The sequence below is a fragment of the Impatiens glandulifera genome, chromosome 4 (assembly GCF_907164915.1).
Source record: "Impatiens glandulifera chromosome 4, dImpGla2.1, whole genome shotgun sequence".
Classification (NCBI taxonomy): Eukaryota; Viridiplantae; Streptophyta; class Magnoliopsida; order Ericales; family Balsaminaceae; genus Impatiens; species Impatiens glandulifera.
The window spans coordinates 11,371,823-11,516,001 of record NC_061865.1 but is presented as its reverse complement, the minus strand read 5'-3'; the positions used below and the strand labels follow the sequence as shown (position 1 = coordinate 11,516,001).

General features: G+C 33.9%; 10 protein-coding genes across 13 annotated transcripts; 9 read left to right on the top strand and 1 right to left on the bottom strand.

Annotated features, from left to right (window-relative positions):
• Nucleotides 1-341: 341 nt before the first annotated feature.
• Nucleotides 342-1,788, top strand: LOC124934724 (malonyl-CoA:anthocyanidin 5-O-glucoside-6''-O-malonyltransferase-like). Its single transcript, XM_047475235.1, has 2 exons — nt 342-800; nt 877-1,788. The coding sequence occupies exons 1-2, from the start codon at nt 363-365 to the stop codon at nt 1,786-1,788; spliced, it is 1,350 nt and encodes a 449-aa protein (XP_047331191.1). The 5' UTR covers nt 342-362.
• Nucleotides 1,789-68,436: 66,648 nt separating this feature from the next.
• LOC124933935 lies at nt 68,437-72,555 on the top strand. Its single transcript, XM_047474380.1, has 2 exons — nt 68,437-68,845; nt 70,036-72,555. The coding sequence occupies exon 2, from the start codon at nt 70,115-70,117 to the stop codon at nt 72,140-72,142; it is 2,028 nt and encodes a 675-aa protein (XP_047330336.1). The 5' UTR covers nt 68,437-68,845; nt 70,036-70,114; the 3' UTR covers nt 72,143-72,555.
• A 1,014-nt stretch (nt 72,556-73,569) lies between these two features.
• On the top strand, nt 73,570-74,677 carry LOC124936006 (40S ribosomal protein S19-3). Its single transcript, XM_047476457.1, has 4 exons — nt 73,570-73,736; nt 73,885-73,975; nt 74,043-74,226; nt 74,357-74,677. Exons 1-4 carry the CDS (start codon nt 73,653-73,655, stop codon nt 74,433-74,435), a joined length of 438 nt encoding a protein of 145 aa, XP_047332413.1. The 5' UTR covers nt 73,570-73,652; the 3' UTR covers nt 74,436-74,677.
• Nucleotides 74,678-76,278: 1,601 nt separating this feature from the next.
• LOC124935982 (pentatricopeptide repeat-containing protein At3g54980, mitochondrial-like) lies at nt 76,279-79,366 on the top strand. 2 transcript variants are annotated; one of them, XM_047476428.1, is made up of 2 exons: nt 76,279-76,767; nt 76,801-79,366. In XM_047476428.1, the coding sequence occupies exons 1-2, from the start codon at nt 76,602-76,604 to the stop codon at nt 79,149-79,151; spliced, it is 2,517 nt and encodes an 838-aa protein (XP_047332384.1). In that variant the 5' UTR covers nt 76,279-76,601; the 3' UTR covers nt 79,152-79,366. The 2 variants fall into 2 exon arrangements, with proteins under 2 accessions (XP_047332384.1, XP_047332383.1); XM_047476427.1 differs by having other exon boundaries at nt 76,279-79,366.
• Nucleotides 79,367-87,862: 8,496 nt separating this feature from the next.
• Nucleotides 87,863-90,127, top strand: LOC124936533 (AT-rich interactive domain-containing protein 2-like). The gene is made up of 3 exons (XM_047477040.1): nt 87,863-88,091; nt 88,881-89,007; nt 89,118-90,127. The coding sequence occupies exons 2-3, from the start codon at nt 88,893-88,895 to the stop codon at nt 89,930-89,932; spliced, it is 930 nt and encodes a 309-aa protein (XP_047332996.1). The 5' UTR covers nt 87,863-88,091; nt 88,881-88,892; the 3' UTR covers nt 89,933-90,127.
• Nucleotides 90,128-92,088: 1,961 nt separating this feature from the next.
• LOC124936267 (homeobox-leucine zipper protein ATHB-20-like) lies at nt 92,089-94,765 on the top strand. The gene is made up of 2 exons (XM_047476750.1): nt 92,089-92,834; nt 94,276-94,765. Exons 1-2 carry the CDS (start codon nt 92,238-92,240, stop codon nt 94,648-94,650), a joined length of 972 nt encoding a protein of 323 aa, XP_047332706.1. The 5' UTR covers nt 92,089-92,237; the 3' UTR covers nt 94,651-94,765.
• Nucleotides 94,766-99,043: 4,278 nt separating this feature from the next.
• On the top strand, nt 99,044-105,603 carry LOC124933573 (serine/threonine-protein kinase PBL34-like). Of its 2 annotated transcripts, none has more exons than XM_047473993.1 (8): nt 99,044-99,176; nt 99,427-99,532; nt 99,664-99,982; nt 101,550-101,893; nt 101,999-102,134; nt 103,541-103,677; nt 103,768-103,891; nt 104,878-105,603. In XM_047473993.1, exons 3-8 carry the CDS (start codon nt 99,793-99,795, stop codon nt 105,390-105,392), a joined length of 1,446 nt encoding a protein of 481 aa, XP_047329949.1. In that variant the 5' UTR covers nt 99,044-99,176; nt 99,427-99,532; nt 99,664-99,792; the 3' UTR covers nt 105,393-105,603. The 2 variants fall into 2 exon arrangements, with proteins under 2 accessions (XP_047329949.1, XP_047329950.1); XM_047473994.1 differs by having other exon boundaries at nt 99,163-99,180.
• Nucleotides 105,604-107,533: 1,930 nt separating this feature from the next.
• On the top strand, nt 107,534-108,500 carry LOC124934723 (60S ribosomal protein L23-like). The gene is made up of 4 exons (XM_047475234.1): nt 107,534-107,546; nt 107,635-107,919; nt 108,320-108,361; nt 108,454-108,500. Exons 1-4 carry the CDS (start codon nt 107,534-107,536, stop codon nt 108,498-108,500), a joined length of 387 nt encoding a protein of 128 aa, XP_047331190.1.
• Nucleotides 108,501-114,059: 5,559 nt separating this feature from the next.
• LOC124935780 (mitochondrial outer membrane protein porin of 34 kDa-like) lies at nt 114,060-115,571 on the top strand. The gene is made up of 5 exons (XM_047476204.1): nt 114,060-114,164; nt 114,263-114,330; nt 114,431-114,541; nt 114,630-114,716; nt 114,800-115,571. The coding sequence occupies exons 1-5, from the start codon at nt 114,116-114,118 to the stop codon at nt 115,307-115,309; spliced, it is 825 nt and encodes a 274-aa protein (XP_047332160.1). The 5' UTR covers nt 114,060-114,115; the 3' UTR covers nt 115,310-115,571.
• A 679-nt stretch (nt 115,572-116,250) lies between these two features.
• Nucleotides 116,251-129,690, bottom strand: LOC124936768 (inositol hexakisphosphate and diphosphoinositol-pentakisphosphate kinase VIP2-like). Of its 2 annotated transcripts, none has more exons than XM_047477291.1 (30): nt 129,556-129,690; nt 129,338-129,397; nt 129,212-129,258; nt 129,037-129,120; nt 128,878-128,941; nt 128,454-128,607; nt 128,237-128,307; nt 127,809-127,913; nt 126,126-126,218; nt 124,828-124,902; nt 124,151-124,236; nt 123,376-123,579; nt 123,201-123,300; nt 123,017-123,087; nt 122,583-122,664; nt 121,769-121,927; nt 121,650-121,692; nt 120,677-120,759; nt 120,279-120,341; nt 120,124-120,198; nt 119,585-119,707; nt 118,434-118,675; nt 118,244-118,288; nt 117,985-118,051; nt 117,799-117,870; nt 117,400-117,650; nt 117,253-117,310; nt 117,004-117,171; nt 116,815-116,889; nt 116,251-116,728 (listed from the first exon to the last, which is right to left on the bottom strand). In XM_047477291.1, exons 1-30 carry the CDS (start codon nt 129,610-129,612, stop codon nt 116,408-116,410), a joined length of 3,198 nt encoding a protein of 1,065 aa, XP_047333247.1. In that variant the 5' UTR covers nt 129,613-129,690; the 3' UTR covers nt 116,251-116,407. The 2 variants fall into 2 exon arrangements, with proteins under 2 accessions (XP_047333247.1, XP_047333246.1); XM_047477290.1 differs by having other exon boundaries at nt 129,538-129,663.
• Between the last annotated feature and the right edge of the window lie 14,489 nt (nt 129,691-144,179).

Genomic DNA, 144,179 nt, shown 5'->3' with positions numbered 1-144,179 from the left:
ATCTATAGTTTATTGAATCATAAGAAGGGTAAGTATCATAGAGCAAAAATCCTCTACTATCAATATTTGCATGAACATGGGATCTTAAGTGCATGGTGGAACAGCAGATTTGAACCCACAGCATAGGGTTTCTTATGTATAAAATAGGACAAAGAAAGTATATATATATATATATATATATATATATTGATATGTATGAATATTATAATTCATAAAATCAAGTTGTTTTATTGAATTGGGACAGGCTGTGAGATAGTAGATCTATAATATGTTTTTTTATTTCATCCAAATAATAATTAATCATTTTCCCTTCAACTAAGTTAGTTCGAGAAAACGCTCTTTCTCTCTCTCTAGTTCTATCCATGGCCTTGGAAGTGGTGAAAGTGATAGAGGTATTCAAGGTACCTCCGGCACCAAGTACATCGCCGGCGGCGACTATCTCCGGCGATTACCTTCCTCTCACCTTCTTTGATGCAATATGGCTTAGATTCCCACCCACCCAACGCGTATTTTTCTACGAAATCAAGGATTTATCCTTGTCTGTTTTCTCAGACGCCATTCTCCCCAAGCTCAAACATGCTCTGTCTCTCACCCTTCAATACTATCCCCCACTCGCCGGAAATCTTACCTGGCATCCCCTCACCGGTAAGCTGGCTATCCGTTTCGCTACCGACGATGACGGGATATATCTCACTGTAGCAGAGTCCACCGCCGACTTTTATTCTCTAGCCACCGACGATGTTAAGGAAGCAAAAGACTTGCATTCTCTATTGTCGGATTTCGATGTCTCCGAGAATCAGGTAAGTAAATCCTAATTAATATAGTTAAAAATTAAATCTTTCAAATTATTGATTTCCATGTTTAATTAATTATTAGGCAACCGTAGTTTCTCTACAAGTGACTCTCTTCCCTGGTTCTGGATTCTCCATCGGATACACCGCCCACCACGCCGCCCTCGACGGCAAGAGCGCCGCCATGTTTATCAAGTCATGGGCCAAAATTTGCCACGTTGGATCCCTTCCGCCGGAATTGATGCCGGTTCTAGAAAGATCCTTCATCAACGACCCTTTATCTATTTGCACGATTTTCACTGATAAATGGAAGAAAATGCCCCCGGAAGGAACCTTCCGTCTAATGGAAATGAAACCGGAACCAGGATTACTCCGAGGAACATTCAGACTAACTCGACAACAGATAGGTCAAATAAAGAGCAAAATAGGCGGCCATGTTTCAAGTTTCACGGCGGTTTGTTCTTATATATGGACTTGTTTGGTTAAAGCAGAGGGAGGGGATATTACAAACGAGAATGTTCAACTCGGAATCAACATGGATTGTCGAGCACGATTGGAGCCTCCGATTCCGGCCAATTACATTGGAAACTGCGTAGTGCTTCGGGCAGCAAAGACAAAGGTTGTATCTTTGGAAGGCGGAGATGGGTTGGTGACGGCGGCGGCGGCTATTAAAGAGGCGGTTGGAAGTTTGCCTCAAGGAGTTTTGAAGGGGGCAGAGAACTGGTTATCGGAAGCAGCTTCAACCTTTGCCGGTCAGAAAACGTATGGCATTGGTGGGTCGCCTTGGTTTGAGTTGTATGGAGCAGATTTTGGATGGGGCCGACCAGTGAAGGTGGAGATGGTCTCCATTGACAAGGCTGGAGCTTTCTCTCTTTGTGAGGCCAGAGATGACCAAGGTGGGATTGAGATCGGGATAGTTTTTAATAAACATAAGATTGAAGCTTTCAAATCAATCTTCCGTGAAGGCCTTCAAGATATGATAATTAACATAAATTAGCCAATGATTTCTCGTTTACTATATGATATTATATTTTTTATCATCACTAAACAAAAATAGTAACTATAATTGCAATGAGACTACGATTCTTCTCCTACCATTAACAAAAATAGTCCACATTTCATTTTTCTCAATTAAAAGGAAAAATACAAAACCATAAGATCAAGAAAAATCACTCCAAAGGAAATGACAACATTTATTTACTTAATTTGATATAAGTTTAAATTATTTAAATCTAAATTGATTTTTTTAAAACGATGTTGTTTTGGTTGGTACTTCAACTATTAGTATTTTTATATCAAACTATGCTAAAATACAAGATAATTGGTCCAAGTTTCTTCTTTGAAGACAATTTTTTTTTGAAAAGAAAGGTTAATTTATTGAGTGTGGTCCATTTATGCTACTTTAGTATTTACTACTACTTTTTTTCACTAACTTTTAATAAAAGCAAAAAAAATTATTTAAAAAATGTATGAGTGAAAATATGGCCTGTAATACAAAATTTTAGGGAGGTAAGCAGGAGATAATTGAACCGGTATAAACCGAACTAAATGAACTGAATTCAGTTTGTCAATTTAGTGGAGGTGGAACAACTTAAACTACCTATCATAGTTAATTTATTACCACCAATATTTTATACTTAAATTTTCAAAGTATAAAAATATATGTTTATAAACAGTTATAATCTCTTTCAACTCAGTGCAATCTCTTTCAACTCAGTGCTGTCGATTTCACTCGTTTTTCACTTTGTCGGATTGTCGAACGTGAAAAAAAGGGTTGGTTACGAGTGAAAGAGAGGACAAAAAAGAGACCGTTAAGAAGATGAAGAATTACGGGAGAGGAAGAGATAACGAAGCTAATTAGGTACCTTTAACTTAATAAATGAGAATTTTTATCAACATTAAACTTATAAACAAGCAAGAGAGAAAAAAAATATTGAAATCATAAATTTAAATTATTGAATTAAAAAAATGTGTTTTAAACCCAACATATGTTTAGTTATAATTTATTAATTAAAATTATTTTAGAATAATATTAAGTTAAAATATGTTTGATTATAATATTATTTTAGTTGATAAGTTGGGATGGTGTGGAATTTGAATGATGCATTGATATGCTACACTTATATATTTGGGTTACTATTAATTATTTGGGATGGTGTAGTATCTATTATATTATAAAAAGAGAAATGATTAAACTTTTATTCGTTTAATGCGTATCATTTATAATATTATTATAACGTTTTTTGAGATTTGGTCTGAAAATCACTAGATTTTTTTATGAAGTTAATCGTTTTTCTCGAGAATTTACGAGCTTGATAACTATTGAGTAATATTTTTTTATGTCATGTTTTGTCGTTACGTAAACGATTTTTATCATTTTTAATATACATTAATCTTTAAAAAAAATGAATTATTAATTATATTAAATTAAGTTTGGTTATATATTTGTTAAATTAAAAATTAAAATTTAAATATTAAATTTAAATTTAGTATTTAATCTCTTAAATATGTGAAAAAAAAAATGTGAATTTATCAAATAGAAACATTAGAGTTTAAGTAATTAATATTTAAAATTAATATCTTAAAAGAATATTAAGATTATAATATTTTATATTAATTATATTAGTTAATAAATTTAATATATTGAATTATATAATTTGATATATTAAATAAATATTATATTTTTAATTTATATATTAAATTATTAACGTAATATATATATATATATATATATATATATATATATATATATATATATATATATATATATAAAAGTGAGAGTGATATACTCCTCTCTTTTCTATTTTATAGTTTATTTAAATCTTATTTGTATCTTTTAGATGATATTCAAAATTAATTTTACAATATTTAGATGATTTTATTTCTTCATAAAATCAGATTGTGACACTTTATTTTATTTTATTTTTCTCATTTCCTGCTTCAAATTTCTCACCAATTATTTCTCTATTGAAAATTTAATTAATATCAAAGAGAAAAATAAGTAAATTTGGTATACTGGTTAAAACAAAATGAAAATTTTAATATAAATTTATATATAACATTAATTTATTAAATTTAAAATGATAAATGGGTGTTTGGTGATTTTTTTAGAGTAACGTGAATTAATTTTTTTTACCTTTTTTAAATAAATTAGATATTTTAACTTTTTATTTTTAAATATATTAATAAGAGATTATAAAAATGTGTTAACAAAAAAGATTTATATTCAATCAACCCATAATTAATATATTAAATTAATTTATAAATCATCAAACACTTCCTAAATATACATACTTATAAATGTAAATATTCATTGATAGTTATGGTAGACAAGGAAGATTGAGTTGTTAATTACTCACAATTTTTTTAATATTTTTGGTTTAGTGATTCAAAACAGGAAAGAAAAAGTGTAGAAAGAGAAAAGAACCATAACCCTTTAGGTACACTTTTAATAACTACTAATAACATTTTTCACAACTAGATAATTCTATTGATATAATAATCATTTCATTCTAATTGATTATACAATTTTGCCACAATTCTGGTCTTTAACTTAAAAAGTAAGCCATTATTGTTGATTTTGGTTGTAGAAATTCATCCACACCTTATAATGTTTTATCTTTTGAGATATCAGACAATTTCCCATGTTTTATTATATTATATAGTTTTAATTTTATGTTTCATTAATGTATTTTTTTGGGATGAATGTGGTTCATTATAAATTTTAATGATGTTTAGAATCATGTAAGTGATTTTGAAAAGGAAATCTTTTAAGAATATAATATCGACATTTATTACTAGATTGTTGTTGAAATAATATCATACTTCCTCATTTTGATCTAAGTTAAAAATGTGGAAATAATTTTGTATCAATTATCTTTTGAAAAACTTTCTATTAAAACCTTCAATTTTTATCATTACCACATGTGTTTTTCTGTCCAAAAATATTTTATATAAAACTTCACATCTATAAATATAAAAATTATTAATTTTACAGTTTATATTCCTTTCACCAATTTGATATATATACTAATAAAACATTGTAAAAATTAATTAAATAAATTATGAAACATTATACGTTATATTATAATTTAAAAAATATATTTTCGATTTAAAATTAATAATCAAATTCACATGTTTAAAAATATATTTAATAATTATTCAATTAAATTAACAAATATTATATGACAAAAATTAATAATAAAAAAATTGAACATATAATTGAATAATTATAGTATATAAATAAATATTTTATTTTATATTGAATAAATTTATAGTATTTTAATTAACCATTTAAAATTAATATTAATATACTAAATATATAGCTAAATGGATATTAAATTTATATTATTCTTGTGAACAAGTTAAAAATGTAAAAATTTAAAATTGGTAAACATTTATTTTACCTTATTTTAAATGTGTGTATTATTTTTTTCGTTAAATCATTTATTGATCTTTCAAATTATTATACACATTTATCAAATTAAGAGGTAAAATATACCTAAAATGACATATTAAAATATTATAAAATGTAATTTAAATGTAAGAAGACAAATCATTATATAATATCTTATCATATAAAAATTTTCATTATTAACTGCATTCGAACCACCCATCCCTCTAATCGAATTCACACATTTTATCGCATCTTATCTATCCTTCAAGGATTTTTCATTATTAACGGCATTCAAACTACCATTCTTTCATCCTCAAACATGTTTTTGTCTTATTGATAGTTCTTTAGAAATAAACATTTTAAGAAAAAATTCTTAGACTATTTTAAAACAAATGATAGTCGTATGTTTAAGGCGATACATAACACTAGTAGAAAAAAGTATTTTTAACGACCAACATTAACCACGACTATCATTCACCGTGATTAATAATTATTATTAGTGTCGGCGATCTATATGCCGTGGTTAATAATTATTCACTAGTAAAAAAAGGACCTTTACCGACGGTTTTTCCCGAGGGTTTTGTAAACCTCTCCTAAATACTCCCGAGAGGAACAAATCTTTCGCTATTAAAAATAGATTCCGAGAGGAGTGTAAAACCTTCGGGTTTGTTACTTATTACCGAAAGTTCTTTGTAGAACTTTCGGTTTTTAACTTCCCAAAAAACCCAAAAAAATTCTAAGTGTTGGGTGTGGGTTATTTGCGAAGGTTTTAGGAAAAACCTTCGGTTTTGAAATCCCTTGGTTTTTGAATTGCGAAGGTTTTCAAAAAACCTTCGGTTTTGCCTTTTTTTGAATATTTCATTTCCGAAGGTTTTACAAAGAACCTTCGGTTTCAAAAAATCAAATTTTTGAAATTGGTTTTTCCGAAGGTTTTTTAATAAACCCTCGGTTTTGACTAATATCAAAACCGAAAGTTTTATGAAAACCTTCGGCCTCAACCTCTATAAATACAAACCCTAACCCTTCTCTTTTTCATTCGGCTTCTCTCCTTTCTCTCTCTTCCGCCTCCGCCGCCGCCTGCCTCCTCCAAGCCGCGGGTTCTTCTCCTCTCTTCAGGTAATTTGTTTGATTTGTTTTTTTTTTTTGTTTATTGTAAGATTTAGATTTCTTAAGTTTATATATATATATATATATTATATATAGATCTAGATTTATGTTAGTTTATGTTATTTTGTTTGATTAATATATATATATATATATACATATATCTGAAATGCATTTAGGATATGGGTGATTCGACATGGCAGAGACTTCGGCGTACACCGGAGAAACTGCCTCTGTGTTACCAGAATCTGATAGCACAATCAGAAATTGCGGCACGTGAGGAAGAGGTAAGAAAGATGACGCTGGAAATGGAACAAATCCGATTAAGGGATGCGGAAAGAGGTCGTTTGCTTAGTGAAATCAAAGCCGACCGGGCCGAAATGTCTCAGAGATTAGAGAATCTCGAACAGGAACTTGTGGTGTTGAGGAGTCGACTGAATCAACCACCCTGTCCTTCCACCCCATCTAATAATTAATTAAATTTTAGATTGATTATGTTTTTATTAGTTTTTCCGTACGAACGATGACAATATTTGTATGTGTTTTGTTTTAATATTCATGAATTATTAGTATAATGTTTGGTTGGTTTGTTTTGGTTTGGTTTGAATATGTTGTTAATTAATTATATGTTGTATCTGTTTACTTTTAATCTTTTAAAAAAAAAACAGCCTTGCCAAAACCGAAGGTTCGTTTCAAAACCTTCGGTTTTAACCCTATTCTAAAAAAGGGCTAAAACCGAAGGTTTATTTGAAAACCTTCGGTTTTGACCCATGTATAAAAACAGTGAAGTGCTAAAACCGAAGGTTTATTTGAAAACCTTCGGTTTTGACCCATGTATAAAAATATCTGAAAATTTTCTAAGTGTGGGGAAGGGCTAAAACCGAAGGTTTATTTGAAAACCTTCGGTTTTGACCCATGTATAAAAATATCTGAAAATTTTCTAAGTGTGGGGAAGGGCTAAAACCGAAGGTTTATTTGAAAACCTTCGGTTTTGACCCATGTATAAAAATATCTGAAAATTTTCTAAGTGTGGGGAAGGGCTAAAACCGAAGGTTTATTTGAAAACCTTCGGTTTTGACCCATGTATAAAAATATCTGAAAATTTTCTAAGTGTGGGGAAGGGCTAAAACCGAAGGTTTATTTGAAAACCTTCGGTTTTGACCCATGTATAAAAATATCTGAAAATTTTCTAAGTGTGGGGAAGGGCTAAAACCGAAGGTTTATTTGAAAACCTTCGGTTTTGACCCATGTATAAAAATATCTGAAAATTTTCTAAGTGTGGGAAAGGGCTAAAACCGAAGGTTTATTTGAAAACCTTCGGTTTTGACCCATGTATAAAAACATCAGATAATTTTCTAAGTGTGGTGAAGTGCTAAAACCGAAGGTTTATTTGAAAACCTTCGGTTTTGACCCATGTATAAAAACATCAGATAATTTTCTAAGTGTGGTGAAGTGCTAAAACCGAAGGTTTATTTGAAAACCTTCGGTTTTGACCCATGTATAAAAACATCAGATAATTTTCTAAGTGTGGTGAAGTGCTAAAACCGAAGGTTTATTTGAAAACCTTCGGTTTTGACCCATGTATAAAAACATCAGATAATTTTCTAAGTGTGGTGAAGTGCTAAAACCGAAGGTTTATTTGAAAACATTCGGTTTTGCCCTTAGATTAAAAAGTGTGGGAAGGGTAAAATCCGAAGGTTTTCAAATGAACCTTCGGTTTTGCCCATAGATTAAAAAGCCTAAATTATTTTGTTTTTAACCAAATAATATTAACTACTAACTAGTATAATCTATTGTGCGTTCTATTTTAAAAATTAATATTGTGTTTAATGTTAAAGTGTTTATGGTTGTGTTTGATTATTATATATAGATAAGTGTATTTGAATGTTTATGTTTGATTATCTTATGAATGTGTGTAATGTTTGATCATATGGATTATGCAATATTTGAAGGATATCAAATGTGTTAAATGAATGTTGTTGAAGGTTATTAGAAAATTGATAAACAAATGAATTTAACAAGTGGTAAAGTGATAATTCCGAAAGTTATTTAATGAACTTTCGGAAATAACTATCAAAAACCGAAAGTTAATAATATAACTTTCGGTTTTACCATTTCCAGGACCGAGAGTGTTAGCTAAACCTTTCGGTTTTGATGTCTATTTCCGAAAGTAATGATAAAACTTTCGGAAACATCACTTCTCATTTCTTAAATTATAGTGGTTTTTACCTTCACATATAGACTCCTAACAAATATAATCTATTGTGTGTTGTATTTTAAAAATTAATATTGTGTTTAATCTTAAAATGTTCATGAATGTGTTTGATTATATAGAGAAGTGTATTTGAATGTTTGTGTTTGATTATCTTATGTATTTGTGTAATGTTTGATCATATGTATTGGAAAATATTTTAAGGATATGAAATGAGTTAAATTGATGATGTTCAATGCTATTAGAAAGTGATAAACAAATGAATTTTAAATTTTTCCAAATTGTAAAACCGAAAGTTTATTATAGAACTCTCGGAATTAGTTATCAAAAACGAGAGATTATTTGACATCTCTCGGAAATATGTAATTGAAAACCGAAGGTTTTAGTCTAACCTTCGGGTTTTACATTGATAAAACCGAAAGTTTAATTAAAACCTTCGGTTTTTACATTCATAGAAACCGAGAGTTTAAATAAAACCTTCGGTTTTTACATTGATCAAAAACCGAAAGTTTTATTAAAACCTTCGGTTTTGATCAATGTAAAAACCGAAAGTTTTATTTAAACTTTCGGTAATAATGAAAATAAAAACCCCAGCCGCGCCTTTTCTTCTTCCCTTTTCTTCTTTCCCTTTTCCCTTTTCCCTTTTCGCTCCCGCTTCTCTCTTCCGCCCCCTTAGCCGAAATCGACGCCGCCACCCACAATCGACGCCGCTTGATTGAAGACGACGCCGACCAAGGACGCCGCCGACCCAAGACGACGAGCGACAGACGACGACGCCGCCGCCAACGACCGACGCCCTTCCCCTCCTTCAGCCGTTGGTCTTCTCCTCCTTCAGCCGCTCTTCTCCTCCGACCAAAGGTAATCTGTAATATATATATATTTGAATTGAAATGCTGGTTTATTAGAATTAGGATTGTAGTTCAGGTTAGATTTTTAGGTTTGAATTTGTATGAACTTTAGGTATGAATTTTAGGTTAGAATTTGGATTTTTGTTTGATTGAAGACTGATTTTGGTTTGATTGCATTTTGATTTAGATTAGATCTTGTTTAAATTAAGGTTTTGGTTTGATTTTTATTTGTTTTTGGTTTGATTTTGGTTAACTTTAGGTTACATTCATGTATTGAATAATGAATTGATTATTATTGTTTGTTTAGGTTAGATTTGAGTTTGTGAATGCATTGATTATTGTTCATTTAGGTTAGATTGGTTTGATGTTTGTTAGATTTAGGTTGGATTGGTTTCACGTTGGTTTGATTTTGGTTGAATTGAAATTTGATTTTGGTTTGATTTAGGTTAGATTGGTTTGATGTTTGTTAGATTTAGGTTGGATTGGTTTCACGTTGGTTTGATTTTGGTTGAATTGAAATTTGATTTTGGTTTGATTTAGGTTAGATTGGTTTGATGTTGGTTTGCTTTTGGTTGGATTGAAGTTTGATTTAGTTTAGATTGGTTTCATTTTTTTTTTGATTTTTGGTTTGAGTTAATTTTGTATGAATTGTTGGATTTGGTTTTTGATTCATACTTTATTGTTTGATTAATAGGGTTTATTATTGTTCGATCTACGTACACCGCCCGCTCTTCTTCTTCGTTGCTCTTTTTGTGCAAGGTTAGTTATTGTTGTTTTATTATATGGTTAGGTTAGTAATTTAATGTTTGATTTATGTTAGTTTTAATGTTAGATTTATGTTAGATTTAATGTTAGAATTATGTTAGATTTTAATGTTAGATTTAAGTTTGATTTATGTTTAGGGTTGATTTATGATAGATTTTAATGTGACACTTAAGTTTGATTTATGTTTGGGTTGATTAATTATGTTAGATTATGTTTGAAATGTTGAATTAGATTGAGTTTCAATTAGATTTCATTTTAGGTTGGAATTGATATATGGAATGAATTGTGTATGAATAAAGTTATGTTGGATTATAATTGATTGGTTTGAAATGTGTAAGATTGAAATAATGTTATATTATATGTATGCTAGATTTACGGTGGATTTTTGGTTGGATATGTAGAGATTATGTTAGAAATATGTAATCCTAATTAATTTAGACAAAGTTAAGTAAATAATAATGTGGGTTGTTTTCCATTTTATTAGAAAGATGGAAGTACCCGATAAAAGCTGGATGACCTTACGTCGAGATCATCCAGATTACGAGGAAGGTGTTGACAAATTCCCCGAGTTTGCTGTTAGGAGTACATCCCGACAAAAAGTGAAATGTCCTTGCGAGAAATGTTTGAACACGCCATTTATGGAAATAGACGAAGTGAAGACTCACCTCATCATTTATGGAATAAATGTGCATTACGAGTACTGGTATTGTCATGGAGAAAAAAGACGTACTACTCAAGTGGTTAATGAAGATGTCGATGAAGATGGCGATGACTACGATGATGATGATGATGATCAGTCAGAGGATGCCGTACCAGAATTCAACGATCCGAGAACGGAGACAAATAATACAGTTAACGAAGAGGTCAATGAAGAACGTTATATGCACAATTTCATAAACGATATGTTCTCTAACGTTAATGATGTCCCGAACAACCATGAACCAGTCGAAGATGCGCAGAGATTTTATAAATTGCTTGATGATTCCAAACGACCATTGTATGAAGGTGCTCGAATAACGAAATCATCGGCACTATTGAAACTACTTCACATAAAGAATGTGTGTCAATGGACAAATTCTTCGTTCGATATGTTGTTGCGTCTACTTAAAGACTACATATTACCGATTGACGCTCAATTGCCAAACTCCTACTACGAAAGTAAAAAATTCATTACTGATATCGGGCTTAAGTATGACAAGATAGACGCATGTAGGAACAACTGTATGCTATTTTGGAAAGACGACATAAATGAAGATTCTTGTAGAGTTTGTGGTCTTTCAAGATGGAAAGTCGACCAAACAAGTGGGACAGTTCGAGAGAAGCAAAATGGGAAATTCATTCCAAAGAAGGTGTTGAGATATTTCCCTCTAATACCAAGACTGCAAAGACTATACATGTCCTCAAAAACGGCTCCAATGATGAGATGGCATAAAGAAGGAAGAGTTGATAGTGATACGTTGAGACATCCCGCTGATTCCTTAACCTGGAAAACGTTCGATGAAAATTATAAAGATTTTGCGTCTGATTCTCGAAACGTAAGACTAGGTTTATCAAGCGATGAGTTTCAACCATTTGCAAATGGAAAAAAGTCATATAGTGTTTGGCCGGTTATTCTGGTTCCTTATAATGTGTCACCCTCTACTTGCATGGATTCTAGCAATTTTATTTTATCTATGTTAATTCCGGGTCCAAAGAGTCCGGGAGATGCGATTGACATATTTCTCCAGCCATTGATCGACGAGTTGACTAAACTGTGGCAAACTGGTGTGAGAACGTTTGATGCACACACCTCGCAATACTTTAACATGCGAGCGGCATTGTTGTGGACCATTAACGACTTTCCCGCATACGCGAATTTATCGGGCTGGAGTACGAAAGGTAAATTTGCTTGTCCTTGTTGTAACAACGACACAGTATCTCTTCGATTGGTTCATGGTTCCAAACAATGTTACATGGGTCATAGACGCTTCCTTCCACCGAAGCACAAATACAGAAGGGATAAAGAGTCGTTTGATGGTCGAACAGATTATGGAGAGCCCCCTAGATTGTTAACGGGTCAAGAAAGTTACGAGCAAGCACGAGACCTAGAAGACATAATTCTTAGTACGGATCTAAGCAAGAAAACCAAGATATATCATGAAACGCGGGGAGACAATTGGAACAAATTGAGCATTTTCTTCCGCTTGCCTTATTGGAAATCATTATTATTGAGACATAATTTGGATGTGATGCATATTGAGAAAAATATTTGTGATAGCGTGTTGGGAACAATAATGAATGTGAAAGAGAAGACGAAGGATGGTCCTAAAGCGCGTAAAGACTTACAACTATTAGGCATAAAGTCATGGTTACATCCTATAAATGATGAAGGAGTGGTTCATTATCCAGAAGCGCCTTTCACTTTGACATCCGATAATAAAAAACGTTTTTGGAAATTCTTGAAAGATCTCAAGTTGCCTGATGGTTTTTGCTCAAATATCAGTAGTTGTGTAAATTTGGAAGAGAAAAAGATTTCGGGATTAAAGAGTCATGATTGTCACATTTTGTTGGAATATCTTATTCCTTTAGCAACCCGTGGATTACTTCCAGATAATGTGTATGATGCGTTAGTAAATTTGTCTCGGTTCTTTCGGTTGTTGTGTTTCAAAGAGTTGATTCAAGCGGACCTCGAACAATTGTACATGGATATTACATTGACACTCTGCAAATTTGAAATGATTTTTCCGCCGTCAATTTTCGACATCATGATGCATCTCCCGGTTCACTTATCATTTGAGGCTTTGCTTGGGGGACCTGTTCAGTATCGATGGATGTATCCATTTGAACATTACATGGGTACAATGAAAAGATATTTGCGGAATAATAACCACCCAGAAGCCTCTATAAGCGAGAGCTATCTTGTAAATGAGAGTATTAGTTTATGTGCAAGGTATATGGAGGAAGAAGAGCAAGAAAATGCACAAACTGAAATCTCGGGCATTTCTATATTTTCATCGTTGGAAGACCTTTCTAACGGAAAAATATACAACTTGGATTATATCGATCGAGTGACAGCTCATTCATACATTTTGAAAAATTGCCCCGAAGCTGAACCTTTTTACATGTAAGATTCTATGTTGCTGTTATTAATTAGCATTAAAAAGTATGCTTTTTAATATTCGATCTATTTGCAGAGATTACATGCAGTATTGCAATAACAACGAGTCTCGTGGAGAAACGTTTGCCGCATATTTCAAACATAGAGTGAGTTCATCATAAACCATATATTCTAACTCTTTATATTTATTTTAACAACTACATGTCGGGTAAATGTATGTATAGGTTGCTCAATTAACCGAATTTAACGACATATCAAGAGACCTCAAGATCTTAGGAGAAGGTCCAAGTATGTACTCGTCTATGTATGTTTGGTGTAAAGTAAACGGATACAAATTCTGTACAGAAAAACACGACGAAGGTTTGACAACTCAAAATAGTGGGGTGGTTGTCGAAGGGTTCAATGGTTCTGAAACAATGTCATACTACGGAGTTTTAACAGATATAATCGAAGTGCAATACTTTTCTCACAAACGAGTTGTTTTATTCAAGTGTAAGTGGTTTGATACACACTCGGGGGAACTAGGAGTGAAAGTGGATAAATATGACTTCGTAAGTATAAATGTAAACCGATTTTTAAAAACCCAAAGTCAAGACCCGTATATATTGGCGAGTCAAGCAAAACAAGTCTTCTACGCCCTTGATATGTCAGCCCGACCCGGTTGGAAGATTGTGACAAAAATAAAACCGCGGTTTACAAATATATAGATCAGATTAATTAGGTAGATTATCTGTTTTTTACTATATATTATTTCTTATTACTACTTTATTTCAATTAGTCGCTCATTTATTAATGGTGTATGCATTAAGAATGTCTAAAGGTAGTAAAGAACCTTGGTGGAGTATGAGGAAAACACCCAGCAAACTCTTAAAGCCGTACCAGAACCTCATTGCACAATCAGAAAACTTGAGGCTCCGAGAATCGTCTACTAGAGATGCACCACCTATTGCTGTAGTCCCGATAGCTACTGCTCCCCCAGCAGACGAGGATGTTGAGGCTGCTGAGGCAGAAGAGTTTGTAGAGAGTACGTTTGCTAATGTGGGGGATGAGGACGATGAGGCTGATGACGAGGGTCACGAGGACCCTCAGGACGTGGATGAAGAGGAGGAGCATGGATCGACTCCCGACCCATCATCGACAGGTAACTTGTTTACTATTAGTTATAGTTTGAATTGATTCACATATCTGATTATGAATTTAATCTATTTTGAAGAATCTTGTGCCCGCAAGAGACGAGGGAAAAACAAGAATATTGCGTTATCTAAGAGACCAGCGGGGACAAGGATTCCTCTCACTTTTAGAGAGGTAGATGGGAGGCCGGGAGGTGTTGACGTTGGAAGAACAAGGTGGTCTAGACATGTGGGGTCGGTTGTGCGGGATCCCTCAGCCGTCTCGCACCGTCTTTTGAAGTGGAAGGCATTAAGTGCTGACCAATTGGATTACATTTGGAATGCTGCGAAGGTAAAGATTAATTAATTCTACATTGATCATTCAATAATTATTTTAAAACATTTGAATGTTTTTATTTTCAGGATCCGTTCGAGGCTACTAATGGTCCTATTGATTCTTTTCGAAAGACCGCAATGGGACACGTCAGACAAATATGGGATAGATGGCGCTCGGATTTGCACACGGAATATATCCGCATCCATAAAGGAGACGAGGCCGCGGTACTTGACAATCCTCCACCAGACTACGATCGAGATGATTGGGAGTTTGTGTGTCGCAACCATTTCTTTACGGAGAAATTTAAGGTACGGTTTCATAATTCAAATAAAATATGATATTAGTTATTCTAACTTCAATTTTTTTTATTTGAATTTCAGAAAAATAGTAGCACAAATATGGATAACAGACAGCAGCTGAAATTCCCGCATCATACGGGAAGTAGACCGTTTGCTCAAATTGAAGAAGAGTTGGTAAGATTGTTATGAGTTATATAATAACTTAATATAAACATTGTTACGAGTTATATAATTTTTTTTTCAACAGGCGATTGAAATGGGACGGGCTCCATCGGTCGTTGAAGTGTTCAAGAGGACCCGTACCCCAAAACCGACAAAAGAAAACCCAACTCCCGTCCCGGACGACCGCGTTCAAGAGAAAATTGTAAGTGAATTGAATTTAATTAAATTACTTATAACTAGTTTATAAATTATTATATAATTGACAAATTATTTCAAATTTGCAGGTTGAGATGGAGGAAGTTCTAAGTAACGAACCGGAAATATCAGACTTTGAGTTGACGGAGAGAGTATTCGGACCACAAAAACATGGGGGAGTATTCGGTATGGGATCAGGCGTCCGACCCACACACTTTCGTCAGGATCTACGGAGTTCTAACAATTCTCAACGAGCCACTGATCGATTGTTTGAGGAGAATCAAAGAATGTCGATGGAACTTGAGGAATTGAAGAAAAAGGATGAAGAAAACACACAAAAGATTAATCAAATCCAAGCGGAAAAGGTAGAATTGATTTCAAGAATGGATAGGGAAAGTGCAAAACAGGAGAAGGAAAGGTTAGAATTGAATGCAAGATTAGAGAGTTGTGAAATGTTTATGCGGCAATATCAACCACCCCCTCCCCCCACCAGCTAGTTCTAAGACGTTCCGACTATATGAATTGATTGAATATGTTTAATGGTTTAATGTAAAACTTGTTGTTGGGATGATTGATTGGAGAATTTTGAAATGATGATTTTGTTTTATGAATTGATTGGTTTGGCTGGCTGAACAGGTTTAGGTTTCGGTATGCGGTTTCGGTTGAGCACAAATCAGTACGGCTATTTTGTAAATTTTTAAGAGAAACCCCGAAAGTTAAATGGAAGCTTTCGGTTTTTCTTTAAAGGGAAAAACCGAAGGTTAAGCTAATAACTCTCGGTTTTTCTTTAAAGGGAAAAACCGAAGGTTATGCTAATAACTCTCGGTTTTTCTTTAAAGGGAAAAACCGAAGGTTATGCTAATAACTCTCGGTTTTTCTTTAAAGGGAAAAACCGAAGGTTATGTTAATAACTATCGGTTTTTCTTCAAAGGAAAAACCGAAGGTTAAGCTAATAACTCTCGGTTTTTCTTCAAAGGAAAAACCGAAGGTTATGCTAATATCTCTCGGTTTTCCTTCAAAGGAAAAACCGAAGGATATGCTAATAACTCTCGGTTTTCTCTTCAAAGGAAAAAACCGAAGGTTAAGCTAATAACTCTCGGTTTTTCTTTAAAGGGAAAAACCGAAGGTTATGCTAATAACTCTCGGTTTTTCTTTAAAGGGAAAAACCGAAGGTTATGTTAATAACTATCGGTTTTTCTTCAAAGGAAAAACCGAAGGTTAAGCTAATAACTCTCGGTTTTTCTTCAAAGGAAAAACCGAAGGTTATGCTAATATCTCTCGGTTTTCCTTCAAAGGAAAAACCGAAGGATATGCTAATAACTCTCGGTTTTCTCTTCAAAGGAAAAACCGAAGGTTATGCTAATAACTCTCGGTTTTCCTTCAAAGGAAAAACCGAAGGTTCATTCAATAACTCTCGGTTTTTCTTTCGAGGGATAAACCGAAGGTTAAGCTAATAACTCTCGGTTTTTCTCATTGAAGAAAACCCGAGAACTAGAGGACATCTTTCGGTAAATACACAATTATTTTTAACGACGGAGTCAATACCGAGGGATGGCGACAGTAACCTTAACTCTCGGTTTTTGGTCTATACCGAAAGTTATGGGCTCAAAACCGAGAGTTTTAACTCTCGGTTTTGACCATTTTTTTACCAGTGATTATTTGTGTCGGGTTCTACACTCCAGATATATTTAGATTGGTTTAATAAGAAGTTAGAGGGTTGATGTCGTGCGACATCTCAGTCATTGAAGAGGAAGGGACAACTTGTATATTTAGAGTTGAGGAAATCATTTTGGGGGTTAATGGAGAACATCTAAGAGATGTTTCTTTCAAAGTGCATTATACCGAAATGGATTGCAATGTGAAATGTTAATGTTGATTGTTTGAGTTCAGAGGTATTTTGTGTAGAAATATCATGGCTGTATTGAAAAAAATGAGGGTGAATGAAGTACCAATGTATTATATAATGGACCGGTGTAGAAAGATGATGAGAGTGGGAGAAATTTCTTAGTCTATTAAAGAAACTCTCTCCCCTTTGGTTTATTGCACCCCAATACTTATATATTTCTTCTTTATTAATTGATAGTCTTAGTGCTCGGAGACGTAGACAACATTTTGGCCAAATTCTGTTTTCAAATTCTTAGTGTGTTCTTTCTTACGTTTCTTCTTTTATTTTGTCAGTTTTCCCCAAAGACTCCTACAAGACACAAGATTGATTTTCTTCGATCTGTATAACTAAACCAAGTTGAAAAATTTTATAATTCTTTGCAAACTAAATTTAAATTACATCATATTAAAACTGAATTTTTAGGGTTCATTATTTGGTACTAAAAGATATTATCTTACGAAAATTAAGTTCTTCACAATTTGATTTCCATCCTCTCACAACATTTTCTATTTTCTAGGACACTGAAGTCAAGCATGCTGAAAGGAGGAACAAGACACTGAAGGAAGCATCGAGATCTATGCTAGCTGACTCAGGTGTCTCTCAAAAACTATGGGTAGAAGCCATAAACACAATATGTTATACTCAAAACAGATAAATGATTAATAAACGTTTTAATAAAACACCTTACGAAATCTATTATAGAAAAGTTCCTAAAGTTTCATATTTTAGGATATTTGGATGTAAGTGTTTTATTCATAACAATGGGAAAGATCATTTGACTGCTTTTGATGCTAAAGCAGATGCTAGAATTATGTTAGGCTATTCTTCAGTTAGTAAAGCTTATATAGTGTTTAATAAACAAACTCTAACCGTTGAAGAATCTCTCCATATCGTCTTTGATGAATCAATTGAAAGTAAGTCTAACGAGATCATTAAAGTTGCTAATAGGTTGGAAGTTGCTACTCTTCAATCTGATAATGATGATGAAGTTCTAGTAAACAAAAATAACACGCCTTATCAGATGGCTGATCTGGTTGTTTTTTAACCAGACGATCAAACTATAAGTCAACAGACGATTGACAATCCAGACGTTGCGGAGCCATCTGACCAGACGTTTGACCCTCTAGGATCGAGCTTCAAATAGAACAGAAATCATCCACTCGAAATAATTATTGGTAATCCTAATGCTCCTCTTAAGACCATACACCAATTAATGATGAATTTGCAAACTCTGCCTTTATTTCCCAAATTAATCCTAAGAAAATCGATGAAGCATTGCTTGATCCATATTGGATCAATGCTATGCAAGAGGAGCTCAATCAATTTGAAAGAAATAAAGTGTGACATCTAATTTCATGACCGACTAATCAATCGGTTATTGAAACCAAATGGGTTTTTCAAAACAAGCTAAGTGAAGATGACTTAGTTGTGAGAAACAAAGCCCGATTGGTAGCTCAAGGTATCGACATGAAGAAAGAATTGACTTTGAGGAGTCATTCGCCCCTGTTGCTAAAATTGAAGCTATTCGAATCTTCCTATCTTATGCAGTTTTTAAAAGGTTTAAAGTTTATCAAATGGATGTTAAAAGTTCATTTTTGAATGATTTATTAAATGAAAATGTGTATGTCCAATAACCGCCTGGATTTCGAAATCACTTTCTACCTAATCATGCTATCAAACTTGATAAAACTTTATATGGTTTGAAACAAGATCCTAGAGCTTAGTATGACACTTTGTCTATGTTCTTGTTTGATCATGATTTTATCATTGACACAGTAGATAAAATATTATTTAGATTTGTTAAAGACTCTCATATATTGTTTGTTCAAATCTATGTTGATGATTTCATATTTGGGTCAACTAACCCCAAATTATGTGAGAAATTTTCTAAATTGATGCATGACAAGTTTGAAATGAGCATGATTGGGGAACTGACGTTCTTCTTAGGTCTTCAAGTTCGTCAAATTGAAGATGGCATCTTCATCTACCAAGCAAAGTATACTAGGGAGTTGCTGAAGAGGTTCGACATGGAGAGCTGCTCAGCTGCTTCAACGCCCATGAGCTCATCCAGCAAGCTAGACAAGGATGAAGATGGTCAGTCTGTCGACATCACTACTTATCGAGGAATCATAATATCTATGCTCTCTTTAATAGCTAGTCGACCAGACATCCTATTTGATGTCAGCGTTTGTGGAAGATTCCAGACTAACCTTACACAATCTCACTATATTTCTGATAAGTGTATTTTGAAGTATTTAAAGGAAAATTAAAATATGGGACTGTGGTATCCGAAGGATTCCAGTTTCAATTTAATTAGCCATTCTGATGCAGATTATGTAGCTTGCAAGATCGATCGAAAGAGCACCAGTTGGACTTGTTAGTTCCTTGGTGATCGTTTGATCTCTTGGTTCAGCAAGAAGAAGACGTCGATTGTCACATCAACAGAAGAAGCATAATATCTTGCCGCGAGCAGCTGCTGTGCTTAGTTGTTATGGGTCCAACAGCAACTAAGAGACTTTGGCATCGAAGCAGACGAGTCTCCGATCTCTTGCGACAACACCAGTGCTATATTGATCACATACAACCCAGTGTTGCACTTTCGGACGAAGCATATTGATATCAGACACCAACTCATCCGGGATCATGTTGCTTAGAAGCATATTTGACTAAAATATGTCCCCACTGATCAACAAGTGACTGATATCTTCACGAAGTCACTCTTCGAGACTAAGTTTTCTTACTTTATAAATATTTTGGGTCTTTTAGATCTAAATTAATTTAAAAAGTATGCACAAATTGAGGGGGAAATTTTTTGATAAGTTGATTGGACATACGTGTTAAGAAGGATGCCTCAAATCGGGCTGAATAGATCAGTCGTCTAAAAACTCTATATATCAGACGGGCTGTGCTTAAACAGCTTACAATTTAAGCATGGTCAAACGTGTAAATGTAAGGAAGACGTTTGCTGACACGACTGTTGCCAAGAAGCAGACGCCTTCCGAATAGACGTCTTACCACACTTAAATTCAAGGTATGCGAACAATATAGACAGACGTCTGTTTACGAGTGCCCTTTAGACGCCTCATCTAAAGATGATTGGGACAGCTGTCTTATTTTTTAATGCACTGCCATTTCACTCTCCCTCTCAGATAGTAAGCGGTCACATTTCAAATATTGAAGGGAAAATATTTAATTGATCTTATCTTATAAATACCTTCAATAATGAATAACATGAAGACACGTGTCTATCTTTGTTAAAAATGAGACCAACGCGCCTGATGGTTTAGTACCACACGTTTTATATTTAATGATGACTTTTAAAAACGTTTTTTACTTTAAATAATGACGGTTTATTTAATTACATCTCTTGATGCGTGCTAGTTAAAATCTATTTAAGGGTCCCTAGCACGCCTAAAATATTTTGCATTCGATTTGAGATTTTTAGAAACCCTAAACCCTAAATCGCTTATTTTGCTCTACCTTCTTTCTAGAAAAGTCTTCTTCTTCTTCGTTCATTCTTTAAACCCCAAGATGACTAAGAAAATTGTTTCCTTCGCTCAAAACACCATGCAGGTGGATTTTGACTCTATTTACCCATCAGGGTTGTCGGTGATGATGGATATGTTCAGATCTCTAAAGGCTTTCGGCCTTAGGAAATTTCTCGGTGGCCTGTATATCCTTCACGATGCGGAGGTTCGTGCGTTTTTCGATTCGATGAAGCTTGCTGGATACTCTATCTCAGCAACGATAAAGGGTGCTGAAATCCTTTAATCCGAAGATCTTTTTGCCCAAATTCTTGGGCTTCCGACGGAAGGCCACACCTTCTCCGAAGAGAATCCAGCTAAGGTTATCTCAGAGATGCGTGTTTTTTCAGACGTCGATGGTCCAGTCGCGATCAAAGGGAAGAAGTACCTCAAATATGAGTATTGTCTTCTCAACAATATTTGTGTCAAATCTATTCAAGGGAAAGTAGGGTTGTTCGACGCCTACACCCAAAATAGATTCGAGATGATAGTGGTCATAACAAAGGGGATGGTTATCAACTGGTTGTACGTTCTTTTCTCCATCCTTTGTCTGATGGTCTCTGCGCATAACAAGTAGTGTGTGGGCTTTTCAATCCAACTCAGCTGGATTCTGGAATATTTGAAGGTGCCCGTGGGCAAATGTGCACCTATAAATATTAGCAGAATCAGGACAACCAACACTATTGGAAACTATATTATGCGGATGAAGATAGTCAAGGAATCCAAGTCTACGTCTTCCACCCAACAGACGAGTGGTCAATCTACCACTTTGTCTAAGCGAAGTCGTAAGGCCCCTGTAAAGAAAAGAAAGCAGTCAGCGATGGAATCTGCCACAAGTTCCACTAGACAGAAGCGAGCATCTATTGGATAAATTACTAAGGTTGACTCCATTCCAAAAAGGGTTAGAACGGAGGAAACCCCTATTGCTGGTGTTCCTCGGTTCTCAGCCTATTTTTCTCCTTCAGCCGAAGTGCTGGTTGAGGCGTCTACCCCTATCCAATCTAAACTAGCGTCTGCAGAAGCTACTGGTCAGATAGAGGCTTCTCCTGTTGGTCAGACAAATGTTATTCCTGCTGGTCAGACGACCTCCGAGGTAAATCCCATTCTTTCCTTGGCCATAGAGTCCATTGTTGTTCCCGTGGTGGAACCCATTGTTGAGCCAACTACTAAGTTTTTTTGCATTCATGTTGAGAAGAGATAGGGGGAAGACACTGATGGCTCCCATGTCGCACTAGTGGCGTCTGAAGTTACTGGTCAAGATGGTGTTCCAGTATCTGTTCAGACGACCTCATCTCCGATCAAGGAGTCGTTTGCCACTCATGCAAAAGAGCAAGTGGTTGTGCCTGCGTCTGAAGCTGCTATAATTGAAGGAATTGTTGTTCAGACAACTGTTGGCCCTACTGCAGCTATTCAGAAAGATGCTTTCCCTAAGAATATCTCTCCATTCTCTATTCTAAGAGCAGTCTGAGCGGCTCAGGACATTGCTTTCAGAGAGCCTATTTCTAACCCCAAACCTGCCGAAGTTGTGGGGAAGGGAAATGACAAAGCTGACTACATTTCTGAACTTTTGTCTGAAGTAATCAGATGATCAACATTATTCTTAGGGAGGTGGAGCTTGCTGTCTCAGAACGAATTGAATTGTTCGATAAATGGTTATGCACAAGGCTCCACACAAAGTTCGGTGATGTTATAAGAGGTGCGAATGTGACCAAAAATTGAAAGGAGCTGCTTAAGATTGAAAATATATTTTACAAATATATGTTAGTCCTCAAACTAATAACATAGGTTAATTTTATATATTTAACCTTTTATATAATTTATTTATATGTTTAACTTTTGTTTTTATTCTGTATTTTCTTATTAATATTTTTTTTTATCTATTATGAATTTATAATAATGAAATTTTTTTAATAAAAAGTTAAAAACATAATTAGAAGTTCAATTTGTAAGGTTAATAAATATAAATATAAATATAAATATAAATATATATATATATATATTATTGAAAAAAATTAAAAAAATTAAAATAAAAGAAGAGTATTAATTAGAAAAAAAATTGACTTTGAAATACGATTTTGGGTTAGAGATAAATTACAGTTTGATGTAATTTGATGTGACTGTTAGTTCATTTTGAGTTTAAGAACGATTTTTTTGGTTTTTTTGGTTTGAAATGTTCCATTTCGAGACGTGGATCGAAAAAAAATGTTCTTACTCTATAAAATAATATTTTTAATAAAATTAATAATTTTATTTTTTATATATAATTATAAATAAATGTGTATATATAATTAATTATAGAGAAATGATTAGGGGAGGGAATGACTGACATAATCTTATTCGCTGAAAAAATCAAATAATTTCTCTATTTTCTCTCTTTCCTCCCACTTTTACACATTTTTCAACGGTGATGCCAAGTCATTCCCTAACCAAATTTCCTCACCAAATTCTCTTTTTCTATCCCTCCTATTACAATTATAAATTTTAAAATAAAATCATGATTTTAAAATATTTTATTATTTATTATTTTTAGATAAAAATATTTAGTTGACATATGTAATATGTAGTTTAAAGAATTATATACACTTGTGCTGCGGTTCTTTAGGTTAAGTGTTTTGTTACATGTTTTTAGAATTTCATTTATTTCCAGTACATATTCTTACCTTTTATTTATATTGATCAGATCTCTGTTGTATCCATGGCCTTGGACATGGTGAAAGTGATAGAGGTATTCAAGGTAGCTCCGGCACCCAGTACATGGCCGGCGGCTGTTTCCGGCGATTACCTTCCTCTCACCTTCTTTGATGCAATATGGCTTAGATTCCCACCTACCCAACGTGTTTTCTTCTACGAAATAAAGGATTTATCCTTGTCTGTTTTCTCAGACGATATTCTCCCCAAGCTCAAACATGCTCTGTCTCTCACCCTTCAATACTATCCCCCACTCGCCGGAAATCTCACCTGGCATCCCGTCACCGGTAAGCCGGCTATCCGTTTCGCTACCGACGATGACGGGATATATCTCACTGTAGCAGAGACCACCGTCGACTTTTATTCACTCTCCACCGACGATGTTAAGGAAGCCAAAGACATGCATTCTCTATTGTCGTCGGATTTCCATGTTTCCGAGAATCAGGTAAGTAAATCCTAATTTAATTCATTAGTTAAAAATTAAATCTTTCAAATAATAATTATTGAGTTTCATTATTAGGCAACCGTAATTTCACTACAAGTGACTCTCTTCCCTGGTTCTGGGTTCTCCATCGGATACACCGCCCACCACGCCGCCCTCGACGGCAAGAGCGCCGCCATGTTTATCAAGTCATGGGCCACAATTTGCCACGTTGGATTCCTTCCGCCGGAATTGATGCCGGTTCTAGAAAGATCCTTGATCAACGACCCTTTAGATATTTGCACGATTTTCACTGATAAATGGAAGAAAATGCCCCCGGAAGGAACCTTTCGTCTAATGGAAATGAAACCGGATCCAGGATTACTCCGAGGAACATTCCGACTAAGTCGACAACAGATAGGTCAAATAAAGAGCAAAATAAGCGGCCATGTTTCAAGTTTCACGGCGGTTTGTTCGTATATATGGACTTGTCTGGTTAAAGCAGAGGAGGGGGATATTACAAATGAGAATGTTTTTCTCATAATAAACATGGATTGTCGAGCACGATTGGAGCCTCCGATTCCGAGCAATTACATTGGAAACTGCGTAGCGCTTCGGGCAGCAAAGACAAAGGTTGTATCTTTGGAAGGGGGAGATGGGTTGGTGACTGCGGCGGCGGCTATTAAAGAGGCAGTTGGAAGCTTGACTCAAGGAGTTGTGAAGGGGGCAGAGAACTGGTTATCGGAAGCAGCTTCAACCTTTGCCGGTCAGAAAACGTATGGCATTGGTGGGTCGCCGTGGTTTGAGTTGTATGGGGCAGATTTTGGATGGGGCCGGCCGGCGAAGGTGGAGATGGTCTCCATTGACAAGGCTGGAGCTTTCTCTCTTTGTGATGCTAGAGACGAAGAAGGTGGGATTGAGATCGGGATAGTTTTTAATAAACATAAGATTGAAGCTTTCAAATCAATCTTCCATGAAGGGCTTCAATATATTTGAGATTTTGAATTTTTTGTTAGCCTGAATAAATGTTCATGAATTCTTCTCAATAATAAGATATGTTTAATTAATTAATATTTAAATTTATTTATAATATCTAAAATTAATATCTTAAAAATAATATTAAGATTATAACATTTTATATTATATATATTACTTAATAAATTTAATATATTGAATTATATAAATTGATATATTAAATAAAAATAAATATTTTTTTAATTAATTATATCTCAAGCTTCGGCAAAACAATGGCATGGCGTGCTGGAAGGACAGGGCCTGGAAAATGCTATCTTCTTTAACATGAAAGCAATGGGAATTAACGATCTCATATTTTTTTATCAAGAGTATTCCATTGATTTTTTTCAATAGCTACATTTGAGTTTTCTTCTTCTAGCTATTTTAGAATAATCTGTTTGGCCATTACATCAATGAAGAAACTTCCATCGTTCCATATGGATCAAAAACAAATTGAAGTTCTTACAAAAAAACAAAAACAAAAAAAAAAAAAAAAAAAAAAAAAAAAAAAACCTAACATGCTTAGAATCTAGTTATAAAATATTGTTTGGAAAACTAGCTACAAAAACTTGTTTAGACATTAGATCAATCAAGAGTTTTCCATTGTTTTATTTTTCAATAGTTGGATTTGTAGTTATTCATCAACATGTTTATGTTTTTTGAAAATTGTTATTTATAGTCAATTAAATTTGTTTGTCATTTTTATATGTATACTAACTTTTCTCTTATTTTTCTTTTTCAGTTCGCAAAAATATATATTATCTATAAATCACGGAGAAACATTTTACATGTGTCCTAATGAAGCGACACAATATGTCAATGGATCGGAACAGTCAATGATTATAGGTGATTTGGACATATTTTCATACTGGAATATTCTTGAAATGATTAGGAATTTGGAGTATACAAATGCCGATAATAATAAATTATATTATTGTATACCTGGTTTTGGATAAACTGTTGAGTTATGGAGCCTACACTTATAATAAACTCTACATTGTTAATTAGAGTTTGTTGGGTTTATTTTTTTTGGTTTTAGGCTTGGGCCTGACCAAAGTTATTTAGGTTTATTACCTGAATGTTTACCCTATAAATATGTGATTATTAAGGGTTTACATGAAAAGACAGAATTCTAGAGAGATAAAGTGTGAGCAAAAACTCTGTATTCCTTCTTCTTCTTCATAGTAAATCTGGTGGTGGCTGAAATGGATGTAGCTCAATTTGAGTGAACCACTATAAATCTGTGTGTTCTTGTGTTCTTCTTTCTTGTGTTTTTACAGATTGTTTTCAAACAGGTCGGATTTGGGAGATACAAATCCTAACAACTGGTATCAGAGCAGCTGGGCTAGATCTGAGCATTGGAAACAATGCCAAGTGAGAACAGTATAGGACATGGGATTGGAAGATTTGATGAGACAGATTATGTCTTCTGGAGAATGCAGATTGAAGATTATCTCTATGGAAAGAAGCTTCATGTTCCTTTGAGTGAGAAACCAGAGAAGATGGATGAAGCTGAATGGAAACTCCTTGATAGACAGGTTTTGGGAGTTGTCCGATTGACGCTAGCCACGACAGTTGCTCACAATGTAGCAAAGGAGAAGACCACCATGGGTCTGATGAAAGCTCTTTCTGATATGTATGAGAAACCATCTGCTAACAACAAGGTACACTTAATGAAAAGACTCTTTTACTTAAGAATGGTTGATGGTACTTCTGTCACTACTCATTTGAATGAATTCAATACAATTATGAATCAATTGCTATCTGTTGAGATTGATTTTGGGGATGAAGTTAGTGCCCTGATTTTGTTAGCATCTCTACCAAATAGCTGGGAACCTATGAGGGCAGCAATTAGTAATTCAGTTGGAAATGCTAAACTGAAATTTGTTGAAGTTAGAGATCGTATTCTTGCTGAAGAGGTTCGTAAAATTGATTCTGGTGAAACATTCAAAGGTTCTGCTCTGAATGTGGAAAACAGGGGAAGAGGTAATGATAGAGATTTTAACCGAGGTAAGAGCAGATCTATGTCAAGGAGCAGGAGGAGTCAGTCCAAGTCTGGGAGGACATTTGAGTGCTGGAATTGTGGTAAACAGGGTCATCTGAAGAGGAACTGCAAAGCACCGAAGAAAAAAGGTGATGATAAAAATGATACAGCCAACGTTGTTACAGAATCTGTCACTGATGCGTTACTTCTGTCTGTTGATAGCCCGATAGATTCATGGGTTTTGGACTTAGGAGCGTCTTTCCACACCACTGCTCACAAAGAATTAATGGAGAATTATGTGGCTAGAAACTGTGGGAAAGTTTATCTCGCAGATGGTGAGCCATTGGATATTGTTGGCATTGGTGACATCAAATTGAAGATGGCAAATGGTTCTGTTTGGAAGATTAATAAGGTGAGACACATTCCAAGTTTAATGCACAATTTGATCTCTGTTACACAACTTGATGAAGAAGGTCACAATTTCAGTTGTGGAAATGGTGCATGGAAGGTGACTAAAGGAGCAATTGTTGTTGCTCGAGGTCACAAAACTGGAACGTTATACACGACTTCAACTTGCAGAGAAACAGTTGCTGCTGTAATTGATGACTCGAAGAACAGTGAGCTATGGCATTGCAGGTTGGGCCATATGAGCGAAAAAGGGATGAAAATTCTTTTGAAGAATGGACAGATTCCAGAACTGAAGTCTGTTGAACATCAGTTATGTGAAAACTGCATTCTTGGAAAACAAAAATGGGTGAGTTTCTTAAAAACTGGGAAGGAGCTCAAGAAAGAAAGACTAGAGTTGGTACACACTGATGTGTGTGGACCTGCACCTGTTTCTTCTATTGGCGGATCATACTATTATGTGACTTTTATAGATGATTCAACAAGAAAAGTATGGGTTTACTTTATGAAGCACAAGTCTGAAGTATTTGCTATTTTCAAGAAGTGGAAGGCTTTGGTTGAAAATGAAACAAATCAGAAAGTTAAGTGCTTGAGATCCGACAACGGAGGTGAATATATCAATTCAGATTTCAAAGAGTATTGTGCTGAGAATGGGATCATTATGGTGAAGATTGTTCCCCGAACGCCTCAAGAGAATGGAGTAGCTGAAAGAATGAATCGAACATTGAACGAGCGTGCTAGAAGCATGAGATTGCATGCAGGGCTGCCTAAAACCTTCTGGGCAGAAGCTATTAATACTGCTGCCTATTTGATAAACAGGGGACCCTCTGTTCCTCTTGAATTCAGAATTCCTGAAGAAGCTTGGAGCAATAAAAAGGTAAATCTTTCTTATTTGAAAGTGTTTGGTTGTTTATCATATGTTCATATTAATGAATGTGATAGGAGCAAGCTTGATCCAAAATCTAATAAATGTTTTTTTATTGGTTATGGTGATATCGAGTTTGGTTATTGTTTCTGGGATAATCAAAATCGAAAGATCATTCGTAGCATAAATGTTATCTTCAATGAACAGGTTCTCTACAAAGATTGTGTTGGGAAGACATCATATGGTGATTCCAAGTTGGAAGAGACTGGTACAGTCGATTTGAGACAATTTTCAGCTGAATATATACCGGTTGTCGAAGAAGAACAATGTGTTGTTCAAGATGAAATCGTTGAGAACGTGGCTCCAGAGGTAAATCAGCAAACACTAGTTATACAGTTGAGAAGATCGTTAAGAAATCGAAAACCAGTTGAGAGGTGGTCTCCATCTCTGAACTATATCTTGTTGACAGATAGAGGTGAACCTGAATGCTATGAGGAAGCAAAACAGTGTGATGAATTAGTTAAGTGGGAGTCTATAATGAAGGATTTGGGTGCTGCAAAACAAATCCTTGGGATGAGAATTTTCAGGGATGAAGAAGTTCTCAAGCTTTCACAAGAAGAATATGTGAAGAAAGTTCTTAGCAGGTTCAACTTGTATGATGCAAAACCAGTTACTACCCCCTTAGCTAGTCACTTCAGACTATCTAAAGATCAGTCGCCTTCAACAGAGGAGGAGAAAAATTACATGGCAACTGTTCCGTATGCCTCTGCCATTGGTTGTATTATGTATGCGATGGTTTGCACAAGACCAGACATAGCACATGCAGTGGGAGTTGTTAGCAGATTAATGAGCAATCCGGGTAGACAACATTGGGAAGCAGTAAAGTGGATACTACGATACTTAAGAGGAAGTACGGGTCTCGCTTTGTGTTTTTGAAAGTCTAATATGGGTTTAGAAGGATATGTTGATGCTGACAATGGTGGTGATGTTGATAGTAGGAAGAGCACAACAGGGTATATTTATACTCTGGGAGGTACTGCAATCAGTTAGGTATCAAAATTGCAGAAGATTGTTGCTCTTTCTAGTTGTGAAGCAGAGTATGTTGCTGTGACAGAAGCTGCTAAGGAGATGATGTGGTTACAACCCTTTTTGCGAGAATTGGGTCAAGACTACGAGGAAAGTGTGTTGCGATGCGACAGTCAGAGTGCCATTCATTTGGCAAAGAATCCTGTTTATCATGGCAGGACGAAGCATATACAGGTTCGTTATCATTTCATCCGGTCAGCTTTAGAAGATGGAGTATTAGCTCTTGAGAAGATTACCGGGAGTGAGAATCCAGCTGATATGTTGACGAAAGCTGTGACAAATGAGAAACTGAAGTTGTGTGCAACTTCAGTTGGTCTTCTTCGTTAAGAAACCGAATGGAAAGCCACTACCGATCGAGAGATGATGAAGTTAGTCTCCAAGTGGGAGATTGTTGAGTTATGGAGCCTACACTTATAATAAACTCTACATTATTAATTAGAGTTTGTTGGGTTTATCTTTTTTGGTTTTGGGCTTGGGCCTGACCAAAGTTATTTAGGTTTATTACCTGAATGTTTACCCTATAAATATGTGATTATTAAGGGTTTACATGAAAAGACAGAATTCTAGAGAGATAAAGTGTGAGCAAAAACTCTGTATTCCTTCTTCTTCTTCATAGTAAATCTGGTGGTGGCTGAAGTGGATGTAGCTCAATTTGAGTGAACCACTATAAATCTGTGTGTTCTTGTGTTCTTCTTTCTTGTGTTTTTACAGATTGTTTTCAAACAGGTCGGATTTGGGAGATACAAATCCTAACATAAACTATTGGTCTTATCTCAATCAGTGGAGACAAAGAAATCTTGGAAATATCTTCCTATCTAATCAAGCATAAACATGTTTATGTTTACCTGGAAATTAACTCAAGCAACCATTTTCTATTGAGAAGGATCTGATCTTATATTTAGAAGGAGAACAAGTTGAAGCTGAAGAAGAAGAACCGATTGAAGTTGAAGTTGAAGAAAAGAAACGAGTTGAAACTGAAGAGGAAAAAGAACGAGTTGAAGAAGAAGAAGAAGAACCGATTGAAGTTGAAGAAGAAAAAAGTGATAGTGAAGCAGATTCGACATATGTTTAACCTGTTAATAAAGAAGAAAGTGTTGATTTTAGCAAAAAAAACATATGATGATTCGGATGTGAGGAGCTTCACTAATGTGATGGGATAGATGTGAACCTCGATGATTTTAATATAGAGAAATTGGAGAATTAACCGGTGAGAAAACCAAGTAAAAGTTATGCATTTAATCCAAATGGTCATGGTACTACAAAGTTTGTAACATGTATGACATTCAATACAAAGAAGACGTTAAATTAACCATAACTAAATATAGTTGTGCAAATAAGTTTTCTTTGAGGTTAAGTGTTGCTAATAAAACGAACATCAAAGCAATATGCAATAATGGAAAGTGTACTTGGATAATGTTCATTAGCAAAGATAACACAACAAATACTTGGATGATCAAAAGAATTCAATTTGAGCATACTTGTTATACGGTTAACAAGGTTGGTTTAGTAATAGCCAAATTCATAGCCTCCAAATTCGAGAAACAATATAAGGATAGATCATTTAGTTACACTATCCGTTTTTGGTGAATTATGTAAGACAAAGTTAAATGTTGAAGTGACAAAGTCAATGCTTGCAAGAGCTAAACAAATAGTTATTGAAGATTTAAAAGGCAATGTTTTGATAGAGTACCGAAAAATATTTTGATATGTTGCTGAAATAAAACACACAAATCCTGGATCAACAACTGAGTTGACACTTACGCATGATGAAGAAACAAATGAACTACATTTTCAACGAATTTATGTATGATTTGATGCAGTGAAGAAGGGTTGGTTATAGGGTGTAGACCAATACTCAAAGTAGATGGATTTTCTTAAAAACTATTTACAAATGTCAACTTTTATCTGCAGTTGGCCGAGATAGAAATGATTGATTATACCCTCTTGCATGGGTTGTTGTAGAATCCTAAAACACAGACTCATGGCATTGGTTTTTTGAACTACTAACAAAACATATCAGGTCAAACTTCTTTGAGGGTGTTGGTTTGACCCTAATATCAGATATGCAAAAGGGAATAATAAGAGCTGTGAAAAATGTATAAAACAATGGAAAACTCTTGATTGATGTAATGAATGCCCAAACAGGTTTCTGTAACTAGTTTTCCAAACATGTTTTTGTAACTAGTTTCTAAGCATGGTAGGTTTATGTAACTACTTCAATCTATTCAATCTATATTTGCATCAATATGGAGCGATAGAAGTTTCCTGATTGATTATATGTCCAAATAGGTTATTCTAAAATAGAAGAAGAAAACTCAAATGCATCTATTGGAAAATAAAACAATGGAAAACTCTTGATTGATGTAATGCCCAAACAGGTTTTTATAACCAGTTTTCCAAACAAGTTTCTATAATATTAAATTTATCGCATTAAATTTCAGACCACGATAATACATTTAAACGCAAATATTAATATTCAAAAAGAGTTTATACATTCATAAAGGCAAACTATGTATGATAAAACTAACATTTCTTCATGTCCGTCCATATTAGGGTTGCGGCGAAAGACACAATCAGGGCCGGCCCTGGGGTAAGGCAACCAATGAAGTTGCATAGGCCCCCACTTTTATAGGCCTCATTTTTTTATATTTAATAATATTATATTATTAATATTATTTTTTCTTCTTTTTTCTCTTTTAATATTAAATATATATCATAAAAATAATTTTTTTATCTCCTTTTTAGTCTTGTATTATAATATATTAATCATTTATATTTTATTTTATTAATTAAAATTAAAAAAATTACTATTTTAAGGCCCCAAAATTTAAATTTGTATAGGTCCCCAAATTATGGGGGTTCTCAGGGCCGGCCCTGGTCACAATGAACCAACTACTACCGCGGTTAAGAGAATGGTTATGACGACGACTTCTAGTGAAGAGGGCGGCGACGACGGTTGCTGGTGAAGAGATCGGCGATGGCAGTTGTTGGTGAAGTGAGGAATGGAGAGGAATGAAGGTAAGTTAGGTCTATAAAAAAATGACAAGGATTTTATTATTTTCTGAGTCTAGGTTTGTTTGAAATGAAAAAAAAATAACTTTAAAAAATATAAAATAAACACGTGAATGCTATATGGATACAAATCTAACCCCATTAGAAAACTTCCGTTATCTTATTTATTTTTTACACTTTTTGACAACTTTATATACAAAAATAAAATTTTGCGACTTTATAAATAAATTTGACAACTCGCTCCAATTTTATAAATAAAATTAACATTTTTCTCGTTTTAAAAATTGTTTTTAATTCATAATAGCATTTAGAGGTCATAATCTATACTCTAAGGCAAAAACAGTAAATAATTATTTTATGATCTCAAAGGATTTTCATTCTCTTCTCTCTACAACTTTTTTATTTTATTTATGTTTTATTGTTATTTTTTAACAGCTTTGCCCATTTCTCTCCCTCTCTGTATGGAGATGATTTAACCAGTATCATTTAACACATTTGTCAATTTCTCTTCCTCTTCTCTTTCTCTATGGGGATGTTATCATTTAACAATAAACTTTGACAATTTTACCGAGTTAGCGTAGCAGCTAGATATAATGGTGTTGGTGACCGTGGTGTTGATGACAATATAGGTGGTGCCCCGCAAACGATAGAACCATCATTAAAGGTAGGTGTGTTCAATCCGATGCCCGAATATCTTCTTCTCGTTAGAAAACATGGTGGCAGGGCGGGAAATAGTCGTATAGGTGATGCCCTTATAAGAGGCAAAACCATCATTAATGGTAGTGGCATTCCATTTGCTGTCCAACTATCCTCTATTCTCGCTGAAAAAAGTGGTGACGGAGCGAGAAACAGTAGTATATGTGATGCCCCTACAGGCAATAGAACAATCATTGATGGTAGTGACGTTCAATCTGCTCCTCGACTATCCTTTATTTCTACCGGAAAACTTGTTGGCGAAGCGGAAAATAGTAGTACAGGTGATGCCCCTACAAGCGATAGAATCATTATTGATGGTAGTGGCGTTCCATCCGTTGTCTGACTATCCTCTCTTCTCGCCGGAAAACGTGGTGACGGAGCGGGAAATAGTATTACAACATATACTCTAAGAAAACAATAAATCATTATTTTATGATCTTAAAGAATTTTCGTTCCTCACTCTCTATAACTGTAAAAAAATCGTTCATCTCTCTCGTAAAACTTTTTTGTTCTATCTATGTGTCATTTTTATTATTTAACAGCTTTGCCAATTTCTCTCCCTCTTTATATGTCAATAATTTTAACTAGAGTGTCATACAGTGTCAAACACCTTTGTTGATTTCTCTCCCTCTTCACTTTCTCTATGGGGATGTAATCATTTAACAGACAACTTTTTCGATTATAACGAGTTGGCATAGTAGCTAGATATGGTGGTGATGGTGACCATGAAGCTAGTAACAATGTAGGTGATGCCCCTACAAATGACATAACCATCATTAAAAGTAGTGGTGTTCCATCCGCTACCCGACTATTCTCTTTTCTCACCGAAAAAATATGGTGGCGGAGCGAGAAACAATAGTATAGGTGATGCCTCTACAGGCGACAGAAGCATCATTGACGGTAATGGTGTTCCATTTGCTACCCGACTATCCTTTATTCTCGCCAAAAAATGTGGTGGCGGAGCGGGAAACAGTAGTACAGGTGATGCCCTTATAGGTGACAAAACCATCATTGACGATAGTGGCGTTCTATCTGTTACCAAACTATCGTCTCTTCTCACCGGATAACGTGGTGGTGGAGCGGGAAACTGTAGTACAAGTGATGTCACTACAGGCGATAGAACCATCATTGACGTTAGTCGCGTTCCATCCGTTGCCTAAGTATCCTCTCTTTTCGTAGGAAAACGTGGTGTCGGAGCGGGAAATAGTAGTACAGGTGATGCCCCTATAGTCGAAAGAACCATCATTGACGGAAGTGGCGTTCCATCCGCTTCCCGACTATCCTATCTTCTCGCCGGAAAACGTGGTTGCGGAGCAAGAAACAATAATACAAGTAATGTCTTTTATAAGTGATAGGACCATCATTAACGGTAGTGGCGTTCTATCCGTTGCTAGAGTATCATATCTTCTCGCCGGAAAATGTGGTAACATAGCGGAAAATAGTAGTACAAGTGATGCTCGTGTATGCGACAAAATCATCATTGAAAGTTGTGGTGTTCCATCCGCTGCCTGACTATCCTCTCTTCTTGCCGAAAAAGTGGTGCTGGAGCGGGAAACATTAATATAGGTGATGCCTATACAGGCGACGGGACCATCATTGACGGTAGTGGCGTTTTATATGTTGTCAGAGTATCCTCTCTTCTCACTGGAAAACGTGGTGGCAGAGTGGGAAACAATAATACAGGTGATGCCTGTGTGACGAAAAAACCATCATTTACTGTAGTGGTGTTTCATCTGTTGCTCGACTATTCTCTCTTTTTGATGGAAACGTAGTGGTGGAGCGGAAATAGTAGTATAGGTGATGTCATACCGGTGATAGAGCCACCGCCACAGATAATGTAGGTGGTAGCATATTATATACATATATATACATATATATATTGATTCTGAAAACTTATGTTTGATCATTTTGATTGCAGATACTGAGGATGAATATAATCCAATTTTATTGGAGGCCAAAAAAACTTAAAGTACTCATTGGTGGTTTTGATAAATATTGTACTTGGGCTATATTTCGTCTACGTAATAAGTTTAATAATTTAGAATTAGATATGTTTGATCTTGTTTTTTGCTGCAGTAATCTATATTTTCTGATTTTTAGTTTATTTTTTAATGCCATATATTAAAAAAATCAAGAAACTCTTGTTGATGTTGGGATAACAGTTTTTTTTGTTTATTACCGATGATATTTTACTGGTCTATGATTTTGAATATAAGACGGAAGAAGGATTTGTTGAAAAAGGTCTAGAAGCCGATGTTAAAATTTTAAGGCCAATAAAATAACTCTTCCTGAGCATTCCTTATGAAAATTTCTATGATGTATGTTTTCCTTTTTTTTATAATTTTGTAAGTATTTAATTAAAACGTATAAAAATTATTAAGTTTTTAGTTAATTTTATGCGGATGCTGGTATTATTGCTGGTGAGATTATTTGTGAGACATAAGTTGTTTTTTATGTTAATTTGATTATAATTAAGTATGACATGTATACTTGACTTTTTTATTTATTAAAATGATTAAAATGTTATTATTATTTATATCTTAAATTTTTAAGAAAATATAAAAATATCTTATTAATCCTTTAAAATGATATAATTTGAATGTTCGTGTTTACAAATTTTAAAATTTATATGATAATGTAATTTTTATTTCTTTATTTAATATTTTAAAATATAACTTTTAATAATATTAATTTTCCAGGGATTGTGTCACAATTGACCAAATTCTCTTTGATGATCCATTTTTTATTGAAGATGAAGATCAAGTGTCTTTTGACCATTTAGATGTAGAAAGTAGTAGTAAAGATGTTTCTTGGGTATATGTATAAATATGAAGGTTTTATACAAACAATTCCACAGCCGCTGCTTTAGGTCTTTGTTTTTTATTTGAATATTTTGTTAATATTTGTAGCCTTGTAGGTGGGTGTTTCTGGAGTTTGAATATTTTGTTAGTTTTTGTAGATGGATTGGTTTATGTTGCTACTATTCCAACTGGAATCTTTTATAACTTTCAATTTCTAGTTTCACTTCAAAACATATAATATATATTTAAGAGTCTTTTTACCCCGTTTCTAGACAAATGAGTTTTTAATATGGTTTTGTAAAATATAATTTTGAAGCCTCCAAACAAAATATCTTGAAATATGTTGCTAGATATCCTCTCTTCTTGTTAAAAACGTAGTGGCGGAGCGGAAAACAGTAGTACAGATGAGGCCCCTAGAGATGACGGAACAATCATTGACAGTAGTGGCGTTCGATCCGTTGACCCTCTCCCTGCATCATTCCCAAGTAAGGGTAACTCTGACTATACTCTATTCTCGCCGGAAAATGTGGTGGTAGAGCAGGAAGTAGTAGAACAAGTGATGCATCTACACGCAATAAAAGCATCATTGACGGTAGTGGCGTTCCATCTACTGCCCGAATATCTTTTATTCTTGCCGAAAAATGTGGTAGCGGAGTAGAAAACAGTAGAATATATGATGCGCTTATTGGTGACAGAACTATCATTAACGACAATAGCATTCCATCCACTGCATGTGCCTAACTATCGTCTCTTCTCACCGGATAACGTGGTAGAGGAACGGGAAACTATAGTACAAGTGATATCATTATAGGCGACAGAACCATCATTGAAGTTAGTGGCATCTTTCTTCTCGCTAGAAAATGTGGTGGCGATGCGGGAAATAGTAGTACAAGTGATACCCTTGTAGGCGACAGAATCATAATTGACGTTAGTGGTATTCCATCCATTCCGACCATCATTGAAGGTAGTGGCGTTTCATCCGCTGCCAAATTATCCTCCATTCTAATAGGAAAATATGGTGGTGGAGTGGGAAATAATAGTACAGGTGATGCCCTTTCAGGCGACAGAACATCATTAAAGTTAGTGGTGTTCTATCCGCTAATAGAGTATCCTCTCTTCTCGCCAGAAAATGTGGTGGTAGAGCGGGAAACAGTTGTAAAGGTAATGCCCGTGCAGAATACAAAACCATCATTGACGGTTGTGGCGTTCCATCCGATGCCCGAGTATCCACTCTTTTTACCGGAAAACAAGGTGCGAAGCGGGAAATAGTAGTACAAATAATATCCCTACATGTGACAGAGTCATCATTGACAGTAGTGACTTTCCATATGTTTTCCGTCTATCCTCTCTTTTTGATGAAAAATGTGGTGTCGAAGTGGGAAATAGTAGTACAGTTGATGCCCTACAGGCGGCACAACCACCACCACGGATAGTGCAGGTGGTAGCATATTATATTATATATATATATATATAGATTTAAAAAACTTATGTTGGATTATTTTGATTACAGATATTGAGGATTAATATAATCCAATTTTATTGGAGGCCAAAAAAAAGCTTAAAGAACTCATCGGTGGTTCTAATAAATATTGTACTCGGGTTATATTTCGTCTAGCGTAATAAGTTTAATAATTCCGAATTAGATATGTTTGATCTAGATTTTGGCTAATTTATATTTTCTGATGTTTAGTTTATTTTTTAATGGCATATATTAAAAAAAATAAGGAACTATGTTTGATGTTGGGCAAACAGTTTTTTTTGTTTGTTCATTACATATGGTATTTTACTATTGTCTATGATTTTGAATATAAGACGGAAGAAAGCTTTGCTAAAAAACGGTTTAGAAGTCGATGCTAAAATTTTAAAGCTAATAAAAAACTATTCCTGAGCATTTCTTATGGAGACTTCTATCAGGTATGTTTTTCTGTTTTCTAATTTGTAAGTATATAATTAACACGTATAAAAATTAATTGTTTATTGGTTAATTTTATGCAGATGCCTGAAATTGTTGTTGTTGAGATTATTTGTGAACAGAGGCTAGTGTCTTTTATGATTATAATTAATTATGGTACATATGTATACTAGAATTTTTTTTAATTAAAATAATTAAAATGTCATTATTATTTATATTTTAAAATATTAAGAAAATATAAAAATATCTTATTAATCCATTAAAATGATATAATTTGAAGTTTCATTTTACAAATTTTATAATTTATATTATAATGTAAATTTTCTTTCTTTATTTAATATTTTAAAATATAACTAATAAACTTGATTAATAATGTTAAATTTTCAGGATTGTATCACAATTGACCAAATTCTTTTTAATAGTCCATTTTTCATGGAAGGTGAAGATCAAGTGAATTTTGACTATTTAGATATAGAAAGTGGTGGCGAAGATGTTTCTTGGGTATATGTAAAAATATGAAGGTTTTATAACAATTTCACGGTTGCTGCTTTACGTCTGTGTTTTTTTATTTGAATATTTTATTAGTATTTATGGGTTGGTGTTTCTGGAGTTTAAATATTTTGTTAGTTTTTGTGGATGGATTAGTTTATGTTGCTACTATTCCAACTGGAATCTTTTGTAATTTTTAAGTTTCAGATTCCCTTGAAAACTTAAAATATATATTTAAGACTCTTTTTTACCCCGTATATAGACAAATGAGTTTTGAATGTGGTTTTGTAAAATATGATTTTGATGCGTCCAAACAAAATATCTTCAAATATGTTGTCTTACTATCCTCTATTCTCATCAGAAAATGTGGTGGCGGAGTGGGAAATAATATTACAGGTGATGCCCTACAGATTACAAAATAATTATTGACGGTAGTGGCGTTCCATCCATTACTCAATTATCATATCTTCTAACTGGAAAATGTGGTGGTGGAATGGGAAATATTAGTATAGGTGATGTCCCTACATACAACTGAATAATTATTGACGGTAGTTACATTCCATCCGTTACCCCTAACTATCCTCTCTTCTGTCGGAAAATGTGTTGGTAGAGCGAGAAACAGTAGTACAGATGATGCCCCTACAGACAATAGAGTCATCATTGACGGTAGTGACGTTCCATCCGTTTCCCGAGTATCCTCTCTTTTCACCAAAAAGTGTGGCAGCGGGGCGGAAAATAGTAGTACATGTAATGCCCCTACAAGCGAAAAAACCATCATTCACGGTAGTGGTGTTCCATCCAATGCCCGACTAACATCTCTTCTCGCCGAAAAATGTGGTGACGGAATGGGGAATAATAGTGCAGTTAATGCCACTACAGGCGATGGGACCATCATTGACGGTAGTGGCGTTCCATTCGCTTCCCTACTATCCTCTTTTCTCGCCGAAAAACGTGGTGGCGGAACGGGAATAGTAATACAACATTTACTCTAAGGCAAAAACAGTAAAGCATTATTTTTTGATCTCAAAGAATTTTTGTTCCTCACTCTCTATAACTCTACAAAAATTCGTTTCTCTCTCTATCATAAAACTTTTTAGTTTTATCTATGTGTCATTGTTATCATTTAACAACTTTGTCCATTTATCACCCTCTCTTTATGGTAATGATTTAACTAGAGTGTCATATAGTATCATTTAACACCTTTGCCGATTTCTCTCCCCTTTCTCTTTCTCTATGAGGATGTTATCATTTAATAGGAAACTTTGTCGATTTTACCGAGTTGGTGTAGTACCTAGATATGGTGGTGCTGGAGACCGTAGAGTTGGTGATAATGCAGGTGGTGCCCTCACAAGCGACAAAACCATCATTAAAGGTAGTGGCGTTTCATCTAATGGCTAATCATTTCTTTTTTCACTAGAAAACGTGGTGGCAGAGCGGGAAATAGTAGTACAGGTGATGCCCTTATAGGCGATAGAACCATCATTGACGATAGTGGTGTTACATCCGCTGCCCGATTATCCTCTCTTCTCACTGGAAAACGTGGGGGCGGAGCGAGAAATAGTAGTACAGGTGATGCTCATACAAGCGATAAAAGAATCATTAATAGTAGTGGCGTTCCATCTGATGTCCGACTATCCTCTATTATTGTTGGAAATGTGGAGGCGGAGCATGAAATAGTAGTATAGGTGATGCCTCTACAAGCGACAGAACCATCATTGACAGTAATGGCGCTCCATCCGCTGCCCAACTATCGTCTCTTTTCACCGGATAACGTGGTGGCGGAGCGGGATACAGTAGTACATATGATGTCACTACAGACGACAGAATCATCATTGACGGTAGTTGAGTTCCATTCGCTGCCTAACTATCCTCTCTTCTCGTCGAAAAACGTGGTGCGATGCGGAAAATAGTTGTACATCCCATACTCTAAGGCAAAAACAATAAATCATAATTTTATGATCTCAAATAATTTTCATTCCTCTCTCTCGTAAGATATTTTTGTTTAATCTTTGTGTCATTGTTATCATTTAACATCTTTGCCCATTTCTCTATCTCTATATATGGCAATTATTTAACTAGAGTGTCATATAGTATCATTTAACACATTTGTCGATTTCTCTCCTTCTTTTATTTTTGTATTGGGATGTTATCATTTAACAGGAAACTTTGCCAATTTTACCGAGTTGGAGTAATAGCAAGATATGGTGGTGTTGGTGGCAGTGGTGCTTATGACAATGTAGGTGGTGCCCCCATAAATGACATAACCATCATTAAAGTTAGTGGTGTTCCATCCGCTGCTCGACGATCCTCTCTTCTCGCCAAAAAACGTGGGGGAGGAGCAGGAAACAGTAGTACAAATAATTCCCTTACATGCAACAGAACCATCATTGACGGTAGTGGCATTCAATCTGTTGCCCGAGTATCATCTATTCTCGCCGGAAAATGTGGTGGTAAAGTAGGAAATAGTAGTATAGGTGATGCCCCAATAGGCGACAAAATCATTATTGACGGTAAAGGTGTTCCATCTGCTCCCCGACTATATTCTCTCTTTTCGTCGGAAAACGTGGTGGCGGAGTGGGAAATAGTTGTATAGGTGATGCCCCTACAAGCGACAAAACCATCATTGACTGTAGTGGTCATCCATTCGCTGCCCAACTTTCCTCTTTTTTTGTTAGAAAACGTGGTGGCGAAGCGGGAAATAGTATTGCAGGTGATGGCCCGATGGAGCCACCATCACGGTTAGTGCAGGTGGTAGCATTATATATATATATATATTATTCTGAAAAACTTATGTTGGATCATTTTGGTTGCAGATACTGAGGATGAATATAATCCAATTTTATTGGAGGCTAAAAAAAGCTTAAAGTACTCATGGGTGGTTCTTATAAATATTGTGTTCGGGCTATATTTCGTCTAACGTAATAAGTTTAATAATTTTGAATTACATATGTTTGATATTGTTTTTGGTTGCACTAAATTATATTTTCTAATGTTTAGTTTATTTTTTAAAGGTATATATTAAAAAAATTAGGGAACTCTATTTGATGTTGGGCTAACATCTTTTTTTCCATTAAAGATGGTATTTTACTAGTGTCTAAGATTTTGAATATAAGACGGAAGAAAATTTTGCTGAAAAATGTCTAGAAGCCGAGATTAAAATTTTAAAGTGAATAAAAGAATCTTCACGAGCATTCATTATGGAGACTTCTATCAGGTATGTTTTCCTCTTTTGTAATTTTGTAAGTATATAATTAAAACGTATAAAAATTATTTGTTTATTGGTTAATATTATATAGATGCCTGGAATTGTTGCTGGTGAGATTGTTTATGAGACAATGGTTAGTTCCATTTATGTTAATTTGATTATAATTAATTATGGCATGTATATTAGATTTTTTATTAAAATGATTAAAATTTCATTATTATTTATATTTTAAAATGCTAAGAAAATATAAATATATCTTATTAATCCATTAAAATTATATAATTTGAAGGTTCATGTTTACAAATTTTATAATTTATATTATAATGTAATTTTCCTTTCTTTATTTAATATTTTAAAATATAACTAATAAACTTGATTAATAATGTTAAATTTTCATGGTTGTGTCACAATTGACCCAATTTTCTTTGATGATCCATTTTTCGTAGAAGGTGAAGATCAAGTGTTTTTGACCATTTAGATGTAGAAAGTGGTGGCGAAGATATTTCTTGGTGTGCGGAAAACTAATCATACAGAAAGAAAGAACACGGGGATTTTATACTAGGTTCGGCTTTAGATTATGCATACGTCCTAGTTTGAGAGAATGACTCTCGAGTTTGAATACACTATAATGAGATAAATCAGATTACAGACTTCTTCAGTTTCAAAGATCTATTCAAGAAACCTTTTAACTCTCTCACTTTTTACCACACTTTATTACAAACTGTTAGATAAAATAAGACTGGTTCAAATAAACCTAATTTAAATAAACTCTCCATGCAGGAACAAGGAACCGGACCGGATGAACAAGAGAACCGACTAAGGAAACCTAACCGGTCAAGCTACCAAACCGATCAAGAGTATTCGGAACGTGACCGCACAAAGAAAGGATCGGCCAAAGCTCAAAACCGGAATCATCAAACAGCCGATCATCCACAAGACAAGAATAACCGGAAGAAGTCCGGTTACATCACTACCAAAAGACATTCGGCCAAAGTCAAATGACCGACCAGTACAAGAAGACAATTTGGGTATCTGTTGAGAATGATACCAAAGGAACAGACTGAATACTTCCATATCCATGCAAGTCTGAGGAAAGACTGTAGGCTGCAGAAAACAGTACTACCGGATCCTTCTACTTCGGGATAAGCCAGAAAGGAAATCTTCCAAGTACAGACAACTGTCCAAACTGACAGTGCCTATATCAAGTAAAAGACAAACCCGGCAGGCTTGTCCTACACACCGGAAGAACAAACCGCCAGGTCTGAGACATAATACCAGGTCTGAGATTGACCATCAGGTCTGAGGAGACGACCGTAGGTCTGAACCTCTGAAACACTGAATCACTGCACTTCTGATCAGCCAATCAGATTCAAGGCAGTGAAATATGACCGTTGGCATATTTCACCTATAAAAGGGGTAGCTGAAGAAGAGTAAATGCGGGGACTTAAGCGAGACATTAAGAGACAACTGTGATATTGAGAGCATTTACTACAAGTGATAAAGTGTGCTGTTCTAGAAAGCCTAAGTGTTGAAAGTTAAAGTGTGTTTTACAATTTCGGTGTAAATTGTAAGAGTGTTATCGAGCAGGAAATAAGTCTCGATCGGCTTGTACTTGTATTCCTTAGTGAATATCCTTCTCGCGGTTTCGAGAGGAATGGGTGACGTAGGAGTTTTATCTCCGAACATCCATAAAATCTGTTGTGTTATTTACTTTCTGTCGGCTTCATTATATAACCGACTAACCTAACCATACCGAATATCCAGATTACCGAAACCGACCCACCATTCCCAAATCTCCATCATCCGAAACCGATCGTGCCTATCATACAAGCGTGCCGCTTCAACCTGAAAGCAAATCTCTTCCGCGCTTGAACCTAGTTCAAGGATTTGTGACAGGTTGTGTAGTATTGAAACCCCGGTGTTAATCTCTTACCGGATTAACCACCACCCTACGAGTGTGAACCGCTAACCGGTCCAACCCCCGGTCCACCAGCGGTGACCTAGATCCTAACAATTGGTATCAGAGCAGTTAGTTTCAATACTCAAGCAAACATGTATCAGGATAGGCCTCCAATGCTAGAAGGTGATGACTTTGCCAACTGGAAGGCACGCATGCACCTGCACCTAGTCACCTTGGATGATGAAATGGAATTCATTCTAACCGAAGGACCGATATTCATTGATAAAGATAGAAAAGAATGGACGGCTGAAGATAGGAGAAGGAACAATCTGGACAACCATGCTAGAAACCGGATCTCCAACAGGGTGGACAGAAACACATACTGCAAGATCAGAGATTGCAAAACCGCGAAGGAGACATGGAACACGGTTATCCAGATCTTTGAAGAAAATGAAAGAACAAGGGAGAACAAAATAATGATGGCCACACAGAAGTTTGAAAGCATCAAAATGAAACCAGGAGAAACTATGAAGGAATACAGTGACCGGTTCACTGGTGTGTTAGATGAACTAGCAACTATGGGCAAGAAGTATGAGAACAAAGAGGTAGTTATGAAGGCTTTGAGATCTCTTCCAAGTGCCTGGGATATAAAGACAATGGTGATGAGGGAATCAAAGAGCCTACGTAAGATGAAACTATACGACGTATTCGAAGATCTAAAGGCATACGAATTCGAGATGAGATCTAGGACCGAAGAGGAAGTCTCGGCCTCAACATCAACCAGAGAACTAATCACATCTACAGAACCGGCTGCACCTGCTCCTACACCTGCACCGATACCTGTTCCTGCACCCGCACCGATTAGAACCGCCGAACAGTTCACTGAGGATGCCATGGCAATGCTTGCACAGAAGTTTGGGAGGTTCATGAAAAGAAGCCAACCTACGAACAACTACTATGGTGACAAATCCAATATAAGATGCTATAACTGTAACTATTTAGGACACTTTAAGTGGGAATGCAGGAAACCGAGGAGGGATACCCAGAAACCGGAATATCAAAATGACAGAAACAATTATCAACAAGCCGGTGAAGGAAGTGAGGTACCGAAAGCACTGATAGCCGACGATGGAGGAAGTCTATGGGCTCGCAGTGACAGCGACGATGAACTCACGTGCCTCATGGCCAATGAGGAACAGGTATTTGACTCTCCTTGTGAGGAATTTACTAAAGATGAGTTATACAATGCATTGAATGACATGGTAGAAGAATATAAGAACCTATTGACCATGCTACCTAAGCATCTCAACATCAAGCCCGACTCCATAACACCTATTCAAATAGAACCAAAGATACTCATCATAACTGAACCGGAAGTCATACAACCTGATGATACCCACACCCTAGAAAGTGAGTTAGATCTTAAGACCGAACAACCTAGTGAACCGACTAGAGAACTAACCGAGGAAGAGAATGCCCGACTTCAATATAAGATGGCCGCCTATAAGAGATCTAGCGATATAGTAAAGAATATGAATAAACACTACAGGCATCCTCGTTGTAAGCGTGGCCTTGGATACACAAGAAATAGCTCTAAAGACCGAAAACCCATAGAGAAAGAACGGCTCACAAAAGGAAACCTTCCCTTTATAAAATTTCTTAAGAGCACCTGTACAGCTGAAGAAGAGGAAACCGCACACTATAGGGAAGAGAAGCTAAAATACGATTATGTTGGCCCAACCGATTCATGGCTTGACCCTGAGAAAAGAAAAGCCGAAATCTTCAGATATAAGAAAAACTTTCCTGAACCGCGTAGGTCAAACCATAGATCACCGAACCAAAGACCATCACCATTTAGGACATTTGAAGGAAAATCGAAATACACCAGACCAAGTGTCAAAAGGACAGTTAAAACCCTAGCAAAGAAGACCGTCCGGTTTATCAAAGTTTGGGTACCCAAGGGACTAATCGCATGTGGACCCAAGTAAATGTGGGTACCAAACAGTTGTAAATATGTACATTTTGCAGGACCCAAAGAAACGGCTAAGAAACTCCGAATGGTTCTTGGACAGCGGTTGCTCCAGGCACATGACCGGAAATAGCAATTTGCTAACCGACATCAGATCAGTAACCGGTGCTCTAATTACCTTCGGTGACAACTCAAAAGGTAAAACTGTGGGCAAGGGTAAGATTGTCCATGGTAATCTAACTATTGATAATGTACTTTTAGTTGAAAACATACGTTTTAATCTACTTAGCATTAGTCAGATGTGTGATGCCGGATACACGGTAGAATTCCTTAAACATGCATGCTTAGTTAAGAACTATCAAGGTATTGTACTACTAACCGGAAATAGGATAGGTAACATCTATAAGGTAGACTGGAAAACCAGAATAGAATATTCTATATGCATGATAGCTAAGACTGATCAAACCTGGCTATGGCACAAGAGACTAAACCATCTAAACATGAAAACCTTAAACTACATTCGTGGTAAAAAGCTAGTTGAAGGTATTCCTGATATAGTATTTAACCAGGATAAGGTCTGTTCAGCATTCCAAATGGGTAAACAAACTAGGTCATCTTTTAAGAGTAAAGGAAATATTCAATCTAGCCGATGCTTAGACCTTCTTCATATGGATTTATTTGGACCGATTCAGGTCATTAGCCTAGGAGGTATGCTTTACACCATGGTAGTTATTGATGATTATTCTAGATATACATGGGTAATATTTCTACCATCTAAACGTGAAACTGTATCAAACCTGATCACACTTCTTAAGCGGTTGCAAAATGGAAAATCAACTCGTATTAATAGCATTCGAAGTGATCGAGGTACCGAATTTACCAATAGTACATTAACTGCATATCTTGATGAATCCGGCATTAGACACGAGTTGTCTAGTGCTAGGACTCCTCAACAAAATGGCCTGGCCGAGAGAAGAAACCGGACTCTCAAGGAAGCCGCACGGTCTATGATAGCCGATTCCGGCATTGCTCAGAAATTCTGGGTTGAGGCTATCAACACAGCATGCTATACACAAAACCGGTCTTTGATAAACAGATTTCACAACAAAACACCATATGAGGTTTATTTTAACAGAGTTCCTAAACTTAAATATCTCAGGATTTTCGGTTGTAAATGTTATATTCATATAAATGGTAAAACCCAACTCACCGCTTTTGATGCAAAAACCGATACCGGCATCATGCTAGGGTACTCGGCAGTAAGTAAAGCATATAGAGTATATAATAATAGAACTGCAACCATGGAGGAAACAATTCACGTTGTTTTCGATGAATCGGTTGAAAGCAATACTGCTTCATGCTTTGATCTACACAACAGATTGGAAAATAATGATATTCATTCTGATAGTGAAGATGAGACTCCGGTCTTCAGGCGGTTTGTCCATGACCAAATGGGTAATATTGATACCCAGCCGGATCAAGCTGTTCCACAACAGGAAGCTGACACTTCGGTCCAATCCGAGGGAGTCGGTCGGTTTGACAATCTCGTTCAGCCTATCGACATGTCTAGCCTTGGTCAAATAAACGGTAATTTGGTAGACATCCCTGAACTGAATCTCAGAAGAAACAGTAAACATCCTCCTGAGCAAATTATAGGTGACCCTTCAGAACCTGTTCGAACTAGGAGTCAACTTCTGGAAGGATATTTTAACTCAGCTTTCATATCCTAGATTGAACCGAAAAGAATAGATGAAGCATTGTCAGATCCGGATTGGATCTTGGGAATGCAAGAAGAGCTAAACCAGTTCGAGAGTAGTAAAGTCTGGTACCTAGTCCCCAGACCGAAAGATCAATCGGTCATAGGAACAAGATGGGTATTCCGAAACAAACTCAATGAGGACGGTTTGGTCACGAGGAACAAAGCCAGATTAGTGGCTCAAGGTTACAAATAGGAAGAAGGCATTGATTTTGAAGAGTCATTTGCTCCTGTAGCCAGAATTGAAGCCATTAGGATTTTTCTTGCATTTGCTGCTTTCAAAAACTTTAAAGTTTTTCAAATGGATGTTAAAAGTGCATTTCTGAACGGTGACCTACGTGAAGAAGTGTACGTTGAACAGCCACCCGGTTTCAAAAATGCTGCATTTCCAAACCATGTATACCGGCTGAACAAAGCTTTATACGGTCTAAAGCAAGCACCTAGAGCCTGGTATGATACACTAACCGCATTTCTATTAGAACATGATTTCACCATTGGTTCGGTGGATAAGACATTGTTCAAATTTGAAAAGAATGAACATATCCTACTTGTTCAAATCTATGTAGATGATATCATTTTTGGCTCAACCGATCCTAAATTATGTGATAAGTTCTCAAAAATGATGACTGACAAGTTTGAAATGAGTATGATGGGAGAATTAAGTTTCTTCCTAGGTCTTCAGGTTAAACAACTCAAGGAAGGAACATTCATAAGTCAACCTAAATATACCAAGGAGCTGCTAAAGAAATTCGGTATGGACACCTGCTCCTCGGCGGCTACTCCAATGAGCTCATCCATTAAACTGGACAGAGATGATGAGGGCCAATCGGTAGACCAGATTGCATACCGGGGCATGATCGGTTCCCTACTGTACCTGACAGCAAGTAGACCGGACATCCTGTTTGCAGTTGGTGTGTGTGGGAGATTCCAAGCAAATCCAAAGCAATCCCACTACACAGTCGCAAAGAGGATACTGAAGTATCTAAAGGGCACACCTGATGTCGGTCTGTGGTATCCAAAGGACTCGTCCTTCAATCTAACAAGTTACTCAGATGCAGATTATGCAGGGTGTAAGATTGACAGAAAAAGCACCAGCGGAACATGTCAGTTCCTTGGTGACCGGCTCGTTTCATGGCACAGCAAAAAGCAAACATCTGTGGCCACATCCACTGCAGAAGCTGAATACCTGGCGGCCGGAAGTTGCTGTTCTCAACTCCTCTGGATCCAACAGCAGCTGAAGGACTTCGGTGTCATAGCCGAAGAATCTCCGATCTTCTGCGACAACACGAGTGCCATAGCGATCACCTACAATCCGGTTCTCCACTTCAGAACCAAGCACATCGACATAAGGCATCACTTCATTCGGGAGCATGTCACGCTGAAGCATATCCGGCTGGAATACGTATCGACCGATCAACAAGTAGCCGATATCTTCACAAAGCCGCTACAGGAAGCTAAGTTTTCTCAATTCAGGCTTACTCTCGGCCTAACCGATATTAGCCAAATCCTTCCAAAGGATGCTTAAAGGGAAACAGGTTCGGACAGACAAAACTGGTAATTCTTCCTACACTGTTGAACTTCGAATCTTCAGGGTGTTTGTGGAAGAACTGCACAGTCTATCAGATAGAGTAAACCGACCGGCTACTTGGTGGAAACACCAAATAACCGCATCGGGATGAACAACTGATACCTGACCGGTTTGGAAGCAGGTCATTCTAGATTATTTGAATTTCACACAGATGTGGAATAACTATCAATGCTTGTAGATATCTGTTCTGAAACATTGCCCTTTCAAAATAATATGGTCGCGCCTAAAAAGACGTGAAGATCTTTTGATATCTTTCACAGTCCAGGCCTATGACCGACACCTAGACTGCAAACATGCCTATTTTATGCAATATCTTTTATCCTGCAGTTAATACATGTCATCCCATTTAATGCCTGGACAATAGGATAGCCCCTAAACTAGTATTTAAGTGAAGCAAACGTTCACCACAACACTCACAAGTCACAAGAACATCCTCTCACTAAGGCACAAAATGTCTCAGTTTCCCAACATCCTTCAGGTTGATTTTCAATCCTGTTCTTCAACAGACCAGTATGAAATATACAAGATGATAAAATCTTTGGAGGAAACCGGCCTCCAAAGTTTCCTATGTGATAAGCACTCCATCTATCCGGACTCCGTTCTGGAGTTCTTCCACAATGCAAGGGTGTTTTGGGGCACCCCCCACTTTGACACCCACATCCAATCCAAGGTGGGAGGCATTGTCTTCGATTTCACTGAACGGGACTTTGCAAGGTGTCATAGCCTGCCAAGGCACGGGATCACAGATCTGGACATCCCTGGGGATGTAAAAGCCGAAGTCTGCGTTGCCCTCTCTCGGTCTAACGACCCGATTGAGGACCATGGAGCAAAATCATGTCTGAGAGCTGAATATCAGATTCTCAACGATGTGATCGGCAAGAGCATTTTTGGTAGGGACGTCACAAACACCTACAGTGTCTCGAACTTCAACATGATGGCGGCCATAATCACCGGCACACCAGTAAATTGGTCTAGGGTGCTCTTCGACACCCTTATCTGGATGATCGGCATCCGATCAGTTGGTTTCATTCCTCAAATAAGCAGCCTCCTTGTGGAGCTTGGAGTCCCAACCTGTCCCGGCGAAGGTTTAAACCAAGCTCAGGTGCTCACCAAAGAAGTAACCGACCCATTTTATAGGCGGTTCGAGAGGGCCTGGAGGAGAAGAAACCGCAACGGTGATGTCAACCCCTTTGCACCCTGAGTCACTCCTTCCTGCACCCGGTCGTTTTGCTTAATGCACCGGGTGTATTCTTGTCCAACTCAAGTTTGATCATATCGGCTTCATCCATGTCTCTTTCGGCTTTATTTGTGTCTTTCTTTGATTTCATGTTTCCTTCATCGTTCCTGAAAGCCATTTTCGGCATTGTATCTGTTATTTTCGGCATTTATCAAATTAATCTAGGTTATATTCAAGTGCATTTAATGAGATAATTCCAATCAATGAAATAACCCCCAACCACCCGCACATTTAATTTCCAACCAAACTGGTTACTTCCCAACCAACACTTACCTAGGGCTTTGCAAATTTGCCACTTCCCCATGCGCCTTGAAAAGGTAAAGATTCCTTTCCTTAATAAAACAAAACTGACCATCAATGCTCATATTTTCCCTCCAAAACCGATCCTATATAAGGAGCCATCCTCTACTCATTTCATCACATCCGAAAGCACAAGATCACATCTGATATCCTTGAATCCCCTCTCTCTCTCAAATACCGAAATCATGCCGAGCAGAACTCTGGGAAACTTTCTATGCATCGATTTCAACTCTTGCACGGACATAAGGGATTGCACTACTAAGCAGAAATTCATGTATGACTCTCTTGCTGAAACCGGTCTTCAACCGTTTCTTGAAGAGGTCGGTCCTATTCTTCTAGACGATGTCAAGGCCTTCTTTCGAAGCGCCTGCATCAGGGGGAAGTACATCGTCTCGACTGTCAGAAACCATACGTTCTGGATCGACGAGGATGAATTTGCCTCACTCTTCGGTCTACCCGCTGAAGGTTTCTCTGACTTTCCGACTATTCAGGACCGTGCGGGATTTGAAACCGCGCAATACCTGTCGGCCACCCCCTCTCCGGTGGAACACTTTGGGCCAAAAACCCAACTTGCTAGTCACGGTCAGCTACTGCTCGAAATCGTGACCCGGTCAATTCTGTGTCAATCACCTAATCAACGGTATTCCAGGAATACCTACAACATCATGACCCACATTCTCTGCAAATCGGCCATCAACTGGTCATCGGTCATATGGGAAAATTTAAAGAATATGGTGCTGACCAAGAAAGGTCTCGGGTATGCACCGCATATCAGCAAGCTGATTCTTGGGTACCGACCAGAGTTCGGACCGGGCACACCGGCTTCCTCTTCAAACATCCTAGACAGTGATTCGGCAAGAGAACGAATCTGGAGAATGTCTTTTGAATAGGCTATACTTTACATTGTTTCTGTATGCCTATCTCTGTATCGAATCTTATAATCGGTTTCCTTTATCTGCTATCTTTTGACCTTTAATATCATTTCAGTTTAAATGATCGTGTCTTCTCAATTCTTTGAATATTTATCTAAGTAACCGGTTCACATCTTCAACCTATAACCGCGTTCTTTTCCGGTCACATGAAATCTGACTAATTTGTTAAACACTCTAAATAATCAATTGAACTTGGAAACCGCTCAATCAATCGGTTTCTAGAGGAAGAGTGCGTCATCAATGACATAAGCAAAGGATTTTGGAGGGAAATCTCCCGCTCAAATTTGCCGCCCACCTCTTCTTGTTTTACCGCCCATAGTTTGGCGTCTTTTCATTTTGGAGGGAAAATTCCCGCCCACTATTGATGGGACGGTTGGGCTTCCAAACCGCATCTATAAAAGGGACCTTCGATCATTTTATTTCATTCTCACGCGAATCTACTTTCTCTCTCTAAGCTTTCCAACTCTTTTGAAGCGGCTCTCTCTCTCACATTCTCAAACTCTATAACATGGGGCGTGATTCGGCTTTGTTCAAACTCTACTCTTAGGTGGATTTCGAGGAAATCCGGCTGAATGGTACGACCGAGGCGAAAGCAGTTATTGACCGGCTGATTAAAACCGGTCTGGGATATTTCCTAGGCGGTCCTCACGTCATTTACAAAGATGCGGTCGAAGAGTTCTTCAAAACCGCAACTATCGCCTACGACAAGATCACCGCGACTGTATGCGGTTCCCGAATAGAGCTCACAGAAGAATTGGTGGCCGAAAGCCTGCGTCTTCCAACTTCCGGCCAGGATGCAACGGCAGAAATAGACCAGAACACCTTTGACTCGACCTGCTACATTCTATCGGCATCTCATGAGCCGATCAAAACATCTGGGAGCAAGCAAATACTAAGGCCGGAGTATATCCCGATATGTGACATTTTCACAAGGGCGATCCTGGCAAGGGGAGGAAACCTCAACAACCTCACAAGGGACAAAATCAAGATGCTAATCGGTCTGTTGGAGGGTAAAGAGGTCAACTGGGCAAGATCGGTGTTCAGCAACCTCATGGATATGGTGAAACCGGACTCAAGCCGGTCGTGGGGATACGCCGTGCCCCTCGGTAAGATCTTCCTCCACTTGAATCTCAACATCGGTCCCGGTGTTGCGGTAGCAAAACGGTGTCTCATCAGATCAAGGCAATTCCTTAAAAGGACACAGACGGCCCCCAGCTCCACAGGTGGCCGAAAGAAGAAAGCCGCAAAGAAAGATGCCCCGGCCGAAGCAAAGACCGGAGGAAAAGGCAAAGAAAAGATAATCTCCTCCGACCCACCTCAGCACACGGAAGATGAGGAGTGGGCCTCTGCGGAAACCGACACGGAGAGGACCGATGATAGAACGGTCAATGACGACGATCATTCGGCTCGGAGTCCAAATGATGCCGAACCAAACACCAATCTTGAGACCACCGAGGGTGAAGAAGGGGTTGATAAAGAAGCCAATGATGAAGGCTACAACACGGAGAGGGAGGAGGCCGAAGAAGCAGAGGCCGATAGATTAGCCCAGAAAATCCTTCAGGGCGTCAACAAGCGAGCCGAAGACGTTGAAGAGCTATACTTGGAGTGGCATGAGCACCGGTTTAGTACAACATATAAAGAAATCTTACCGGGCTACACGGAAAAGCAATGCATCGACAGATTGGAGGAAGTAGAGGACCTGATGATGAGCCTCACAAAATCCAACACAATTCAAGAGGTACAAAGCCGAACCTGTCTCCTGATACCGAGGATCCAACTTCGGAATCTAAGAAAGCGCATCCGGAGAATTAAGGAAGAGCACAACGAGACGGGATCGGTGGACACCGTAGCGCCGCGGGTGTTAACAAGGCTTGAAAAAGGGAAAAGGGAAATACTTCAAGAAATCGAGCAGCTGGAAGCGATATGCAGCCGAATGCAAGTACCGGTCTATACTGCTCCCGTAATCGACAAGTTTCCAGTTAACTGTCCAACACCCCAATGGAGGATGCGGTACCGATCTTGAAGAATGCGGTACCGATCTTGGAGAATGCGGCACCATTAGAACTTCCAAGGGAGGATGCGGCACCGTTAGAATCCAATGACAGAGCCGATCCAGATCCCACCGAGCAATCACCTCCCCCACCACCGGAAGTCACCGCTTCAGACCCTCCTAAAGAATGGGCGGCTAAAGAATGGGTTGAGGACCGTCTTCAAAAGCTTGAAGCATCCATATCGGAGCGGATCGATGACCGCATACAAGAACACGACGTGTCCAAGCTTCAATCATTCAAGGATAGATCCAACAGCATTGTTGATTCGGCCCTGAAGTTCACCGACGTGACAAAGCTGCTTCTGGAAAAACATCAAGAACGACTCTCAGAACTCGGCACCGGACTGTGGGAAGAGGCCGGTGAGCGCGACAAATGGGCTCAGCGAACCGCAACTCTGGAGGATGTGACCTCCGATTTAAAGAAAGACCTCGAACGGGTCGACACAACACTTAACCGGGTCTCCGAACTCGAGAAGACAAACGAGAGTCTCATGGCCGAAGTGAAGGCTTTCTCCGAACAAATGGCCGAAATTCTAAGGGCTAAGGTGGACGCGGAGGCCGCGGCTATAGCGGCTGATGCTCAAGTAGCTAAGAGGGTCCAGGATGCGCTGGACGCCGAAGTTAGCAAAGATAAAGAGGCACCGCGCCCAACTCAACTGACCGAAGCGGAAGTGGAAGCCGCTCGACTTAAAAATGCTGAGGCCATATTCCCAGGGTTTGCTGAGAAAGTGGCCAACCGAGCTGCAGAGGATGCCGCACGGTTGGAAAGGCAAAAACGGAAGCTGGACGAATTCTCCGAAGTAAACAAGAAGAAGAAGGCGGCCGCCTCCGTTTCAGCAACGAAAAAGAGACAAAGGGAGGCCCCTAAGAAAGTTCAGATAGCCGAGATGCTCAAAGAAGTCTCTGAACCGGTCATTCCGAGTACATCGCAGCAAGCCGACCAAGTCGAGGATGAAGTCGAAGAACAACTGCGGTCCCGATCTAAAAGGCGACGATCTTCCGAACAGACCGGGCAACAGCAACCGAAGAAAAAGAAGAGCGTCTATGATTTCACGGACTCTGAATAGGGACTATCCTTCTTTTCTTATTGGCCTTAGTATTTATATATATATTTTTTGTCTTTTCCGCTCATCTACATATAAATATATAAAGTTATTTTTGAATCCGGCCTTATTTTGCACTTCTACTTAGTTTTGATAATTTTAAATAAAATAATCAAAAAGGGAGAAATTGATAAAATAAAAGATAGAGACTCTTATAAAGACTTTTCCAAAATTTTTCTCAAACACTTTTCGAAAAATTCTCCCAAGTCAAAATCCGGCCAAACAAAACAACCGGCCTACGGTTGCAAACTTACATGATTTTGATAATTTTAAATAAAATAATCAAAAAGGGAGAAATTGTTAGATAAAATAAGACCGGTTCAAATAAACCTAACTTAAATAAACTCTCCATGCAGGAACAAGGAACCGGACCGGATGAACAAGAGAACCGACTAAGGAAACCTAACCGGTCAAGCTACCAAACCGATCAAGAGTATTCGGAACGTGACCGCACAAAGAAAGGATCGGCCAAAGCTCAAAACCGGAATCATCAAACAGCCGATCATCCACAAGACAAGAATAACCGGAAGAAGTCCGGTTACATCACTACCAAAAGACATTCGGCCAAAGTCAAATGACCGACCAGTACAAGAAGACAATTTGGGTATCTGTTGAGAATGATACCAAATGAACAGACTAAATACTTCCATATCCATGCAAGTCTGAGGAAAGACTGTAGGCTGCAGAAAAAAGTACTACCGGATCCTTCTACTTCGGAATAAGCCAGAAAGGAAATCTTCCAAGTACAGACAACTGTCCAAACTGACAGTGCCTATATCAAGTAAAAGACAAACCTGGCAGGCTTGTCCTACACACCGGAAGAACAGACCGCCAGGTCTGAGACATAATACCAGGTCTGAGATTGACCATCAGGTCTGAGGAGACGACCGCAGGTCTGAACCTCTGAAACACTGAATCACTGCACTTCTGATCAGCCAATCAGATTCAAGGCAGTGAAATATGACCGTTGGCATATTTCACCTATAAAAGGGGTAGCTGAAGAAGAGTAAATGCGGGGACTTAAGCGAGACATTAAGAGACAACTGTGATATTGAGAGCATTTACTACAAGTGATAAAGTGTGTTGTTCTAGAAAGCCTAAGTGTTGAAAGTTAAAGTGTGTTTTACAATTTCGGTGTAAATTGTAAGAGTGTTATCGAGCAGGAAATAAGTCTCGATCGGCTTGTACTTGTATTCCTTAGTGAATATCCTTCTCGCGGTTTCGAGAGGAAGGGGTGACGTAGGAGTTTTATCTCCGAACATCCATAAAATCTGTTGTGTTATTTACTTTCTACCGGCTTCATTATATAACCGACTAACCTAACCATACCGAATATCCAGATTACCGAAACCGACCCACCATTCCCAAATCTCCATCATCCGAAACCGATCGTGCCTATCATACAAGCGTGCCGCTTCAACCTGAAAGCAAATCTCTTCCGCGCTTGAACCTAGTTCAAGGATTTGTGACAGGTTGTGTAGTATTGAAACCCCGGTGTTAATCTCTTACCGGATTAACCACCACCCTACGAGTGTGAACCGCTAACCGGTCCAACCCCCGGTCCACCAGCGGCGACCTAGATCCTAACACAAACACTCTCAAGTTATTTATACAACTTGATTAACAAAAGTAATGGCATATCTGTAATAATACTAACCATTATAGAACCTAACAAAAAACAAAAAACAGATTCAAGACACTTCATTACAATTCTCCACCTTGTCTTTAATATGCAACTTGTATTAAGAAACAAACTCGAGCTCTCGAGTATTAGTGCTTTATTCTTCTCCAAGTCTGAGCAAGCTCAGGCCCTTTCGAAATTTCTCCACAAGAATAGTCTTGGTCAACATATCAGTCGGGTTGACAAGAGTAGAGATCTTCTTCACTTGTACATGCTTGCTAACAATGACTTCCCGTATGAAATGCATCTTCACATTTATGTGATTGGTCCTTTCATGAAACACATTGTTCTTGGACAAGTGAATTGCACTTTGTGAATCACAAAAAACAGTAGCTTGAAATTCTCCTAGACCCAATTCTGCAATAAAACATTTTATCCACATACTTTCCTTAACAACTTCTGTTAGAGCAATATACTCAGATTTAGTACTTGACAAAGCCACAACATGCTGCAGACTTGATTTCTAACTCATTGTGTTTCCTCCAACAGTAAACACATATTTGGATAATGATCTTCGTTTATCTAAATCTTCTGCAAAATCCGAATCACAATACCCAATAATCTAAAAGTCTCTTGTATCAAAAACTTTATATATCAGCTTCAAATCAAAAGAACCCTTCAAATATCTAAGAATTCACTTAACGGCTTGCCAATGATCTTTTCCAGGTCGACCCATAAATCTACTTACCAAACTAACAGAATACGCCAAATCTGGTCTCGTACATATCATTGCTTATATCAAGCTTCCTACACAATTTGAGTAAGGGACTTGTTTCATGTACTCATACTCAGTCATTGCTTGATCTTCTTTCACTGAAGACAGACTGAACTGAGCTCCAATCGGTGTAGAAATTGACTTAGCTGACTCCATTTCGAACAACTTCACTACCCTTTTACTGTAGTCTTGCTGAGACAACATCAATTTTCCATTAACTCTGTCTCTAGTCATGTTGATCCCTAAAATTTTCTTAATAGCACCCAAATCCTTCATATTAAAAACAGAATTTAATTGTTTTTTCATTTCAACAATCTCAATCACATTACTTAAAATTATGAGCATATTGTCTACATAGATTAACAAGTACATGAAAGACTTATCTTGGAGTTGAGTGAAATAGACCCAACTGTCAAATCTGCTCCGAGTAAAGCCTTGCTTCAGCATGAACTCGTCAAACCTTTTGTACCACTGACGAAGAGATTGCTTCAGTCCATAGAGGGACTTTTTGAGCTAGCAAACTTGATGCTTGGTTCCTTGTTTTATGAAACCTTCAGGCTAATTCATGTACAGAACCTCTTCAAGGTTTCCATGAAGAAAAGTTGTTTTTACGTCAAACTGCTCAATTTCCAAGTTCTTCATTGCAGCTATGGCCAACATCAACCTAATTGAGGAATGTTTGACTATGAGAGAAAAAATCTCGTGATAGTCAGTCCCTTCAATCTGAGAGTAACCCTTGGCGACCAGCCTTGATTTGAATCTTGGTTTCTAACACCTAGAATCCATGGCTTCCTCTTGAATACCCATTTACAGTCTATCACCCTACACCCTTGGGGTTTATCAACCAAATCCCAGGTCTGATTTTGATGCAGAGATTTCATCTCTTCTATCATCGAATCGTACCACTATTTAGATGCCTGACTTTAACATAGCTTCTTTATAACTCAAAGGTTCTTCAACTTCTGTAACTTCACTAACTTCACTTGCATTAAGTGCAAAAGCCACCAAATCAGATTGACTAAACTTCGTTGGACGTTGCACTTCTCTTCGAACTTTATCACGTGCCAAATGATAATCAGACAAATCATCTTCTTCAAATGCTTGTTCAAAGTCATATTCCGAGTTTACAACATCAGGATTAGATTCTTGTTGATCAGACCGGATACCAAAAAATTCTTTAAGTTGATTCCCATTAGTAGCTCTACATTGATCATAAGACGATGAGTCCAAAACTCCACCTTTAAATTGAACCCTTGTGTGACTATTTTGATCATATTGAACAGTTGATTGTTTGTCTTGTGCATTATTATGATAAAACTTATCTCCGTCGAAGACAACATCACGAGATATGACTGCCTTTTTTTCATCACTAAGCCAAACCTTGTAACCATTTATACCTTGAGGATAACCAAGAAAATATCCCTTCTTGGCTCTCGGAGTAAGCTTCCCCTAGTTCACATGTACATAGGACAAACATTCAAATGGTTTTAAGTGATTATAACTCGGAGAATGTCCAGACCAAACTTCTTCAGACACTTTAAAACTTAAAACGGATGAAGATGATCTATTGATAACATAGTTTGAGGTAAATGTGGCTTCAGCCCAGAAACTCTCAGGCATACTAGATTGATTCAGCGTGCATCTTACTTTGTTCATAAGAGTTATATTAAACCTCTCGGCCACTCCATTTTGTTGTGGAGTACAAACACAAGTACGTTGTCAAACAATACCTTCTCTAGCACAGTATGAATCGACCTGATCATTACAATATTTCAGACCATTATCTGTTCTTAATCCCTTAATCTTTCTTCCCCTTTGCTTCTCAATCATAGTTTTTCATTCTATAAATTTATCAAATGTCTCATCTTTCGTTTTCAAGAAATAAAGCCATTTTTTTCTAGAGAAATTATCTATAAACGATATAAAATATTGGCATCGAGAAAGAGATAATGGAACTTGAGGTGATCCCCAAAGATCTGAATGTATGCAGTCAAGAGTTCCTTTTGTTGTGTGAATCGCTGTAGGAAAACTTAAAACGATGTGATTTACCCATCACACAATGCTCACATAATTCCATATATTTGATCTTGGCATCCTTCGGAAAACCTTGTTTCTTTAGTTCCAACAAACCATTCAGGCTCATGTGTCACAATCGATTGTGCCATTGTATCGTTTTATCTAGGCTTGAGTTGTCACGTCGGCTTCTCCGCTGATAACCTCCCTATTAAGAACATACAGTCCATTTTGAAGACTCCCTTGAATGACAGTACGAACTGCTTTCTGAACACTCAGAATCCCCTCCTTCAATTTTATTTCATTACCTGTCGAATCAAGCACACCAAGAGATATTAAATTTCTCTTGAGCTCAGGAATAAGTCTCACATCTTTCAGCACCTTAAACTTCTCATCATACATCTTGAATTTTATTGAACCAATGTAAATGATATCACAAGACTCATTGTTTCCCATCAAGACCTTATTACCCTTGGACTCCTTAAAATCAAACTACCAATCTCGCCTTGGTGTCATGTGAAAAGTGCACCCTGAATCAAGAATCCATTGAGATTTAGTGTCGCTGTTGGACATAATGAGAACTTCAGCACTATCATAAGCATGACATGCATTTGTTGTGTTGGCGTAGTTCTGACCATGAGACTTTCCTAAATTGTAATTCTTCATTTCATTCATACGCTTGAGACAATCCTTCTGCGAGTGTCCTTTCTTCTTGCAATACCAGTAATCCATTTCTTGAACGTTGTAAGACTTCGCTGAAGAGTTTTAGGTTGATGAACTATTTGTTGAATGATGATTCTTGGGTTTATTGTTCATTGAATGATGTTTTAAGTCGGATTTACCTCGAACATTCAATCCCTCACCGAAGTTACTTGCGCTCTTGGATTTCAAGTCTAACTCTTTCGAAAACACAGCTGAGACAATTTCTTCCAGACACAAAGTTTCTTTGCCATACTTTAATGTGTCTTTTAGATTATCATATACTTTGGCAGTGAGTTTAAGAAGAATATAGCTTGATCTTCATCACATACAGACACTTCAAGAATCTCAAGATCTGAGACAAGCTTGGTAAACTCATCAAGATTCTCCTCGATCGATTTGATCTCTTCCATTTTAAAACTATAGAATCGTTGCTTGAGATGGATCCTATTTAGAAGTGACTTAGTAAGGAACAGTTGTTCGAGCTTGAGCCACATCGACATTGTTGTCTCCTTTTTAATCACCTTCCTCAGAATTTGGTCACCAAGACTCAAAATAATAGTATTGTGCCCTATCTTCTGCCTTTCCTTTCGCCCTAGATCTTCTTTTTCACGTCTCGCTTTCTCGATGTCGTTCTTCATAACCTATGTCTCCACTGAGACCATATCTTTCTTTAAACCTTGAGTGAGAGCATCGTCCAATCCAAGATTACCCAAATGGGTCAGCATCTTGATTCTCCATAGGTGGAAATCATTCTTTCCATCGAACTAATCTAAGTCCAGTTTGTAACTCGCCATGTTCTTTGACTTTCTTGATCACAACGCTTCAATGTGTTCAAACCAACTCTTTGAAATCTTGATTCTTCAATGATTGTACAATCACAAAACCAGACACGAAAAAAATGGCTCTGATACCAATTTATGCGGAAAATTAATCATACAGAAAGAAAGAACACAGGGATTTTATACTAGGTTCAGCTTCAGATTGATGCCTACTTCCTAGTCCAAGAGAATGACTCTCGAGTTTGAATATACTATAATAAGATAAATCAGATTACAGACTTCTTCAGTTTCAAAGATCTCTTTAAGAAACCTTTTAACTCTCTCACTTTTTACCACACTTTATTACAAACACTCTCAAGATATTTATACAACTTGATTAACAAAAGTAATGGCATATCTGTAATAATACTAATTCAAGATATTTATACAACTTGATTAACAAAAGTAATGGCATATCTGTAATAATACTAACCATTATAGAACTTAACAAAAAATAGATTCAAGACACTTAATTACTCTTGGGTGTGTGTATAAATAGGAAGGTTTTATACAAATAATTTCATGGTCGCTTCTTTAGGTCCGTGTTTTAGAATTTTAATATTTTGTTAGTATTTGTGGGTTGGTATTTCTGGAGTTTGAATATTTTGTTAGTTTTTGTGGATTGATTGATTTAAGTTGCTACTATTCCAATTAGAATCTTTTGTAATTTTCAATTTCCAGTTTCACTAGAAATCTTAGAATATATATTTAAGATTTTTTTATCTCGTTTCTAGACAACTGAGTTTTGAATATGGTTTTGTAAAATATGATTTTAATGCGTCCAAATAAAATATCTTGAAATTTAGTGTCACTAATTTTAAAAAATACTATGATTTTTGAGCTATTTAAATAACAATTGAAGTATTGTGATTAAAAAAATTTACAATATATAATGATAAAATAAATTATAATATATAATAGATATTATAAGTTTATTTTATTATTTAAATTTAATTATAAATTATAATATATTAAATAGTAATTATTATTAAAATTAGTCAGAAAATAGGTAAGAATATAAACATAATATTATCTATCTATAAATATTTTAAATAAAATTAATATTATTCAAATTTAATTAGTTTAAAATTAATTTTGTTGGTAAAAGTTAAGTTTAATTTAATATTAACATATATTTTAAAATTCATTAAATATCTATAATAAAAAAAATTATGAATTTGAATAACACTTAAAAGAAATGTAATTTCTTCCTATAGTAAGAATTAAGTCAACTAGCATAGATTTCGTGCATGGATAAAAATATAAAAAAAATATATTATTTATATATAAATATTTTAAATAATAATAATATTATTCAAATCTTTGAATTATTTTAATTTGTAAAATTCAAATTCAATCCAAATTTAATATTTATTTATATTTTTAAATTCATGGATTATATAAAATTTTAAAATAATTTAAAATAAAAATATAATACATTCCAACCAATCATATAAATTAACAACCTTTAGAAGAAATAAGTTTAGAAAAGAAATTTTATCAAACGTTTTATTTTGAATTAAATTACCAATCAAATTAAAGTTTTACTTATGTTTAATCTTCTTTATTATTATATACATATTTGAAAAATTAAAAATTAAAAAATCATCAAATTAATTCATTTAAATTTTTTATATTTTATATTTATAATAATTTTAATTATTTAATAACCTAAGTAAAAATTGATAAATATCAAAAATAGAAAAATAAATAAATTGAATGTAATAAATTCTTTAAAAATAAATAAATTATTATAATAGATAATTGGTAATATACAAATATTTAAAATTAATTTATATACATATATAAATAATTTTTAAAAATATGTGATAATAAAATGGTTGTATTTAGTGTCTTAATTTTATTTTTATAATAATAAATTATTATAATAGATAATTGGACAAATACTAAAAAATAATTAAATTAATATAATAATTAAATAAAAAATATGTGCTAATAAAAAAAGTGATAATAGTCCTAATTTTTTTTTATAATAATAAATTATTAAAAACTATTTAAAATTAATATATATATATATATAAATAATTAAATAAATAAATGATTTTTCAAATTTTTTTAAAATAATAAATAAGTCTCAAATATATTTCTTAATAAATTTAGAACTTAACAAATTTAGTTAAATATATTTTAATTTTTATTTTAATTATTTTATTAATTTGTTACAATTTTTTTAACAAATATATTTTTATTTCAGTCTTTTTAATTAATAAAATATTAAATATATATATATTATTTTTTATTTTTATATTTTTCCTCAATTATAAAATATTATTTCAAGTATATAATATTTTATTTTATTTTTTATAATAATAAAAAAAATTAATTACTTTACAAACTTAACATACTTAGTTAAATTTCTTTTTTAATTTATATATTTTTAAAATATATATATAGGAATATTATAAATTAAAATTTCAAATATTTACTATATTTTATGGGTTTTATATATATATATATATATATATATATATATATATAAATAAATTTAATACTAAGAATATGCATTATTAAAATATATTGCACCATATATATGATCTAAATTATCTTTAAATGATGCATTATTAACCTTAATCATTCTCAATTTTCGCTATACTTAAACATTCGATTATGTATTTTAACTTTTTCGTGTGCATCCCAACATTCGATACATATAGCATTTTTAATTTTATTTGTAACCATTTCACGTTTATGGATGGGTCAACCCACGATCCGACCCAAGTATCCATTACTCTCACATATATATTCAAATTAACCATAACTCTCGACCCGGCAAATTCAAATTAAGCATTATTATATATATTACACCATTTATTTTGTTAGTTATTATAGATCGATCCATAAATTTTATTTAAAGTTGTGTCATACATTTTGCTCTTATCTATAATAATGTTAGATGTGCTTTACACTATTACCGATCTCTTATCAAACTAATCACCCATCTCAATCGACCTCTAATATCGTGAGCTCACACATTTTCACATTCGTCAATCAAAATTAGGGGTGTTCATCGGTTCGGTTTTCGGGTTATTCAAGTTTCTTGGTTCGGTTTATTCGAATTTTTATTTTTTTTAGTCAATTCGAAAACCGAACCAAATTCGAATAAATTTTAATTAAACCGAACCGAATTCGAATTTGATATTCGGTTTGAATTTCGAATAATTCGAATTCAAACCGAATTCATTTTTATGTTTTTAAACTAGCATAACTCAAAATAAATTGCACCAGCCAGGTATTGAACTCGGGTCTGTACCGTGGAAAAGTACTATTCTACCACTAGACCATTGGTGCTTTTGTTACCTTTTTTTATTATTAAATCTTTAGTTCAAAATATTCTAATTTAATTATTTTAAACTTTTTTTAAGCTAAGTTTGGAAAAATAAATATAAAAAATTGAATTCGGTTTTCGGTTTGGTTTTCGAGTTGAAACCCAAACTCGAAACCAATTCGAAAACCGTATTTGAATTCGAATTGGTTTGAAATTCGATTCGAAAACCGAAAATGGAATTCGAATTCGGTTTATTCGAATTCGGTGAATTCGAATTCGGTCGGATATTCGATTCAGACCAAATATTGAACACCCTTAATCAAAATTTCACTAATATTAGTTTTAACCATCGATATCTCCTTTATTATCGGTCTCTTGTCCCCATAAATCTCACCTCTCATCTCATGATTTTTACCCTTATCGTAACCTCTTTTACCACCAATCGACTTCTTATCTTGTAACTCACACTTTTACATATTCCTCTTTATCCACTCAAAATCATGCACAAATCTCTATCAACCTTTAATCTCATGACCTCGCACACTTTTACAATTCATTAATTAACATCTCATTCACATATATTTTAACCACTAATATCTCATTTATTATCATCCTCTTTTATATTACCGCGACCTTTTTTATTACCCCACTTTGGTAAACCAACTACCAAATTCCAATCGACATATCATCTCGTGACCTCACACACTTTCACACGTCTTTTATCATCAACAAACCAACATTAATCTCTTAAATTATCTCTCATCTTGTGACTCACACTTTTTCATATGTCTCTTTATTCCCTCGACAAATAACTCACCGATCACAATCGACCTCTAATTTTGTGACCTCACATATTTTTACATTTCAACTAATCAACATCTCATTCACATATATTTTAACCACTAATATCTCATTTGTTACCAACCTCTCAAATTATTCCTCACTTCCCCACTAAATTATCTTTCAATGATGCATTATTAACCCTAATCATTCTCAATTCTCTCCATACTTAAACATCCGACTATGCCTTTTGACTTTTGCTCACCCTCCATGGAAGAATTTTGCGGTCTCTGAAGGTGCATTCTTAAGCAATTTTTTTGGAAAACGGTTAAAATCATTTCATTAAAATCTCAAAAGTGGTAAGGTCAGAAATCAAAGCTAAACAAACCATAGCTATGATTAAAGATGACAATTAAAAGACCCTAAAAAAAACTGATTAGTAACATTCATACATTCTAAAAAAATAGAGATTAAAAATAGAAAATACTATATTCAAACATAACATCCTAGCCTGGCATTTTTGCATGCCATCCGTTTTCTTTGAGAGGCTTTCTACCTTTACCTCTAACGATAAAAAAAGATTGTATTGAAGAGAATGATGAGTATTGTTGTTTCTCATTTTGAATTCTCTCTTCGTACGAGCCCTTTATGATTTGATAGAAAGAATTGTTTCTAAGAATTTTAGGGCTTTTACCTTTGTTATTTTCAACTTGAATTTATGTGTTCTTGTCTTCCTTATCTTCGGCTTCAACTTCAGACTCCACATCGGTTTTGAAATCTTCTTTATCGGCTTAGAATTCTCTATTTCAGCTTTGAAATTTTAAGTGTCTTCCTCTTGAGTTTCTTCAACAACAACTTGAGGTTCATCTTCCATTTTTATCATAATCCTTTGCATTATAGCGAATTTTCTTTTCCTTTTCACCTTGATTCTCTTACTTTATTTTCTTCAGTGCTTTCCTTTTCCCATAATCCTTCTTATTTTCTTTTACAACTGTTTGAACTTTGAGTTTAGCCTCTTATGTTTCCTTATTTTTCTTTTCCTAGCTTTTCTAGTTTTTCTTCTCTTCTTCTTTAGCTTTATCACATTTATTGTGCAGAAAAGTATTACAGAAAGAACACATCTTTGGTTTCCATCGAGATCTCCATGACATTGTGCTTTCCTTTCCTGTCAATAACTGTCATTTTCATTGGCAGAACACTCCTAGGATGCACTTCAATGCTAATTCTAGCAAAGGATAAGTGCTCTCTTCCTTCAGTTATTGGGTCCATATATAATGGTTTCCTAATTGTACTTGTAAAATGACTAATTGCTTCAGCATTGTACATGTGGGATGGAATGTTCCAGTGCTTGAACTAAATCTGGGTCGTTTTCTTTGGTTTGCTCTGTAGATTCAGCTTTTCTAACCATTTTTCTAGCTTCATACAATTTGATCTTATGTAAATATGCCCTTTCTCCAGGATTTCTTTCAAATTTGAGCTATTTTTAAACTACAAGAAGTAGAGGTCATGTATGTTTGTAGAAACTTTTTTAAACCCCTTTCCTCTCACTATTTAATTAGAGCATCTTTGGTAGTTGAGAATGATATTTTGTTTTTTTCAATGAAGTTTCCAACCACTACAAACTCCTAGTCTTCAATACATTTCTCATTTACTTTAGAAGGCGGTTTGAATTTAAAAGGAGAGTTGAGTACTTCTACCTTTGTTTGGATATCCCCCAAGTAGACTTTTCCTTTGTAGGCATGGTCTTCATATTTTTTCTGCTTTATTCTTCCATACCTCTTTGACTTTCCATAATTACTCCTTATAGTATAGGTCTTAGATTTGGGAGTCTTTATCGGCTTCTTCATTGCATCAACTGACCATTTAATTATCTCCTCATATTCTGCTTTCTTTAGCAAATTCTAGTCTTGTAGATAATGAATATTGACTTGGACTGTTATTTGTTGAGATTTCTCTTTACTGATTGTGATTTTTCTCTTCTTAGCATGCATCAAGAATTTAGTAACCTAGTTTTTAAGACTAAACAGGTTGGCTCTTTCATTATAACCAACCTTACATACTTTCTCTTACCGACCACTTATCCATTACCGCAACCTTTTTTACCACCACTTCGACAAACCAACCACCAATCACACAATTCACATCTCATATCGTGACCTCACACACATATTATCTTTCGTCAAATCAACCAATAATCTCAATCAACCTCTCATATCAAGACATCACATTTTTCCTATGTATTTTATCACACTCGACAAACCAACCACCAATCTTAATTGACCTCTAATATCGTGAGTTCACACATTTTCACATTGGTCAATCAAAATTTCACTAATATTATTTTTAACCATCGATATCTCATTTATTATCTGTCTCTTGTTCCCACAAATTCCACCTCTCATATCATAATTTTTTACCCTTATCGCGACCTCTTTTACCACCAATCGATTTTTTATCTTGTGACTCACACTTTTTCATATTCCTTTTTATCCACTCACACAAATCTTTATCAAACTTTAATCTCGTGACCTCACACACTTTTACAATTCATTAATTAACATCTCATTCATATATATTTTAACCACTAATATCTCATTTATTACCATCCTCTTTTATATTACCGCGACCTCTTTTTTTACCCACACTTTGGTAAACCAACTACCAAATCTCAATCGATATCTCATCTCGTAACCTCACACACTTTCACACATCTCTTATCCTCAATAAACCAACACCAATCCCTTAATTGACCTTTCATCTTATGACTCACACTTTTTCATGTCTCTTTTATTCCCTCGACAAATAACTCACCGATCACAATCAACCTCTAATCTCGTGACTTCACATACTCTTACATTTCGACCAATCAACATCTCATTCACATGTATTTTAACCATTAATATCTCATTTGTTACCAACTTCGTAAATTATTCCTCATTTCCGACAAAACAACCACTAAATCTCAATTGACATCTCATCTCATCTGTAAATATAAAGTCTTACTAACTTAGTTGGTTAAAAGATTGTACTTATTTTGTTAGGTTGCAAGTTCAAAACATACATATAGCATTTTAATTTTACTTTTAACCGTTTCAAGTTTATGGACGGGTCGGCCCACGATCCAACCCAAATATCAATTTACTCTCACATTTATATCCAAATTAACCACAACTCTCGACTCTACAAACCAAGTAAATTTAAATTAAACAAAGTCTTATTAGATTAGTTGGTTAAAAGGTTGTACTTGTTTTGTTATGTTGTAAGTTCGAAACATACATATAACATTTTTAATTTTATTTTTAACCGTTTCAAGTTTATGGGTGCATCAACCCACGATCTGATTCAAGTATTCATTTACTCTCACATATATCTAAATTAACCACATCTCTCTAACCGACAAATCAAACAAATTCAAATTAAGCATTATTATATATTAATTGGGGTTCATTATTAGGAAGCAATTAAGATTACATACGTCTTTTTCAAACTTCACAATTTGGGGTTCTTTATTGTTAAAATTATACCAAACGAGGTTTTATCTCAAAAGTTGTAAACTTCATTAACTTATTATCTACATTACATTTATAAATAAATAAATAAAATATGCATATCACTAATTTAACTATCGAATTTCAGCCGAATAAGATATTGACTGTGGAATTTCTAATTTTTTATTTTTTTATTTATAAATGACACGTTTATAATAAATTAATGTTATTTAAAATTGTTAAAACAAAACTTCATTTTATTTTATTTTATTTATTTTATATTTTAGTAATAAAGAATCCCAAATGATAAGGTTTGAAGAAAATGTTCAAAATTCTAATTGGCTCTATAATGAATCTCAATTATATAATTTTGCCCTTTTTTTTAAATAAAACGGATTTATTTAATCCAACAAGCTCTAAGCTTAGTTAGGTAAAGGATATTTAAATAATTCATAGCTTCTATCACATATCCCTTGATCAATTAAATCAATCAATTACAAATTTAAAATACCTTTTATATTTTTTTTATTAATTAGTAATATCTTTTTACCAATAATATGACTTTTTATAATATATATATATATATAAATATATAAGATTATGTAAATTATCATAAATAAATGATGTAGATAATGACCAACACAAGTTGACTACATTGGAGGTGTAATTGACTAACTAATTATACATATTTTATACAAATAAAAAAAATTAAAATTGGTTTATTATTTATTTTCAGTCAAAATTATTTTGACAAATATTGAATGATGATGTCTTCTTCTTCTTCATTTCTTCATCTTCTTCCTTTTTGATAGTTCAGAAGTAGAGTAATCCTAGCACAGGAGCCGGCCATGGAGTAATCTTATTATTATATATATTTCCAATCGAAATGGACGGCAGAGATCTAACCGTGTGTTAACGTGGCGTCATCTTATTCACTTACAGTGAGAAAGTGAGATATAGGAATGGTGGAGACGATTCCACCCTCATCCCACCCCGTGCAGACTCTGAGTCGCAGCAGCAGCAGCGCCTGTACCTCCACAGAGAGACCTATACAGCTTTAACCTTCTTTCGTCTTCGAGAATCCAACAATTCAACCATCTGCTGTAAGTAGAATCATCAATCAGAACTGTGAACACGATTCATCTTCTTCGCCGTTCCTATTTCCTACCGACACCACCGGACTTTCCTTTCTCAGTCGTCGTTCTCGTCTTTGTCGGCGGTTAAGGTATCACCGCGGTCTTAAACTTCGCAATTGTCTGAAAACAATTTGAGATCTTAGGTTTTCTTTACTTGTTCAAATACATATCTGGCTGTTACCCACTTTACTTAGTATGAACTGCATTGATAAGAGTGTTTGAACACTTTCATAAGATGTAGTCTGCTTAGATGTGACTGTCTCTTGGATCTCTTCACTCAGTCTGGAGCTTGATGTGAGGAAAGGAAAGAATGTTGAGGATCACAAATACAAATGAAGATTTTCTTCAAATCTGACATTAAACAAGAATTCATTAGCTACTGCTACTTTAGATGTGGAATAGAAAGAGGGTAAGTCTTAGGCATTATACTTTACTGGATTATATGACATTTCTATCAGTATCATCCATTTTTAATTGTCCAGGCTTGATGATCTTCTTTGTGATTGGCAGTTAGAAGATGGTCTTTTTCGATTCAATAGAAGTCCAGAGAGGTGAATAGGGTCCCAAATAAGGAGAGATAGATAAAAAGCAAGTCTGAATTGATTCCATCTATTCCTAATCCTAAATGGAATGTAGGGATCCATATGTAAACATAGTATCTATTTAGATACTAGATACGCTCAAATGACCCCTTCTCATTCATTAGTAGGAACTAGGAGAGGAACCTTTTGCTACAAAACAGAAATCCATGCTATAAGTCAGCATATATCTATGTCTGCTGATAAAACGCGAAGAGTAATTGATCAAATTTGTGGGTGGTTCCTATGAGGAAACACTGATTAGTAATTATATTAGAACTTATGCCTTATGGAGCATGTTATCCCATTTTAAAATTGGTCTCATAGAAGCTCAAGGCTAACATTTGATAGGCTTTTGATTTATTAGATCAACCTGGAAGCCTTTATTTTGTGTGTTTAGTGTACATGTGTATCGTTTTTGCATGGTTTCCATGGTTTATAGCAATTTATTCCACATTTAGGAAATCAGGTAGGTATCTATCTCTTCATGCATAGTCGATGATTACCATCCTTTGTACTTCAGCAATAGTAGAAGCCTTATTTTGGCTGATGTTTACTATGTGCTTGTTTGCTTTCTTTTGCTTAAAGTAAGAAGATGTTTATGTTTGAAATATACTAACATTGATGATTGCATTTGTCACAAACATCTTAGTCATATTCCAAATTGTAGAAAATTTTGAAAATCATGTCTATTTTGGCAGGAGAATCCCCAGATCAGGAGTGAGTAGAGTCTGGTGACAAAAAAAATTATAGACTTTAACCGCTCTTTCATCTGCCGGTATGACTCATACTGGCAAGGAATTCTTCCGGAGATTTATTGACAGTGAAATGCTTATAAAGAACCTTGGGGATTGGTTTGAGGAAATAGAAGAGCGAACAGGGTATGGAACACCCACTTTTGATGCCCCTTTTGAGTTGATAGACCTTCAGAAGTTTGATTATGCATTAGAAGGAATTTTGTTTCAGCAACTTATTAGAATGCCAAGTGCAGTTTATGCTTCAACATCAGGTGCTGTAGAAGCGGCAGCTTTTCTCGCAGTTGAAGACTTTTTACATGCTAGTGTAAAGGGTTTGTGGGAGTCATTTTGGAATCAAGATGAACCCATGCCATTTTATGTTACGTGTCTATACAACCCTAACCTGAGATTTTACCAAGCTGAAAAAGCAATTGCTAATGGAAAGCTTGGAGGTCTTTCTGCAACGGCTATAATGCAAAATAATTCAAGGCATCGACGTGGAAAATGGGACGATATCGTTGAAATAGCACTGCTGAGACCTGATTCTGGTACTATTGCTGTTAAGGATGATACCAAACCTTCTTTATCCTTAATCGGTGAAGCCCTATTCTTTGCTTTTCGAATTTTATTAGCGAGAAGCCTCAGCCAATCAAATAGTCACAATTCAAATTCCGTTTTTGTTCTTCTCATTGATTCTCAATATGTCTCTGTTGTAAAAATCGAAGGAGACATGAGCAAATTGGACTGCGATTTGAATAATGTCTATGAAAGTGCTTCCGAGTGGATTAAAAACTACGCGAAAATTGCAATCTCACCTTTCGATAAAATTTGGAACAAGCTTGGGAATGCTAATTGGGGCGATATAGGCGCTCTGCAAGTCCTTTTCGCAACTTTTCATTGCATAACGCAATATGTTGGATCATCTAAACACTCTATCGATGACTTAGCTGCAGAACATGGTTCTCGAATCCAAGAAAGAAGATTGGAAAAACAGTTGGTGGATAATACCCCGGAGAATGGAACTGGTTTATTCCAATTTCAGCATAATGCCATTTCTACTGAAATTGTTGAAGTACAGGAAGATTCGATTCAATTAGTGGAGCCTGAGAGTCTAAAAAGACTAGAAGTTGGGTCGGTTGTATGGCTGGAGGATTCAAATTGGCAAAAAGGGTATCAGATTGAGGAAGTTTTGAGCGATGGCGAAATTCCATATTACGTTGCATCCCCAATGGAAGATCTTGGGAACTCTATATTCCTTTATGTTGCTTCTCATCCTTCTCAACTTGAACACGCATGGGAAGATATGAAATTATGGTATCAAGTTCAAAGACAGACAAAAATGTTGACAATTATGAGACAAAAAGGTTTATCGAGCAAGAATTTACCTCAATTAAGTGCGTCTGGAAAGATAGTCCACCCAGGTCAATGCCAAAAAACAAGCTCGGGTGGACATTGTAATTACCCTTGGTGCGGTACCCCAGTTCTGGCGATTACTCCAGTTGGAAGAACAGTTTCCGATATGTTAAGATCGAATGAATTCGGTCCAAACGAAGCCTTAAGATGTTTCCACGACTGCTTATCTGCTCTTTCTGTCGCCGCCACTGCTGGAATTCGGCATGGCGATATTCGACCGGAGAATATCATCTGCATTCAATCTGGTTCGAGACTTCCTTATTTCGTTCTTATTGGTTGGGGCCATGCTGTTTTAGAAGAGAGGGATCGTCCTGCAATGAATCTTCATTTTTCTTCCACCTACGCCCTTCAAGAAGGGAAGTTATGTTCAGCTTCTGATGCTGAAAGCTTGGTTTATTTGCTGTTCTTCGCCTGCGATGGGGATTTGCCAGATTTGGATTCAGTTGAGGGAGCACTTCAATGGAGGGAAAATTCTTGGTCTAAACGGTTGATTCAACAGAGACTTGGGGATATATCTGCTGTTTTGAAAGCTTTTGCCGATTATGTAGATAGTCTTTGTGGGACACCTTATCCTATAGACTATGATATCTGGTTGAGGAGATTGAGGCGTCATATAAATGATGATGACCATGGGAAAGAAATCGTGGTTTCAAGCTAAGGTTTAACTTATACCGAATGGGACAAGTAATATTTTTTCTATAATAAAAATAGAAACAATACCCAATGGCTCTTACTCGTTGTTTAGTTTCTCATTTGTTTTAGGCACCGGATGAGAATCGAATTGTGGCAAGTGAGGAAGGAAGGTTCTATGGAAGTTTGTCTTCTTTATTTTTCTTTATTGATATGTATTTAAAATGGGGTTTGATTGTGTAAACTCATGTGAAGATGATAGAGGAGGCTTTGTCCATATTGTCTTAGTGTATGTTTTTTTTTTAAGATTGGTTTAAGGTTAATTGAGTGTGCTAGTATTGATTGAGTCTCATTATTTTTGTGTAAATTGGAGTATTTTGGTGTCAAACTCTCTATATTGCATTGTTTATGATGATCAAAAGTGTGCTTAATTTTGTCATCCATCTTACTCTCACACTTTTATGTCTATCTTAATCTTATGCAAACCACTATTCCTCGGATTTATTTTCAAGTGGTTAGCATTATTTCTTACAATTATTATTTCCTTTTAATTTCGACGTTCTTAGTGAAAATTGAATCTTGAACATTTTTTTAGCTATGATTGTGAATTAAGTCTCGTGTCGTGGTTTGTTGTCAAATGTATAGTATAATGTTAGATTGTCGGGTTTTTTTATTTAAAGCAAAATGTGATTTTTTTTCGTTTTAAAAAATAAACTTACCAAAAGGTTAAATGCAAAATCAAACTTCTAGCAAAATAACCATAACATTGAAACACAATCAATCATAAGAGTTTGTTTGATTTTTTTTATTTTTATAGATTTTATGAGTTCTTAAAAAAAATACTTATTCGATAAATAAAATGGTGAATTCCTTAAGATTTTTTTTAATTAATTATTAAAATATTTTGTCTATTTACAATTTAAATTTAATAAAAAAAAATTAGGATATTTAGTTATTAAACTAATGACGAAGAGTTTGAAAAAAAAATAGAATAAACTTAAGTAAATAACAAAAAATTTATGAACAAAAATGAGTAAATAAACGAAGATTTTGTTCAATTTTATATAAATTAGAGAAGCAAATCGAACCCTACCCTAAATCGACAATTAAAGTAAGGGAATTGTTCAAAATATAATAAGCAAAACGTGTAAAATTTTGACTAAATTAATTTCTAAGTCTTAAATTGAAACTATGATAATAGTAGTAAATCTCTGATTTTTTCAATATATTAATAAGAATTTAACAAAATTTGAAACTCAAGCTAAATTTTTCTTTTAAATAATCTCATAAATTATTTTCCAAAGAGGAAATTTAACATAAAAATAAAATAAAATTGATTAATATAAACAATGGGCCTCTAAACCTTTACAAGTAAGCCCAATCCAAACTATTTGTTTCAATTTACATCAAAATAACAAAATCACGCCCCACTTATAAATAACCTCCAATGAGGAACCCTAGCAAAATTCTAATCGGCAGCCGCATTGAAGACAATAATAATAATAATAAGCGTCTCATCTCTGATCCCGATTTCAGCTATGGCGACAGCGAAAACCGTCAAGGACGTCTCTCCACACGAGTTCGTCAAGGCTTACTCCGCCCATCTCAAACGATCCGGCAAGGTATTGTTAGTTTTTTGTTTTTTTCTTTACTGGGTTTTGATCTCCATCGTTAGATAAATCTGGGTTTGATTTCCTTAGTATGATAAGATCGATCTTATGATTTGGTTGATTCTTAAGCTAATTACAATTGAAATTTCACACACAACAGTTGGAGTTGCCTCATTGGGTTGATATTGTCAAGACTGGTACATTCAAGGAACTTGCTCCTTATGATCCTGATTGGTATTATATTAGAGCAGGTAATCAATCTTATTATCCTTTACTGTTTAAAGATTCCATTTTTTTTAATAATTTTCATTGCAACAGCTTCAATGGCAAGGAAGGTTTATCTGAGACAGGGTCTTGGAGTTGGTGCATTCAGGAGGATTTATGGAGGAAGCAAAAGAAATGGAAGTCGTCCACCTCATTTTTGTAAGAGCAGTGGATCTGTTGCTCGTCATATTCTTCAACAGTTGCAAAAAATTAACATCATTGATGTTGATCAAAAGGGGTGAGTTGGGTTTATCTTAGTTTTCTGCAAATTGTTGTGTTCATTTAGAACCAGTTTTGGGTTTTTTGGATTTCAAATGTAATGTAGTTTGTTCATATGATGATTGATGATGATGGGTTTTGGTTAACAGGGGGAGGAAAATTACATCTAGTGGACAGAGAGATCTTGATCAGGTTGCTGGAAGGATTGTTGTTGCCCTTGATGCTTGATCATCATTATCATCAATGTGTTGAGGATCTTATTATTAATCAGATTTTGGCTCCACTTTTTTCTTCTCTTTTAGTTCTACTTTTACTTGCTTCTTCTTCTATAGACTCTTTCTTTTTGTTGAATTGTGATTTTGAATTTCATGTTGTTGGGTTGAGGCAATTGGGAACATTAAGCTAGTGAGAATCAGACTTTGTTCTCATTAGAATTGAAACTTGATTTATAAATTATTCTTATTTCTCATGAGTTTTTTCTTTTTTTTTGTTAAATTGGTCTCTCAAGTTTATTAAACCCTTTTTTAGTTGGAATAAGAAACTCTTATAATCTTTATCATATAATACTAAAGAATTATTATATACCTTCACTTGAAATTAAATTAAATTGTGTTCAAAGAAATTTTTGAACAAAATTATGCAAACCCTAAAATTTTTTCAACTATCTTCTCACATTATCATGTCACTTTTTATTGGTGTCAATTTTGATTATAAGCAAACCTTATATTATATTTTTTGATCCAATTGTAAAACTAATTTAGTTTCTAATTGATAATTCTATTATAATAACTATCCTCTAATTGTCAAATTATGGTTAATAAATTTTAAATTTTTATATTTTTTTATAAATTGAATAATATATATATATATATATATATATTTCCAAACATTAAAAATTAAATTTTGTTTTTAATAAAGATGTATTTGTGTATGATAACTTTCAATTTTAATTTTTAAGTATGATAAATCTTTTATTGTAAGTTAATAGTTATCGATTTTGCTTTTTTTAAAAAATATATTTATATTTTTTCAAATAAATAACTTATTATTTTATTATTTAAAACACGATTAAATTGATAAAAAAAATTAATGGATAATTTTTTTTTTAATTTTGAATGTTAAAATATCTAATCCCATATTTTTTTTTTTAATTTAGTGGGTAAATATTTTGAGCTAATATATATATAAGAGTAAAATGTCTGTCAAAATTGATATTTGTAATAAAAACTGAAACTGAAGAGAATATATTTACACTTACTACAAAATGGTTTATCAAACTAATAATTTAATAAAATAAATATTATATATTAAAATTATTTATATTATAATTTTTTTTACAAACATATGAATTGAGATTGAATTAAAATTTTATAATTTTTTAATCTTAAAAATTTAATGATAATTAATGTCATTATAATAAAAATGGAATTTCAATGCCAATTCTAATAAAATTAGAATTTTAATGCAAATTCTAAAAAAATTAAAATTTTAATGGCAATTCTAATAAAATTAAAATTTAATTGAATTTAATTCTAATTTCAATTATAATTCCAATCATTCAAACCTAACTATGTAAATATATTTCCAACCTTTAAACTCAAATTTACTGGAATTTGTATTTATAAACTTATAATGCTCCTCGATTCAGATTTAAATACACTTACATATTAAACTTTTATAATCACATGTATGTCAAAATAATCTAAACCATAATATATATATATATATTATGTTCTTTTTGCTAAATTATATAAATTTCCTTGTTCGACGGTTTTTTATATTAATTTTTTTTTACGGTGATTTTTTTCGGTTTAATCGGTAGTTGATCGGGAATGTAACAATAAATATGATAATGTATTTGTGTATAGCGTCCCGATTTCACTATAATTATGCTGTCATTAGTAAACAATTAAATATATAACATCACTAGTATATTTTTTTATTTTATTTTAGAAGAGTTTTAAGTTTATTTATTTTAATAATATAATTTTATAATATATTATAAAAAAAATTATTAAAAAAATTAATAAAATTAACATCAGTTAGGTTTTCTCCGCAGCTCTCACTATCTTCTTCTCCTTTCTCTCTCTTCCTACTCTCCTTCCCCTCCCGCCGGCCGATGACGTCGCCGGCAATGATGCCGCGAAGACCCAGTAAAGACTCTAAAGAGAATGGAAAAAACCCAGCAAAAGGTTAAAAGCAAAAAATAATTGGCTCTTATATCAGTATAAACCTCTATGATCCTTCGTTGATTCATCAAAACTGATTCTGTTCGATTATAAGATTAGGGTTTTGAAGATTATACATTTCTTCATTCGTCAATTCTAGGGTTTTTCTCAAGAGGGTAAGAAAAGCAGGATCCTATTGTTATTTCGATCTACCCAATACCAAAAGATGAGTGCTTGTTTCACTTCCCCTTCACGGTTCATCTCTTCACAATCCCGTCAATTTCGCTCCTCAATCACCACTTCATGGAGATCATTCTCTATAGACTCCTCAATTTCTCAACTTCCTGAACAACCCATTACCTGTGATTCGTCTTCATCTTCCTCAAAAGATGATTTCTACAGACCCTTTTCAGATAACAAAGCTGCTACAACTGTGGAAGTGATAATGAATCTGTTGAGCCATCGAGAAAACCCCAATTCTGCATTAGATTACTTCAACTTGGCTGAGAAACAACGTTATTCTGTAAGTTCTACCATTGAACCTTTTTGTGTTTTGCTCCATATTCTAGTAAGCTCCTTGAATCATCATACCATATGTAAGGAATTACTGAACCGATTAGTTTCAGGAGATTCTTCCAATACCTCTGCTTATGTTTTTCTTGATAATTTGCTCGAGTGTTCTAGAAAGTATGGATTTGATTTCAACACACCAATTTTTACATACATGTTGAATAGTTACATCCGGGCTGCTCGATTAAGTGAATGTGTAGATTGTGTTTATAGAATGATCGAACAGGGAATAAGCTTGTCCACAAGATGTATGAACATTCTATTTACTGCATTGATTAGAAAGAAGAAGATGAACCGAGAAGCATTGTCTTTGTTTGATGATTTGGTTTCTAGAAACGTGTTTCACTACGATACAGCTACAGTCCATCTGATCATGCGGGCATGTTTAAAAGAGAAAGATTTCGAATTAGCAAATCGATATTTTCAAGATGCCAAGTCTCGTGGAATTGAGCTACATGCTGTTGTTTATAGTACAGCTATTCAATTCGCCATTGGAAAACCTGATCTTGATCTCGCTTGTTTGTTAGTAAAGGAGATGAAGAAACTCGGCTGGTCTCCATCGGAGGGGATATACACATGCCTTATTTCATCTCTTGTGAAACATGGGAACATGACGGTTGCTTTAAGGATGAACGATGAAATGGTCGAAAGTGGAAAGCCAATGAATCTAGTTGTCGCAACGAGTTTGATTAAAGGGTATTCCTCGCAGGGGAAGTTGAGTGAATGTTTGGATTTGTTTGATGCGATTGTGAAAGGTGGACTTAATCCAAACAAGATAACTTATTCCGTCATCATCGAGGGTTGTTGTAATAACGGAGAAATGGAAAAGGGTTGCGAGTTTTTTAAACGAATGGAAGCCTCGGGCATTCAACCGAGCGTTTTCAATTTGAATTCGCTCATACGAGGCTTCTTGAGATCAAGTTGTCCGGTTGAAGCATTCAAATGGTTTAATGAGGCGGTTGATCGCGGGATCGCTAATGTGTTAACGTATAACCATATGTTATTGTGGCTTTGTAGAGAAGGGAAGATGAACGAAGCCTCCGGTATATGGGATAAAATGGTTGGAAATGGATTTGAACCGACGGTTGTTTCGTATAATAACTTGATACTCGGGCATTGTAGGAAAGGTGAAATGGAACTAGCATCGTCTTTATTGTCACGAATGAGCGAAAAAGGTTTGAAAGCAAACGTGGTCACTTATAGTATCTTGATTGACGGTTACTTTCGTAAAGGCGGTAGGGTTGAAGAGGAAGAAGCCCTCGGTGTTTATAACCAAATGGTCAGTTTGGGAATCGCTCCGACTGAGTACACGTTTAATACTCTAGTCAACGGTCTATGCAGAGTCGGCCGCTCATCGGAAGCAAGAACGAAGCTAAAAGAACTCGAGAAAAACGGGTTTGTTCCCGATTGCCTATCTTACAATAGCCTCATCCACGGATTCATCAAAGAAGGCGAGATGAATTTGGCATTATCGGTCTACAATGAGATGCGCGAAACTGGAGTTTCTCCAAATGTTGTAACCTACACAACTCTTATCGACGGTTTTTGCAAAGGCAATAATGTCGATCTCGCTTTAAAGATTCGATCGGAGATGAAAATCAATGGTGTCAAATTAGATGTCACGGCTTACAGCGCTCTAATAGACGGGTTCTGTAAAAAAAGAGAAATGGGGCGCGCGTGTGAACTTTTAAACGAGCTTATCGAATTCGGGTTGTGTCCGAATACAATTGTTTACAATAGTTTGATTAGCGGGTTCAAGAACGTAGGCAACATGAAAGAAGCGGTTGCGTTTCATCAGAGAATGAAACTCGAGGGGGTTCCTTTTGATTTGGAAACTTATACAACGTTAATCGATGGGTATCTTAAAGAAGGGGAGATAGTTTTGGCTTCTGAACTTTACAGTGAAATGCTTGGGAAGGGGATTGTACCCGACATTGTAACGAACACGGTTCTTGTGAACGGGTTGTGTAATAAACGACAAGTGGAAAATGCGAGGAATGTTTTGGAAGATATGAAGAGGAATGGAATGGTTCCTGATGTTTTAATCTATAATACTTTGATTGCTGGTTATTTCAAAGAAGGGAAATTGCAGGAAGCTTTTAAATTGCATGATGAGATGCTTGATAATGGCTTAGAACCTGATGATACTACTTATGACCTTCTTGTAAGTGGCAAGTTCAAAGGAGATAAACCTTTGTTCTTCTAAATTTTAGATGGTTAGATGTAACCTGGTTGGCGCGTTTCAAAAATGAATTCACATATGTTACCACATCAACGCCTAAGTAGATTAGATGACAAAAGGTTTCGAATAAGATGTTAGGTTCGATTCTCATTTCTTGATATAAGCATTTGTATTGAAGTTGGTGAGTTTATATCTTTATGTTGTAGGTTTAGATATGAATGATAAGATCTTCTTCTGGCCTTGGTTTGGGTTCACATATGGTTGCCATTGGTATGCCATTTTTGCAGATTTTTGGAGTTGTGTGGAATTAATTTATGATATACTGAACTAATTTTTTATTTTTTTGCATATTGTCATCACAAATTTAAGTAATTTTGTATTTTAAGAGTTATTTTCCTTTGTTTTTGTGCATGCACTGATGCAAGGCTAGATGATCATCTTATTTATGAAATATTTAAGTAAAATGAAAAATTTATCTTTAGTATTTTAAAATGTTATAAATAATCCATAATGAATTTTGATAATGACATGTTCAACTTGCTCTTTATGCGAAAATTAAGATTGAATTTATCGACGAATCGTTCCTTGTTTCGAGCTTGAATCATTAATACAGTTGATCCGAGAAGATTCAAGTATACTAGTAACAACTTATGACTCGATAAACCATATGAATATAAGAAATACCAATAAGTCATTTCAGATGCTACATATTGAGAAGAAGGATTACTTGAAGCATATTAATCCAGACTTTGTGATGTATGATCAGGGTCTTAGTTGTAGGGTTCAAGTTTATGATTTTAGGGTTTAGGAAAGAGTCGACCTAAGAGAACAACAAGTCAAGGGTTTGATTTACACCGGAAGCACTTTAAATAGAAGCGAGTCATGATTGTAGAGTGTCAATTCTAGTTCTCTTTATTTTAAAAAAGAATTTTAGAGTTTAAAATTTTAAATTTTTTTAAAAAAAATAATGTGAAGTGTTAAGATTAGAAGTTAAAAAAATTGTGGAACAATACTAAATTACTTTAAGAGAGTGTTTGGTGAGAGTAGAATTGAAATTGAAATTGAAATTGAAATTGAAATTGAAATTGAAATTGAAATTGAAATTAAAATTAAAATTAAAATTGAAGGAATCAATTTCAATTCAATGTTTGATTAAAGACTTAAATAAAGGAATTGGATTTAAAATTTAAATTCGGATGAAATTATAAACAATGTATTTATTATCTTCTGAATTATGGTAAAATTAAGTAAGAATTCAAATTCCGATGAAACAGACCATACCCCATTTTCCACATAGCTCATTTTCCCTTCCGACCTCCTTCCTTCCCATTTTTCAGCCTAAATATTTTCATTTTTTCCTTCCTATTGAATCACAAAGACACATGATCAAATAATCGAAAGATGATATACATTTTAATTGATGTGAGCCTTAACCGTTAGACGATTTGAAGGAGTATGGTTGCTTTGTGATTTATGTAAGAATCTCTCACTGGCGGCGGCGAGCTCAGATGGAGCTGAAGTATAAAATCTCCTCCTCTTTTCAACATCATGTACCTTCCATATATATCTTTTTAACGCTCATTGGAAACACTTTCTATTTTTTTTTGGATCTGGATGCGTTTAGAAATTAAACTTACTAATTTATAAATTCAAATATTTATTTATGTCTTATATCTAGATAAATTTCTGAATCTGGATGCGTTTAGAAACTGAACTGTACGGATTCAAATATTTATTTATATTCTGTATCTAGATAGATTTCTTATCTGGACTCAGAATCTGAAACATAATTATTAGACAAGCATTGACTATCTAATAATTACAAAAGCAATAAGATATATCAACCACACCTTAGACAAGTATTTTATACTCTACCCACATTTAAATTTAATTATATATGATACTGAAACACCACACAAAGGGTTCCAACAAGAAATAACTGGATTATGAAACCTAACCCTTTAGTAAAATGCACAAAGGGTTCCAACAAGAAATAACTGGATTATGAAACCTAACCCTTTAGTAAAATGTTCTTATGGAAACTCCAGGGTAAATACAACACCCTAAAATTATTGTGTTGTGAACTAAAAGTATAATATACCAAAATAATATCACTATAAACATGTCTATTTATTTCAGTGGGCTTATTTTTGATCTTAATTCCTTTATTTATGATGCATTAGTATGACGTGTCTAGAAAAAAAAAGAAATACCATAGTGTTTATTCTTATGTGGATGTAGTTTTACTAAATATTTGTTGATATTAATAAGACTTATTTTGATCTCTATTAGAACAAATAGTTTGTTTAGGACAAATAATTATTAACCCAATTGAATGTCAATCTAGTGCATATAAACCTTATTTAATTTTATTTATTTTACAGAACATAGTATCTTATTATTAATTAACAGTTTAGTACAAGTAAAAAAAGAAAATTACTTCTTGATGTGATAACTCATACCATTATTGTAATTGCGGATTGGTTACAAGAACAACTTATACCAAGAGTTTCACAATATGTCACTGAGGAAAATAATGCATTAAGAAAAATATTGTTAAAAAGATTATATGGAGAAAAAGACAAGACTTGTTTTGACTTATTACGATTCACAAAACACAGTTTCACTATTATTTTTGTGAATTTTGCGTGAAAAGGGTTTACACGATAGTAGCAATGTGATTGTTGAAGAAATTGTAGCCATGTTCTTACTTGTACTGGGACATGGAGTAAAACTTCGGGTACTTGAAGGTATCTATATTCGTTTATTAGAGACAATTAGTATGCGCTTTCATTAAATACTACGCTTGGTTCTCAGTTTAAGTAAAAATTATAAGATTACCTAATCAAGTTGAGAATGTTGATGAGAATGATCATAAATGGAGGTGGTTCAAGGTTAATACCAAAATAAAGTTTGACATATATTTGTAGATTATTTTAGAAATTATATAGTTTGATTTTAATTTTTTTAGGATTGCCTTGGAGCTTTGGATGGAACAAATATTGAGATGACTTATTCCACTTAAGGATCAGGGTAGATATCGAAATAGGAAACAACAGATAACAATTAATGTTTTGGGAGTATGTGATAAAAAGAATTTGAAATTTCTTTATGCTCTTCCTGGATGGGAAGGTTCATCATCAGATTCAAAAGTTTTACGAATTGCATTAATGAGAGAAAGGAATTTATTTCTTATGCCGACTGGTATTATTTTTTAAATTTTATTTATATTCGTAACATTAAGAACATACTAATAAATTTGAATTTTATTTAGGAAGTTATTATCTAGTTGATGCTCGATATGCAAATACTCTAGGATTTTTAGCTCCTTATCGTTCTACTCGTTATCACCTAAATGAATGGTCGAGTCATGGCAATCATCCTTATAACTATAAGGAATTATTTAACCTATGACACTCTTTAACAAAAATTCAGTAGAGAGAACATTTGTTGCATAAGGGATTGCTAAAAAACGATGGATAGTACTTCGTCAATCATCATTTTTTTGTACTAATACACATGTGAATTTTTATAACATAATTATAAGAATTTGTCATATTATTTTCTTGACATAGATACACAAATATTTGTCTCAATAATTAATTTACTTGAATGACGGGTTTGTATTATTAATGTTTATTGTGTTATTCATAACTACATACGTGAAATTGAAAGAAAATTGGATTATCACTTGTTGCATGAGGTTGATTGTGATTTGGCACAACAATCAAATAAAGTATTTGATGTGGACTATGAAGATGTCATAATAAATGTACAAGGTGGTAGTCAATGGACAAAATTTAGGGATGATATGGCAAGGGAGATGTATAGCCAGTATCAAGTTAGGAGTGGTAGAACTTAGTTACGGGTTGTTAGTGATTTTATATCTACTTGAACATTTTTAGTTTATGTTAAGCTAGTATAATTGTGGTGATGTGTATCTTCTTTTATCGATATAAAATCTTTGTTGGTGTCTTTTCTAATCAATCTTATACTTTCACTATCTATTTTAAAAAGATAAAGAGAATGAAGACTAAATCGTATCTCAAGTGGATATCAATGATGGATAATGTGCTAACAAATGTATTGCTTTAGCAACATAATTTGGGAAATCATCCTCCTAACGGATGGAAATTTGTTAATGTTAATGTTAGTAGGGAAAATATTCAATCACGACTTAAGACATGGGATAAACATTATGTTGTTATAAGTGCTATGATTGGTACTAGTGCATTTGGATGGGATTGGGATAGAAAAGTGGTAAAAGTGGATAGTGAAGAAGTTTGGACAAGTTATGTCAAAGTATATTAGTTTATGTTGCTTGAATTCTTATTTTAAGATAACATTTTTATATTTTTTTTTTTGTAACTTGTTTATAGGCACACCCAGATGCGAGTCATTATAGAAGTAAAATTGTTGAGAATTGAGAAGATTTGTCAATTATTTTTGGACAAGTTAAAGCTAATGAAAGTGGAGCTGAAACGGATGATGAAGACGCAAGAGCTATGTTTGAAAATATAGAGAGTTGTTCAAAATTAAATAAAAAATCAACTAACGTAGAACGACCTTCTAAGAATACTCGTCATAATGATATGATCACTGTAATATCCGAGAGACGTGGTTGATAATAATGACAAAACTACGTAGTGGATAGTGGTGAGCTCTGGCCTAGGATAAACTTTTTAAAATATTATAATATATATATATATGATTAACCAGTATATCTTTGTTCGGTTGACTTGAAGTTAAGCTTTTGTGAAACTAATTCATAATTATACTATTATAATTTTATTAAAATATTTATTATTAATATTTTATTTTATAATAATAGTATTTTTTAATATACAAATATTTATAATAAAATTTATTTATATAAATTAAAGTATAAAGAATTATAAATAAAATAATGTAAATTATATAATAGTATTATTTATTGTAAAACTATATTTATATGATAATTATATATTATTTTTTATTAATTTCAATATAATTAATAATACAAATATAAAGATTAAAATAATAATTTATATAAATATAAATGTAAAATAGTTTTTTATATTTTTTTAATTTTAAATTATTTTAAAATTTTATAAAAAAAATATAAATTAATATTAAAAAAACAAGTTAAAACAATTATATTAATTTGGTTCGGTATTTAATTAAATAAATTGATATATTATTTATTCTTCCAAATTTATAGAAGTTAATACAATTTTTATTTTTTTTATTATATTTTAAAATATAATATAATTTATATCTATATAATTTATTTGTGAAACTAATTCATAATTATATTATTCTAATTTATTTAAATAATTATTAATAATATTCTATTTTATACGAATAATATTTTTTAATATATAAATATTTATAAAAATACATCTTGTAATTAATTTATAAATACAATTTATTTATATAAATTAAAGTATAAAGAATTATATATAAAATAATGTAAATTATATAATAGTATTATTTATTTTAAAACTATATTTATACGATAATTATATATTATTTTTATTAATTTTAATATAATTAATAATACAAATTACTTATAAGATAAAGATTAAAATAATAATTTATATAAATATAAAGGTAAAATAGTCTTTTATATTTTTTAATTTTAAATTAATTTAAATTATTTTAAAATTTTATAAAAAAAGTATATAAATTAATATTAAAAAATAAGTTAAAACAGTTATATTAATTTGATTCGGTATTTAATTAAATAAATTAATTATTCTTCCAAATTTATAAAAGTTAATATAATTTATATCTATATAATTTATTTGTAAAACTAATTCATAATTAAAACTATTCTAATTTTATTAAAATAATTATTATTAATATTTTATTTTATACAAATAATATTTTTTAATATACAAATATTTATAATAATACATCAATTTTAATTAATATATAAATAAAATTTATTTATATAAGTTAAAGTATAAGGAATTATATATAAAATAATGTAAATTATATAATAATATTATTTATTTTAAAACTACTACGATAATTATATATTATTTTTTTATTAATTTCAATATAATTAATAATATAAATTAATTCTAAGATAAAGATTAAAATAATAATTTATATTAATATTAAAGTAATATAGTCTTTTATATTTTTAATTTTAAATTAATTTTAAACTAGTTTAAAATTTTATAAAAAATATAAATTAATATTAAAAAAAAACAAGTTAAAATAATTATATTAATTTGGTTCTTTATTTATTTAAATAAATTGATATACTATTTATTCTTCCAAAACGATTTATAAGCATTAATATTTTATAATTATATTCTCGAGTGTTTATTCACTTGATAATATGTTTTTGTCATGATTTTGTTAATATTTTTCTGTTTGTTTTTTTTCTATATTCTTACTAAATTAGGCTCCACTAATTAGATTTTTATATTTTTTTTATTTATATATATATATATATATATATATATTCTTATTTAAAACCTAATCAATTTAACTTTTTACATTTTTTTACCTAATTTTTCTTCAACTATATAGTTTTAAATTTTAAATTTATTTTTTTTAAATAGGGTATTCTTATATTTTATTAAATTTCATATATTTATTTTATTTTAGTAAGGGTATTTGTGGAACATTTTGATTAATTTAACTTATTACCCGTATTAGTCGTATTAGTGTAATACTTATAATCTTTTCAGCGCAAGGAAAAAAATTATGGATTCACCCTTGGTTGGTAAGGCATACAATGTTGATAAGACAAGTGCTCAACAAGTTTTTGATGAATTATTAAAAATTTCAGACTTAAAGGAGACACAATTATTACAAGTTGTTGATGTACTCACAACAAACAAGAGGAAGTACGAAATGTTTCTAACAATCCCTGAGCGTATGAGACGTGCATGGATTTTGTTACAAATAAAGAAGTGAACATCAAGATATGAGATTTCCAATTTCTTATTTTGTGAGCTTTTAACGTGTTTTCTTTATTATTAAGACTGTTTTTATCTCATATATGAGTAGGGAGATACTTGAAACTTATTACACACAAAATTATAAATTTTTCTACGTTACTTTCATTTTTTTAAATATTATTATAACTTGTTTTATGTTATCCTATTTTTTAGTAAAAAAAATTATCTGACTGAAAATTTGTTTGAATAAGTTGTTTGCTGGTTAGAATTTTTGTTTTAAAGTATTGATAAAAAGTTACTTTTAATTATTTGCGAAAATTATGTTTATAAAATAATTTCTTCTAAACAAGAGAATTGGAATTGAATTACAATTCTATAATTTTCCAAGCATAAGAATTGAATTATAATTCAATGTCAATTCTCATCTAATTGGAATTAGAATTTCAATGTCAATTCCAATTTCACTTATCCAAACATACTCTAAAAGAAATTGATAGTATACGTTAACTAAATTTTAAAAATGTGTAATCCATAAAACATAAATTGTATAGTCGGTCAAGTTAAATTGAAAGAATGGAAGGAAATAGATATGAAATAATTAAGGCTAATTACTAAATGGGTTGGAAACATTGACAAGTGGCTCTAACATTTTTGGCTTTACTTAGATAAATATAAAATTTAGTTTTATTTCACTTATATATTTCTCTATCGTAAACAAATTGCATATATTATTATTAAAATATTCAAATCAAATTATATTTTGACTTAAATAAAAAATTCAAAATTTTCATATTAAAATGAGAGAGTAAGGGATCATAAGATTAAATTGAGTATTTCAAAAATATGGTTGAAGTATCAAATTAAATGTAATAACCCAATTTGGGTTAATTTGTTAGTATTGTAAAGTTTAGGGTACATATTATTACTTAAAATAGTTCAATAAAAATCGAGAGAATTATTAAATTAAGTAGTAGTTGTTATTACTTGAATTTTATGATATTATAACTATAAGAACATTACAGAATTCCTACATGCTCTCATCTCATTTTTTTTATATTTTTATTATAATAAATATAAACTTTTTTATGAGGTAAAATTAATAAATTATAGATAAGTATAAATTTTATAGTTTGAACTGTCCTCACCTAGTGATTTGTTTGAGAATATTTATAGTGCGTTTTTTCACTGGTAACGATATCTGAGTTTGAAGCGTTACATATGATATTTAAGTTGATTCAATGGTAGAAACAAAGTGTCACGGGAAACACCTCTTAAATCCCGCGGAAATAAAGTGTCACGTAAGTCACTTTTAAAGTCCTAGCACGGAGACCGTGACTACAAATGAGATCACGACGACAAATGAGATCACGACGATATGCCACGGAAAACACTCATTGCGCGGAAACAAAATGTCACATGAGAGTCACTTCTAAAGTCCTAATCGGGGAGACTATACTGCGAATGAGATCACGACAAATACGTCGCGTGACTAGTTTGAGAGATAGTGATATTCCATATTAAGAAATCATAATAAATATGAACTCTTAAAAAGAGTAACACTAATATACTATAAATATTTTCATGTGTACCTTTAATTTGTTCGGAGTTACTTATAGTATATTTTTTTAGAGGTAACGGTGCACGAGTTCGGGCGTTACAATATATTTCTCGCAAAACATCGACCAATAAACAAAATATATAAAAAGAAACAAAATTGTTCATTGCCATTGAAATGCTTAAAAGACTAGTTATGAAATGTAAAAAAAATTAACAAAAGGGTTTTTCTGTTATTACAGTGAAAATACGACACTCTTTCTGTAATTACAGTTTTCGGACATCAATCCTGGGATCGGCTATGAGTATAAACCTCGATAATCCTTTGAAAATTTTCCCCAAATTCAAACCCTACCTTCTGACCATGGCCGTATCGATTCATCAAACTCATTTATCCTTCTAATTCTTCACCTCCTCTCTCGATCGATACAAAACTTTATACTCCTCTGCCTATTCTCGTCGATTTAGGGTTTGGGTTTCCATTTCTTCATTCGTCAATCGTCAATTCTAGGTTTGCCCTCGTTTCCTAATTCTGTATTCAATTGTAATTTTGCGATGTATTCCTTGAATTTCGAAAGAAGGTTACTTATCCTTTAGTTAAGATCTAGCTTTCTGATATATATATATATATGCTATTTGATTGATATGGTGTTTTCTGCATACTTGCTGAAAAAGGAACTGAAACATTGAAGATTTCTGACTATTCTGTGCAAATTTGAAGCATTTTCAGTGACTTCTCTGACTGTTAGAATAATCATTTACTTGTATAAACTAATAGGATATTCTGATTGTTTGATTGCCCTGGAGATATTCAAACTATATTAGTTTAATACTATTAACCTTTTGTTTGGTGGACCAAAAACAATTAATCAAAGTTCAGATCATTTGGTTTGAACTTTGAACTAAGAACTATAGTACTATGTATGTGTGTTCTATTGGGCATGGTATGAATGAGTATTAAGTTCTTAGAATGGAATTGCTGCTGATAGAACATGGCAACTGCGCGTTTGTTCTCAGCTCGTTCAATTAGAATTGTATTAGGTTTTCTATTTATAGGTTAATAGGTATAGTTGGAATGTAAGTAACTCGCGCAATTATCGCTGAAAAGAGATTCTAATGTATAATTGGAATGTAAGTAATACAAGATTCTTTGACTCGACATAAATGTGTTTACTTTGCAGTGACGTGGCAGCAACCGCGTTGTTCTTTAACGCAATTTTGAACATTTTGTCGTTATATAGGTTTATTTTATTTCTATTGCGAGCATGTCAACTTATATGATTTTTTCCATGATCTGTAGCTGCTCTTTGAAATGGTGTCTAAACGCCTCATTCATGATGAGGAACCCAATGGAGTTGCTTGTAAGCCGCAAAACCATGATGAGAATGGAGCTGAGGAATCAACTGTTAAGAGAATTGTTGAATCAGGTAATGTATTCGAGTTTCCATCTTTGATGGTGATGATGATCTAGAATAAGTAGTTTCTTGTATGTAAATGAAAAGTTTTATTGACTCAAGTTTAAATAATTCAATAAAAGGTGGTGTAGTAGATGGGAAGGATCTTGTTTCTCAAGCTGAAAACTGGCCTGCCAATCTGAACGAGATGGATTATTTCTGGGCCAATGGAAACACAGTCCATGATTGTTCTGAGTTTTCTTTCGTCCCTAATTTTGTGGAATTTGATCGCCAAGTAACAACATTGGTTAGACCTAGTGACCTTTATTCAACGCTCATGGAATGTCCTCCTAGAAAGCAAGTTCCAGTTGGTCCTGACCATCAAGCCTGTATTCCTGATTGGCAGCCTAATTCGATCGAAAAGTTTGATGCCCATTCTCAAGACAAGCTTATGGGTACTTGTGTTATTCCCATTCCTAACTTAGATATCGCGAAAAATGATCTCGACTGCGTTGGTTTGGGGAGAACTGATTGTCATTGCGTCGAAATAGGTTCGGTTGAATGTGTGAGGAAACATATTGGTGAAGCAAGAGATAAGCTGAAAACAAACGTGGGCTCGGTTGTTTTTTCTGAGATGGGTTTTCCCGAGATGGGAGAGTTTGTGGCTAATAAGTGGAGGGAAGATGAAGAGCTGGCGTTTCATGAGATTGTAATTTCTAATCGAATGTCTATGGGTAAGAATTTCTGGCACCATTTGCCTACATTCTTCCCATCCAAAAAGACAGAGGAGCTAGTAAGTTATTATTTCAACGCGTTCATGCTGCGTAAACGCGCTGATCAGAACAGGCATGACCCGATTAACATCGATAGCGACAATGACGAATGGGAAAAACCAGTCGAAGCAGAGGATGATGATGAAGATGAAGATTCGCATGTTATGTTTCGAGATATAGTGTGAAAGTTATAGCACTAAACATGAAACCAAAGACCTCAAGGGAAAAAAAATACTCATTTCATTTATGTTTTGCTGCTGGGAATTCTTGTCTTGTGTATATGTTCTGGATTTTTGGGATGTTTTAAGGATGTTTATCAACAGTTTTTATTTTTATTTTTTAGGTTTTCAGAAATTTTGATAAACGAGGATTTTTGTTTGTTTTGGAAAACGATAAAGATTTATCGTAGTTTCATGAGTTTTGTTTGTATGCAGCTAGACAAACTTTAACTTGATCTAAAAGAAAAAACATTCAAACTACAATTTTATGACATTATTACAAAACCACATCATCATACAACTTTTATCGACTTCTTCGTACGAGGATTTTATTGTCGAAACTTACTTCGATTCCCACCATTATAACTTACCCACTTCAACTTTAAGCGTTATTGACTTATATTATTTATTTTTATTTGAAAAATGTGTTTTTTTTAGAAATATGAATAATGTTAAAAGTAAATAGTAATAAATTAGGTTAGAAAATGGAATATAAGTCAATTTGAGACCATTGTCAACGCATTGATAGCTTCTGTAAATGACAGAAGAGAGAGAGAGCACATGGGAACATGAAGAAGACATGTGGAAGAAGGTAGTAGAGTGGAATATGTAAACATGTCTTTATATTATTTTATTTTATTTTATTTATTAAAATATTCAATCCCTTTATTTTCCAGCTAACAAACCCATGTGATGATCATCATATATAATATATATTTATAAATATATGTTTATACGACTTTTTTTTCTTTATCTTGTCACCACATTACTGCTCAAATTCAAGTTCTTGTTTGATTTTGGGTTATTTGAAAATTTTAATTGGATTTTTTAAGTAAAAAATATAAATTATAATAGTTTTCATGTGATGAGCTTGTTTGATGATTATTTTGGTTTTTTTTATGTCATTATTGTTATTCTAACTGTAAATTATTTAATTTATTATTCAAATATTAAAATACTTTTATTTTAATTTATTAAATTTAAATTTTAAATATAAAATATATTATAATAATTTATCTTTAGAAAAAGTTAAATAACTTTTTTTTTTATTTAAGACGAACCTATCTGGAAATTCTTAAAAATTTATTTGAATTTGAATTTGAATAAATATTATTAAATTTTTTAATATATAAATAATTAAAAATATTATTTCATCTAGATATCAAGTAAGATATAAAAATAATGTTTCTAAACAAATTTTACATTTATATTTTTGCACAAACTCAACTTTAAATTTGGATCTAAGCTTTTTCAAATTGAGCCATATTTTTTAAACCCTAAAAATACATCAAACTAACTCCTTTGGAGCTTTAAGTTAAAAATACAATATTTACTGATTAATCCTATTAATTTTCTAATATTCTGCACATGAAATCTCATAATGATTGGACAAACCTTGAAAATGACAAATGTAATGATTCAAAGGGCTCATTTGATATTTGGTTTTGTAGGGCTTGTTTCATATTATTTTTTTTGAGAATTTTTTAAAATTTTGTAAAAAAAATTAAATTCTTTAGATGAAAAATATGTTATTTGAATTTTTAATTTATCAAATTATTATAATATAATAATGTCTTTTTGTATTTTTTTAATTTTTAAATATTAGTAATTTAGTGACTTAAAATACCAAAAAAATTACCGATTTCATTTGGATCGAAACACTTTAAAGCAGAAATATTATAAAGTGTTCGTTTTAGTTCTTTTATAAAATACAACATAAAATCCCAAAATAATCTAAAACCATACATCAAACTTGATTATGAATTAAAACTCTTTATGTTTCCTAAACAAAATAAAAAAAAATATCATATTTTATTTTATTTTAACAATCAATCTATGACAATTTAAATATATTTTATTTTTTATATAAAAATAATGTATTAACACTCTTTAAGTTTTCATATTCCAAAAAAAATTAATTTTTTAAAAATTAATAAAATATATATTCTTCATTAAATATACCCTTTAAGTTATTTCACTCAATAACCCAAATATTTAATAACTCCAAACCAAACAAGTCCAAATTTTTATTTTCCTTTCATAATAGTGGGTTAATTAATTAATAAAGTAGTAATAAAATTACACCGCCATTTGAATTTATAAAATAATATTCTTCTCTCTCTCTTTCTTCTCTGTCTTTCCCATCTTATTCGCTGTCGTCCCTTCCAAGAGTCCAGTCTTGAAAGCTACTATCTTTCTTTCCTTCTATCAATAGTTATGGAAACCCAATTGAAGAAGATGATGAAGAAGATCATATGAAAGGAATTCAACCATGGCGTTTCTCTCCACCACCGATTTCCTTCTCCAATCCCAACAATTAGAACCCACAGATCTCCAATACTCCACCGCCGCCGCCACCCTTCCTCCCCTGTTTCCCCATCATCATCATCATCATAATCAAGATCATCATCATCATCATGATTTCTACTCTCTTTCCCTTCCACCTCCCTTGAAATCGTACGATCATGATTTTAACACCGGCGGCGGCGGCGGTGGCGGCGGGGGGATGACAACGAAGGAGGGTGAATTAGATGATGATGAGGATCAAGAGTTATGGGATGAAGAAGGATCGAGTGGAGGAGGAGGTGGGCAGAAGAAGAATATGATAAGAAGGTTGAAGGTGGAACAGGTGAAGGCTTTGGAGAAGAGTTTTGAAGTGGGTAATAAGTTGGAACCGGAGAGGAAAATGCAATTGGCTAGGGCTTTGGGTTTGCAACCTAGACAGATTGCTATTTGGTTTCAGAATAGGAGAGCTAGATGGAAGACTAAGAAGTTGGAAAGGGATTATGATGTTTTGAAGAGGAAATTGGAGACTTTGAAAGCGGATAATGATAACTTTCTTGCTCAAAACAACAAACTTAAGGCTCAGGTACACCGAAATTTTAATTACTCTTTCTTAATCCAATTCAATCTAATCCGATCTTAATTCAACTCGAAAAACTTTGAACACAGATTCCTTATAATAGATTAGTTTAAATTGTAAGAATATTAAGTAGGTCAAACTCTTTTTTTTTCGTGAAGAATGCAATATAATCATGAAAGTTTAAGTAACTAAAGTAGCATAAAGTTATTGAGTTTAAATAACCAAAGTGATTGAGAATAAACAAGTTTAATTCTTACTTACAACAAAACTTGTTCGAATGAGTTTATTATAATAAATTCAAATAATTGAAATAATGTTGATGTTAATTTTGAATATATATATATATATATATATATATATATATTAATTTTTTGGTTAAAGGATATTAACGAGTATATATAATAATAAAATAATTTTTATTTTTTAAAATTAAAGATATTTTTAGTATTTTGTTAATGAATGAAGTGATATAATTGATGAAATAAAAAATTAAATAATGTTAAATTATTGTTGAATTTTTATAAAGAAAACGCATCGGCACATACTATATTTATGATTTTGAGGTGACAAGTTCAATTTTCACTTAGAACCAGACAAAACTAAACTATTGAGATTTGAGTTATTCTAATTGGTTACGTTAAACAAATATCTTATTAATATAGATAATATATATTAAAAAAAATATTATAATTTTCAATTCCAATTCTACTTATCTTATTCAAATGAATCGTTTATCTGATAGTGTTATTTTTATTTTATCTGAATATTGGGTAAATCTTTGTTTGACTTAATTTAAAAAAAAATAGTTTTTTTAATTAGTATTTTATCTCTAAATAGATAGATGAGAGAAAATATATTAAATAAAGATATTTTGATAGATGAATAAGTAATGTAATTGATGAAGTTAAAGGACAACAAATATTAGGGTTTTGGTAAAATTAAAAAAAAAACAAAATCCAATATAAAAAACTCTTAGAGCTTGTTTGATGTGAGTTTTTAAGATTTTTTTTTATATTAATTTTACTCTGTTTTTTTAGAAACTCTCCTACTATTTAACTATTAAATCACTCGTTTTTATTAATTAAAATATTTTTATTTTTATTAAATTAAAATTTAAATACCAAAAGGACATTTTAATAATAAAAAAATTAATTAAAAACTAAAATAACCTAATTTTTTTAACCAACTAAGTTTCTATAAACATAATCCTAAAACTCAAAAAAAAAAAAAATCCAAGATGAAACCAAGGTCTTAGTTATCAAAATAATCCAGTTTGAATATTTTTGTAATGATGGTAACACTAATGACAATCACCCCTTCAACTTAAGACAGTCATTTTTTAGGGTTAATCAAAACTTAAGAAAGAAAAATAGTACAAAAAGGCCTAATTAATTAAGTTTTGATTGATTATAATTATCAAATAAATTAAGCTAATTTTGATGTGCAGCTATTGGCTATAAAGGGTAGAGAATCACCAAGGATAATGGAAATGGGACCCAATATCAACCTCAATATAGAAACAACTCAAGAAGGATCATATTCATGCAGCTTATCTAGCAATAATAATAATATTGCCGGCGGTGGTACAACAACAACTGAGGACATGATCAATATATTTCACAATTCATCATCAGTTTCCGGCGCCGGCGCCGGACACATCCAACGGCAGAGATTTCTTCATAATAATATGGTTCTTAATCATGATCAAGAGGAATTAGGCCTCTGCAACATGTTGGCGGTTGGTGGATCGGACGATGACGCCGGTGATCAGACCGGTGGCTTTTGGTCATGGTCCGATCAACACCAACAACCTTACCAATAATCGAATATTTTCTTTTCGTAAAAAAAAATGCTAGTTTGCTTTTGTTTTGTATTTGTGGGTTTAATTCACTCTAGAATTAAATTATATGGAAATTTAAGGAATTGATTTATGTGCATGTATGTATGAGCAAAAAGATAGAAATTAAGATTTTATCATTTTTAATTTTATTATTTGTCAATTTTCTATGTATTTGTTTAAAAAATGGTGTATAATTTGGTATAGACAATGCATTCAATGAAGTTGGAATATTCTATTAGCTAAGGTCATATGTATCTCGTTAATTAAAGTTAAGTGTGGCATTTTAGGTCGAGTTTTGGTTGGTGGATTCGGGTTTGCAGATTAACGCATTTGCAGTCCTAAGGCCAGCCATTGATCCAGTAGTTGATCGATACTAACTCGAAACTGAACTTGACCTGTTTATTTGTAATTGACCTGAACCTGACTCATTTCGATTTAAAATGATATAAATAATATCACATCTCAATTTTAGATTAAAATAACATCAATATAAATACAAAAGAATAATGAATTTAATCATAAATATATTTTTAAAAAACATACCAAAAAATGAGTCAATGAATAGGAAATGACATACAAAAGTCTAACAAAAAAAACAAATATCTATATTAACGGGTTGACGGGTCTACTTTGGGTCATTTAAAGTCGACTTAATTTTGACATGTTTATTAATCGGTTAAACAGGTCGATCTGATTTCGACCCGAACTTAGCTATACGTGATCCTAATCTGTTTTTTTTCGTGTTCAGCTCGGGTCATATTTTTGTGTTCGGTTCAGATCGTATTTTCGTGTCGAGTCATAAATTGTCGAACCTAATTAGAATATGGATAACTAAAAACATAATAGGAAATAGTGTCATAATAATATTTTTGTCAATAAAATATTTAAGGTGAAGGTTTGAATCGTTCAAACTAACAAAATTGTGAATTGACCGTTTAATTTTTGAAAGATCTACACACAACTGTTACGGTGAATAATTAAGTAAAAATCGATTCGATTGAACATTTTATGCTTATAATTATGCATATTCACTGTATTTATTGGTTTGATTGATTTGACTTGTGAACATAATAGATTAAATTAATTTTAATAAAAAAAAATAAATTGAGAAAATGTTGTTCATTAATGATTGAAGATGGAAACAATTAGTTCACTTATGCTATATCATTATTTTATACTTATTAATAATTACTTTATTTTAGATTTGTATCTTAAATATGGCTTTTGTGTTAGGAAATAATCACAATTTTATATTCATTCATGGCGTACCCTAGGTTAAGCGCATGTAAGGACAGATGGAATCCCTGTGACGGATTGCCCTCTCAACCCCCTCACAAAAATATATATGATTGATAGAGTTCGCGAGATTCTGTTATCTCGTCAAATTGATTCAAATCATGTGAATCTGAAATCCAATATATGTATCATTCTTTGGCTGAATTATTATTTGTGTCGAAATCGGTCAAATTTTGGCCTTTCATTACTAACCAGGAACCGGGGGAAAGAGCGAATTCTCGAGCTTCACACTTAATCGAGCAGCGAAAGGACCAACACACAATAAAAAGAAATACAAGTAGAAAATAGTAAGGATAACAAAATAATATTTGTATTCAACTCATGAGATATTTACTTTTAAGCACTTGAAACAAGGTGAAATAGTTAATAAATTCGTTTTTGCGGAGGACTTGTTCTATTAAGAAGTATAACGAATTGAAACTCTAAATTAGGTCCATTCCAATAAAATGGTCGTTCACGGCCCCAATTGAGTAGGGTCATAAGGGTCCGAAGGGATAGCGAAATGTGTATTAGTACAATTAGAGGATTGGTTGCAAGTCTTTATTGTTCCTATAGTTATGACCAAATTTTCACATGTTCGTTTCGTTAAAATTTATAAAAATAATGAACTATCTAAGAGTATCTAAGGGTTGGCGCGTTGTTCTCACCCTCAGTTCACTCTTTCTGGTGAGTAAGCGACGTCTACTCGTACACTTTCTTTTGGCCCTTATATATATTTTTTAATCGTTACTCCCTCCTTGTAAGGGACACATAGAGCCATCCATCATATGGGATCTCATCTGGTGTACGACGAGTTAGATGATCGCCTAGCCCCTCTAACACGGACACCCAAAATATAAAAATAATAATAATAATACCAAAAAGTTTGATCCCTATATATAATAACCAAACAATCAACCAATTAAATTGTGTTAGTTTTATTAAAAAAAACTCAAACTTATTATATTTATTTATTTATTTAATAAAACATAAAATATAACTATTAATTAAAAAATAAAAATAAATTTATTTTGCCAATTAATCATCCATAGTACTTTTCTTCGTTCATGGATTAGTAATTTTCATTTATTTCATTTCCACCATTTTAGTTTGAGATACTCCTTTTATTAATCTATTAATTAATATATTTATTTTTAGTTTTGAACCGATGGAGATATATATATATATTTTTTTTATATCTAATCAAATCACAATTGATTTTTTTTCCTTAACATTTGTTTTGTATATCTAATCAAATCACAATTGAATTTTTTTTCCTTAACATTTCAGCACCTTATTTTTTTTCTTGTCATCTTGTTCCAATCCTAATATGAATTATTATCCTAGTTTTGATAAGAAAATATGGGTTAGAGATTATACTTGTGAGTGTCATGCTTTTATAAAATTATAAATATTGATTGTAAAAAATATATATTTGAATTATTTTGGTGTCTATAGAAACTATTTGAATTTTATCACTTTTCATATTTCTATTATAATAAATTAATTTATCATTCTTATTATTTGAGATGTTATGTTGAAGAGTTTTCCTTTAAAGTTTATGTAATCTAAGTGAGAATCGAACCCGATATTTTGCTCTTTTAAAAAATATTATTGTCATTTAGTTGATTTTTTTTCTTAATCAAACATCATTTCATTTATTTTTACATTAATCAATTTAATTAATTAATTAAAATACTAAACTAAAATATATTTACAAAAAAAAATATTATTTTATTCTTATATTAATAATCTTTTTTATTAATAAAAAAATATCATCCTCTTGCAAAACAACACCACTCCACACTATTTTAATAATCTTGTCTACTTTAATAATATGAGTTTATTATAATAAATTAATACATAAATAATTACTCACATGAATGAATTCTAGATAACTTAAGATAATTATAAAGTGAATAAAGTAAAAGTTTAAAAATATTTTTGTAATCACAATTAAAAAATATAAATATTATTAATGAAGGGGATAAAATACTTTATAATTTTAAAGCCACATATATATGATAAATCATATATATATTTTTTTACTTTAACTCCCTTTTAAATTTTAGAAATCTATAAATTTAATAGCTTGTTTTGATGTAGTTTTATATATATATATTTAAAATAACTTAACTTTAAAAAAGAAGTTATTTGATTAAAAATATAAATTACTTAATATTCTTTGACTAAATTAGGAGAATATAATATTTTAAAATATTTTAATTAATAATTTAAATGTTTAATTGATGATAAAAAGATATATATTTTATTTTCATTCATATAAACTTTTTTCATTAATACAAAGATGAAATATTTAATTAATCTTCCACACAAAATAAATCATAGTATAAAAAATAAAATAGTCATTGGTTGTTTTTTTTATAAAGATGTGCAATTATATTATTAACAATATCTATGTCATACTTTTGTAATTTTTTTCACAATTTTAAAATCATCTCAAAACATGTTAATTTTTTTTTTCACCTTTTCAAAAATAGACTCCTAACCATTTTCTTCAATTTTTGTTAGTCTCTATTTTTTTTTAAAAAGTATTTATTATTATTATATATTAATATCTTTTAAATTTATTTATCAAATAACTTAACTTTAATTCCAACTAAATTATTTAAATAACTTAATATTTTTCTTTTTGTAATAAAGTAATCAAAATGCTTTTTAATAAATATTTAATTACTAATTTAAATAAAGAAATAAGAAAAATAATCCACATCAAACCAACAAACAAAAAAAAGTAGACTTTAAGTCAAATATATAGTTTATAAGGCCTAGTTTGGAACCCAATTCTTGTGATAGTAATTTTATTTGTGATAAATTTAAATTTTACTAAAGAGACAGATAATATTTGAACTAAAAATGGAAAAAATAATAATATAATTGAAAAAATGTGAAAAATTAAACTAAATTATAATGAGAAAAACCTTTTAATCCAAACAAGCCCTAAGTAGACCGTCACGGGCAGTGGATATCACTGACGTCGAATTCCACGTCAGTAGATAAAGAGAAATGATAGCCAATCAGATTTGAGAAGGGGATATAGTTGAGTCACAGTACTGTCGTTATTACATTTCTCTCTTTGTCGATTATCTCATTTTCGATTCCTTCTTCTTCTCTCACTACTTTTCACGCAAAAACGCACGTTTCTCTCTCTAGATTTTCTCTGTCTTCTGTGAAGAAAAGAAAGAAAGAAGGGGAAGGAAGAAGAAACAGTAGTAAGTAAGATTTTGTATTGAAAAACCAAACCAAAGTTCAAAAAGCTCAGTTATTGTTCTTAGATTTCATTATTTCTTTCATTCAAAGATTGTTTTTTTAATGAATCCATTCATAATCACTTTCATTACTTGCATTCTCACTTTTTCACCTGTAAAAAACTATGATTTCTGTATTCTAAACTGAACCTTTTTCACACCCAGCTCTTATAATTTTAGGGTTTTAAGGATTTCAATTGTTTATTCGACGCAGGGTTTGTCATTTGCATGGATTCTCACCGTTTTTATATGATATCATTTGTAAACAATCAAGCATTTCGTGAATTCTTCGGACCTGCTTCTCGTGTTTATATGTGATGGTAAAATTCTCTTTTTTTTTTTACTCGTTTGAATTTAATTTGATGTTTATTTGATCTTGTTGCTGGGAAACTGCAGGACTGTTGTGGGTTCTGAATTCTGATTGATTTCATCTTCTGTTTTCACTTTTCAGGTAGTTGATGAGTGATAATTCCCCCCAACATTTGGGTTTTTTTTTTTAAATTTGTTTTCTCTGCGTGCTATGCTATGGTAGGTTAGGTTAGGTTAGGAATTAGGAGGATTGAGTCATCTGTTGTTGAAAATGGTGCTGGGTCCTGATGCTGTTAAGGATGATCTTTGGGAAGTTCAGAAATCGAAGAATAACGAAAAGAAGAAGAATGAAAACAAGGGATCAGTGTTGGGTTGTTGGATTAAAGTCAGACTATTTGAGCGATGTCTGCCATCGAAGGGGAAAGTTGATGGCTCCAACAGCAGTAGCATTGTCCAATCTGGTATTTTCTTATAGAATGTTTGAGGAATTGCAATTGATTTCTCCCACTGTGATCATTTCCTGAAACAGTTATTTATTATTAACATTTTGCATATTTGTTACTCTCATAGGAAGGAAAATTGTTTCAATCTGTTTCTATTTTTTCATGTCTATGATTGTGAAGTTCTGAATTTTGTTGAAGATCCTTATGCAACCAGTCTTTGTTCATAAGATCAGTTCATTTTTCAAACAAGTCTCTCTTTAGTTAGATTAGGTCATAATTGTTACTGAGATTTTAGGTTAGCGTGTACTTTCAAAGGTTCCTTAACACCGTTATGTCCTTTTCTTGACTTAGCCCTTATGTTTTGTGGGAATTATAGCTGGTGCAGGGATCCATTTCAAACAAAACATATCTGTAAATTGTTGCCGAAAACATAATAATAATAATAATAATAGTCATTGAGATATGCATTTAAAAGCAATGTTATTGTTTCCATTCATGCAAAATTGGTGGATATGCTTGATACAGCTATTTATCAATAAGGTATAGCAAGTGTTGCGATTACTAGAAGAATTTTTATAGCATGAAGCTTTACATGTCAGAAATAGGAAACACTTTCATGAATACGACAAGAGAATTTTGAAGTTTTCCATTCATGCAAAATTGGTGGATACTCTTGATACAGCTAATTATCAATAAGGTATATCAAGTGTTGCGATTACTAGAAGAATTTTTATAGCATGAAGCTTTACATGTCAGAAATAGGAAATACTTTCATGAATACGACAAGAGAATTTTGAAGTTTTCCATTCATGCAAAATTGTTGGATACTCTTGATACAGCTAATTATCAATAAGGTATATCAAGTGTTGCGATTACTAGAAGAATTTTTATAGCATGAAGGTTTACATGTCAGAAATAGGAAACACTTTCATGAATACGACAAGAGAATTTTGAAGTTTACTTTTTGTGATATTTCATATTGTCAGAAGGAGGTTTTCTTAACTGTCGAGAAAAGGATATGATTACTTAAGGGACTCATAAGCACAATGATATTAACAATAAATGCAAGAGGATAGTTACTGAATATCATTGAGATTTGCCTCCTAGCAAGAAGATAAATATTCCTTCTGTTGAATGATATTCATGTTGTCTGCTTGTCTGCCTGATAGAGTTGAAGAATTGATTAATTTAGAAGAAATTGATCAGTTTAGGATCTTACTATAATTTCTCGTTGAAATGTTATGTTTTATTTAGATTTTTATCGTGCTTTCATTTATCTGCTTCATTTGTATTTGCTAACAAGATATTACGATCTTTATAATATATTGTTTATTATTACACGTTGAATCAAAAACAATAAGACATATATCTCCTGAACTTTTTGTGATTTCCTCCTGTCATTTAATCAATTCATTTATAGTTGTAACATGGAGATGCATCATTAAGGGAAAATAAATCTATTTTTGATAATTCTGAAATGATGGCACTTCTTTACCTTAGAAAATGAATTTAAACAGTTGAAACTATATTTTGATTTCAGGTTATCTAGCATATGATTTTTTATTATTTATTTATTTTTGTCTAGTCGGAGAGAGTAAATCTACAAACGATACAAGTATTGACCAACAACCGGTAGCTCCAGTTGTATCCTCTTCCACCTCAAGCAATGCAGAAAGTATCCCATCAACGTCTAATGTTCACGATGGATTGAACATCTCCTCCCACCTTAGGAGATTCTGTTTCAACGAGCTTAAGTCAGCAACAAGGAATTTCAGACCTGAGAGTCTTCTTGGCGAGGGTGGATTTGGCTGTGTTTTCAAGGGTTGGATTAATGAGACTGGAACAACTCCTGTGAGACCAGGAGCTGGGATCACTGTTGCTGTTAAAACCCTGAATCATGACGGGCTTCAGGGTCATAAGGAGTGGCTTGTATGAGCACAACCCTCTAAAACTTTTCCTACATTTTTATTTTTTATTTCTTAATATGGACTTGATAATGATTGGAAGAGCTTACATTTTACTTTAATTTTGCAGGCTGAAGTGAATTATCTGGGTGACCTTCTCCATCCTAACTTGGTTAAGTTAATTGGGTATTGTATAGAGGATGATCAACGGATGCTTGTCTATGAATTTATGCCTCGAGGAAGCTTGGAGAACCACCTCTTCAGAAGTATGCAACTTATAATATTAATGATTTGTTTCTATATCAAAACATGTTTCTATTTCTGTCTAGTATCGCTATTTAAAAGAAAATTGGATGCTAATGATTAATCTTTCCTTAATGCCATTATAATTGAGGAAACCACTTAAACCTTATTGTGGTTGAGTATTCCAGTATGTTTCTTATCCAGCCAATTAAATATATTAGTGGCATGTAGGTTGAACTATGATAGGAGGAGAGGATGACTAGAACTATAGCAGGAGATCCAAGGTGGTTCTAAAAATAAATGAAGTGAATTTATTAAATGTTTTTTTTACGTGTAACTGGAAAATTAGGGTTAAAATGTATGTGCTTGTGAACTTACAAATTATCATAACATCTTACTTCTGTTTAAACAAGTTTCCATTGATGTTATCTTAAGGATGGCAATTTCAATTTTCCTCGAAACCACACCATTTGGGTTCCTCTCCTTGGTTTTACCGGTATGGAGGTGGTTTCAGAAAATTTGAAAGGAGTTAACCGCGGATGGTATTTACCCCGCCTTTGATTACTACTGAACACATGGAATTAAGACATGTCATTATAACCTACGTATTTGCAACATTACCACTATATTTATATATATCTACTATTAATCATCCTGAATTTATTTAGGTCATGATTAATATGAAAATATTAGATGTGTTTAATTGAAATACTTTTATGAATAGAGTTGTAAAGATTTGTTTACAATTGTGATACAAGATATATATTAGGGTTTGGAATGGCCAAAGACACGTGGCGTAATATTAGCTTCATTAGAATAGAATAATTCTTTGTGGATAAATATGTTTATTAGATAATTATTGTTATTTATAGTAGGATTAAGATGATCCTGTTATAAATAGGGGACTTACTTTGTCGTATTTAACTAGGCAATGAATAATGTTCTCTAATGAGGCTTCTCGCCTCCTTCTTGGATTGTTTAGACCCCGAAGTTTGAACTCTATCAAATTGTTATAGATTGGAACATTGTCTGTTTCATAAATTGGTTGTGGTATGGTATGTGTTTTATTAAATCCCTCACGGGAATGAGGTGGGGATGATATGATTTTTTTGGCTATTTGACACGTAAGCAGAGACAATATTCACCAACTCCGCTCCACTTTATGCTCATCTCATTGTATCGTTTTTTAAATGTGCAATGAATGATAAAGATGATATATTTTATCTTTAGGGACGGACTTTTGTGTCCAAAATTTTGAAATAAATAAATGAAATTAATATTGTTTTCATGACATGGTCCATTTTTACGGACGTTTTTATGACCTAAAGTGCATGCTCGAACTGCTTAATCGATTATCCTGATAGTGGCAGTAAAATGTAAATAGAGATCTATTTCTGCTCTGAAAACTGTTTATTTTTTCTCGTGGCAGGATCTCTTCCTCTTCCTTGGTCAATCAGAATGAAAATTGCTCTGGGAGCTGCACAAGGTCTTTCCTTTCTTCATGAAGAAGCTGAAAAACCAGTTATATATCGGGATTTTAAGACCTCCAACATTCTTCTAGATGCAGTAAGTGGGCTGGAATTCATAAGAATCTGGATGAAACCAGTTGTATCTCGTTCTTTCTGCTCATTTTTTATGGTTAACCTTTATTTTCAGGACTACAATTCAAAGCTTTCTGATTTCGGACTCGCCAAAGATGGCCCAGAAGGTGATAAAACACATGTCTCTACTCGAGTAATGGGAACCTATGGTTATGCAGCTCCAGAATATGTTATGACAGGTAAACATTACGACTTAGCAATTACGTTCCAAGCTTCTCATGATAGCTATTGTTTTTGTTCAATTCTTGATTCATTATCATCATGGTCTATTTTTGTTTTGGCACCTGAAAATGGTATTATCTGAGTTCATTGAAGATTCCAAATTTCAATTATTGTACAGCTATTTCCATTGGGTAATTAAAAAAAATGCACTCTTGGTTTCCTTATGCTGTTTCTTTTCTGGAAAAAGAATAAAACTATGGGAATTCCATAATGATTATTCAGGTCATAAACTCTAATTTGTATCCTGATACAGAAACAAAAGGTTTTCCAGATAGGGATTGTTTCTGTTTATGGATTTGGATCTGTTTTCAAAGACAGGAATGTTTGGAAACTAAACTTAGTCTCAGATAGACTTATAAATTTTGTTTTGTTTGGTTTTTGTATCTAGAAACGAATCCTAACGAACGCTGTCTAAAGGTTGAACTTGGTTTCCAAATGAGAAGCCAAGATTCAATCCTTATCTATAAATTAGTCCTTGGGTGGGGCTGCAGATAGCAATCGCGCTATTGTTCGCTTTCTATTGCCGCCAATTGCTATCTCATAAAAGAACCATATGAAGTACTCTTATCTTAGTTTTCTTATTTCACGTGCTACCAAAATTTATATCAAAGGCTTCCTGCTTCTTTTTAAGTTTAGGTTCAATATTTATGCCAGTCTATCAGGTCTAGGATACACATGGGTCTAACCTGCAGGTCTTGGGTCTCGTCTGGTCTTGATCTATTTCTGCCCCGAACCCAAAAATTGCAGGAATTACTCTGTTGGGCTATCGGGTACCCGCCTGATTGGGGCCATCTTTGTCTTTTCTAATGAAAAGTTCACCGTTTTGTTAACTTTTAATAATTGGTGTCGTCTGTGTATAATATCTTTGTCGATCTTTTTGGCTAAGATCAAGTGTAGAGTCATGGGTGTATAATAACTAATACCACATGCCCTAATTTTGCAGGACATTTGACATCAAAGAGTGATGTCTACAGCTTCGGAGTGGTTCTTCTAGAAATGTTGACTGGACGAAGATCCATGGATAAATCCCGTCCAAATGGAGAACACAATCTGGTAGAATGGGCAAGGCCCTATCTCGGAGAACGGCGAAGATTCTACAGGCTAATAGATCCACGACTGGAAGGTCGTTTCTCGATCAAAGGAGCCCAAAAAGCAGCTCAACTAGCTTCCCAATGCCTTAACCGCGATTCAAAAGCTAGACCATTGATGAGCGAAGTAGTTGAGGCCCTTAAGCCATTACCAAACATGAGGGACATGGCTTCATCTTCGTCATCCTTTCAGTCAATGCAGATGGATCGAACCAAATCGAGAAATGGAAGCAACAAAATGACGCCAACGAGGAATGGGCAGCCAAACAGGAGCCCGTCGTTGGCAAATGGCTTACAGGCATCACCATTTCATAATAATAATCAGTCACCGATGGCGACTACTCCGAACACCAGACGTGGTAAAAATTGATCTCGATAGGTTTGGTCAGTAATCTGGAGATGTTTTTTAATGTGAAGTTTGGATATTGTTGTCATTTTTAAGTTAAAAATTGTTACCCTCTTATAAATAGGACTCTTTTGTGGTACATAGACTTTCCAAAGTTGAAATAGAGAAGAAACTAAGCTGTGCAAATGCTGCAGCCACATATTTAAACTCATTATAAACTCTCTCTTTTTTAGAAAGGATTAGTATTTTCAGATATTAACTCACTAGGGCACTTTTTTTTCACTTTTTTCAAATAGTGTTTACTTGGATAATATTTCTTTTTTATTCTTTGGATTAGAATTTGAAAAAATAGAGTATAAGATATGTTCTATAGATTTCTTTCAGGAAATATGTTTTTAAATCAATGATTTATAGTCTAATTTGAAAATATTTTCTAGATTTGAATTGGATTCATGTGTGAATCTTTCTTTCAAATTTTCAGTAGATTGGACATATTGGTCCTTTTTTTATTAATTGGAGAATTGATTTAGATAAAATAACATAATTAATAATTTATCTTTTTTGGTTTGGAAACACATGTAGTTGACCTCACTTATATGTCTTAATTAATTAACGCATTCAATAAAAAAAATTGATTTTTATTATTAAAAAATATTTAATAATTAATCTTTTTAATTTTTATTATTATAAATATATTTTTTTTAAATTCAATTAATTAATTATATCATCTATTAATTTAATAATATATATTAATAATAATAATAAATTATTAATCATTTTACTCAACTGAATTAATTCTCTTTTTTAAACTCTTAATTGTTGAAAAGTTTAAAGGAGTGACAATATCTAGTGTAAAAACAATACACTCTCCAATAAAACTACGAGGTCACGTCGTCCACCCACAAAAAGAAAACAATATGTTATTGAGCAAATTATGAAGAAATCAATTACAAAGGTTAGAAAAAAGGTTTGATTTATTATATTTTAGACAATTATTTTTAGTATTAAATTATATTATTTTTATTCTAAATTATATTTTGTTTCTAATTTGTCTTGTAAATTTAAAATTTTTGATGTTAATATGTTGACGATATAGAAGACTAGTGAAAACTACTATTGCGATGAAATGATTAAAGACAATTTTATATTATGTTGTTTGATTTTGTAAAAGTAGATGTTATAAGGGAAATTTGATGAAATGGCCCTCATAAGAGGTCTAATTCTAAAAAAGGCCCACGTTTGATAAAGTTGGCAAAAAGGGCCTTTTTGCCATGTAAAAAGTCTGTAATACCCCCGCGCGCCTGTTTTACCGCTCAATTACGAGAAATGTATTTCTCGCATTTGGTATTTCTCGCATTTGGCTCAATTACGAGAAATGTATTTCTCGCATTTGGCTCAATTACGAGAAATGTATTTCTCGCATTTGGTATTTCTCCTATTTGGTATTTCTCGCATTTGATATTTCTCGCATTTTCTATTTCTCGCATTTGATATATCTGAGTATATATTGAGATTCGGACATTTGTAAAATATATGAAAATGGCTAGGGTTTCGAATCGATCTACAATAAACTACGAAAGAACAATCTCCAATGGAGGACGTTATCACGATGCATTCATCTCTATATATCAGATTAACACACATACATGACGACGACTCAAGACAAGAACGCCTTATCATCGGAGGCTCCACTTGCCCCGTCACCGTCGAACGCAATGTTCGCTCCGACCTCGACACCACACTTCCAAAGTCTTGTATGTATTCTCTAGCTAGATCTTGTTCTTCAAATTATTAGATCTTTGAGATTGGGTTTTTTTTCATCAAATATGAAGATTTGGCTAGAGGGTCGACTGCTCCTGATATGGACCATCCACAAGAAACAATAGGGCACCCTCAATATGGCATGAGTGTCCTCTAACAACATTCTTCCTTCTTTGATCAAGATGACAATGGAATAGTCATCTTTCGGTGTCAGGGCTTGCGTTTCTAACAATGATAGTAGACTCAATTACGAGAAATGTATTTCTCGCATTTGGTATTTCTCGCATTTAGTATTTTTCTCATTTGGTAAATATTATCCGGCCACGAACCCTAAATTTAGGGTTCTCATATAAATACTCTAAAACCCTAATTTCACACTGTCCTTGTATTCTAAAGCTGCCAAAATGTCGAAGCGAGGTTAGTGTTTCATCTTCTATACAATTCTCTGTTAACTACATGCTTGATACTTGATAGTAATTCAATGTTGAAAAACAAAGCGTTTTAGGTCGCGGAGGATTGGCGGGAAACAAGTTCTGCATGTCACTGGGTCTTCCTGTGGCGGCTATGATCAATTGTGACGACAATATCGGCGCGAAGAATCTCTACATCATATCAGTGAAGGGGATCAAGGGTCGTTTGAATCGATTGTCGTATACTTGTGTGGGAGATATGGTTATTGCGACGGTGAAGAAAGAGAAACCTGATTTGAGAAAGAAGTTCATGCTTGCTGTCATTGTTAGACAACGCAAGCCCTGGCGCCGAAAGGATGGAGTGTTCATGTATTTTGAAGGTGATTTAGTATATTTTGATTTTGTTTTGTGTTATAACTTGTTACTTGTTTAACCATTTTTTTTGTTATTCTTTACTAGAACAGTTAGACAAGAACTCACTCTTTTCACGATCTGATTGATACAATCCCTTATTTGTTATGCTGAGGATTTAGAAATAGTTTTTCTTTAGTATTGGTTTTCAAGGGTATTTAGGTATTGTATATACCCACTAAGATATTAAAGAAAGAGTATTAGGAATAATGAATAGAGTTTATGGTATGATGAATGATGTATTTAGAAACACTATACTCACTTATTTGCGTTATAAGTCTTACCTACTTCTCGATCTTTTTTATATATGAAATTTTTTGATTGTAATATGTAAATATATTGGTTGATAAATATGTTGTTACTATGCAGATAATGTTGGTGTGATAGTGAATCCTAAGAGAGAAATGAAAGGTAAAAAAAGGCTCAAAATGTGTTAAATTACTATATCATCTTTAGGCCTCATTCATTCACTCACAATTATTTGTTTAATGGTAAAAAACCAGGTTCTACCATTACTGGTCCAATTGGGAAGGAATGTGTTGATTTATGACCCAGAATTGCAAGTGCTGCCAATGCTATTGTCTGATAAAGTCGGGGGACTCTTTTGTTTGTAAAAACTTGTCAATTTTGTTTTTTGATTCACAACTGAGATTAGAATCATATACCCTTTCAATTCTTGTGATACGCATAACATATTTATGAATGTTGATGTATGTGAGTGTTTTCAATTTTGGGTCATACCAAACATGCTATTCAAATATGTAAAATATCTAATCAAGAAAATGGGGAATAAATAAAGTAGATGGTTAAAGGGTTTATATCTAATACCAACATATATAATGTCAACAATTCTTACAGGACAAAGCAAAAGCCGCAAGGAGTTTTTGTGTTCTTATCAAGGCCCATAGTTAGCTTCTTAATTTCTCCATAGTTAGCCTCTTATTGACATGATTCCAGTTGTTGAAGCATGAGTCTGTCGGATTGACATGAAATAAAGAAAAATCTGTATCTTTTATAGAGGATATTTTAGCTATCACTTTAAGAGATTGTGCATGTTTTATGATGAAAAATGCTTATAAATTTGTACTCGTAAAATGAAACCAGACAACGATTTGTCAATTATAATCTGTTTTTGGTTTTCATATTCATAAAATTATTTCAAAACAGATATTTTTCAGCCTGCGGTCTTAATAACATAATGGGTTTAGCAAAAAAAATAATAAATATTTGGATAGAAACTAACTGTAAAACTCCACAAATAAACTGTAATTTTCACTTAATAATCTGACTGTAAAAACTCCATAAATAAACTGTAACTGGCATAGTGTTTGCTTAAAGATGATGCAAAAGAGAGACATAAAGACATTAATAGTTTACAAACTTAAACAGATTCAGGTTCAACCCAACAAACATTTTTCACTGTTCTTCGTCACTATCATTCCCGAAAACTGAAGCTATTGAAATCTTTGCCTTCTTCTTTGTCGAGCTACTGTTTAAAATCTAGCCAACATAAAAAACTTCCTAATTAGGAAACAACAATGACAAGAGTCCCAACAGAAGTAACAATGAAAAACAATTGCCTCCCTTTTTGGCTTAGCCTGTTTTGTAGAATCTTGGACCTTGGCAGTAGAAGCAAGCAACCTGGTAATAAAAACTGCACGAAATTCTCAAGACCTTCCAAACTTGATGATACCAATTCCCCTCAAAAGACACACATATAAAAGAAATATGTGCTGCCTTCTGCTAATAAATGTTGGTTTTGTAAAAAAAAAAAGCATCAATCTCCAATTATCCGGGTATGCACACATACAAACTGCAAAAAGCATACCTCTCGTTTCTTAGCAATCTCCTCTGTCTCCTCTAACTCCACGTCAAGTTTCTTCATTTGGATATTTTCTTCAGCAGTATAAAAATCATCCTCTTCCTGTTTTCCAACTCCCAATTTTGCATCCCGCATACCAGACCTTATTGGCTCAATTATTCCTTAATATAAACCGAAAAAATAATTTACTACCCAATTATTTGATAGAGAAAACATAACAGATGCACAAACAATGAAGTTCCTGAAGAAATGTTCAATTCTAGTGTCTATGTTGAGAGCCAGTTCACCCATAAAACCTTGCTATAACATATTATAATCAATCTACTTCAATAGGAGAACTGATGTTTATTTACCTTGTTCATCCTTCCCAAGACCTTTTCCTTTCCAACCCATCTTTTGGAGAAGCCTAAATCCAATATTAGAAGATGACAATTGTGTATTCAATGAAGTTTGTTCTACATTATCAAGATCAACATTTTCAGTAGGCCTGTGATTAATTGGCAAATAAAACACAACAGTATGAATATCTGAAGTATATGTAAGACAATCAAATTTATTTTTGTAGAAATCCAACAACCAGTAACCTAAGAAACATCTCGATACTTACATCCACCTTTTTCGGCAGTGTATCTCCCGGATTCGTTCCTTGTCTGTTGTTATAACATCTTTGGTGATTCATTTTATCCTGTATACATAAGATGAAAACCCTTAGAACTAAAGAAGAAACGAAAAAAACCCAATTAATCATAGAGAGAAAAGATCCAACTTTAGGGATTCGAATTTCTAATCTCATATAATACCAACCATTTCCTTCAAACCCAGTTGACCTATCTAGCCAAGTCTGCATATTTGATGAAAGACCCAATCTCAAAGATTTAATAATTTGAAAGAACAAGATCTAGCTAGAGAATACATACAAGCCTTTGGAAGTGTGGTGTCGAGGTCGGAGCGAACATTGCGTTCGACGGTGACGGGGGCAAGTGGAGCCTCCGATGATAAGGCGTTTTGTCTTGAGTCGTCGTTATGTATGTGTGTTAATCTGATATCCAGAGATGAATGCATCGCGATCGCGTCTTCTATTGGATATTGTTCTTTCGTAGTTTATTGTAGATCAATTCGAAACCCTAGCGAGAAATGTCCGAATCTCAATATATATACTCAGATATACCAAATGCGAGAAATACCAAAGACGAGAAATACCAAAGGCGAGAAATACCAAATGCGAGAAATACCAAATGCGAGAAATACATTTCTCGTGATTGAGCACCAAATGCGAGAAATACCAAATGCGAGAAATACATTTCTCGTAATTGAGCACCAAATGCGAGAAATACCAAATGCGAGAAATACATTTCTCGTAATTGAGCGATAAAACAGGCGCAAGGGGTATTACAGACTTTTCACATGGCAAAAAGGCCATTTTTGCCAACTTTATTAACCGTGGGCCTTTTTTGGAATTAGACCTCTTATGAGGGCCATTTCATCAAATTTCCCATGTTATAATACATTTTGTACCATGTTTTTTTTAAAGTTTATTTTATATTTTGGATCATGTTTTTTTTGTTACTTTAATTAGATTGTGTAATTTATTAATATAAAATAGTAAATTAATCCAATTAAATATTTTTAATTAAATATAACACAATTAATTATTATTTATTTTAATTTGAGTAATTTTTATTATTGAAAATAAATTTTATTTTTTTCAATAAAAAGAAAATAAATTTTATTTTTTTCAATAAAAAAAAATAAATTATTGAGAGAGAAATAATTATGTACAAGCTGACTCAATATATATTTATTTTTCTCTTTATTTTTATTAATAATTTTCTCTATCTTCTCACTATGTTTCGTTCCCCTATCATTACTCATATATATATATATATATATATATATATATATATATTTTTTTTTTTTTTTTCAAATTCATATTCAATGATTTATTTGAATATATATATATATATGGGGAGGTGTTTTTAGGTTTTTCCCACTCTTCTAACATCCCACCTTCAAATCCCACTCATTCCTTCCCTCAAAATTACTTATTTATTCCTATACAATTATATATTTATTTTTCTTATTTTATTTATTTTATTTTATTATTAAGTTTTTTTATCATTAAATATAATTAATTATTTTTTAATATATTTTTTCTATTTTATTTATTTAATACAAAATACCAAATATTATTTTTTTTATATTATAATTATTTAAAATATTAAAGTGTGTTAATTTAATAAAATGTAAATATTTAATATTTTATTATATTAATTATATATATATTTAAAATACTTATAAAAAAATAATTAAATGATTCAATTTTTTTTTATTTATAAATAAAATTATCTATATAAAGTCTTTAAAATATTATATATTAATAATTAATCAAATTAAATATAATATTTTACTTAATAATATATACGGTAACATTGCATAATAAGATTTAACGTAAAACACAAATGAATTTATATTTTTTTAAATAAAAAATAAATTTTAACCGAAATAAGAAAATAAAAATAAATATTCGAAAAACCGATATAAAGAATATTAAATAAAAAAAGATATTATAAAATAATTAATTAAATTTAATGAATAAGAAAAATATAATAATTAAATTAAATAAGTAAAGTAATAAAATAAGAAATGTAAATATATAAAAGTGGTAGGAAAAATATGTAATTTTGGAAAGTGAGTGAGGAGTGGGGCAGAAGGATGAGGATGGGAATGTCAGAGGGGAGAGAAACAATTTGCTATATATATATAGGGATAAGAAAAATTACCAATATCGAAAATATCGAATTTTAAGGTATACCAAAAAAAATGTAAGGTATAATACCGATACCGAAAATATTAGTACGGTAAATGTATGAAATTTTTAAAATTTTGGTATATCGAGATATATCAAAATATCGAAATAGTATTTATAATTTAAAATAATATATATATATATATATATATATATATATAATACTTATAAGAAAATAATTAAATAAATTTAATATTAATATAATTATAGAAATATAATTTTTGAATAATATCAAAATAGAATTATACAATCTTACCAAAAAGATTGATTTTTTTTTTAAGTTAATATGTTTTTAGGTATAAAGGTATAATACCGATACCGTACCAAAATTAAGGTATACCGAAATAAAGGTAGGATAAATGTATGAATTTTTTTATACCAAAATTAAGGTATATCAAAATCAATGTAAAGTAAATGTATGTATTTTTTGTATATTGAAATTAAGGTATATTGAAATCAAGGTATACCGAAATCAATGTAAAGTAAATATATGTATTTTTTGCCTACCGAAATTTTCGGTAAGATATAATGTATAGATAAAACCCATATATAATCAACTCAGATCTTCTGCTACCGATTGCTGTGTTCCCCTGTGGCGGACCAATCAGATTGCAGCATTATTATTTTAATAATAAATCAATCTGGGGAGGAGACGGAGGGAGGGAGAATCCGGAATCCAGGTTTCGGCCCGGGTTCACACCAGACGCCGTTAACGACAGCGCCTGTTAACGCCAGGAAATTATATAATATTCATATGATGACAAAAATATTTGATTTTCAACTTGTACATGCTCTTGGGCTCCTTTTGATACTCTCGAGGGCTCGTTTTGATGTTTTTTTTTTCCAGAATTTTATTCTATAACTCAATTATCATTTCAATTATCATGATGAAAATATTTGATTTTCAATTTGTATATACTCTTTAGGCTCGTTTTGATGTGTTTTTTTATAAAGTTTTTATCCCAAAACTCCATAATCATTTAATTCCTCATTTTATATATTTAAATACTAAAATTATTCTTTATTAACTATAAAAATATAATTAAAATATAAAAATATTTAAATAATTTAATTCAAAAACTAATTTTTAAAAATATTTATCAAACAAGATTTAAATAAAAAAACTCATTTCCTCATACAAGCTCCTCTCTTTAGTGAATGCCTTTACATCAAAAATTGAAATTTAAAATATTTTTATATTTAATAAAATAAATTTTGTTTTTAATATAATATATATTTTCTTAAATAGTCATAAAAGTTTCAATCATTGTTAATATTGTAATTTATAATTTGATTAAAAAAAAAAAATTGACATTATATTTAATTTTATAAAATGATGCTTTATTTGTTAAAGAAAGTTAACCCATATTTCTAATTTACTTCTTATAATATTTATATAAATATATTTTTTGAAATTAATGTAAAAATAAACCCGCATCAGGACAAACCCTAGGGTTTTCAGGAGATATAAGAATCCCCGCCGTCCCTCCCATTTCATTTTCTCTCTCTCTCTTCAATCTCGCTTTCATTCATATCAATGGCGAAAGGTCCTGGTCTTTACTCTGACATTGGCAAGAAGGCCAAAGGTATCTTTCGCGCTTTCTTGATCTTCTTCTTCTTGCAAGAACACTCTGTGAATTCTTCGATCTAAACTCGTTTTTCTTGTTTGATTTCTTCCACCCAGATCTTCTCTACAGAGATTACCACAGCGATCAGAAGTTCACTGTCACCACCTATTCTCCCACCGGAGTTGTAAGTTTCATTTCTCTTTTTTTATGCTTCAAGAAACCATTAAAATTGCATCTTCTTAATTGGGTTTATAGATTTAAGTTTTCATTTCAATGTATTCTAGGCTATTACTGCATCTGGAACAAAGAAAGGAGAACTGTTCTTAGCTGATGTTAATACTCAGTTGAAGAACAAGAATATTACTACAGATATCAAAGTAGACACAAACTCCAATGTAAGTTTCATTTCATTTCAATTTCTACCCACTCTTTCAGTTCATTTCATTTCTTGTGTAACCTCTTTGTGTTTCTGAATTGTTCCAGCTTTTCACAACCATCACAGTTAATGAACCTATTCCTAGGTTGAAGACAATCCTTAGTTTCAGAGTACCTGATCAAAGATCTGGAAAGGTATGCATCAACTTGATATGTCCATATTTGATTTAGGGTTTTGGGTGTGCTAGTTTTCTTATGTTGAATTCCATTTGACACAGTTGGAGGTTCAATATCTACATGACTATGCTGGAATCAGTTCAAGTATCGGATTGACAGCAAACCCTATTGTAAACTTCTCTGGTGTTGTTGGATCACATGGTCTTGCACTAGGAACTGATGTTTCTTTCGATACAAAGGAAGGAAACCTAACTAAACTAAACGGTGGAATAAGTTTCTCGAATGCTGATTTAATCACATCCTTGACTCTGAATGACAAGGGCAATGCTCTTTCTGCTTCGTATCATTACACGGTTAGTCCATTGACCAGCGTGGGAGCAGAGATGACTCATATCTTCTCAACTAACGAGAACGTGTTCAATTTTGGTACTCAACATGCTTTGGATAGGTTGACTACGGTTAAGGCTAAGGTTAACAATTTTGGAAAGGCTAGTGCTTTGATTCAGCATGAATGGAGGCCGAGGTCACTTTTCGTTGTTTCCGGAGAAGTTGATACTAAGTCTATCGATAAGAATGCTAAGTTTGGTTTGGGTTTGGTTCTTAAGGCGTAGAAGGGGATGGGGAGTATGTGTTTCGGTTTTTGGAGTAGTAGTAATAAGATGAGACCAATGGATCTGGTGAATTTGAAATTTGGTTTTTAGTTTTGGGTGATGATAATAACTCTCTACATTTTAACCTGAGCAATTTGTTTGCCTTAGGTCAGAATCTTCTAGAATATTCCTTGTTGAACAGAGGATGAGTTTTTTTTTTTTGGGATATTTGTAGCTGGTTCTTTCTGTTTTTTTGGTAATGCCAAAAGACCAAAATTTTATATTTTTTCTTGTATTTTTCAGTTATGACAGATTTTCAGCATAAACAGTTTTTTCTATTATGGGTTACATTCAAATTTTAAACAAGATATAAAGAAAATTTACTTGAGTTTTATTTAAAATTAAAATATATATTTTTTATTTAAAGAAAATTTACTTGAGTTTTATTACATTGTAGTTAATTTTTATTTAATTTATAAATTTACAATATAAATTATTTGATGTATAGGACTGGGTATATAAAAAATATTATCAAATTGATAGAATATTAATATGATTGAAATTGAGTTTGAATATCATTTGATTCAATATTTAAGACATTTGAAAAAATAGAACAAAATATCATTCTTAGTAATATTAATTATAATTCCTTGGAAAGGATGATAAATGCATTTTTCGCCTCAATCTGCCTTTGTCATTCCTACTTTTTAATCCTTTCATGAATATTAATTAAGAGAAAAAGTTCAATTTTCTTGACAAATTGAACTTATATTATAAACCCTACCCAAGCCAACATAATATCTCAAACATAACAGGAAATTTGGATTTGAAATCTTATTTAATCATCAATTTCTTTATTTAAAATAACAAACTATGTCAAAGATGTTCCCACCTTATGTCAATCTACATAAAACTTTAAGATTATTTCAAAATTTAGGAAGGCTTGTACTATTGTGTGAATATCGTTTTATTCAGACAGCTAACTATATCTTTTGTATGTTTTATTTGGACATGGATGAATGAATGAATGAATTATTATGGTTGTCTCTAAAATTTGACAACAAAATATAATATAGCATGCACATAAGGGTATAGGTAAAAAATGAAAATGATTTATACCTACTCCTTATTGACATTACCAGTTCCCTGTTGAGTTTGAGTTCCCTGTTGCTGTTGCTGCTGTTGTTGTTGCTGTTGTAGCTTATGAAACGGCCAAAGGTTAACCAATCGCTCGAGCATGGCTGCACTCTTGGAGAAATAACCAGAAAATCCCTGAGGAATTGTGGGTGGTGGGAAATCCTCAGCTGGCATTGCAAATGGATGAAGCATATCCTCCAGTTTTTCTAATGTTAGATATGATCCTACTTCTTGTATCCTTTTTGGTCCCATTATCGGCAATGTGTGCTCCTGGTGTAGTGAAGTTGCCTCCGGATCGCTCTTCTACAATAATAATCAAATAAAAAACACGTCACTTAGTTAGTTATATGCTACACCCCTTCCAGTTTAGGTCATTAAAAATACATTACCTCCAAAGGTGATAAATCTGCTCCTCTACTGAATGTCAACTCTACCCGGAACTTCTTTGGATCTTCTAAAGGAACCTATTTAGTACAAAATTGATTGTTATAAACTGCACATCCAAACCACTGTCATTCTGGTTTTAAGTTTTAATAGTTTAATGTAAAAAGTATAAATAATAGAGATTACTGACTGACCTCTGTATTCTCAAACATACGTAACACAATATAGCTCATGTAATCAAGCTCTTTGGTGTTATGCAGATGCTCCAATGAATCATGAGAAACAAGGCTATCTTCTCCTTGAAGAGATTCATCCAAATCACAGTAACGAATAACATTCATTAACGAATGGATATGTGATTCCTGAAATATTTTTATTACTAATGTAATTAGTATATCTCAGGAGGAGAGATTCATGTAAAATATTTAATGTTTTTCCCTTACAGATGTAAAATAAAGGCGGGTGCGGACATGTCGCTCTGGTGTTCTTACATTTGCGTACCTGAAATGTGAAGGAGACAAAAAAATAAATACATGAATGTAAAAGTCAATCATAGAGTGTTACTGAATATAATAATTCCATGTACCTACTTTGGATCTAAACGATACTTGATTTCTTTGTCATCATCATCTTCTTGATCTGCAGATCGTTCACTCGTAAAACTAAGTGTTCTCAAAACATCCTTTTTACTCTGAGACCTCAACTGCTCTGCATCTCCTTTCTTAATTTTTGTGCACTTTGTATATTGATCCTGACTACTTTTCAGTTCAGCAACACTGATTGCTTCTTCACGAGTATTTCTCAGATCTATCAAAATTTTACCCAGCAAGCGCCGAGCAATCTGGTTAACATAGCAATAGGTCAATGACAGATAACTTCATGCACAAATTTACTTGCTTCAGCCTAAATCCTTTAAACTTATCAACTAACACCAGATAATGCTTCTCAGTGGGTCAAACTACAGTTTATCATACAAATTATTGATTTACCTTTGAGCCGATCTTTAGCTTTTGCTTTGCATTAATTCCATACTCATTTGGAATAACACCGTCTGCAAGTAACTGAAATAGCAAAGTAGAAGATTCAGAATAATGAGAACGAGACCAGCTAGCTGTGTATTGATTCTGGCTTTTAGATGCTTTAGTAACTATTCTTTCCTTCTTTTATATGAGTACCTGAGCAACTTCAAAAAGTTCATATAATCCTTCCAATTTAAGATGTGCATTGTGCAAAAGATCATATCTGTAACGCAGAACTAATTAGCAGACAGGAGAAAGATCCAGAGCGAGCTAAAATGTATAATATACTTCTTATAAGCACTCACATTTCACTAAAGAAAGAAAGAAATTCAGAAAGACAATTTTCTCCGAGAGATAAAAGAAATGCACAAGACCAGTCATGTGCATTGGGATTAAACAAACATTGATTACTTACTTGCAAGAGTCATAAACATCTGGGATTTGTGTTATGTCAAACCGCCTGCATAAAATAGTAAAGCTACTTGTTCAAAACCAGATGAACACTAAGAAAAGATATGATGGATACAAGTGAGTTCATCAAAACAAGATCCACTAAGAATCCTAGCAACTACCAGTCAAAACAATATCAAATTTTTTCAACTTACAGTTTGCGTTCATTATACAAGTCCCTCTCTAGTTTCCTCCACCGAGCATACATCAAAAGGAAACCCTCGCTCCCACAAGGTAGTCCAGCAGCAATACGATCTATATCAATATTTGTTTTACCAAGTGCCCTTGCTTGGTCATATGCTGGAATTACATCAAAGGATCCAGCATCTGCAAGCATTTCAATTTCATCTTTTGCCCGTATCCTCATTTGTTCAGTAACCTTCTTTGTTAGTCGAACCTGTTTGGAAAATATACTTTTTTAAGTTTAAATATTTTTAGAAGTGTTTGGAAAATATTCATACTGAAGCAATTTTTACTTTACTGGAAGCTAGAGAAGTAGACATGCTAAGTTAAAATCTAGAATGTGAAATGAAATATATCCAAATACATATGGAAAAAAATTCCAACTTTCAGTTATATATTTTGTCGACTCAAAGATCTCTCTTTAGCATCCAAACATGAAAAAGAAAAAACAAAAAGAATTCACCAGCTATCTGTTACGAGGGGAAAGGGTTAGGACTAATGCCTATGGTTGGAGTAGCTAGAATAGTATAAGTAGATTAGTAGTGGTTATGTTGTAATTATGAATGAATTAGTTGAATAATCTCTTGTTAGAGATTCTCTCTTCTTCCTAAATGTAATTTCACTTCGTTCTCATTCTTCAGTTGTAGGCTATGCCACAATTGTTATCATTCTATCTTCGTCCTCTATTCTGTTCTTGATTTACAATTGGCTATTATCAAGGTATTAACTCGGTTATTGAAGCTAGGTTAACTGTCAATTTCTAATTGACAGTATATCTCTAACTTCAAGCTAAAGTAGAAAAATCTACAACTAGACGATAAACATAAAGGAATCATAAGGAGTTGCCTATAGATATTATGAATATTCCTCTAGTAATTAATCATCACTGTTTCACATGTACAGTGTTCTTCAAGCTAACGACTCACTCATTAATAAGCATGCACATGTCATTACATTGGATGTGGAAATGGTCAAACATTAAGAGTAAAAAAAAGCAACTACTGATGAGTGATAACTGAAAAACATTTATAAGAATGGGCTGTCAAAAAGAAACCTCTCATCCACAATAATCTTAGTACATTTGCGTTTGAAAAGAATGAGACAAAAAAAAGGTGCAACTTACCAATTCTGGTAGAAGTTCAAAAGCATTAGGAGGAAGTCCAGCTCCATCAACCATCCAAGGTTTCTCAGATTGACTGGTGCAATCTATCTTCTCTCCAGATGTTATAATTTCGTTTAACCTAGCCTGGTGATAAATGGGGAACCGAGCAACAAAATGGATAAAGGTTGAACTCAGCTGACAAATAGATGTCCTACTTTCTTTACAAGTGGGTTATACTTTACTGCCTCTTTAAAAGGTATAAATAAGAGAAGATGATTAGAATCAAGATCCATATATTATAAACTTGCATAACCCTTGAATAACCCTTTAAAAGGTATAAGAGAAGATGATTAGAATCAAGATAACGTTATAACTACCAGAGACAACAGACAAGGCATCGTAAGTTCCTATTACTGACCTAGAAGAACTAAAGAAAATTCATACTTTGGTTCTAAAGCCAAATAATGATTTTCGTTATTTGAAGTCAAACTCCTTTGTCTTTCCATGTACATGTACTCTATGTGTAAGAAACTAGGTAAGGAGCAGGGTAGGGTAGTTACCTTAGCTTCTTCCATCTCCGCGCTGACATTGTAAAGTCCATCCAACATAGAAGAGTCCTTACTAACCAGTGAAACCTTTATTGAAATGACCATTTAACCTCATCATCATACTTCCATATAGAAGAAACAGCTATTTGAGGAAAATCTTTGCATACCAGGATAGGTGTCAGCTGCCCTTCCAAATCAAGCAGTCCTTTGGCAAATGCAGCTGCGGACATCTGCCATCAGATAACCAATAAATAACGCTTCTAATGGAATCACAAGCAGGTTTATAGTTAAAAAATAATGCTGGTAACTGGAGCATTCATATTGAAGGAAAAATCACCCCAGTAAGGAATAGATGCTGCAACTCTATTTTTTTGACTGATCAACTAACCTTTTTTATTCGCATATTTTACTGCTCAGTTCTTTACAACTATATATATATAAGGGTGACCAAGTATGCATATATGATAAATCCTATAGGGTTTCTACAACAAAAGCATGCAGTATAATTAGATACGTACATACATGCGAAGCACAACAATATTAGCTCATAGGTAGATGTTTATACCTGTACACGACCCTCATCTGAGCTGTATATCTTAAGATCATGTCGGTATGTACTATGTAGACGTAACAGACCAGTGCCTTCACCTGCAAGGTGGAAAAGGACATAAAAAGGGGGCATGGTTGAGTGTAATAAAAACACCCATCAATACAATCATCACAAATTCTTAACAAGAAAACAAAATTTAGATCAATTAAATTACACAAATTTTGCCATTATTTAATAAAAGCATTTCAATCACTTCTGACCTCAATACTTCATAAAGTATGGTGTCAGTTGCATTTCCCCCAGAATAATATCTTATGGAATAAAATGATAATCTGGTACTTCGGATCTCTCTCATAATTCTTATAGTATTAAAAAGGGTTTTCAATCTTATATTGGGCTTTTAAGTGTGTGCTTTTGGTATCTTCCACAATATAACCACTGGAAAGGTAAATAATTGTCTCCCTTAATTATAAGCAACAGAAGATGCATCCTTGACATTGTGCATAAGGAATAATGGAGATTTCTTGCAATAAATTGATAAGAAAAAATTTCAATCCCATAAGAGAATCAAAAAGGTTTTCCCGTTTACTAATTTATGAGGGAAGTACAAAACATGTTGGCCACCATTATTACCAATGAAGACAAAATCAAGCATTAGCACATCATATAATTTCACATGATTGATATGGATTACCGAGATGTTAGCAACAATAAGGTATACAGAAAAAGCTCTCATTGGTGGAAGACACGAAAGTGTACCTATTTTATTTGGCTTCTCTTTTGGAAAACGGCATATTTTATTTTGCAAAATCCTTGAGGCAAGGATCAACATTTGTTGAAACTTATGATCATTCGAGTCATAATTTATTATAAACGTTTGTTGTGTCTTTTACACCATTATTTGCGGACTTCACAAATACATGGATAGGTTTCTATCCTTTCAAAAAAATAAGGATCAACAAGCACTACATGAGGTAAAGTGTTTCACCTGGGTACATATTGTTTCTAAAAAAGCGACCTAGTTCTTCAGCCTGACAAAGAAAAACAATACCATGACAAACATAATTTGTGAATGAAGAAAACAAAGATACAATAACCATTTACAACCTGCTTTCTGCCAGCATGAGTAAGAACACCTCCATATTTAAGAATCATTAATGCTTCAACAGGCCGTTCCTCTTCAGTCTCCCCATTAGAATCTTCAACTTTTGCCCACTTCAGAGGCTTCAACTGAACCTTTCTGTAAATACCCGAGAAATGTCCTCCCTGGATGTACATACATGTCCTAGTAATTAAAAAAAACACTCATGGGGAGTTTGTGGCATTTAAACAGGCCTAATAGACCAAATACTTATTTCGGACCTTGACCTTGTCAAAATATCTCAAACTAGGTCATGTAGATCAAAATGCTCCCAATAAGGTCTATATAAAAGAGTTCCAAACTACTATCTGTTTTTACTGAAAAGTTAACTATTGTTAAGTATGTTTTTTATTACTAATGATGTGGCAACCACATATGATTAAAAATGAATGCACAAAAGCCTGAAACAAATTTAACCCAATTGACCTTTTTTCTTAAGCAAAGTGATTAAAAATGATGCCAAAATGTCCACCACTAAATTCTCATAAAAAAATACTGATTTAAAACATATTTGTGTATATAAGATTTATCCAGGACAATTTTAGGTAAAAGACATTTATGATACATTTTAATAAGTTCAATTTAAATAGATACACGGTCTATTAAACATTCCTCCTTTTCTTGAATAAAATAAGAATAAATGTAAGTTCACTTATTGCATATGCCAGGGTCAGTCATTTCTTGAATAATTTAGTCCAACTGTACACTACACTCTTCTCTAAATGAAAGTAGGAGAATAGAAGCTCCAACATAAGTAAAATTCTGAATAAGAGACCACACCTCTTCCAAAACTGCTTTCACTTGACGAAGTTTATCAGCATGCTCCATATCTTCAGCTTCACTATCGCTTCCCCTCCCAGGTCTGAACAAAAGATTAAACTCTGGCATTAACTGGGAAAACATGTCCCAAGTTAACATATGTAACCAAATACAATAAAAATCCTCCACTCCTTGTATCTAGCCCAACATGCACCGATGTGGAGATTATGGAGGCACATAAACTCAATCAGAGAAGCACAAAACGCATAGGTCTGTTAGTATCTGTAGAGTTGTCATTGTCATCATTGGGTTCAGGAAAACTAAACAGTGGCAAGACTTTTTACTGCCGGATATAAAAAGCTATTGTGTTTAATCTCCCATGGGTTCTCACATAACAAGCAAATATGTAGTTATACATGAAAACTAGGCAGTCCCAGTACTATACGGAACAATACCTAGTGCGTGGTACCAAGGTTCTTGTGGCATCCAGCAAATCTTGCAACTCAACAGCAGTTTTAAGCTTTGTCTGCCAAAAGGGGAATTAAATAAAAAAACGGAAAACAAAACAGTAACCAGACTTTTTGGCAGAAAATTACTATATGGAGTTAATTGATGTATGAATAGATAGAAGATGAAAACCTCAGATCTAGGTTTGCCCCCATTGTATTTCAACATCAAATTTAACAGCTTCTCTTCGGTGACCTTTAACTTTACTTTTTGTTTTGGAGTTCTGTCACCACTGCCAAACAGAGTAGATCATCATCATATAAAATAAGTTACCAGTTAGAAACACAAAATAGAACAGAAAACTTACTGACGTATTATAGCAATTACACAGTGCAGCTCCTCAGACTGTCCAAATTTACCAATAACTCCACTTCCCTGCCGTGTAAGTCCATCAGTCTGAGCAGGTTCATTTGCATTCCATGGTAAAGTTGGTGGAATTTTAGCAGCAAGATGTGGGGCTTTCGCGTCCAAAAATATCTTCCTCAGTACGCATGCAGCATCATCATAATATCTTCAGTTGAAAGTAAATATCACAAGATGTACCAGTGGAGAAAATAAAACAGCATGAATTAGTAAGATAACAAGCGATAAACTTTTTAACGATTAAGGATAAACATCGCCTTAGAGTTGAAATAAATTAAATCAAAAGCTTAACTTATTAGTAACAAAAGCTCCTTGTTCTAATTACTTTTAATATGAACTGCCACAATAAAAAAAAAATGAACAAATTTAAGATGTAAGGGAGAAAAATAAAACCAGCATTCTGGGTTTATGTGAAGCATATTGCTGCAGTTTATTTAAGGGAAAAGATGGGTAAAAAGATTATATCAAAAGTTTGAATCTGATATTTGGATTGATAAAGGGATATTAAAGCAAATAAATGATATCTGGGTAGCCACAAAGAGTGGTTTTGAGGAAATATACTTTGAGATTTTATGGAGATCAACTACAAAAAACTGTCATAATCAAACAGCAATGAACAAACTTGAGACATAAATGACAAAAATAAAGCTAGCACCCTAAGCCTGTGTGAAGCATATTGCTACACTGTCTTGAAGACAATAATAACAAGGTTTTATTACTTGTAGGAGTTCTTCACAAAACTCCATCCATTCACATCACATACATAGGAACGTCCCTCAGACCGTAGAAGATCAAAACCACAAACCTGCAAGGAACATGAAGATATAAACAAGGTTGCTAAACAAAAAAAGAATCTTCCAAGAGAATTCCATTGATGATGTATATGATGTAGCACATTTTTAAATCCTCACCTTTCTCTTATGATAATTTTTTTATGAAAATCCAGCCATTGAGAAAAAATGACTTATTGGTCTATCTAGTTTGAGAAATGAATTTCATAATCCTATATTAGCAACCAATAGAAAGAAAAAGATGAAGCCTACAATCAGCTAATAACACTAGGAGGACATCAAAATATTGCAAATTCTTATTAACACGTTCCTAGAAAGTGTCTACTATTATAACCTCTTATATTTTACTTTAAGAGTTGATCAGTTTCACTATTAGAAACGCAAGCGATTAGACTAGAACAATCACAAAACAGAAGCCTCTATGAGTCTGATATTTTGAAACAGCTGTTAGATCATCAAGCAATACTGAGATAAATATAGTAACATAAACAAATAGACAGAATAATAAATTTTACTAACAGTACAGTAAGGAAGATGAGCATACAAGCCCTAAGTCACGAAACCTAAAAACTTCTCATACTTCATTTCAGGATCCAATGTCTTACTTCTTGCCTAAAAGCAATGCAAATTTCTCTTGCCATTTCCTTCTCAGCTGGAGTTAGCAGTACGGGATACCTTACCTGTCAGATGAAAAGCAATTATTAAGACATGTTAATGCGTTCAAACCAATCACTTCTCCAAACCTGATATCACGTAGTTCATCCATGAAAACATCCCCAAAACTACTCATGCCTAGTTATAAGAAAGAAATCATGTCCGGAGTATTGAGAGTAACATGATGGAACTAAGAAATCTCTTGTAAGAAACTGGAATGAATTAAGTAAGGTCAAAAAATAATCATCAAATCTACACCAACTTGAACATTAACAGGAGATTATTAAGCACAAAATAAGAAGTTAAAATCAGACAAATAGAGCTAACAACCAGATACATCAACCACTCACTGATACAGTATTGAAATGCATAGCTACCTCATGAACTTGTATGACACAGACTTCATCGAGTAAAATGAAAGTGTTAAATGTTTCCTTGTGCATGTTGAGTGTAGGACAGTCTATAACGAATTTATGGTTCCAACTACATATTCAAATAAAATAATATGAAGATAGAGGTTAAAATCAAAGGATGATAAAGTATTGAAATATGTCAAATATCTCACTAAACTTGTATGAATAGCTCAACTAACTCACTGGATTTTTTATTGACTCAAATAGCCCATCGAACTTCTAAGAAAGGCTCAAATAACCCCCACTGTAATAAAACAATTACAACGCCATCCAAAACAAGTTCCCATCAGTAACCTCATGATGCTCCAAACCCCCTAATAAATGGAGTAATTTTGTACGAAATGTATTGGAGGGAGTTATTGAAGCCTTACTTGCAAGTCTGGCGGGCTATTTCAGCCAATGAAATTTCAAAAGACATTTTGAGATTTTCGCGCAATTTCAATGGACTATTTGATCATTGTTCCTTGAGAAATTGCATGTGCTCTTGCCTCTTGTCAGTAGTCAAAGAAATGTAAAAAATGGATGAGGAAACTGGGTCTTCAACCCTTCTATGGGTTATCAAGTATAACCAAGAGAGCAGGACATCACTAGCTTCATTTATGCTCAATTCTTCAATGTCCACAATCATGTTAACATAATATTTGTTTATTCTAGCTGATTTGTTTTACTAGTTAGAATAATGACAAGGAGGTTGTGACACAATGTCCCACATACTGTACGAACTGCGAATTTCAGCATGAGGTTGAATTACACATATGTTAAAAGTAGGTAGATGTTGAATTACACATATGTTAAAAGTAGGTAGTTAAGAACTGAGTTTCAACATCCCAACTCACTTCTTTTCCATCCAGATTTCTCATAACAACACCATCAACAACAGGAGACTTCCTAGCCTCAGCATGTGCATACTCAGAGCCAACTGTATACACCTAAATGAGTTGAGCATAAAAATCTGTGAGCTTATGAAAATAAATAGTATATGCAGAACATTAATATATATATATATATATGTGTGTGTGTGTTTGTTTAAGTGCTAATGTTTTCATTATTCCTTTTGATATCATTTGGCATCTCAATAAATTACTTATTCAAAAGAAACACTCTGAAAAAGCAGGAAGAGAACCATAATCAAATAATATGGGAAAATTTGTTTGTAGTGAAAATCATGTCAGTAGAACCATATGGACTACATATGTGCTACATAAAATCCCTTTCTGATAATAGAAAAAAATGTAACTTTCATTTAAGAAAAAGGAAAAAAATGTGACTTAGGTTTTTAACAGTTGAGTGAGGATATTGGTTTATAGTCACCTTCCAAGGTACCTTTTGAACTTGGGTTGTAGTGGCTAGTTATTTTCCTAAGGTTCCTATAAATTATATTTTCACATGCGCCAGAGGGCAAGGGTGTTACAAAAGCATTGCAGAAAGGACATAAATTGTTAGAAAGAAAAAGTGAATCAACAGAAAATACACTTATTTTATGTATTATAACAGTAATGATAATGCAGTTATGATAGTTTGTGCTCTATCATGTTAATTATCTTATGTGGACATTGTATGAACCTGAAAGAAGTCAACCAATATAGTTGAAAGTAGTGAAGAAATAATACAAATGAATTCCAGTTGATTGGCCGAAAACAGACGGACGCAATTCTGTGAAAGACATTTACATATACAAAAGGAATACAGATAGAGTTTTATCTCGCTGCTTGACTAACTAGACAGAGCCTATAGGGGACATTAGAACAATTAAGCAGAAATAACTTTAACATGAACGTCCATAACTCATATGCTAATATATTAATCTAAAGACTGGTCTTTCAGTTATATAGTATCTTATACTTAAGAAATCAGCTGCATGATGTAAGAATTTGACACCCATTAGTTCAATGTGTGTAACTTCTATAACACCTACTTTCTGGTAGCATTATGAATTTCATTATACAACATCATGTCAGAGGCTTGATCCAATCCACCATCTCCATCAAAAAATAGTTCCACCAGAAGAGTTTCTAGCAAGATTATTCAAAGTGACAAGAAAGGGCAAAGTGAAGAAGTTGTTAATGAGCCTCCGTCAGAAGGTTCGAATGAGAATGTTCTGTTTTCTATGTCAAATAAAAGAAAAAAAGCATGAGAAATGAAGTTACTTAGAGAAAAGCTTGGTTCACTCTACGGGTTTCCTCATCTTCCTCAGTTACTTGGAAAAAAAATCTGGTGCTAAACAATTGATGTAATGGTATGACTTTAGCTTTGCCAACAATTGTAATAAAAGGATTCAACTTTTTCTCCAAAAAAAAGGGCTGGATCCAGGCTAATAATTAGATAGGACCAGGTTAACAACTTCTTCAGATTTCATCCACTGTTCCCACCTAAATCTAGATAGCATATAAGAGGCCACAGCTTAGGAACTTGGGCAGATAGAATTAATCAAAATTTGATCCTATTGTACGAGCATACATGTTGTAAGTGATAACAAGAGAATTACATGACCAAGCAGAAAACAGATGATATTAAAGCACCTTCACGTCTGTTCCTCCTGTTGGCATGAATTCCTCATAAATATATGAGCCTTCACGTCTCACTCTTCTAACATCAGGGTGGAATTCACTTGATCTGTTGCCAACCTGAAAACAAAGAAATAAACAACAGCATTGTTTTAAAATAATTGGTGATGAATCTAAGTATTGCACCAATATTTGATGCTCTCAGATCATTCTTTATGAGGCAACCATACTACCATTCAGAAACAACTCTTTCTTGGATTGAAATTAGACCTCAAATCAGAATAAAAACAGAAATAGAAAGTACAGAAAACTATAGAATTTAAAATGAAAGCTGTAGTAGCTATTTTTTAAGCCAGAATATTTGGATCAAGTGGTGCTGCCAATTCTGTCATATTACATGGGTTATTTCCACCACAAACAAATGCACTGCGTTGATTTCTCACCTTCCGGAACAATTCTTTCATGCCACCGCCTGCTGAACTTGGATAATATATCCTGATATTGTGATTGTCACCTTCAAAGGAAATTAAAATACATTACTTTATACTAAAAAATAGTATATTCATTCTCCGAACAACCCAAAACATTAGTGATAGCACCGCAACTTCAGAACACAAAATTTAATATCGACTTCTTGTAAAAGCGAAGGAGAAAAGTTACCATCAATCGGTTTCTCCACAAATGGCTTTGAAAAACGGCTCCCATGAACCTCAACAAAATCTTCTTCCTCCACAAAATAATCCAACTCTTGATTTGGAGTTTCTCTATTTACAAGGGCATATCTTGGAATAGGAATTCCACACATTTCAAGATGCTACGTTTAAGATGAGAAATCAATTAGAACAACTTATAGTTAGAAAATTCTTACATCATGGCAGCATTGTAATCAACTTATAGTTTTGTGTAATAAGAGAACATAGTAAAGCCAACCGAGGTGTGGATGTAGAGAATCTAGGTCAAGAACTAATTCAATTGATGGATATAAGTGCAGAAAATGTTAGAAAACCAGTAAATATTAGATTCCCACTTACATTTACCCTAATCACATTATTGTAATAAAATAACATAGATTAAAAGAACATACCTTGTACACTTTACTTCGATCATGAAGAAGGTGTTGTTGTTTCAACTCATTCACAAGAAATGGCCTGAAAACAGAACAACCAGCTCAAGCCATAAAAACGTGTAATGTATATACATGACTATGAAATGAAAAATAAACGAATAACAGTAACATGCTTACTTTCTCAATGCAGCATACGCCTCGGCTTTTTTAAGAGGAAATCCAGATGAATAAAAGGAAATCAAACAATCACATACAGGCCATCTGGAAATTTAAATTCACAAACAGATTATGTTGCCGTAGAATCAAAATTGGATAATGCCATAGAATCAAGTTTATTAGCAGGAAAACATACCTTTCAATTGGATCTCCAAGAATAACTTTATCACCAAAATATACCATCTACAGAAACGCCAATAACACAAAATAAGACTAAACATAGCATATCAAGAGATCATGCAACATTAAATGATGTGAATACCTTAAACTCGCCAAAAGCCTCTAATCGACTCAAAATCCGTCCCATAGGATCCGATTGTGCCTGTAAAAATCATCATATTATCATTACACGCAAATCAGTAACAACACAGCATTACAAGCATCATTTTATACTATTCCTATATTAAAATTATGCAACATTTTGGATTATACATATGAAACCGAAGTAACACGAATAGGAACCTCGGAGCCGCATTTCACCTTCTTTTCCATCACGCATACACCTATAGTTATCTTCTTATCAACATTCTCCCCCATCTTCTTCGTCTTCTGTAAGAATCGGATATAGTTTTCAGACTTTTTTTCTCTAGCTGCTGCGATCGTAAGGAGTATGCATTGTGAGAGAAAATGAAGGATGATTAACGAAATCCACCATAACCGCTACGAGAACCGTTCAGCATGGAATCGAATAGCTAATAGCTATGGCTAAAGGAAACCAATATTGTAGGAGCTGATATTTATATGTGCGCATTTTCAGCGATAAATTTGTCAAATTCTCGTTCCTGTAAATTTCATCGCTTGCATTGCTGCTTCTATAATCCAACGCAAATCGCGGCTTTGCGTTTATTATCTTTGTTAAAAATTACAAATATATTTAATCATAATTCTCAAAATTATTTTATTTATCAAATTAAATAAAAATATAAAAATATATATAATAATATTTATACTTAATAAAGTAAAAAAAAAATATCCTTAAGAGCTCATTTATAATTTTTTTTTTTTAAGTTCTTTTTGTTAAAATTTCTTTAAAATTTAATAATATAAAATTATAAATAAAAATTAAAAAATAATATATTATTTTAATTAATAAATTAAATGATTAGATAGTTGAAAAAAAATAAGATAAGATAAAGACATTAAAAAAAATAAAATTAAATAAAATTTATAATAAACAAAATTTAGAAAAGAAAAATTATTTTTTATCGTAATATGTCAAAGTTAGTACTTAGTCTTAAAATATTGTGAAAAGTTAAGCTCAATTTATTATAATAAGAAATTAAAAAAATAATTATAATTATGATCATTTGTCAATTGTACGGACAAATTCCAAAATGTAAACTAAATTTAAATGTTTTTTTTTTATGAGAGTTTCTTTTATATGTAATTAGTTAACAAGTTTATTACTTAATTTTTTATTTTATTTTAAGTGTTTCATAATAAACAATACTATTTCTATTTAAATTGATTGATGTGTATATGATTTTGAGTTTTAAAACAATAAGATTGTCATAACAAGTGACAACCCTAGCACTACATGAATTATAGAGAAGCTTCAAAGTATTTTCAATATTATTTTTACTCGTAGTTTATAACACACTTTCTCGATCTCGTCTAGAGAAGCTCAAATCTTGGATTATTAATGTTTAATCATACATTCATACTTTTTATGCGATAACCCTTTTTTCTTTAAAATAATATAATACAAATTATAACGCTATCAAACACATTCGTACATGCGCCTTTAAGAATCTTGAACATGTATTAATTCCTCCATGTGATGGTTTGTTGTCTTTCATGCTGCTTTTCTTTTTTCACTTTTGGTTTGTGTAGATTGGATTTGTCCAAGTTTAATTTGTACAATCAAACTTGTTTTCATCGTGGGTCTAGCTATAAATATATAAAGAAAGAAAAATATTTGTCTTCATCAATAATAATATTGATTGAAATATTTGGGTGTGACATTGACGAGTTCATATTAAACTATTGAATTTATTGAGTTTTGTATGGGGTTGGGTATTAAATGTTGTGGAATATTCTTTTAAAGTGGTATATAAATATCCTGTTATGTTGTATAAATGTATAATAAAAGGTGAAGAGTCAAAGAACATAGATTAGATCCAGCAAAGTAGTTCAGAATATTCTGGCTAATAAAATTGTCTCTTTGAACCTAGTAATTAAAACAACAACAAATGACTCTTCAAGAAGGGTTCAGAGGTCACATTTTGAGATGGGGTTGTTGTATGTATCATCAACTTCATTGACTATAATCTATAATAGTGTATATGGATTTTAAGGGCAAAAACAAGAATGATAACTTCGACCGATTAAACGATTAAACGTATAAAATTCAAATAAACTTAATAGTATCAAATAGATTTAAACATTGCTCTAAACAAGTTTGGGTATGACATATTATAATTTTTTTCATTTTTTCTTTACAAAAATAAGAAAGAATTATCTTAAATTTGGAAGTAGGCATTACATTTTAGCCTCGACGGTCGGGTATTCGAATGAATCAAACTGATCGGTTCGGATAATTTGTTTACTTTTCGATTCTAGGTAATTTTGGGTTGGAACCCATCAGTTCAGGTTCGGTTCCAGTGACCCAAGATTTTTTTTTTGAAACTCAACCCATGTCGTTTTATTGAAATATTTTTCCTCGATTTCAGTTCATTCAATTTCATTCATATATATTGTTTTTTAATAAAATATGTCTATTTTCTTTTATCATTAATGAGTTTTGTAAAATAAGAAAAAAAATGGAGATAAAAGAAAAAAATGAAAGAAGAAGAAAATAGAAGCAAGATCATTTGCTCTTGTTGTGATAGATGACGTAAGCAATAAAGAACGACACATATTTTAACGTGGTTCACCAAGATAAAACTTGGCTACGTCCACCAGAAAGAGAGAATCTTATTAGGAGATCAGAACAAAGATTACAACCGTATAAACTAGGGTTATGACACGAGTTTATATAGCATTCGGTCCCCCGAAACCCTAATAGTTATAGAACTGGGACTGAAAACGATGCTCTCAAGGCAAAGACTTTAACTTTCTGATGTGTCCGACTGCACCTTTAAATAGTCTTCAACTAGGTCAACACAATATTTTGACAAATAATCTCTAAAATATTATCACAATACTTTCCTAGTTATATTACCATAATAAAAGATCATATTTCCTTTTGTGTTAATCTTATTTCTTTAAATCAAGATTACACACAAAAAATATATACTTTCCATTTGTTTAATATTCTCTTTCCTTGCATCATCAATTCAAGACATCTCAACAAATATTCACCTTGAGTTGAATTCCCTCAAATTCCCCAAATGTATTCATCAATGCCCAAATATTCTATTTCCTCTATTTGATCCAGAGTTGTCATATGACAACTTAACAGATGCATTCGTCAATGCTAAATGGCCCAGATGCACTCGCCGGTGTCGGATGACCCAAATGTACTCGCCGGTGTCGGATGACCCAGAAGCACTCGCTAGTGTTCGATGGCCCAGATGCACTCGCCGGTGTTGGATGACCCTGATGCACATGCCGGTGCTGGATGGCTCAGATGCACTCATCGATGTCAGATGGCCTAAAAGCACTCACTGGTGTTGGATGACCCAGATGCACTCACGGGTGTCGGGTGGCCTAAAAGAACTCGCCGGTGCCGGATGGCCCAGATGTACTCGCTGGTGTCGGATGGCCCAGAAGCACTCGCTAGTGTTGGATGACCCAAATTCACTCGCCGGTGTCGGATGACCCAGAAGCACTCGCTATTGTTTGATGGCCCAGATGCACTCGCCAGTGTCGGATGGCCCAAAAGCACTCGTTGGTGCCAGATGGCCCAAATGCACTCGCCGGTGTCGGATGACCCAGAAGCACTCGTAGGTGCCGGATGACCCAGATGCACTCGTTAGTGCCGGATGACCCAGATGCACTTGTCTCTCTCTTCTAGATAGTGTTCGATGGCCCAGATGCATTCGCTGGTGTCGGATGGCCCTGATGCACACGCTGGTGCTGGATGACCCAAATGCACTCGTCGGTGTCGGATGGCCTAAAAGCACTCACCGATGTTTGATGGTTCAGATGCACTCATCGGTGTTAGATGACCTAGATGCACTCACCGGTGCTAGATGGCCCAGATGCACTCGCCAGTGTGGGATGACCTATAAGAACTCGCCAGTGTCGGATGGCCCAGATATACTCGCCGGTGTCGGATGGCCCAAAAGCACTCGCTAGTGTTGGATGACCCAGATGCACTCGCCGGTGTCGGATGACCCAGAAGCACTCGCTAGTGTTAGATGGCCTAGATGCACTCGCTGGTGTCGGATGGCCCAGAAGCACTCGTTGGTGCCGGATGACCCAGATGCACTCGCCGGTGCCGGATGGCCCAGAAGCACTTACAGGTGTCGGATGGCCCAAATGCACTCGTCGGTGCCGGATGACCCATATGCACTTGTCTCTCTCTTCTAGATAGTGTTCGATAGCCCAGATGTACTCGCTGGTGTCGGATGGCCCTGATGCACACGCCGGTGTTGGATGGTTCAAATGCACTCACCAGTGTTAGATGGCCTAAAAGCACTCACCGATGTTGGATGGCCCAAAAGTACTCACTGGTGCTGGATGGCCCAAATGCACTCCCTGGTGCTGGATGACCCAGATGCACTCGCCGGTGTCGGATGGCCTAGAAGAACTCGCCGGTGTCGGATGGCCCAGAAGCACTCGCTAGTGTTAGATGGCCCAGATGCACTCGCTGGTGTCGGATAACCCAGAAGCACTCGCTAGTATTGGATGGCCCAGATGCACTCGCCGATGTCGGATGGCCCAAAAGCACTCGTTGTTGTCGGATGTACCAGATGCACTCACCGGTGCCGGATGGCCCAGAAGCACTCACAAGTGTCGGATGGCCCAGATGCACTCGTCGGTGCTGGATGACCCAAATGCACTCGTCTCTCTCTTCTAGATTCAGAGTTGTCTCCAAGATAATTTAACATCTTCTTAGGTAACCCAAATATTCAAGTCTACTCAGCAAATCTATACCTTGACTTGAATACTCTCATTGTTGCAAACCATAATAGCACATACACATTAATCAATGTTAGATGTGACCCAGATATATTTGTCAATACTAGAGATGACCCATATATATTTATCAATACCAGAGATGGCCCAAATACATTAGTCAATGTCAGATGTGGCCCAGATGCATTAGTCAATGTCAGTGTTGGCCCAAATACATTAGTCAATACCAGAGATGGCACATATGCATTAATCAATGTCAGAGTTGACCTAAATACATTAGTCAATGTCAATTGTGGCCCAGATGCATTAGTCAATGCTAGAGATGGCCCGGACGCATTAGTCAATGTCGGAGATGGCCCAGACGCATTAGTCAATGTCAGAGATGGCCCGGACGCATTAGTCAATGTCAGAGATGGCCCGGACGCATTAGTCAATTCCAGAGATGGCCCGGACGCATTAGTCAATGCCAGAGTTGGTCCGGACGCATTAGCCAATGCCAGAGATGGCCCGGACGCATTAGTCAATGCTAGAGATGGCCTGGACGCATTAGTCAATGTCAAAGTTGGCCCGGACGCATTAGTCAATGCCAGAGTTGGCCCGGACGCATTAGTAAATGCCAGAGTTGGCCCGGACGCATTAGTCAATGCCAGAGTTGGCCCGGACGCATTAGTAAATGCTAGAGATAGCCCAGACGCATTAGTCAATGCTAGAGATGGCCCGAAAGTATTAGTCAATGCTAAAGATGACCCGGATGCATTAGTCAATGCCAAAGATGGCCCGGATGCATTAGTCAATGACAGAGATGGCCCGGATGCATTAATCAATGCTAGTGGTGACCCAAATGATCTACTACATCTCTCTTCTAGATTTAGAGTTGTCTCCAAAATAACTTAACAGCTCCTTTATTGACCCCAAGTATTCAAGTCGACTTAATAAATCTTCACCTTGACTTGAATACTCCCATTTCTGTAAATCATTGTGCAACTTCATAACCGAATACAGTATCTTCATAGGTGAATGGTTCTGACGTATTAACCACCTCTAGAATGACAATCTCAACGGTCGTTCTACTCTTACCGATAACTTCAGCAACCCCAAAAACTCTATCGTTTTTGTAGAGCCCGCATCTTGAACTTTCAGAATGACAATCTCAATTGTTGTTCTACTTCTACCGATAACTTCAGTAAGCCCATAAGCCATATCGTTGTAATAGAGCCCGTATCTTGATCTGCCATATTATCTTCTCCTCTAGAATGACAATCCCGACGGTTATTTTTTTTGCTCATGTTGACAACTTCAGCGACCCCCATAAGCCTTGTTGTTTTAGTGAAGCCCGCATCTTCATCTGTCACATTATCTTCTCCTCCAGATTGATAATCTCAACGGTTGTTCTGCTCCTACCAATAACTTCAGCAACACCATAAGCCTTGTTGTTTTAGTAGAGCGCGTATCTTGATCTGCCACATTATCTTCTCCTCCGGAATGACAATATTAATGGTTATTTATGCTCCTGTTGACAACTTTAGCGACCTCCATAAGCATTGTTGTTTCAGCAAGGCTCGCGTCTTGATTTGCCACATTGTCTTCTCCTTCTGAACTTGTCGTCTTGATTCTTACTACTGTCATCTCAATTGAAAGAACAAACAATCGAATAACCTGAAGCTTTGATACCAGTTTGTTGTAACGGAACGCGATAGATGACGTAAGCAATAAAGAACGACACATATTTTAACGTGGTTCACCAAGATAAAACTTGGCTACGTCCACCAGAAAGAGAGAATCTTATTAGGAGATCAGAACAAAGATTACAACCGTATAAACTAGGGTTATGACACGAGTTCATATAGCACTCGGTCCCCTGAAACCCTAACAGTTACAGAACTGTGACTGGAAACGATGCTCTCAAGACAAAGACTTCAACTTTCTGAAGTGCACGACTGCACCTTTAAATAGTCTTCAACTAGGTCAACACAATATTTTGGCAAATAATCTCTAAAATATTATCACAATATTTTCCTAGTTATATTACCATAATAAAAGATCATATTTCCTTTTGTATTAATCTTATTTCCTTAAATCAAGATTACACACCAAAAAAATATATTTTCATTTTGTTCAATATTCTCTTTTTTTACCTCATCAATTCAAAACACCTCAACAACTCTCATGTTCTCTCACATAAAAAGGATAAAACAATAATTTAATATATATATATATATATATCAGTTCAGATCTTCTGCTACCGATTGCCGTGTTCCCCTGTGACGGACCAATCAGATTGCAGCATTATTAATTTAATAATAAATCAATCTGGGCAGGAGACGGAGGGAGGGAGAATCCGGAATCCGGGTTTAGGCCCGGGTTCACACCAGACGCCGTTAACGGAAGCGCCCGTTAACGCCAGGAAACAGTATAATAATTATATGATACCCAGATAAGATATCTTCGCTCCGGGCAACGTGTCCCAGGGAAGGGTGAGATGCGATGTGAGCGAAGATCTACACGCCCATTGAAATGACCCTCATGTAAACCCCCCATACCCACCCATGAGAAGACCGTCTGCCGTTCATGAAAATACACTTACACGTCCATGTAATGACCGAATTGACATGCATATTATATTTACGTTTATTAAATATTAATTTAATTTATTAAATAACACAGGCAGCGATATAATATTCGCTTCAAGTAATTCAATCTTTTATTTTCTTGGATTTTTTATTTACTTTTTTTATTTAATTTTTTTTTGCCTCGAGACTCTATGGAGCGAAGATATATTTGCTTCAATTAATTTTAATAAAAACCCCATGTAAAACCCCCCTACCCACACATGTAAAGACCGCTTGACTACCATGTAAAGACACTTACCCGTTTATGTGAAGACCAAAATTACATGGATTTTATATTTCCGTTTATTAAATATGAATTCAATTAATTGAGGATGACATGCAGCAACCGAACAAATCTTCGCCTCAATTACCGGATTTTTTTTTTTTTTGTATTTAATTTTTTTTTGCTGGAGACATTCATGAGCGAAGATATATTTGTTTGAATTAATTCTAATAAAAACATCATGTAAAACCCCCATACCCACCCGTGAGAAGACCGCTTGCCTACCATGTAAACACATTTACCCGTCTATGTAAAGACCAAACTGACATGGAATTTATATTTCCATGTATTAAATATTAATTCAATTAATTGAAGATGACATGCAGCAACCGAACAAATCTTCGCCTCAATTACCTGGCTATTTTTTTTTTTTTTTTTTTTTCCGTTTATTAATAAATGTTAATGTAATTAAATTAAATTGACAATCAGTAAACGACCAAATATTCGCTTGAATTTTGTTTTTCGAGTAGATGATTGAAAGCGAAGATTTCTTATTTTCAAATAATTTTATCCTCACGTTCATGTAAAACCACCTCCCCTCCAATGAGAAGCCAACTTGCCTGTAATGTAAATTCACTTACCCGTGCATTTACATTCCGCGAATAAATCTTCGCTTCGATGAATAGTTTTTACTTTGCATTTATTTTTATTATTTTTTTAAGAAGTTACGATATCGAACGAATATTTATTCGCTTCCATGACTAGTTGATATAATTTCAATTTCCCGCTACAAGCCGACTCTCCCTCAATTTCATTTTCATAAGCAACTGTTCATATTCTTCTCTCTCTATCTCCCGGCGATAATCCAAACACTGAACGTCGAACCCTAGATATTTCGTTTATACTACAAGGATATCTTCTGAACATGTCGGGTAACCAAGGCAAGAACATGGAAGTGGATCATCCCATCGACTCCCGAGAGGTCGTCTTGCAAGTTTGTAGGAGCATAAACGAAAACGAAACTGCACCCACTCCGGCATCCAACGTCAATCCCAGCACTAAACCAGAGAGGTATGTTGATCTTATTGTGTTTATACTAATTTTACACATGTTTATTCAATTTATTTCGTATAATACTGATTTATGCTATCCCACCAAAATTAATGACTTGTAGGACCTATGAAAGGAAGAGGAAGAGAAATCCGAAGACGAATACTAAGTCTTCATCGACTGCTGAATCAGTTTCCACAGTTGCTGTCGAAGCTACTGATGTTGCTGCAGGTACTGATGATATTTTACCACCACCTTTTCCCCCTAAAAAAAAACCAAATGTTATTCCTACCTCCAATCCAACAGTCGATGAAGAGTTACCAGAACCACCCCCAGAAACCACTAATATTTCTCCGTCTACTACCCCATTCGATGAAGAGTTTCCCCCCTCTCCCCAAAAAACCAAAACCCGCCAGAAACGTAAAGTGACATTTCTAACCAGATCATCACCTCATGGCCTCGCTCAACTCATTCCTCAATTGAGCGTAGAACAGAGGGAAGCCGTTAAGGAAATCGGGTTTGGTTCTCTTCTTACAATGGGCGTCTCCAAGTGCCTTGCTCATTTTTCCAAACATGTAATCCAATCTTTTGACCCGGATAAGAGTTCTCTGGTATTGGCCAACGGTGATGAGATCCGTATCGATGAAGATCTCGTACAGCTCGTGATGAACCTCCCTAGAGGCTCAATGAACGTAGTCGAGTCCGTTGGGTTGGACAAGACTAAGGACCCTGCTTATTTTAATTTCTTGAGGGATTGGAAGACCAGATGGACCGGGGAAGACTCCAAAGCTCCCGAAACACTTTCTATGATCCCCAAGATATTAAGTAACACAAGTGCAGACAACGATTTCAAAATAGACTTCGTTGTCTTTGTTGTCTCTAGTTTTTTATGTCCTGTTCAAAATTCACGAGCCAGGTAAACATGTATTCAAACCTCTTATATATCTAATTGTATTTTTGAATACTGACAAATGTATTTTTTTCATTTCAGGTTCAAAATTCTCAAATCCTTAATGGAGGTTGATAACATAAAGGAACTGAACTGGTGCCACTTTACACTACAACGATTGGTTGACAGTGTAAGAAGTTGGAAAGAAAAAGCAAGTAAAAATAAAAATCCATATTTCGATGGACCTATAACCCTTTTATCGGTAAGTATTGTTGCCTCTCTTATATATGATTTATAGATATGTAATATTTTCTAACATGTCTCCCACTCCTTTACTCCAGATTTGCTACCTAGATGGTGTTTTTGTGGAAGGTGAACGTATCCCCTACGAAAGAAAATTTCCAATCATCTCCTGTTGGGATGACGTCAGCGTGTTGGAGTTTACCAACTTAGAAGGTCGTGCCGGTGGTTTTGGGCTGGGCAGGGCAAGGGCGCGCCTAGCAGTTAGACAACCCGAGAATCCAGTTGACTCGGTTGAAGTAAAAGAAGACGATAATGAGGTATGTGGAAACAATAAATTGACTCCCATTGTTCTTTATTATCCTGTTTTCAAGATTACTGAAGTCTGTTTTTCATAATGTACAGTTGTTGACATCCAAAATCCTGCAAACTTTTAAAGATACAGCCCAACAGCTGAATTACCTATCAGGGGAGTTGGAGAAACGCAACATCGATCCGAAGCCCTTTTTTGAGGCCGGTTTCCTGAACCTCAGAGAGTCTGAAGGCTTCATGAAACACTTGAAGGTGGTGATCGATGGTCCGGTTCATGTAGGTGTGGAAGATCCTACAAGGGATGCACTTGGGGACACTTTACAGTGTGCGGGCTTGAAAGTCAATAGTCCCCGGGTTGATTACACATGTCGGACTGCAGTGGATGACCATGCAGTGGATGACCATGCAGACCATCAACCAGCACTGGCTGAACTGAATGATTTTGAGGATTCAGTGATGTCAAATCAAGAAAATCCATCCGATCACGAAGAACAGAATGATCTCGATGTTGCCGTTGTGCACAATGATGCTCCGTCACCACCTCTTCAACCGCAATCTGTTGAGGATGTACGTGAGGACATTTTAGATGAATCAGTCCTTGTTGAACCGGAAGATGTAGAGGCTGTATTTCATCACAGTCAAGCCAAGTCACCCCCTCCTCAGCAGGACGAACATGAGGATTCATTTCTGCCCAACAAAGATGACTCACCCATTGTTGAACCAACTGATCATGAGGGTGAATGCAAGGAACCGGATGGGGCACACAAAGTGCAGACAACCACTGTTGAAGACGATGATCAGGTTGAAGTGAAGGAACAGGTTGATGAACCAAAATCTCCGCCTGAAAATCCAAATGATCAGGGGGCAGGGAAGGAAAATGTTGAGGAACCCCTAGCTCAGTCTGTTGCACCAAGTGATCATGGTGAAGGCAAGCAACAGGTTGAGGTACCCAAATCTCATCATTTTGAACAAAATGATCATGGTGCAGGGAAGGAAAATGTTGAGGAACCCCAAGGTCAGTCTGTTGCACCAACTGATCAGGGTGAAGGCCAGCAACAGGTTGAGGCTTCTAAGGCCGTTGAATCTTCTGAAGATGAAGATGAAGGTGATGGGGGGGGACGCATCAACATTAAAGAATATCCTAAGAGGAAGATCTCAAAAATTCCTGTGCACCTTCGATCCCCCTACATGCAATAGGTTGCGGATATGTTGGACCACAAAATAACCAACAAGGAGCAGAGATTAGCCGATTTTGTGTTTGATGAAGACCTGCCTCCAACGTAAGTTAGTTCTCATTTTTTTAGAATTTTTAAAAATGAAATTATTTAGTTATGGTCTTCTAAATGAATGTATTTTTCAGTGACGTTCTGTACGAAGGTGCACCTGGTAATATTACCCGTCAATTACTTCGTTCAATGCAAATGGGTCGCGAAATTTCGAGCGAAGTGATTGACGCTTGGTCCATAATTGTGCACTTCAAATGCCGTAGGTTGCCAAGGCATGAACCAAGAATAATTTGTTTCTCATCATGTTCACATGTAAGTGCATGAACTGCTTTTTTTTTGCTATGTATCCTTCAATGTTCATGACTTTGATGCTCTGCCCTTATTTTGCAGGTTAATATGGAGCATGATGCCACCTTATTTTCCCAATCCATTGAAGAAGACATGAGGAACTACCAAATCACAAAAGAAGACCTCATCTTCGCTGACGTGGTCTGTACATATCCCTCAATTCCAAGTAAAGAATATGCAATAAAGTAATAAATGTTTGTGTTCTTTTTGCAGATATTCCTACCCGTTGTCTTTTCCCGACATTTCTTCCTTGTTTGTGTGAATATTAAGGACTCCAAAATCGTTGTACTTGACAACTCCGGCCGTCCTCATGGAATGAAAATTTTGGACAAGTATGTCACTTTGAGTAAACAACTCGATTGTTTTGTGAAATTCTTGTTAAGTCAAGGCATGGAACGAATGGCTGCCAAGGTTAAAAAATACAGGATAACGGCCCCAAAGCTGGACTGGCAAGACAGAACAAACAAGACAGACTGCGGTGTATACTTAATGAGACATATGGAAACATATAGAGGAACGGCGAAGAATTGGTCTATTGACATCAACGAAAATAATGTAAGTGTTATACCATATCTAATTTTTAGTAGATGACATTGAACAATTTTAGATGTTCTTATACTTTCTCTTGTTCTTTTGAAGGCCGAAGAAGCTTTGAGTACGTTGAGGATTAAATATTTATACAGAATTCTTATGTCTGAGCACAATGTCAATAGGTTCAAGATAAAGACTGCAATTAGATCAAGATATTAGGGATTTTTATGTCTTACACGGAATTATACTTGTACAGTAATTCTTATGTTTACACAGGTCAATTCACATTTTTTAATGTATGGATGTTTGATATTGATTTATAACTTATAATGCAATTCAGATCTTAATGTATGGAAGGCAGTTCAGATCTTAATGTATGGAGTTATAATGTATTGATGTTTGATGTGTCTTCTTGTACCGATTTTTTTAAAATCATAAACGAGGATGTTTTCTTAACCGTGTGTTTAAATATTCTTAAACGAAGATATCTTCTTATGTTCATTTTTGGTGCAATCTATATTTTGGAAATCCGAGACGAAGATATCTTCTTCACTATATGTTTTTAAATTCATAAACGAAGATATCCTCGCCACTCTACATTTTCAAAATCATAAACGAAGATATCTTCTTATTTTATTTTTTGGTTCAATCCATATTTTTAATATCCGAGACGAAGATATCTTCTTCACTGTAAATTTTGAAATTCATAAACGAAGATATCTTCTTATGTTCATTTTTTGGTTCAATCCATATTTTTAATATCCGAAACGAAGATATCTTCTTATGTTATTTTTTGGTGCAATCCATATTTTTAATATCCGAGACGAAGATATCTTCTTCACTATATGTTTGCCAATTCATAAACGAAGATATCCTCGCAACATGTAATGCACCTACCTGTGGTATGTATTGATGTCAATTCAAGAATGAAAACTCATTTATTAACTTCAACTACTGCTGTATCAAGATCATCACTCTCATACCCTCACTCTCACTCTCACTCTCACATTACACTCTCACTCCTTCCCGAATCTCTATCTACCGTTGTCTTTCCTTCATTCATTAAGCGTAAAACTCATAAGATGGATGTAGAGATGGACCCAGACATGCTAGTTTTATCGCAGCAATAACTGGAGCGATACTTAAGTCTGATCAACGATGACCCTGTCCCTTTTAGTGTCTATCATGTAGATGAGATTCTTCCTCTATTACGAATAAACGTTAACGACGGACTGATGGCCCACATGCAAAGCAGATGGGATACGGACTCTCGTTCTTTTGTTATTGGGGAAATGCACATATGCCCGACGCTAGAGGACTTTGCTTCAATCCTTAGGTGTGGTACAAATGCACTCATGATCTTGCCTGTCCATCAAGATCCTCATATGGCCGTCCACATTTGCGACAGCTTCTATGGATGTACAATGTTTGATGCTCTCTTGTTTACCCTCCAACATGGATTTCTGAATATGACAAACATAGACGAGTACATTTGGCGTGTCCAGGGAGCTGAGAGGACCATCAACCACACACAAAGCAAACTGATCATGCTTGTGGTTCTGGCTCATTTTTTTTTATGTCCGGCTGCAGGACGCCGGCCTTCGGAAAGGCTCCTGCGGGTAGTTCCTGCACTGATGGGAAACGCCCCAAACCTGGCTAGCCTGGTACTTGCTGAGACATTACTTGGTCTTAACGAATTTGTTCCCGAGGAAAACAACTATTCTCGCCGTGGATCACCTTTGGTTCTATACCTCTGGTTGTTAGACAAGTTGCATTGGTTGCCCCGTCCTTCAATTCCCTACACTTCCTTTGCCAATCTACAAGTGCAAAGGGTCAATGGACTCGTGCCTCCGAATTTTATTTCGGATATTCACCCAATTAGGTTCATTGTTCCGTGGTATCTGTTTGCTGAAATGATGTACGAGATGAGGGGTTCTCCATTCATCATTTTGTTGGGCCTTCAGGGAACTACCTCCTACTGCACAAGTGTCATATACAGACAATTTGGCCTACGGAATCCCCTACCTTCAAATGGAGACAATCCTCCGGAGGACTTCATGTTTACTCCTCAACATCTTTACTTAGAGTACGCATCAATAATTGAAAATTCTTTGACGGTTTTCATCCCCAACCGATGGATCAATGCTGTGAACGAAGCCATTCAGCTATACATTCCACCCGTCATCGAACATGAGGTCGTGTCGCTGACAGGACCGATAGACGAGTCATCATCTCATGAATCAGACTAGAGCTTCATTTGTATTGTTGAACATCTATATTTTTGGTTAATCTGTGCAGTACTTATGTAAACGGATTATGGAATGTTTTTGTGTATTCATCAATATTATGAAGTTATGTTTGATTATAGTCTTAAGTTATATTTTACATTATGTATTTCGTTTATTCTGTAGTGATAAAAATCGACTCATTGTCGTTAGCTTTGATTCATTCTTTGATTGCAATTTGGATGTCATGATCAATTCGAAGTATAATGTAAAACGACTGATCCGTTCATGTAAACCCCTTCGATTGATCAATCGATTGGTTCTTCGCCTGTAAAACCCTTAAAAACGAAGATGATGTCGCATCCAATCTTTGAAGTTACATATTATTGTTGACACTTTCATGTCATACTGTAATGAATTGGAAAA

Excerpts from the sequence above, each read along its gene's own strand:
- LOC124934724 (XM_047475235.1), top strand. The coding sequence starts at position 363 with ATGGCCTTGGAAGTGGTGAAAGTGATAGAGGTATTCAAGGTACCTCCG. Across the intron at positions 801-876 it reads TCGATGTCTCCGAGAATCAG|GCAACCGTAGTTTCTCTACA; the intron begins GTAAGTAAATCC and ends ATTAATTATTAG.
- LOC124933935 (XM_047474380.1), top strand. The coding sequence starts at position 70,115 with ATGACTCATACTGGCAAGGAATTCTTCCGGAGATTTATTGACAGTGAA.
- LOC124936006 (XM_047476457.1), top strand. The coding sequence starts at position 73,653 with ATGGCGACAGCGAAAACCGTCAAGGACGTCTCTCCACACGAGTTCGTC. Across the intron at positions 73,976-74,042 it reads TTGGTATTATATTAGAGCAG|CTTCAATGGCAAGGAAGGTT; the intron begins GTAATCAATCTT and ends TCATTGCAACAG. Across the intron at positions 74,227-74,356 it reads ATTGATGTTGATCAAAAGGG|GGGGAGGAAAATTACATCTA; the intron begins GTGAGTTGGGTT and ends TTTGGTTAACAG.
- LOC124935982 (XM_047476427.1), top strand. The coding sequence starts at position 76,602 with ATGAGTGCTTGTTTCACTTCCCCTTCACGGTTCATCTCTTCACAATCC.
- LOC124936533 (XM_047477040.1), top strand. The coding sequence starts at position 88,893 with ATGGTGTCTAAACGCCTCATTCATGATGAGGAACCCAATGGAGTTGCT. Across the intron at positions 89,008-89,117 it reads TAAGAGAATTGTTGAATCAG|GTGGTGTAGTAGATGGGAAG; the intron begins GTAATGTATTCG and ends ATTCAATAAAAG.
- LOC124936267 (XM_047476750.1), top strand. The coding sequence starts at position 92,238 with ATGGCGTTTCTCTCCACCACCGATTTCCTTCTCCAATCCCAACAATTA. Across the intron at positions 92,835-94,275 it reads ACAACAAACTTAAGGCTCAG|CTATTGGCTATAAAGGGTAG; the intron begins GTACACCGAAAT and ends TTTGATGTGCAG.
- LOC124933573 (XM_047473993.1), top strand. The coding sequence starts at position 99,793 with ATGGTGCTGGGTCCTGATGCTGTTAAGGATGATCTTTGGGAAGTTCAG. Across the intron at positions 99,983-101,549 it reads CAGTAGCATTGTCCAATCTG|TCGGAGAGAGTAAATCTACA; the intron begins GTATTTTCTTAT and ends ATTTTTGTCTAG. Across the intron at positions 103,678-103,767 it reads CCAACATTCTTCTAGATGCA|GACTACAATTCAAAGCTTTC; the intron begins GTAAGTGGGCTG and ends CTTTATTTTCAG.
- LOC124934723 (XM_047475234.1), top strand. Across the intron at positions 107,920-108,319 it reads AGTGTTCATGTATTTTGAAG|ATAATGTTGGTGTGATAGTG; the intron begins GTGATTTAGTAT and ends GTTACTATGCAG. Across the intron at positions 108,362-108,453 it reads TCCTAAGAGAGAAATGAAAG|GTTCTACCATTACTGGTCCA; the intron begins GTAAAAAAAGGC and ends GTAAAAAACCAG.
- LOC124935780 (XM_047476204.1), top strand. The coding sequence starts at position 114,116 with ATGGCGAAAGGTCCTGGTCTTTACTCTGACATTGGCAAGAAGGCCAAA. Across the intron at positions 114,165-114,262 it reads CATTGGCAAGAAGGCCAAAG|ATCTTCTCTACAGAGATTAC; the intron begins GTATCTTTCGCG and ends TCTTCCACCCAG. Across the intron at positions 114,542-114,629 it reads AAGTAGACACAAACTCCAAT|CTTTTCACAACCATCACAGT; the intron begins GTAAGTTTCATT and ends GAATTGTTCCAG.
- LOC124936768 (XM_047477290.1), bottom strand. The coding sequence starts at position 129,612 with ATGGGGGAGAATGTTGATAAGAAGATAACTATAGGTGTATGCGTGATG. Across the intron at positions 123,580-124,150 it reads TTTGTGAAGAACTCCTACAA|ATATTATGATGATGCTGCAT; the intron begins GTAATAAAACCT and ends TTTCAACTGAAG. Across the intron at positions 121,928-122,582 it reads TGAAAGCAGTTTTGGAAGAG|GGAGGACATTTCTCGGGTAT; the intron begins GTGTGGTCTCTT and ends ATGTACATCCAG.